This window comes from Betta splendens, chromosome 9, assembly GCF_900634795.4.
Source record: "Betta splendens chromosome 9, fBetSpl5.4, whole genome shotgun sequence".
NCBI lineage: Eukaryota > Metazoa > Chordata > Actinopteri > Anabantiformes > Osphronemidae > Betta > Betta splendens.
In genome coordinates, this window is record NC_040889.2 from 30,807,781 (window position 1) to 30,921,757 (window position 113,977).

At 45.6% G+C, this 113,977-nt stretch overlaps 4 protein-coding genes, 2 long non-coding RNA genes and 1 other non-coding gene across 16 annotated transcripts; 3 read left to right on the forward strand and 4 right to left on the reverse strand.

Annotated features, from left to right (window-relative positions):
* Positions 1-5,984: 5,984 nt before the first annotated feature.
* On the reverse strand, positions 5,985-15,114 carry pomt1 (protein-O-mannosyltransferase 1). 4 transcript variants are annotated; one of them, XM_029163143.3, is made up of 20 exons: positions 14,916-15,114; positions 13,215-13,338; positions 13,009-13,115; positions 12,878-12,928; positions 12,567-12,713; positions 12,287-12,395; positions 12,148-12,207; positions 11,970-12,063; positions 11,597-11,752; positions 11,167-11,297; positions 10,990-11,085; positions 10,827-10,919; positions 10,100-10,196; positions 9,716-9,808; positions 9,514-9,634; positions 9,223-9,320; positions 8,930-9,043; positions 8,707-8,833; positions 6,740-6,917; positions 5,985-6,325 (listed from the first exon to the last, which is right to left on the reverse strand). In XM_029163143.3, exons 1-20 carry the CDS (start codon positions 14,953-14,955, stop codon positions 6,151-6,153), a joined length of 2,211 nt encoding a protein of 736 aa, XP_029018976.1. In that variant the 5' UTR covers positions 14,956-15,114; the 3' UTR covers positions 5,985-6,150. The 4 variants fall into 4 exon arrangements, with proteins under 4 accessions (XP_029018976.1, XP_029018975.1, XP_029018977.1 ...); XM_029163142.3 differs by having other exon boundaries at positions 14,904-15,114; XM_029163144.3 differs by lacking the exon at positions 10,827-10,919 and having other exon boundaries at positions 14,904-15,114.
* LOC114862627 (uncharacterized) lies at positions 15,114-20,136 on the forward strand. Of its 2 annotated transcripts, XR_003787012.3 has the most exons (4): positions 15,114-15,245; positions 16,669-16,799; positions 16,885-17,339; positions 19,410-20,136. It is a non-coding gene; the product is annotated as an uncharacterized LOC114862627 (long non-coding RNA). The 2 variants fall into 2 exon arrangements; XR_003787011.3 differs by having other exon boundaries at positions 16,669-17,339.
* Positions 20,137-28,910: 8,774 nt separating this feature from the next.
* LOC114863315 (U2 spliceosomal RNA) lies at positions 28,911-29,100 on the forward strand. The gene has a single exon (XR_003787153.1). It is a non-coding gene; the product is annotated as a U2 spliceosomal RNA (small nuclear RNA).
* A 374-nt stretch (positions 29,101-29,474) lies between these two features.
* Positions 29,475-57,539, reverse strand: rapgef1a (Rap guanine nucleotide exchange factor (GEF) 1a). The gene is made up of 24 exons (XM_055512030.1): positions 56,782-57,539; positions 56,568-56,695; positions 55,738-55,919; positions 55,500-55,656; positions 55,076-55,299; positions 54,305-54,419; positions 54,082-54,142; positions 53,538-53,660; positions 53,318-53,465; positions 51,406-51,607; positions 50,745-50,999; positions 50,598-50,647; positions 35,199-35,283; positions 35,040-35,118; positions 34,812-34,899; positions 33,698-33,787; positions 31,916-32,104; positions 31,761-31,845; positions 31,584-31,678; positions 31,050-31,128; positions 30,830-30,931; positions 30,660-30,757; positions 30,285-30,425; positions 29,475-30,198 (listed from the first exon to the last, which is right to left on the reverse strand). The coding sequence occupies exons 1-24, from the start codon at positions 56,807-56,809 to the stop codon at positions 30,063-30,065; spliced, it is 2,940 nt and encodes a 979-aa protein (XP_055368005.1). The 5' UTR covers positions 56,810-57,539; the 3' UTR covers positions 29,475-30,062.
* Positions 57,540-57,687: 148 nt separating this feature from the next.
* LOC114862296 (dynamin-1) lies at positions 57,688-107,704 on the reverse strand. Of its 6 annotated transcripts, XM_029162460.3 has the most exons (24): positions 107,344-107,699; positions 103,197-103,270; positions 102,965-103,114; positions 102,658-102,861; positions 102,354-102,452; positions 101,201-101,361; positions 100,958-101,100; positions 100,719-100,854; positions 100,402-100,469; positions 100,179-100,317; positions 99,916-100,002; positions 99,776-99,846; positions 99,624-99,675; positions 99,503-99,514; positions 99,079-99,192; positions 98,762-98,871; positions 98,509-98,620; positions 76,196-76,207; positions 75,941-76,108; positions 75,596-75,682; positions 65,474-65,628; positions 65,227-65,397; positions 64,072-64,107; positions 57,688-58,800 (listed from the first exon to the last, which is right to left on the reverse strand). In XM_029162460.3, exons 1-23 carry the CDS (start codon positions 107,502-107,504, stop codon positions 64,086-64,088), a joined length of 2,508 nt encoding a protein of 835 aa, XP_029018293.1. In that variant the 5' UTR covers positions 107,505-107,699; the 3' UTR covers positions 57,688-58,800; positions 64,072-64,085. The 6 variants fall into 6 exon arrangements, with proteins under 6 accessions (XP_029018293.1, XP_029018291.1, XP_055367673.1 ...); XM_029162458.3 differs by lacking the exon at positions 64,072-64,107; XM_055511698.1 differs by lacking the exons at positions 64,072-64,107; positions 99,503-99,514 and having other exon boundaries at positions 107,344-107,700.
* On the reverse strand, positions 76,214-88,538 carry LOC129604592 (fibroin heavy chain-like). Its single transcript, XM_055511702.1, has 3 exons — positions 88,525-88,538; positions 88,222-88,323; positions 76,214-87,154 (listed from the first exon to the last, which is right to left on the reverse strand). The coding sequence occupies exon 3, from the start codon at positions 83,515-83,517 to the stop codon at positions 82,249-82,251; it is 1,269 nt and encodes a 422-aa protein (XP_055367677.1). The 5' UTR covers positions 83,518-87,154; positions 88,222-88,323; positions 88,525-88,538; the 3' UTR covers positions 76,214-82,248.
* LOC129604594 (uncharacterized) lies at positions 103,111-103,935 on the forward strand. The gene is made up of 3 exons (XR_008695621.1): positions 103,111-103,334; positions 103,416-103,549; positions 103,647-103,935. It is a non-coding gene; the product is annotated as an uncharacterized LOC129604594 (long non-coding RNA).
* Positions 107,705-113,977: the final 6,273 nt, after the last annotated feature.

Below are 113,977 nucleotides of genomic sequence, written 5' to 3' on the forward strand. Positions count from 1 at the left end.
TCCAAGCTCGGGTCCTCTACCAGAGGCCAGGGAGCTTGAGGGTTCTGCGCAGTATCCTTGCTGTTCCTAGGACTGCACTTTTCTGGACTGAGATTTCGGATGTTTTTCCAGGGATCTGTCGTAGCCACTCCTCCAGTTTGGGGGTCACAGCCCCTAGTGCTCCGATCACCACAGGCACCACTGTGGCCTTCACCTTCCAAGCCTTCTCCAGTTCTTCTCTGAGCCCTTGGTATTTCTCTAGTTTCTCATGTTCCTTTTTCCTGATGTTGCCATCGCTTGGTATTGCCACATCCACCACTACGGCTTTCCTCTGCTCTTTATCCACCACCACAATGTCTGGTTGGTTCGCCATTACCATTCTGTCAGTCTGGATCTGGAAGTCCCACAGGATCTTGGCTCGCTCATTCTCTACCACCTTGGGAGGTGTTTCCCACTTTGACCTTGGGGTTTCCAGTCCATACTCCGCGCAGATGTTCCTGTATACTATGCCAGCCACTTGGTTATGGCGTTCCATGTATGCTTTGCCTGCCAGCATCTTACACCCTGCAGTTATGTGCTGGACCGTCTCTGGGGCCTCTTTGCACAGTCTACACCTTGGGTCTTGTCTGGTGTGGTAGATCTGGGCCTCTATGGCTCTGGTGCTCAGGGCCCGCTCCTGTGCAGCCAGGATGAGTGCCTCTGTGCTGTCCTTCAGCCCAGCCCTTTCAAGCCATTGGTAGGATTTGTTGAGATCAGCCACTTCAGTTATGTTCCGGTGGTACATCCCGTGCAAGGGCTTGTCCTCCCATGATGGTCCCTCTTCCAGCATCTCATCCTCTGTTCTCCACTGCCTGAGACATTCACTCAGCACGTCATCTGTCGGGGCCTTATCCTTGATGTACTTATGGATCTTGGATGTTTCATCCTGGATAGTGGCTCTCACGCTCACTAGTCCTCGGCCTCCTTCCTTGCGGCTAGCGTACAGTCTCAGGGTGCTGGATTTGGGGTGGAACCCTCCATGCATGGTGAGGAGCTTTCGTGTCTTAACATCTGTGGTCTGTATCTCTTCCTTTGGCCACCTTATTATTCCTGCAGGGTATCTGATCACTGGCAGAGCGTAGCTGTTTATTGCCCGGGATTTGTTCTTGCCATTGAGCTGGCTTCTTAGGACTCGCCTTACTCGTTGGAGGTATTTGGCTGTTGCCGCATTTCTTGTTGCCTGTTCAAGGTTGCCGTTTGCCTGTGGTATTCCAAGGTACTTGTAATTGTCCTCAATGTCTGCTATTCTTCCTTCTGGGAGTGAGACCCCTTCTGTGTGGATTACCTTGCCTCTCTTTGTCACCATCCTCCCACATTTCTCGAGTCCGAATGACATCCCGATGTCCGAGCTGTAGATCCTGGTGGTGTGGATCAGCGAGTCGATGTTGCGCTCACTCTTGGCGTACAGCTTGATGTCATCCATGTAGAGGAGGTGACTTATGGTGGCCCCGTTCCGGAGTCAGTATCCATAGCCAGTCTTGCTTATTATTTGGCTGAGGGGGTTCAGACCTATGCAGAACAGCAGTGGGGACAGTGCATCTCCTTGGTATATGCCAGATTTGATGGATACTTGGGCAAGTGGCTTCCCATTGGCTTCAAGGGTGGTTCTCCACAACCTCATCGAGTTTGCAATGAAGGCCCTTAGAGTTCTGTTGATGTTGTACAGCTCCAAGCATTCAGTGATCCATGTGTGTGGCATTGAGTCATAGGCTTTCTTGTAGTCGATCCAGGCTGTGCACAGGATGGTGTGTCGCATTCTGCAGTCTTGGGCGACTGTTCTGTCTACCAGGAGTTGGTGTTTGGCTCCTCTGGTATCCTTACCAATGCCCTTCTGTGCTTCGCTCATGTATTGACTCATGTGCCCACTTATCTTAGCTGCGATGATGCCTGACATGAGCTTCCATGTTGTGGAGAGACAGGTTATTGGCCGGTAGTTGGATGGGACTGTACCCTTTGAGGGATCCTTCATTATCAGGATCGTTCGCCCTTCGGTTAGCCATTCAGGGTGAGTCCCATCCCTTAGCAGCTGGTTCATTTGTGCTGCCAGGCGCTCATGGATTGCAGTGAGCTTCTTTAGCCAGTAGGTGTGGATCATGTCAGGGCCAGGTGCTGTCCAGTTTCTCATACCTGAGACTCTTTGTTGGATGTCTGCCACTGTGATACTCACTGGATTCTGTTCAGGGAGGTTGCTGTGGTCTTCCCTCAGATCCACCAGCCACTGTGCATCACTGTTGTGTGATGCCTCCCTCTCCCATATCCCTTTCCAGTACTGTTCAGTTTCCAGCCTTGGTGGGTCTGCTCTGTTGTTATTACCCTGCCATTGAGAGTACACTTTCGCAGGTTGTGTTGCGAACAGCCGGTTTATTCGTCTGGCTTCGTTATCTCTGGTGTATCTCTTTAGGCGGCTGGCCAAGGCTTGTAGCCTTTGCTTGGCAGTTTCGAGTGCTTCAGGTATGGTCATCTGGCTGTACCTCTTAGGCATTGGTCTTTTCATTGCACCTCTCTGGGCCTCTGTCATTTGGCTCACTTCCCTCCGAGCTGCCTTGATTTTTGCCTCCAACCTTCGTTTGCATTTCCATGGTGGGTATTGTTTCTCATGGCTCCCATGGTTGCTCTTATAGCCAAGCACCTCTAGGATCACTGATGCTGAAGCGCATGCAAGTCCTGTGACTTTACCGATTGAGCTATCCAGCGAGCTATATATATATATATGTATATATATATATATATATATATATATATATACATATATATATATATATAAAAAGCATATATATAAGCATATGTGCGCCATATGCCAGAGCGAAGCAGACACCCCCCCTCCCTCTTGCTTTGAGGTATCACTTGACTCGGCGACTGGGGCCAGCAAAAAAAATAAAATTAAAAAAAAAAAAGCAGGAGGACACAGACGAAGAAGAAGAATGGAAGCAAGAAAGAATAGCAGCGTTATATTTTCAAGCCTAAAATGAAACAATGGCAACCTGTACAATGTTAAATACAGTAGCAACACCACCAATTTGTATAATATATTTATATTTACTGTTAAACTTTGTTTGTACATGTATGTATATTTGATAATGTATTAATTGTAAAAAAGTATTGGTATTGATATCGGCAATACTGGTCTAGTATTTACTTAATATCGGATCGACTCCAAAGTTTGCAGTATCGCCCACCCCTAGTAGCGGCAGCAAACCTCAGTAACTGGAAGTGACGCGACACGCTTACGGTCAGTCAGCCCGTCAAGTTTGAACCCAATATTTTGATATTCAAATATCAAAATCTTCAGCTTCTTAAGGAGACGGGTGCTATTATTATTCACATTCATATCTTTCATAGTTTTCAAGTTATTAAGCTTTTTTGAACTTTTTTCCCATTGAAATTAATGGAAACAACTTATTAAATTCTCTTCAGCTTTGTCTAATTTCAGCTTTATTTACTTCCACATACTTTAGGCTACAGACGCAATTTTAACTACAAAATAATCTTTAACTATTCAACTATTAATCTATTGTTCAGCTTTTTAAAATCTGTAATACTTTTGGTTTATAGCAGTTTAAGCAAAGGGTGGTATTTGAGGAATTTTCATCTTTTCCATTAGTGTGTATTGCGTGAGCTAGAGTGCGTGATGTCACAGCTAGAGTCTGAGAACACGTTTTTTTAAGACAAAACCTTTCTATTTAAATCATTACAACCACAATTTTTACTCTATGAACATATTATTTTCACCCGTTTGTAGTCATACTTGTCTTCTTTCTAATGATGTGTCTGTTTAAGCCCTCAGATTTATACTTAAGTCTGTAGCTGCCTCAAAGCACAGAGTGTTCCAGAATTCCTCACATAGACTCTGATGCATCTGTCTTTGAGACGTTTGGTGAGAAAAGGAGAATTCAATTCAATTTATTTATATAGCGCCAAATCACAAGGACTGGCATTTTGAAATTGTAACTGTGGCCACAATTTTTTAGTCTTCAAACATAAAACTCATACCAAACGCTCATTAAAGCCTCATAAAGTATAGTTATGTTTGTGATAGCTATTATGGTTTTGGTGTAACAAGCCTGTTTAGCAAGGGTTGATTGTAGTAATTAATCAGACACTTCCTCTGAATCCTTTCAAAATAAAAGCACCAATAAGCATTCTTCACTTTAATAGCACTATTTTTGCTCCTAAATGGGTAATTGTGACTAGTTAAGGTAAAATAAAGAGCCTACAAAAAAATCCTACATTAAAAGCCGTTCAGGAGTCGAAAAAGACTGCTCCTCTTTGGGAGCTGATCCAAAAGAGCAGTCTCTCTGAGACGAACCTCCCATCACTAATGGTTATGGTTGCTAGATCCATAGATGTAGCAGCTCTGGGCAAGGCCGTCGTCAAGGTCCCGACGCAGGAATGTTTGCATTCACTCCATGATGCCATTTTCTGTGTCCATGTCAATTGGATCCTGGCTGCAGTTCCTTTCTTCCGTTTAACTTTAGAAGTAAAATATCCTGCAATCACCCTAGGGTCGCTATTAGTAGAATATGAATTCATAGAAGTCAATATGCCACATGCAGTTTGGACCAGGATTTTTATAAATCCGACGTCAGAGACAATTTTACAATATTAGCCGCCACCCACTCTTGATCTTAGTTATCACATAGAGACACAGTGGTGTTCCAACAAAATAAATGTAAACTGCATAGCATGGAAGGACAGTCTATATAAATTATAATCTATAAAAAGCACTTTGTGCTGCTAGAAAATCCTATTATTCCTCCTTAATTGAAAAAAACAAAAACAACCCCAGGTTTCTTTTCAGCATTGTAGTCAGGCTGACTAAAAGTCATAGCTGTGTTGAGTCTATACTATCTATCTATCTATACTATCCCCTTAAATCTCAGCAGCAATGACTTTATGAACTACTTCACTAATAAAATTATTACCATTAAAGACATTCATCAACGATTTCCTCCAAATGAAAGACATCACTGTCTAGATCATTGGTTCTTAACCTTGTTGGAGGTAACCCCACCAGTTTTATGTGCACATTCACCGAACCGTTGTTTATTGAAAATAAAATTCGATTTTTTTTAATTCATGACATGAATATGTTTAACTGGTTCACAAAATGGAAATGCATTAACATCACTGCGTTCAAAGAACAAAACCAATAAAATGCACAAACTCAAAAATTACATACATAATTTTTCACAAAGACATGACTGTACGCGTCAATCAAAACTATATCAAAACATGACAAAAAACAGTTTCACAACTATCGTGTACTGGGTCTACAATGTGGTAGATCGTACAGACCCCAAAACTTTAAATACAATAATTATTGTATGTCTGGCAACACTGGTGCCAAATTCCCTGCAGGACAGATTGACCAAGCAATGTAGTGGGATCATCTACAGCCAAGGATCGCCAAGCAGGAAGTATCATAACGAATCATGAGTCGGGGCGTGTCTTGTGTCTTTGCCTATGTACCACAGGCTTTTAGGTGGCTGTGGTCAAACCTTTATTGAAAAAAACCTACTCTGGACCCTGGGGAACTAGCCAACTATAGCCAAATTTAACTATTATTTCTAAGATTCTTTAAAAAGTTGTGGCTAAACAATTATCTCACCACCTGAGTGGGAATAACCTGTACAAAGATTTTTAGTCAGGATTTAGAAAACATCATAGCACAGAAACAGCTCTGGTTAGGGTCATTAATGATCTTCTCTTAGCTTCAGACAATGGTCTAGTTTCTGTCCTTGTCCTGTTACTGTAGATCTTAGTTGTGCATTTGATATAATTGATCATAACACTCTATTAGAGATTAGAACATAGCATCAAAATTAAAGGAACAGCACTGGGATGGTTAGCCACCCTGGATGACATACTGCAACATTAGCTTCAGATTCTACAGTGAAGCAGATCAATGCAAACAAACTATTTTTGACAACTTCAGGTTACGTAATTCAATATCTCATTGCTGCATATTATCAACCAAAATCAGTTTATTTATACAGCCGATAATCGACATATCTTTACAACAGGTCATTCAAAAGACATTCAAAGTCACACTAAAAGGACAAACAGAAAATTGAGGGCACTTTACACAACCTATACCTTTGAAAGCAGAAGTCTGTTCACCTGTACCCTTTTCTAGCGTCGGCGATACAGTATGTCCCAGGTGTCTCTCCATTTTAGTACTTGCAGTTCATTGTCTGAGAGCACAGGGTTGCCATAGGTCAGGGGACAGAAGTTTCGATAGGCTAGGAAAACGGAGAACAACCCTGCAAAAATGAACATACGCAGAGCACGCTGGTGTGTCTCTCTCCTGCAAACAGAAACAAGACAAACACAAATACACATCATTAGCTTCTGAACAGCCCAGACCAGGTCCAGGTTGATGAAAATCCATTTAGTTAAACGTCTTATTGTTATAAACTGTGAATTCTTGTTAGTTTGGGTTGTTTCCTGCTGCTCTCATTGTCTGTGCTATCTTAAGCCTCCATCTTTACTGCATTTTAACATCATGTCTGCCTCCTGTCAACTGCAAACTAACCTCCACAGCTGTGCTACATGTGAGCAAAGACCGTGGAGATCAATGGCACAGACCTGACCAGTCTAATAAATTTCCTGACCTGAGTCCAGATCCTCAAACATCAGTTGTACTTTTCTGTACTTATCAAGTCAAATATTTAATAATTCAAGGCTATGTGTCCCTGAGCAGGGGAGTGTGTGTATGTACCTGAGCAGATGAGTGTGAGCATGTTCCAGCAGGGCGGGGCTCAGTAGGTAAAGGTAACAGTGAGCAGGCAGGTAATGATACAGGAAGAGAGTTTTCTCCATCAGCAGGAACGGAACAAAGTTGACTAACCAACCACCAACACATACACAGCCCAGACAGACAAACTGATGCCACACACCTGACACACACACACACACACACACACACACACACACACACACACACACACACACACACACACACACACACACACACACACACACACACACACACACACACACACACACACACACACACACACACACACGGCTATATTATATAGTGTTTGGGTGGGCCACAGCTTTAGAAACAAGTCAGAAAAGGCGATGGTTTTATTTGTTTTCATGCTTGCACATGACACCATCACATATGAATCAGGCACAAATACAGACCTATGTTTACTATGTAACTACATTTCCAGTATCAAAAGGCCTCATGTACAAAGTCAAATTAAACTTCGCAAGTAGAAAAAAAAATCCAGATGTTTTAAGCCCTACTAAGTTTGAATCTGTGCATGTTGCCTTTGTACATTCCAATCAATGTGGAATTAAGCACAGATGAATGAGTAGCAGACACCTCCCATGACACGCCTCCATATAAATATGTTAATTTATTTAAATATAGTCTGCATCTGCACAGAACAGTGAGTGTTTGTGGTCAGCTGTAAATTAATACTATGTAAAATGTATAACACTATGACTTTAGCTGACACTGCGTACAGCTCATTCTGTTAAGAACTCATCAGTCTGTCTATCCTCAGAGAGGATGGGATTGTAGCATTTAAACGTTTCTTTTCTTTCCATTCCTTCAGGTGGAGCATATCTGTAACCTTCGGATCATCTAACAGGTCTAGAGCTATAGTTTTGGGACTGGCTATAAAACGTCTCGCTGTGTCATTCTCTAAGAACGGGTGCCTCTAACAGATCCTTTATCAGATCCTCCATTAGATCCTGCAACAAATTTTCTAACAGATCCTATAGCTAGGGCTGCAACAACAAATAGACATCATCGACAATAATCAATGACAGAAATAATCCATAATGACTTTCCGTTATCGATTACTTGGGCTGCCCACTTTACAGCGGAGCATGACAGCAAATTGACGCAGCTGTTGGTGAAATGGCGAAGAAAACAGATAAGCCAGCAGCAGGAAAAAGACTATGACCTGTTTTCTTTATCTAAGTATCAAATATTAAACAAAGACAACATCCTGAAAATTTATGCAAAGCTCAGCGTGTGGCTTGTAAATATTACAGAGAGAGAGAGAGCACGTAAGAAGAAAACACAATGTAACGGAAGTAGCAGCAGTAAAAAACAATGTTTATCCATCCATGAAGACGCTTCATTAAGTGCTGCTGTGTTAAAAGTTAGTTGTTACTTAATTTGTTCCACTGCAACTTGCGAGCGTCAGCTGGCTGTGCAATCACTACATGGTAATCATCTGCATCACCATGACTCAACTCACAACCGTGCAGACACTAAATGTAAAAGCAGCAAATAATAGCAGCATCAACATATGACGGGGGTGTTTTTAGAGCCCAGGAGTCTCTGTAGTTTACATATTCCCAATTAGTTGACGAATAATCGATGAATAATCGATTATCAAAATAGTTGTTAGTTGCAGCCCTACCTATAACACACAGGTGTTAAGCTCTAGACACATGGCTGAATATGAATTGCTTATTGCTTTTCTCTGGTGTAAATAATGGTCATTTTAATATCATTACCAGTTTTCCCAGTTACACCTCTTAGTGTAGAAAAGTACTTACCCAAAACCAATGAGCTATGGTAGATCTACACAGATTTTGAGCATACATACCCCTTGTATGGGAGGCCCTTGATGCCCACAGTGAGAGGAAACACAATCACTGACAACCACTGAAGTCTATCTCTAACTATGGTAGCTGTAGAGACAACACATACTGTACCATCAGGTAGGTCTTTGAGGCCCCGCCTTCTCCTCAGCACGTAGACAGCTGCCAGCAGCTGATATGACAACAAGCACAGGTTAGCCAGGCCCCATGACACAGGGTTACCAATCAGGTGGATCTGAGCCTGAAAAAACACCCGATCATGTTTCAGAACAAGCGTGTTAATAAAGTACCACTTTTATTACATAAATATAGTCTCTGTGATTAGTCTGTGTTTTACATTGTTGTTGGGGTGGAGCCAGTATGCAATATTGGTTTCCATGGTGATCCACTCTAATGGGGCAGAGCTGTATTTGTGCTCAGTGTTTTCCTGTTTCACGGTCAGCATCTTCCACTGTCAGGGCAATAAGAAATTATCACTCTACTGCTACCACAGCAACAATGGAATCGTTTTCAAGGGGACACAGCACATATCACAACAAGCAACAAACTAAATATGAATCAGATGTTTACAGTGGCCATCTATATTCATAGTTTCTGGATGATAAAGTGACGACTGATTCACCATCATACCTGCAGCTCTAAAAACTTTGCCCAGAAGGAAATCTTTCTGTCTACATCAATTTGAGTTGGAGAATGAAGCTCGGCCTCCCGCTCCCTCTGCTGCTCACCTGTAAACATGTGAGTCACACCTGGATTGAACTGGAACAGTCAAATACTGACGGCTGTGAGTAGTCAGAGGATTTGATGGTTCATGCAGGTTTTTATTACAGACGCTCCACGTGCCCCAAATAAAAGTTAAAAAATTAAAAATCGGTGCACAGAACCACTTCATGATTTAATCATTCAGGTCAAAAGTCATACTGGTTCCGAAACGATGCTCCTCGACTGTCCATCTCAAACTGCTGCTATGAGCTTTAAATAGTTTTTCTGCCACTACCTCAAGCTGATGGAAACCCCAGTCTGGTAGAGAGGTACCACTCAACTGCACACACAGAATCACATACAAGTTAGTGTGTCCACAACATCGTCCAACACAGATCACATGGCTGCATCCTGTTGGTACCTTGAGGGCTGCTGAGGTGTTGACATGCACCAACCGCACTTCAGACAGGATCGTCTTCCACACCTCACTGTCAGATTCCCTGTTAGAAACTTCCTGAACACAAATGCATATACACCCCGTTTGTACTTGATATCAAGATGTTGACCTCATTATTATTATTAATGTATAATGTTGATTTGGATTATATTTCTGTAGCTATAAGAATACTATCCGACCCCCACCAACCATCTCTACTTAATAACTGACCTGTGTGAGCTGTAAAGACCAGACAACACAGCCTCTTAGGCCTTTAGTACCTAGAGTTCACTTATAATTAACACATTATTCTGCCTACACTGATGTATTTTCATGCCGTGCTGATTACTGACAGTGTGAACACCTCACCACTTTCCACAGATCCTGAGCCAACATAGAGACATTGAAGTCGATGTAACCGGATACTTCTTGAGCATGAGGAGTCATGGGAGCTGCCACATCATGACTGGAACACACACATCCATAAAGGTTACAGGTGCTCGCAGTGATCTATCATCATACAGGTCATGTCATCAGAACAGAAACACCACAGCATCCAGCAGGGGTCAGTTTAGGCTGGACCACTGGAAGTCCCTACTTACAGTTTCTTCAGTGAATCCTGAAAAGCTGCAGCCAGCTATCAAGCTACTCTGTGAAACCTGGCCAAGTTCAGGTTGTGGTTCAGCTGCCTCTAAGCTAAAGCTAAAATGTATTTATTTTGTTAGGGCTTAACTGTAAATGTTTTTTCTTTCCATTCCTTCAGGTAGACAATGGTAGAGCATATCTTTGACCTTCTCAGTGTCCTTTTAGGTACTGAGTGTCACGTTTAATGACTGATGGACAGCAGTCAGCTTATTGCAGACACATACACCAGCACATGTTTCAGAGAATTGTGCGTAGTCTTCAAGTTATTTGTCCATCAGCATTAGAACTGGAACAAGTGTCCAGACTGAGCACTGGTCACACAAATCATTAGGTTATTGGGATGCCTGGAAGTGACTGGAAGGCATTATTGTTAAACTGTCTATTATCTAAAACACTCAAACCTGCCAGTACCACAGGTCTATGATTAGCTTTAAATGCACACCATCTTCACCTGTTGAGTAAGCGTGAGGTCATTCCATGAACCAGCTGGATAAAATCACCATGACGGACAGGTCGAGGAGGACTGCTAACGACCAGCTGCTGTCTGAGAGGACCAGAACAGTGAGACAGGGACCACATCTCCCAGTATGCCCAGGGTCCTACAGATGACCTACTTGCTGGGATCTTTGATGATCCACCAGTTGTTAACGTCTTTAAACGGGTAACAGGTGACCTGTTGTTGATGGGAACTGCCTCGCCCATTCTCATACCTGAATGCAGGAAACATCAAGCTACATCAGTTAAGCTTTAACTAAAAGGCTTCAAAATGACTGTGTGCGAGCTCACTGCACCTGATTGGGTAATTGGCTTTGTGTGAGTGAAGCCAGCAAGGGATTGGCTGGGCGGCTGAGCTCCTCAGAGTCACCTGACTGCCGTAGGCAACGTCCAGTGGCTGACCCTGTGTGATCCTAGAGAGACCACCCTGAAGGCAGAGCCCACAAATCAAACATCAAACATTATGGCGTTGTGTTAAGGGTGAGCAGCGTGGTTCACCAAACATACACTGGACTCTGCAAAGAACATCTTTAACTACCTGAAGGACCTGGTTAGGAGAATAAGGAATGTTAGGACCCCTTTAAAACACAAAATCTCTTTGTGACTACATAATTAAGCTTCCACATGGCCACTAACTCCCTGGAACCTTCTGAAGGACCACCAGCAGCTAAATCCACATGGAGTTTCTAGGGACTTAAATGAATGCCCATATCTGTGTGTCTGTACCTGTAGACTGGCCTGGAAGGCAGAGCTCATCAGTTGGTCATGTGGTCCACTGCGGTTAAGGAGACTCAGATGAACGTAGAACCAGAACACATAGAGCAGAACAGGAACCACCACCAAACACACCACTCTACACACACAGTGCACAAACACATTCAGCTACACACACACACACACACACACACACACACACACACACACACACACACACACACACACACACACACACACACACACACACACACACACACACACACACACACACACAATTTCAGAATGTATTCAGCTACAGTGTGAGCACTGTGGTGCTTTTGAATATAAAATCATTAGTAAACTCATCAGTAATTCTTTTAACTCAGTGTGTATCAGGGCTCACATGACTGACAGATCGTTCCCCAATCAGGGTCCACATGTGCAAAGATGCCATGCCAAGCAGCAGCACGTAGGAAAACAAACCCATATACTTCACCCTGACATCAAATGCAGACACAGTTTGTATTTCAAAGGTAAACAGAGAAAATGTTGGCATTCAAGATCACAAGTCAGCATCTCACCCAACAGCTGCAGCGCAGGAGGTACCAGAGAGGAGCAGCCAACCATACTTGGACCAGGGGCTGAATAAGAATGACAGGAGAATTGGTTGGTTCAGTCAGGGACTTTTGCACTATGATATTTTTGTTAACATTTTTTTACCTGCTGGTAGAGTTGTGGAAGTGCAGGTATGAAAAAAAGGCCAACAACATGAAGAAGATGAGAACAGATTCCAGTAACATGAAACGAGACTGAACGATGAAAGAGTTATCTGGGAAATACACAACAAAGAAAAGAACACAGAACCTTGTTCAATGTAATGCTCAAGAGCCCCCCAAAATCCACACTCGCATTTTACCTCGCAAAGACTGCTGCACCTACTGCATGCAGGACTAACGGATTTTAATATTGCAGTTTCTGATTATCATGTGTCAATGCTCACCCAGCAGCAGCAGCAGTGCAGCTGACAAAGCAGACACGTGAGAAAACCTGAGCTCCAGGGTCAACAGGTAAACCAGAGGAACACAGAGAGCTCCACACAGAGCGGGCAGCAACCGTAGACTATACACACTCACACTGCTGGGATACTCTGGACAATAAAACACAAACCATCACACTAGAATCAAAGCTACTACAAATAAAATGGTTCTAACTTATTTAGGCACAGAACAACATGTTGACCAAACTGAAGATGGTTGAAAACCAGGGTACTTCCTCAAGTGGTTGGTGGTGTGACAGGAACTATGTTCATACCTGCTCCAATTCTGTTCCATGCAAAGTTCCCATCAAATCCCCCCAGGTACGCTACAACACACACATTAATTAGCTATATAAAATGACAAAAGAAACATAAAATACAGTCACAAAAACATTTTCTAACTGACCTCCAAGGGCCAAAATCATGTGACCAAGCGGAGGTCCGCTGTCGTCAACGAAAAAAACTCTCCTCATGTAGAGTGACACAAACTGGCCATAATACACCTCATCAAACCTAAATACACATACACATCAGCATTAAGCCTCCAGTGTTTGTGAAAACTATACAAATATAATGTAATTTGGTGTGAAGATCATTCATGAAGGTACTCACACCACAGCGTTGGGGTAGCTGAGGTGACCCAGTCTGGTCCAGAAGGCAAAGGCAGACACCAGTAGCAGGACCAGGTCCACCTGAGCCGTCACCAGCAGGGGAAGCTGCAGCATCACTGACGCCTCTTTAGTGTTAAATTAAATATTAATCTCATTTACAAAATATTACAAAAATGTATAAAATATTCACATTTCCAAGCAGTAGACATGTATTGAACTACGTCAGACTAGGCTACTCTGGACTTGTTTTGTTCTAGTTGTATTTGCTATTTATATAGCGCCAAAAATCAAAACTTTCATCTCAAGGCACTTTTACAAAAAACAAATAAACAGGTTAGACCTACCACGAACCATATACATATATATTATATACATATACATATATATTATACATTATACATATACATAACATAACAAAGAAGGAGGCCGAGGACTAGTGAGCGTGAGAGCCTCTATCCGGGATGAAACATCCAAGATCCATAAGTACATCAAGGATAAGGCCCCGACAGATGACGTGCTGAGTGAATGTCTCAGGCAGTGGAGAACAGAGGATGAGATGCTGGAAGAGGGACATTCATGGGGGGACAAGCCCTTACACGGGATGTACCACCGGAACATAACTGAGCTGGCTGATCTCAACAAATCCTACCAATGGCTTGAAAGGGCTGGGCTGAAGGACAGCACAGAGGCACTCATCCTGGCTGCACAGGAGCAGGCCCTGAGCACCAGAGCCATAGAGGCCCAGATCTACCACACCAGACAAGACCCAAGGTGTAGATTGTGCAAAGTGGCCCCTGAGACGGTCCAGCACATAACTGCAGGGTGTAAGATGCTGGCAGGGAAAGCATACATGGAACGCCATAACCAAGTGGCTGGCATAGTATACAGGAACATCTGCGCGGAGTATGGACTGGAAACCCCAAGGTCAAAGTGGGAAACACCTCCCAAGGTGGTAGAGAACGAGCGAGCCAAGATCCTGTGGGACTTCCAGATCCAGACTGACAGAATGGTAATGGCGAACCAACCAGACATTGTGGTGGTGGATAAAGAGCAGAGGAAAGCCGTAGTGGTGGATGTGGCAATACCAAGCGATGGCAACATCAGGAAAAAGGAACATGAGAAACTAGAGAAATACCAAGGGCTCAGAGAAGAACTGGAGAAGGCTTGGAAGGTGAAGGCCACAGTGGTGCCTGTGGTGATCGGAGCACTAGGGGCTGTGACCCCCAAACTGGAGGAGTGGCTACAACAGATCCCTGGAAAAACATCCGAAATCTCAGTCCAGAAAAGTGCAGTCCTAGGAACAGCAAGGATACTGCGCAGAACCCTCAAGCTCCCTGGCCTCTGGTAGAGGACCCGAGCTTGGAAAGTGGATGAGACCACCCGCGTGGGGTGAGAAGGGAGTTGTTGTTTTCTAATATATATTTGATGTGGAGGTTGTGGTATCCAGAATCCAGATACAGACTAATAAACTGGGAATGGCCAACCAACCCGACAAAGTAGTGGTGGACAAACAAGAACAAAAGGCTGTAGTGGTAGGTATCAATGCCAAAAAATCCCAAGCAAGAATCGACAGCGCACAAGCAAAAAAGGGCTAGTTACAAAATAAATTACACAAAATCAGTGGTTAGCATTAGCCGCTTTGTTAGCTTGGAGATAACTGTCGTACACTGATATAATAACACCAACTCACGACGAAACTCGCCTTTTGTCGATCCGTTCACTTTAAACCTGCCATTCTGCATGGGGTTTGGCAGAATTCTTAAACTATGTTGGTTGTAAAAGACACCGTTCGATATTTGCCCTGCAATCGACCAGTTAAGTCTGCTGATGGAGTAAATCCTGATCGATGCGCTCGGATTCCACAATTCAGCCTGTCACTGTAGAGTCGTGCTCACTGTTGCTAGACAATACTGATGTGTCATGCGCTTAAGATTCAGCTCTGAGAGTCGATGCTCGAAAGAGCCGGTGTTCGAGTCTAAGCATGGCATGCCCGTTTGATGACGAACCTGTGGACGTGGAGACGTTTTCCACTGTGAGAAAGTCATAAGGCCACGTATCAATGTTTTTTCATATCCGGATGATTATTTGAAGGAGCGTTATCGCTTTTCTAAAGAATCTTTAATTTATTTAACGAACCTTTTGAAACCGTTCATTTCAAATTTATAAAACCATGGGTCTGCGCTTACCACAGAAAGCATTTTTTGTTTAATTTGGACGATGCAGAGCATGTGGGAAAGGCAACGGTGTGTAGAGCCGTTCATACCGTGTGTGTGGCCCTGAAACGGTTCCTGTGCACAATTGTACAGTTCCCTGGCCACAAACCTCTGCGTGTCATTAAAGAAGATTCCACAGGATGGCAGGTTTGTCCCTTCCACGATAATCTATGACACATATTTTAATGCATACACCTCGAATTTACTGGACACACACACTCTTTCCGTATCACTTTATTACTTTCCATTTCAGTGTTTCCAAACGTGATTGAGTGCATCGATAGCACCCACATTTCTATTAAAGCTCCTTCAGTTAATGAGGGAGACTATGTTAATGTTAATATATATATATATATATATATATATATATATATATATATATATATATATATATATATATATATATTACCTATACCTCCTACCACATACCTCACATATTACCTAGTTAGTGGAAACAGTAATGAGTTTAATGGTCTTTAAACCAAAAGATTCTGAACAGGAAATAATAGTTACCTGCACATTGATACTGTGAAATGACTTCCTATTAACACAGTCTCCCTCATTGACTGATGGAGCTTTAATAGGAATGTGGGTGCCACCGATGGGCGGCACGGTGGTGCGGTGGGTCGCCTCACAGCAAGAAGGTTCTGGGTTCGATTCCCGGGGGCGGCCCTGAACACTCCACTGTGTGGAGTACCCCGAGACCCCGCATTAGGGAATAAGCGGTTCAGAAAATGGATGGATGCTATCGATGCACCCAATCACGTTTGGAAACTCTGTAATGGAAGGTAATACGGAAAGTGTGCAGTACGTCCGAGGACTTTGTGTTGTACTTTGTGTCATAGATTATCATAGAAAGAACAAACCTGCCCTGATGAAAAAATAACGAAGAGCTACGCACAGAATGCTTTCTGTGGTAAACACAGACCCATGTTTAAGTTTGAAATGAAAGGTTTCAAATGGCTTGTTAAAAACATTAATGATTCTTTAGAAAAACGATAAGGCTCCTTCAAATAATCATCCAGTTAGGAAAAAAATATTAATACGTGTCTCTGAACATAACCTGCTCTGGAGCAGAACATAACCTGCTCTGAGACTAAGTTGCTGTGGTTACATGCATACCCTGAAAGTTTTTGGAACCGAAAGCTGGGGTTAATCACTAACTTACCCTCAGACTTACCTGGGTATGTCACATTTAGTCAGTTGAAAAAGCTAACTGATACACCTTGTCATGTTGATCAGCGGTGAGAGTTGGAAAACCAGCAGGGACACCGGCCCTTGAGGACCAGGAGTACCCACCCCTGCACTAGAGAGACATGGACATAACGTGAACCTTGGCTGTGCAAAGCTAAACTACTTTCAACTTCCCACAGGTGATCCCTCGCACGCTGCCTGTAAACAAGTAAATAACAAAATCACACAGTTTTCCTTTAACATCCATATTCACTGTATCACAAGAGATTCTTCACAGACTTCACAACAACCACAGCTCATGCACGTTCAGATTCCAACATCAGTGTATATCAACGATGCAGCTAAGGGCAGCCCTCCACCCACACCCTGTAGCCGTGTTGGTCAGTGCAGCCCCACACTATCAGGTGGGTTAGACTTCTCAGTATAGCTAGAGTTGGAAGAACTGGCGTCTCCATAGACTCCTTCTTTGTCCATCACTGTTGTACTGGAAGCTGCGGCACTGCACCCTCTGTGTTGTCCTGGAAACCTCATCCGATGCCCAGCCTTTCTGCTTGAACCCAGTTGGCCCAGTTTGCTCATGGCCTTCGCACCGAACACATAATCTCTTGCTTCCAGGCCATTCGGAGATCCAACATACTTCCGCTGTGTCACCGTCTGCTTTCATTGGCCTCTACTTTCAACTTCCCACAGGTGATCCCTCGCACGCTGCCTGTAAACAGGTAAATAACAAAATCACACAGTTTTCATTTCACATCCATATTCACTGTATCACAGAGACTTCCGCTGTGTCACTGTCTGCTTTCACTGGACTAGTACTCCAGCTGTTACCTGTAAACTGATAGCTGAGGGGCAGACTGATCTACACTAGCGTAGAATAAACCACCCTACAGAGCCATGGTTAGGGTTAGACTAAATAGAACATGTAGTTTGCTTTCTGCTTCATAACATCTTTGTAGACATCAGAAAACATGACAGAACCACATGTGTAGCAGGTTAGATGACACACCCTCCTCTGATACTGATGTAACCTGTGGAAGAAGGTTGGTAGGAAAGAAATCGGTTAGGAAAGAAAATTAGTTTGAGAGGGATGTTTCCGCTGGCACAGCTTCTCCACTGCTGCTCTGCCTAGGAAGAACTATTGAAGTTGTCAAGGTTTCATGAACACATCACCAAGCTAGAAAATGAAATTAAATTGAATTGTGGACCCTCATTATACAAAAATCAACAAAAACAACGAAACATAATATATGTGTCATGGTCATTCTGTTGGGCATGTTTTAGTCAGTCAGGTCATGGGGTCATGAGCTCAGAGGTATTTATTGTGCACATGAGCTAAGAGAGAAACCTCTTGCTCCACGAAAACTATAATTTAGAGAGGCTAGCTTGTGACCTACAGTATGGGGTGCTGAATGTAAAAGGAGCTACTTTATAACTAGTTTTACATTTTACTAAATGACACAACATGTTTTCTCACATTTACTTAAATGTGCAAAAGACTAAATGTAAATGTTAAATGTAAATGTTAAATGTAAATGTTAAATGTAAATGTTAAATGTAAATGTTAAATGTAAATCCATCCATCCATCCATCCATCCATTTTCAACCGCTTATCCGGGGCCGGGTTGCGGGGGCAGCAGTCGGTCATGACCCAAAGCTCATGACCATAGGTGAGGGTAGGAACGTAGATTGACCGGTAAATTGAGAGCTTTGCCTTTTGGCTCAGCTCCCTCTTCACCACGACAGACCGATACACCGATCACATTACTGCAGCCGCCGCACCGATCTGTCTGTTAAATTACGCTCCTTCCTTCCCTCACTTGTGAACAAGACCCCAAGATACTTGGGGCAGGAACTCTCCTCTAACCTGGAGAGAGCAGTAAATGTAAATGTTAATGTTAAATGTTAAATTTAAATGTTAAATGTTAAATCTAAATGTTAAATCTAAATGATCGAACTGAATATTTAAGTAAACTCCACCCCCTATGATCCTAGATCAGTTACGCGGACTTAAACACCTCAAACGGTATAGCCCGAAACGGTATAGCCCGAAACGCATAGCTCCGCCCACATCTGACTCTGGATCGGTGGACGCAATACTCGCGAGAAGCCTGAAGTCGAAGCCATCATGGCCGCCAGCTCCAACTCCGTCCCATTAGCGGAGATTAAACGGGCTGTAACGGGAGGTGTGCGGGCTGAGGCTCCACTTCAAACTGCTGTTCTGTCGTAAACACCATTAATGGGGAGTTAAGTAGGTTTAAATAGAATATTTCTGTGGCGCCGGTGGAGAATTAGTTAGCTAACTTTACTAGCTAGCCGAAGTTACGTCCAGGCTAAAAACAAAAGTTTCCAGGTCAGATGTGAGCGGGGTTTGCGCACACTGTTTGAGCTGTTTGAGTTCGCGCCTCTGATCAGAGACAGCGCTGTTTGAGGGTAGGGGTGGAGTCTACTTGCACATTCATAAATATTCAGTCTTGCACTCGGTGATCATTTAACATTTACATTTAACATTTACATTTTGACTTTTGCACATTTAACTAAATGTAGGAAAACGTGTCATTTATTTGAATATGAGAAAACTAGTTATACAGTAGGTGCTCCTTTTACATTCGGCACCCCATAGTGACCTTGTTCTGCTAGATGAGTTAGCAGTGTCACTCAGGGCTCATCAGTGATCGGGAGTTTGATCTTCTTTGTCCTCTTCTTTCCTGCAATGGAATAACACGACATTTATTTCATTTAAATAAACTTCGCACATCTCTAAAAACTCATCCCTTTCCTGTACCTTCTAGGTCAGCTACTGGGTGACCTGGCTTCTTTGTCTTTAAAGGTTTCATTAATTCTACAGCCATCAGCCTGGCATCTGGAAGAGACTTTATTATAGTGATCTGATTAGATTCATTATCACAATATTGAGTCATCTCTTTGCCCATAATTTTTGCACAGTTTATAAATAATTGTTGCAATGCATTTTCTCGTTCTGTTTAAGGTTCCGTTTTGCAGATTTGTCCTTGTAGGTTTTTATTAAACCCTTCATCTCTGCACACTGCCTCAAATTAAATGTCCCCTTTAACGGCCAGGGCGACGTGGATTCATGTTTCTGTTTCCTCCATTTGTGTGAGCATTTCTCAATCTCCTCCTTCAACACTTTGACTGACTCATCCACTGACCTCATTGTTTAGTATGTACTTTTACTCCACAGATGACTCTATACTGTATATATGTATACTTAAAAATATCCTCACTGACATCTTGGTTTGGCCTCTGTTTTAAACAACTGGCCTAATAATCATTCCTAGTGACTGTGATGACCCACAGGAAATCATGAACATTGGTTTTGCTCACAAAAATGCAGATGCAGGTGACTCCCTAACTCCCTACGCGTAGCTGCATAAGACTAGTTTACTGTATGTTTATTAACTTTACCTAATCAACCTAAAGTCTGACAAAAAGTGAAAACTGAAAATGGAAAAATGGAAACTAGATTCCACCAGGCCAGATACATTATACCCATGCAATGTGTCAGGGAACGGCAGAGCGCGGACCCAAATGCACAGTGCTGAGACGGCAGACAGATGGTAAAGTTCAAGGGTTTTAATACAGTTCTCATAATTACAGACAGTCCTGGTCATGCACGGATAGACCTCGTGTCTATTGAGGTACAGGAAGGACAGGCGTGATCGGTTCCAGTAACAGGCAGAGTTCAGCAACAGAGACGAAGGGTTTACAGTACCGTTCAGGATCAGACGAGGAGCGGTAGTCAGGAACACGGAACTGGGTCGGCAACAGGATGAGCTGAACGAGCGAAATGCTGGAAGGTGGAGTCAAGGATTCACTAACGACGATCTGGCGGATAACTGTGTGTGTCCTGTGTCCTGTTGGCTTCATCAGGCCAGGACCTCCAGCGTGCGCTGGTGCGGTTTGCAGCTGAGTGTGAAGCGGCTGGGATGAGAATTAGTTCCTCCAAATCTGAGGCCATGGTTCTCGACCGGAAAAAGGTGGTTTGCTCTCTCCAGGTTGGAGGAGAGTTCCTGCCCCAAGTGGAGGAGTTTAAGTATCTTGGGGTCTTATTCACGAGTGAGAGAAGGAAGGAGTGTGAGTTTAACAGACGGATCAGTACGGCGGCTGCAGTAATGCGGTCGGTGGGAGAGGGAGCTGAGCCAAAAGGCAAAGCTCTCAATTTACCGGTCAATCTACGATCCTAAACTCACCTATGGTCATGAGCTTTGGGTCATGAATGAAAGGGCAAGGTCACGGATACAAGCGGCTGAAATGAGCTTCCTCCGCAGGGTGGCTGGGCGCTCCCTTAGAGATAAGGTGAGGAGCTCTGTCACCCGGGAGGAGCTCGGAGTAGAGTCGCTGCTCCTCCACATTGAGAGGAGCCAGTTGAGGATGCTCGGGCATCTGGTTCGGATGCCTCCTGGACACCTCCCTGGGGAGGTGTTCCGGGCATGTCCCACCGGTAGGAGGCCCCCGAGGAAGACCCAGGACTTGCTGGAGAGACTACGTCTCTTGGCTGGCCTGGGAACGTCTTGGGATCCCACCGGAAGAGCTGGAGGAAGTGTCCAGGGAGAAGGAAGTCTGGAACTGACTCTAGAAAAGGATGGATGGATGGACATACACAGCGGAGAGTAACAGAGCTCTCATTTCAATCACACACACAAAGCCTGGGCTTCTCTTTTTTTCTTTCTCTCTACTCAAACATATTGCAGCATAGGCACGAAGCACACTCACTACCAACTCAGCGCAGACTTTAGCTTATAAACAGCTCCAACTCACCCAGCTCACACTGAACCAGGTTCTAACTTTACACATGTACACAAATACTAAACATATAGACATAAGTCTATATGAGCTCATTTGATGACACCACATGCATTTCTATTTTTATTTATATGTTTATATATTATATTTTTATACACAGTATACGTACTATAAACACTATTGCCAACACACTTTTCATTTGCAATATAAAAGAAAGCGCCTTTACTGGTGTCTTTTCAGTCCCTTCAGGCCTCACAACTTATAAGAAAATCTACACTTGGATTGATCAGTCCCAAGCTTAATGTAGGTTTTCCCATTTCCTCATAAATAGGATAACCTGCAGTACCTAATATAAATATAAATTTTGTAAAAGGTTTAATTTGGTGAGCAAGGTCAAAACTTAGTTTCCAAAACTGGTAGCACTGAGGCCGCACAGTAAACAGACGCTGTTACTAATTCCCACTTAATTTTAGAACCACTCTAAAAAATATGATTGAATAACAATAATAAAAAAAAATTTAAAAAAAGTTCTGAACCATTGAAAATGTAAATAGAGAGTGTCCAAACCTACAAAAAGGTGATTTACATGTATTGCCAAGCTGGGTTCTTTTTCTTGGGCCTAACCTTCCAGCATCCGGTACCAACACAAACTGTTCTGTAGCTGTACTCTCGCTTATCTGTACTGCTGTTGTAAGAAGTAATTTCCCCACTGCGGGACTATTAAAGGTTTTCTTCTTCTTCTTCTTCTTCTTATTATTATTACAGTATATACATACATCCTTAAATTTATTTTAGCCGCATACAGACTTTCAATTCAATTCAATTCAATTCAATTTTATTTATATAGCGCCAAATCACAACAAAGTTATTTCAAGGCACTTTACAAAATAAGGTTTAAAACCTCACACAACTAAACCCAACAAATCCCACATACAGCAAGCATTTAATTTGACAGCAACAGTGGAGAGGAAAAACTCCCTCTCTAACGAGGAAGAAACCTCCAGCAGAACCAGACTGGATGTGGGCGGCCATCTGCCTCGACCGGTTGGGGTGAGAGGATAGAGAGATAGAAAAGCACAGCAACAGCAACAAGCAACAACAAGCAACAACAGAGCACAGGCAGGATGGTAGGACCAGGGACTGGATGCAGGCAGGATTGGTTGGATCCGCAGCTGCCCATCACAGACACCAAACTTTGAGTAAATTAAGTCCCCCAGCAGTCTATGTCTATTGCAGCTTAACTAAGAGATGGTTCCTGTGACTAACAATAATTGCCAGTGACCTGAACCATCTCTAACTATAAGCTTTATCAAAAAGGAAGGTTTTAAGCCTAATCTTAAAGGTGGAGAATTTGTCAGCTTCTCGAACCTGAAGAGGGAGCTGGTTCCAGAGGAGAGGAGCTTGGTAGCTAAAAGCTCTGCCCCCTGTTCTACATTTAAACACTCTAGGAACCACAAGTAGCCCAGCGCTCTGAGAACGAAGTGTTCTGCTGGGAGCATAAGGAACTATAAGGTCTTTAAGATAAGAAGGAGCTTTATCATTGAGTACTTTGTATGTGAGTAGGAGAATTTTAAATTCTATCCTACATTTTACAGGCAGCCAGTGCAGAGAAGCTAATGTAGGAGAAATGTGATCTCTCTTTCTAAGTCCTGTCAGAACTTTGAGCCCATACTTAAGAATCTCCAACCTGCTTCTGCCTTAAGTTAATTCTAAGTTAACTTTTAGAGGTCCATAAGCCTTGTCATTTTTTCCCAAGAATAAGATGCCACATGGCAGCAGCTGCTTAAGATCAGTCAGAAGAACAGAAAACAAAGATGATTCTTTAACGACCCATTCAACTGAGCGTCCTTCGTTCTTTTGTCACGTGACAGCCAGGCTCCTTGGGCTCTGTGGAGAGCAGCAAGGGAACTTATTGTTACTTTAAAAGTCTCTAATTGACTAATTGTTGTTCCCGATTCTTTTATACAGATCCTTACCCAGATAGCAAGGTAACATTGATTCAAGGTTTAAATTGGATCAGAATCATCATTTTGGTTGAAGTTGAAATTTCATACATAATATAGATTTAATGTTGAAAAGACACAAACTTTCAATTCAATTCAATTCAATTCAATTCAATTTCATTTATGTAGCGCCAAATCACAACAAAGTTATCCCAAGGCACTTTACAAAGTAAGGTTTAAGACCTCACACAACTAAACCCAACAAATCCCACATACAGCTAGCATTTAATTTGACAGCAACAGTGGAGAGGAAAAACTCCCTCTCTAACAAGGAAGAAACCTCCAGCAGAACCAGGTTGGATGTGGGCGGCCATCTGCCTCGACCGGTTGGGGTGAGGGGAGAGAGAGAGAAAAGCACAGCAACAACAACAAGCAACAACAAGAAACAACAGAGCACAGGCAGGATGGTTGGACCAGAGACTGGACACAGGATGGTTGGATCTGCAGCTGCCCATCACAGACATATAGCTCTGAGTCCAATGATACAGTAACTGTAGGTGAGGACAGAGTGGAGGGGGAGAAGCACAACTACTGAAGAGAAAGAGACAAGGTTAGTTAAACATGGAACAATGATGGGAGGTTATGGGATAGAAGAGATTAGGTTGAGATTATGCTGCAACAACGATTTAGGTGAACCATCTCTAACTATAAGGCTTTAAGCTTAATCTTAAAGGTGGAGAGTGTGTCAGCTTCTCGAACCTGAAGAGGGAGCTGGTTCCAGAGGAGAGGAGCTTGGTAGCTAAAAGCTCTGCCTCCCATTCTACATTTAAAGACTCTAGGAACCACAAGTAGCCCAGTGCTCTGAGAACGAAGCGTTCTGCTGGGAGCAAACTTTGAATCAATGTTGATAACAGATTGTTTTTTGAAATGGTCAACATCTAATCAATGTCCAGCGCATTTTCAACAAAGGACATTTAGTTAAAGGGACCTGTAAAAAATAGATATTGAATTAAACTATGTAAATAAACCAGATTTACCTTGTACTGTGGTACAAACAAATTTAAATTAAGGTTCTGTATATGGAGTCGAATTAGGCATTGACAGAGACAGCTAATAGGATGTCACCTACATGTACTGTAGGTACATGTAGGTGACAACTCACTGAAAGTCGGTTGCAGTTAACATGGCCTATTACAATAACAGCCACAGAATAATCTGTGGATGAAGCGCTTGGTTTACTTTACATAACCCTAACTGGTAGGTTTGATTAAAGGGCTTTATCCACAGATTACTCTGTCGCTAACCGGTGGCTAACGTCAACTGTATGTTCCATATGAAAGAGTGACTATGTTAACTGGCGACCGACTTCCGGTGAGTTGTTTTACCTGGGTGACATCCTGTTAGTTGTCCCTGTCAAAGTCTTGGTTTACGTTACCTGCTAATCTTGACTGTTATCTCTGCTAGCGTAGCACCTAGCTTACTTTCCTGCTATAGCTTTCCCCTTTTCCTCTCCCTCTTGCTCTGTTCGGTGTGTCTTATCTTTAGCTTATCCTCTGCCTCCTTTAGTGATGGTAATGGTTTGGAGGCGAGGTTGTTAGACTTAGAGTCTCGGCTTTGCACCTTAGAAAACAGGCCAGCTAGCCAGGCCCCTTTAGCCGGTGCGGAGCCCCCTAGCTCAATTGCTACCAGTCCCTCAGCAGGCCCCGGGCAGCTGGGTAATGACTGGGTTACGGCTTGTAAGAAACGTAGTTTTAGGCAGGCGCCCAATGACGCCCAGTTACGCCAATCGGAAGTCATTAGCTCAGTGTATAAATTAAGTCCCGCAGCAGTCTATGTCTATTGTGGCTTAACTTAACTTGCGTCCTAACTTAACTGTTAGGACATTTTAAGAGGCGTTACAGTAGTCCAGTTTAGAGGTAACAAATGCATGGCAAATGCATTAGTTTTTCTGTAATTTTAGTTCTGTGAAGATGAAAGTAGGCATTTCTGAAGATCTGTTTAATGTATGATGTAAAAGATCCTGAGAGATCCTGGTCAAAGATGACACCAAAACTAACAGTCGGTGTGTTCGTTTGCCAAAACAACAATGTTGTTGCCCTGCAAACGATGTGGGCTTTGTGACTAATTGGAGCACTTTTTTGGAAAAACCTGGGCTGATTCGAAGTGACGGCGTCCATCCCACGTTGGATGGAGCCTCTCTGCTCTCTAGTAACATGGCCATGTTGCTTAGTCTCCCTACACTGTGACTTAGATTGGAGCCCAGGACGCAGAGTTGCAGTATTATACGCCTCTCTGCATGTTCTCTACAGCCGTCACCTCCTCTTAGTTTCAGTTATCGCAAAGAGACTGTGTCTGCTCCCTGACCACTTAAACTATACAAGTCACAAAGTAACCAGAGGAGTGAATTTATTAAACATCAAAATGGTTCCTTTACAAAACAAAGTAACAGTAAGTTAATAAAGTGTGGTTTATTAAATATCAGATCTCTTTTATCTAAATCCTTGTTCATAAATTACTTGAAGTGAACATCACATAGATCTTTATTCTGTCTCACTGAAACAGGATGAATACGTTAGTTTAAATGAGTCGAATCCAATGAGTCACATTAACTATCATGTTCCTAGAAGTATTGGTCGAGGTCGAGGAGTAGCAGCAATTTATAACTCACATTTATTAATTACTCCTAAACCCAAACATACATGTAGTTATAACTCATTTAATGTTATATCTATATCAGAAAAAGGTGATTTTATTTTGAAAAAATTTAGTGTGTGTGGCAAATAACTAAAAAAATTCAAACAGTGTAATGAACTCATCAGTAATATGCATAGAGTTGTCACAATTCATGTTCTTAGTTACGTTTGTCTAGTCATGTCCGGTTTTATTTTGTTACCACTTCCTGTTTAGTCCACACCCAGTCTACCCAGCTTTACTTCCTGTTGTTATCATCACCTGCATCTCATCTGTAATCAGATCATTTGGTATTTGAGCTCCACCTCTAGCCATAGTTCCCTGCCAGATTGTCTACGTTGATTCCACACTAGCATTCCAGCATTCCTTGATCTCTTGCCTTGTGCTTTGTCCTCGACCCTGCTCTTGCCTAGCCTATGACCGTCCTCTACTGTAAGTCGACCTCTGCTTGTACCTTGACCACGTCTCTGCCTGCTCCTTGTCGGATCCTGATTGCTACTCCACCGTGAATGACCTCTGCTTGCCTGACCTTGCTAATACACCTTCTTATCATACTCAAGTCAACGCTGTGCATTCGGGTCCTTCCTCCACCGTCGGTTTGTGACAGAACAATCTGGCCAAACATGGACCCAGCCGGCGCCAAGTCCATCAAGAACGAGCTGCAAGCCCAGGAAGCGCGGATTCGTACTCAAGAAGAACGAATCACCACTATGCTTCAGGAACTTTCCAGATACGCAGCTCGCCAGGAAAATCTCATGACGGCGTACGGAGAACAACTGGCGGAACTTACCCAGCGAGTAAAACCAGCTCCAGCTCCGGTCGCCGCCGCAATACCCACGCCGAGCTCAGCCGCTCCACACATTCAACTCGGAGCTCCGACGTGCTTCTCCGGTGACACAGGTGATTGCAGAGCTTTCCTAACCCAATGTGAGATACAATTCGAGCTTCATGCTCTGTCTTTTCCGACGGAGCGAGCCAAGGTCGCTTTCGCCGTGTCCCACCTCTCGGGAAAAGCAGAAGTTTGTGTCACAGCGGAGTGGCAAAATAACTCAGCCTGTCTAGCCTCGTTCACAGCCTTCTCCGCCGCCCTGAAACGCATCTTCCAGGAGGTCACGCCGGGTCGAGAAGCCGCCCGGAAGCTGGTGAGTCTCCGTCAAGGGGATCGCTCTGTTTCCGCGTATGCCATCGAGTTTTGGACACTCGGCGCGGAGGCAGGTTGGGACTCCACCGCTCTGAGTGACGTATTCATCAAAGGTCTGTCCCGTCGAGTTAAAGACAGTCTAGCAGCCACCGAAACCCCAGTCGCCCTAGACGAGTTAATAGCCCTGGCCATCAAGGTGGCTCGTCGGTTATGGACTAGCATCAAGGAGCGCCGTGAGGAGGAACGCACTAACCCACCGCGACGCTCCAAGCTAATGGCGTCCTCGAGTCTATAATCACCCAGTCACCCTGAACGTACCTCGTCGCAGGTCTTCCGGCAACATGTCCCAACTCACCATGCCCACGCGGAGGGAGTCGCCGAGTCAGCCGAGTCAGCCGCGTCAGCATCAGCATCAGCATCAGCATCAGCATCAGCATCACAACCCATGGTATTGGGACGCCTACGTCTGACGAGCGTGGAGAAGGACCGCAGACGAAACTCAGGTCTGTGCTTATACTGTGGCCAACCCGGCCATATCGCCTTTTCATGCCCAGTAAAAGCCAACACTCCCCACTAGTCCAGAGGTTAGTGGTGAGCCAATCTACACTGTGCAAATCCTCCGTCAGGCCATTACCCGTAGCCACATTCTCCGTGGGGACCCAGTCTATCCAGCAGGCAGTTTTGGTGGATTCCGGTGCCGACGCTAGCCACATGGATGCTAGCCTGGCCCAGTGTCTGGGCGTGCCCACGTTTCCACTACCTACCTCATTAGAAGCCACAGCCTTAGACGGTCATAGATTATGGAAGGTCACGCACAGTACTGGTCCCATCACTATGGTTTTCCCAGATGCTCATTCAGAGCAGATCCATTTTCATGTGGTCGAGTCTTCTGCACATCCCGTGGTCCTTGGTTATACCTGGCTCAGCCGCCAGGTATAGCCGTATAACCCCAACATAAATTGGAGGACAGGAGAGGTGACGGGCTGGGGGGCTGAGTGCCACGAATCATGTTTTTCTCCAAGTCCTCAGTCGGTACCCAACCCAGCGCTAGCCATGCCAGAGGAGAAGCTCGATCTCTCATCCGTCCCGTCTTGTTATCATGACCTTGGCCAAGTTTTCAGTAAGAGGAGAGCCACTTCTCTCCCGCCGCACCGTTCGTACGACTGCTGCATCAATCTTCGCCCAGGTAAGTCAGGTTAATTATTGACTAATGCATTAATGGTTATTTGTGTATGTTCTTATTGTTAAGTATTAAATAGACAAAACAATTCATTGATAACATTTCAACCACTGCAGCATCCTCAGAACTCCATCTGAGGCTTCAATAGTCATGTGTTTGATTTTCACTGTTTATGCATTCTTAAATTTCATATTGATTTAAATTTCAGAATAAAAGTTACATGTTTATTGTGTTATGGTGTGATGCAACGTTGATCTTGATGGAAAATGGAATGGAATGGAAAAAATAGTTAAATCAAAATTTAGGATAACGCTTGAGTGTGGGGAAACCGGCAGTCAACAGTGTTAAAAGTTAAAGTGTTAAAGATTCTGTGGGTGAGAGTCCCTCAGTCCCCTCAAATTTTTTAGTATATGACAGCCAATTAAGGCTAGAACCTTAAATGCCAGCAAGGCTACATAATAATGCCGGCAAGCCACAACATAATGCAATTATACATGATTTAAAAACACAGTGCACCTGTTGCTCTGTAATATTTTATAGCAACCCACCCTCCTCTCAGCCTTAACCATTTGGCTTTGCTTCTCTGCCTTTTGGCTAAGAACAAGTGTAGTATCTGTTCTCATCAGTTTAGTATCTTGTGGGCTCAGTTGGCTTGGGAAGTGAAAGGTTCAAGCCCTGCTTCTGGCACCAGGTGTGTCCTTGGGTAAGACACTTTGCACTAGCTCCCCAAGCACAGCTCATGTGGCAGCTTGCTGCTCCCCCAAGGGAGTGGGTCAAAATGCAGAGAACAAATTTCCCCACTGTGAGACGAATAAGGGAATTTTCTTTCATTTTGCTTGTACACTGACTGCCCTGCATTCTGTGCTGCTAGCTTGGTTCAGGAGGCTCCTCTGGAGGGCTCCTCTGTTTTCTGTGTTGAAGAGAGTTTTTTCTTGAGGAACAGAACTTGTTTCGTGAGGAGGAGGTTTTGTGGGCTACACCCCTTTGTTCCTGTCAAACAATTAGGACATTGAAATGCAGCTGTTGTTAGCTTGTAGTGTCCCTCTGGTCCTCACAGCTACTCTCTGCTATCTCCTCTGGTGCAGAACACCTCCCTCCTGTTTTTCTATTATCAATAAATATGTGAAGTATATGTGGCTGCTGTATACAAGAAAAACACTTTATTTTAGACATTGAGAAATTATTATAATTATTAAATGTGAACAAAAGTATTTTCCAAGTTACACAAGCACAATCACTGTCCTCTGTCCATATTTATTTTGTTTCCACTAGAAATTTAGAAAAGTTAAGACTTACACCATAATAGTGGATCCTGTATTTACTGACGTCATGGAAAATACATTAATTATTTACTCAGTTAAAATATTTACCCAAACCACAACTTGATGAAAAAGCTGAATGGTTCAAGAAGCTAGTGAGCAGGTTAACCTAGCCAGGCTAGTCTGTGTACATGAAGAGGGGGTGGGTGAGGGTGGTCAAGGTTTTATATGTAGTAGGAAGGGTTGATAGGCTAACAACTTAAAGTTTGCGTACGTCTTTCTGTGTTACAGTACATTAACACAAAGCTAGCAGTTGTCTATCCTAGCTTTGTACCAGCTTGTGTCATGCTAGCACCAGGGGTGTGCACCTCATGCTACACTGTTACCATTGTAACATTTTTTGAGCACAGGTTAGCCTTGTATAAAACCAAGATACCCCAGTTTGTTTGTTTTTTAGTTTGAGTCTGTTATCTGTGATTGACTCGTGGGGTGTTTCGTGGGCGAAGCCTGAGCGAGAGTTCCCATAGTGCCTCCTCTGCTAGGTGGTCGCTGAAGTCATTAAAGAAAGATATGATGTCATCGTTAGGCTGCAGACAGTATGGGCTGCAAAATCAAGCATAGAACCAGGTTGTAGATCAGAAGTATTACTTCCAAGTAGCACAGTAACGGTAATACTGCTGGCAACTGACATTTGCTGGTAGCTCCTCAGAGTGTCTATTATGTTGAACTGCTGCCAGCGTTTAGAGAAGTTAACCTTTAAACCCTGTGATGTCATCAAGGTGTCAGGATTCCCTAGGTGGACAAAGGTCAAGTCCTGAAGAATCAAACCCCTGGACCAACAGACAGATCAGAAAGAAAGACAGCTAGGTATACAGGCAGACCAGTAGGCTATATTTACTGGGATGTACTGTAGAGGACATTGAACTATGGATAGGGTATATTTACTGGGATATACTGTAGAGTACATCGATCTATGGGTAGGGTATATTTACAGGAATATACTGTAGAGGACATTGACCTATGGGTAGGGTATATTTACTGGGATGCAGAGGACCTTGACCTACAGGTAGGGTATACAGGGAGGTTCCGCTTCAGCCAGAGCTGCCCTATATGCTCTGAATGATGATGAGCTATCAATCAGAGAGCCAAACTCCTCCAGAGCCTGAAACCACAAACACACAAATCAACACAAACTGAAAAAACAGTTGATGGAGAAAATCTTTTCTCCACAAACCTCTGCAGTGTTTTTTTGCCAGTCTAGGCGACGTAGGGGGGCTGAGTCCAGCGCCGACAGAATGGACAGGTACGAGTTAAAGTTGTTGAGCTTCCGCAGGTGCTGCAGGGATGCATAGACAAAAGCTTGTTACTAGCATGAACTCTGATTCAGTTTACCAACATTGGTTGAGACAGATATTTGTTATGTTATACATTGTTATCCTCTTGTGTGTGTTTACCTTCATGATTTTCAGGAACTTTAGCAGTAGTTTCTCTCTGTCCTGAGGTTTGTCCTGAAGAATGATGACTGAGCGAACCCTGAACACAGACACACTTTCATTATGTGTCTCAGTTAGTTACTGTGTTTCAGTTATAAACAAACCTCTGTTTTCTAGTTTTCTTTTCTATCTGTATGTGACTCCTGGCTCAAGTGAAGTTTCCCTCCTGACCTAGGATTGATACGTGGTCCTGGATCTGCTTCATGTCTAATCTGTGTCTGCCCTCAGTTCAACTAATTCAGAAACAAATGCCATTCCACATCAGTTACTGCTCTTGTTCTTGTTTAGTTCAAACAGAGCATGTCTAAAACTAAGGTGCATTCACACTGTTAGGTCACAGTCCTACTACAAATACTGCAAACTCCTTGACCATATGTTCTACTGTACGACACAACTGTTTAATGACTGTGTTGAGACCTGCTCACACAAAGCAAACCAAGGTAAACTAAATAGGCCTGGATGTTTGATGATAGTAAAAGAATGCAGATGCTTCACCAGAATGACACGTTGTTGAAGTGTTGAGTGAACTCTGTTAGGTTGGGACTCTTCTCCTCATTCTGCTCTTTAGACCACAGCAACACCTCTGGGAGCTAGATAGATAAGGAAGGCACAGGTTAGAGACAGGAAGGTGAGACAGGCACATGTTAGAGACAAGCAGGCGAGACAGTGCACCTCAATCTTGTAGAATAGCTCAGAGTCCAGCAGGGTCAGCTGTTCAGCTAAATCCTGACTCCTGAAGTCCAGCAGAGTTCCTGGTCTAAGTGGATAGACACAGCACAGTGAGAAGCTGACCAGTGGAGTTTTAGTTAGGTGAGGTCAGAGGTTACCTGGCTGCTACACTTCTTGCTGCAAGGGGGCGGTGCCACTGCGGGGAACCAATCAGCTGCCACTTCTGTTCTATCTTGGAAAGGATGCTGCAATGGAGAAGGTTAGCCAGCTCCAGCTCCCCACCAATTAGGAGGCCGGAGACCAGGTCCATCAGCAGCAGCAGCAAATCAGACTCCAGCTCTATCACACTGCACACACACCATGAAATGGTTAACAGTTATGTGGATAGCTAAAACAGTGACTCCTGTCTCTATGCCTTCTCCCAAACCAGGTGAAGCAGCTGGCTGCCTGGCTTGAGCTTGACTCTGCTGGAAGTTTCTTCAGTTAAAAGCAATATATTTCTCTCTACGTCTGCTTATTCCAGGGGAAGGCAATCCTTGTCCTCAAGGGCCGCTGTCCTACCTCCAACACCTCTTGACCCAGTTACTGCTGATTACCTCGATCAGGTGTGTTCAGTCAAACAGTATCTAACTGACACACTTAATGAAGGTGATCAGCAGGGAGAGTTCAAAAACTAGCAGTTATATACTCAGCTATATATGTCTTTGAAACCAAATAAAACAGATCAAGTAGTCAAAATTCAAAGTTGTTTTAAAAACATCAATTCCTGGATGTCTCAAAATTTCCTTTAACTAAATTCAAATAAAACCGAGGTTCTTATTATTCGCCCTAAAAATCACAGAGAGACACTGTTAAGTCAGATGACCTAAGTCAGACTTTGGATGACCTAACATTAGCTTTAGATTCTACTGTAAGGAACCTTGGTGTCATCTTTGACCAGGATCTCTCTTTTACATCGTACATTAAACATATCTCTAGAACCGCCTTCTTTTATCTTAGAAATATAGTTAAAATTAGAACCATCCTCTCTCAAAGTGATGCAGAGAAACTGAACCATGCATTTGTTACTTCTAGGCTGGACTACTGTAACTCCTTACTCGTGGGATGTCCTTAAAACCCTCCAGCTAATTCCAAAATGCTGCAGCCAGAGTTCTGACAGGACTTTGAAAGTGAGATCACATTTCTCCTACATTAGCTTCTCTGCCCTGGCTGCCTGTAAAATGTAGGATATAATTTAAAACTCCCCTACTCACCTACAAAGCACTTAATGATAAAGCTCCTTCTTATCTTAAAGACCTCATAGTTCCTTATGCTACCAGCAGAATGCTTCGTTCTCAGAGCATGGACAACTTGTGGTTCCTAGAGTATTTAAATGTACAACAGGAGGCAGAGCCTTTAGCTACCAAGCTCCTCTTCTGTGGAACCAGCTCCCTGTTCAGGTTCAAGAAGCTGACACACTCTCCACCTTCAAGATCAGGCTCAAAACCTTCCTTTTTGATAAAGCTTAGAGTAAGATATGGTTCAGGTAACTGGCCATGATTGTTAGTCACAGGAACCATCTCTTAGTTAAGCAATAGACATTGACTGCTGGGGAAACTTTTTATACACTGAGCTCCTCTGTTTCCTTTTAACTCCTCTATCCAATAACCTTCTATCATTGTTCCATGTTCAACAACACCAGCCGTAACCCACCCAACAGCTTTAAACTATCACTTCCTACATAATTCCAAAGGTATTCACAAAGTAAACAGATGTTACCTGTTAGATTTTTGCTTTGGTTCAACAGTCTGAATTTTTAGTGCTATACATTTTTAAATTGTTTTTATGTTTATTTGGTTAAAGAGTTTCTGAATATTTCAGATTTTTTTACTTGATTTCATTCTCGAAAAAATTACCAGCTAAAAGGTTGTGATCATCAGTAACTGTAACAATTGTCTCACCACAGCCCGTCCACCACTCTGAGCAGTAAGTGGAAAGTGTTTCTGGTAACATTTGGATCTAGAGGTTCACATTCTTCACTCAGGTGTCTGTATGTTTTGGGGGTTAGAGATCAAAAGCATACACATTTCTGGACAGAGAGTCATGCTTGCTATATTTTCTACAATAAAACAGACATGAAACATTTATGATACAGATTGTTTCTTATCTGACTGAACAACTTCATTAGCCTCCGAATTTGCATTGATATGTACAGCGCTATGGGTTTGTCATTTAATAGGAATGTCTACACATTGTTCCTGGTGCATAATTAATCTACATTTTGGTAACATAAAGTCTGTGTTTAGTTGCTGGTCCTACTGGCCTGTCTGTGTCCAGTTACTGGTCTGACCGTCCTGTCTGCGTTTAGTTACGGGTCCTACTGGCTTGTCTGCGTTTAGCTACTGGTCCTATCGACCTGTCTGCGTCTAGTTACTGGTCCTGCCGACTGTGCTTTTTGCGTCCACTTACTGGTCCGACAGTCCTGTCTGCGTCCACTTACTGGTCTGACCGTCCTGTGCGTTTCGTTACTGGTCCCACAGTCATGTCTGCGTTTAGTTACTGGGCCGAATGTCCTGTCTGTGTTCAGTTACTGGGCCGACTATCCTGTCTGCGTTTAGTTACTGGTCCTACCGGCTTGTCTGCATCTGGTTACTGGTCCGATCGACCTGTCTGCGTCCAGTAATTGGTCCGACAGCCCGGTCTGTGTTCAGTTACTGTTGTTGCTGCTTGTTGTTGTTGTTGTTCTCTCTTCTATATCTTTTAGTCCACCTGCTCAAGGCAGATTTTTGCCCACATTGAGCCTCGATCTCCTGGAGTTTTCTTCCTCCATTGTTGCTGTTAAAAGTTTAAATGAACATTCACTGATCAACTTAAAACGCTTGATTGAGTGGAATTGTAAACACACTATACAAACTGTTGCCTAATGAATTTCTAACCTGCGACACATCACTCACTCTAAAACCTTTCAGCTTTCATCTCTTGATCATATGGGACATTATTTGTGGGACTGGGGTAACCAGTTGTTTGACTGGTTCATATTGTAGCTTCTCCACAATGATACTGCTTTAAAAAGGATATCGATGCTGCAGTTTGCAGATAATTTCCTTCGGGTTGATGAAGCTTCTGTAGGTTAAGAGAAAGGCTTCACAAAACAAGACAAGACCTACACACACAAACACACAATTATTATTTATTCCAGCACAGTCTGAAGCTTAACATCCCATAAGACATGACAGACTGACTAAAGAGCAGTCATTGAAGGGTCAGGGTCACACTGAGAATGAAAATGTGATTGGGAATCACCTGTGCTACTTTTAGATTCTGCAGCATAGACCAACAGGATTTCAGCAGTAGCAGCTTTAACATCTGGACCTTCCTCATCCTGAAACATTCAGGGGTCAGAGAACAGGTTAAATCTGTCGTACTGTGGCAAAACAATGTGGCTGAAGGTCGGTGCTGTACCTCAGACTTCATAACAATTCTGCTGAGGATCTCCTGCTGGCTGGTCAGTAACACCTCCTCCTTCTCCTGCTGGAGACTCTGGGAACTGCAGTACAAGACACCATCACCACTGAGTGTGTGCGTGCGTGCGTGCGTGCGTGCGTGCGCGTGTGTGTGTGTGTGTTTGTTTCCCTGCGGTTACATTGGAGTGGGGCCCAAAATCCTTTTTTTCTACCAAAGTGGGGCTCTATGGTCACTTGTAGGGCCCTTTGGCTGGGCCCCGCAGTTTGTGAGCTGTCCCACCAGAGCTGAGAAGACACTGAACCTGATGTACGCTAATGTTAAGGATGCCTACTCTTTCACTGCCCTCCCCTCTCTGGAAAAGTCAGATCACAATTTGATCCATCTGCTGCCACAATACACACCTCAGGTTCAAAGGCTGCCACCATTAAAACTGTTAAAGGTGGACAGATGAGGACCGCGTTGCTCTGCACTGACTGGGAGGCTCTCTGTGAACCTCATGGGGAGGACATTGATGGACTGACAGACTTCGCTTGCTGTATGTGGGATTTGTTGGGTTTAGTTGTGTGAGGTTTTAAACCTTACTTTGTAAAGTGCCTTGAAATAACTTTGTTGTAATTTGGCGCTATATAAATAAAATTGAATTGAATTGAACTGCATCACAGATTATATTAATTTCTGCATGGACACCCATGTACCTGACAAAACGTTTCGCTGCTTCCCTAACAACAAACCATGGGTCCCTCGTGACATCAAAGCCACCCTGAATGAAAAGAAGAAAGCATTCAGGTCCGGGGAAAGGGAGGCAGCTTGGAGTGTCCAGAGAGCTGTCAGTCAAAATCAGGGAGGGGAAGGAGGCTTACAGGAGGAAACTGGAACACAGACTTCAGAACAACAACACCAGGGAAGTGTGGAGGGGCATGAGGACCATCACTGGCCAGTCCAGCAGCAAGGTGACTGAGGGGTCTGTGGACAGGGCCAAAAAACTTAATAACTTCTTTAACAAATTCCAGGTTGGGCCCCTTGCTGCCCACAATAGACCCCCCTTCACATCAACCACTAGGCTCATCCACCTCCACCTCACACAATCACAGCAGATCAGGTGAGAAAGAAGCTGAACAAGCTTCACCCAACAAAGGCTGCAGGACCTGATGGAATTAGCCCAAGGGTGCTAAAAGTCTGTGCTCCCCAGCTTTGTGGTGTACTCCAACACATCTTCAACCTGAGCCTGCAGCTGGAAAGAGTTCCTCTTGGGTGGAAAAAGTCATGCATTGTTCCAGTGAATAATACGCCACGTCCCAGACTCCTCAATGACTACAGGCCCGTGGCTCTGACCTCTCACATCATGAAGGCTTTTGAGAGGCTGATCCTGAACTCCCTGCGATCTCTGGTCAAACCCTCCAGTTTGCATATCAACCCCATCTAGGAGTAGATGATGCCATCATACATCTGCTCCATCGCACCTACAACCACCTGGACAAGCCTGGCGTCTCAGTAAGCATCATGTTCTTATTTCTCCAGTGCATTTAACACCATCCAGCCTGCGCTGCTGGGAGAGAAACTGAAGGACATGCAGGTAAAGCCCCCCTCTAATCTTATGGATCATGGACTACCTCACCAACCATCCCCAGTACATCTGCCTGCAGAACTGTGTGTCTGATACCATGGTCTGCAGCACAGGAGCTCCACAGGGGACATTCCTTTTTCTTTCCTCTTTCCTACCTCAGACTTCAGGTACAACTCAGAGTCCTGTTCTCCAAAACTTCTCTGATGACTCTATTGTACAGTAGGATGCATCCAGGGTCGTGATGTCACAGAGTATAGGCGAGTGGTGGACAGCTTTGTGAACATGTGGACAGAACCACCTCCAACTGAACATCAGTAAAACAAAGGTGATAGACTTTAGGAAATCTAGGAGTGCAGTCACCTCTCTCACTATTAAAAAAGAAAAGGTGGAGGTGGTGAACGAGTACAAGTACCTGGGAGTGTACTTGGGCAATAAACTGGACTGGAAAAAGAACTCCTCACCAATGTACAAGAAGGCTCAGAGCAGGATGTTCTTCCTGAGGTCAGGTCCTTTAACGTCTGCAGCACCATGCTGAGGATGTTCTATGAGTCTGTGGTGGCCAGTGTAGTGTTCTACGCTGTGGTCTTGTGGGGCAGCAGCATGAATGTAACAGACAGTAACAGTCTGGGCAAACTGATCAGGAGGGCTGGTTCTGTTCTGGGGGTGGAGCTGGACCCCCTAAGAGATTATATACCCCACTTTCGATCAACTCTGTTTTTAACAGCTCTAGGTCAAAGGTCACTTGTTCAATGATTTGGTGGCAAGAGGCGGAAGTGTGTCTCCGGTCTACTCCTCGAATCGCGACTATGACTTTCCTAGCGGGGGTGATGAGTATGTTTCTGATTTTGATCGATTAGAACAGTCTGTAAACCTCTTCATTGAAAGACTGCAAAATCCCAGCCAGAGAAATAATGAACTCCCGTCAGAGGAGGGCGCACCCGAGTGCGGAGACAATGACGATGCTATGGAAGGAGCTCCTCCGAGCAGAGACGGCAACCCGGAAGCACCCCCCGACGGACCTCCGACGCGGCGCAGAGGGGAAGCGGGGCCTCTGATGAAACCAGGATTGTAACCAAAAACAGTTTCAATAACTTGCAAATAAGACGACTGCTTAATATCGGGCAGACGGACGAGGTTGATTACGGACACTTTTACGGGACTGTTATGGGGAATGTTGCCGAGATGGTGCAGCAGGCTTTAAATCAGACTCAGCATGGCGGCGTTATCCAGCTCGAGCTCAGGGGGGACATGCTGCGATCACAAGCGGCCTCTGTTGTGTCAGTCGCGGACAGCGTGGATTTTTCCCAATTTCAGGACCTGCTGGATGGCGCTGTTCAGTCCAATATGGAAGTGTTGACTGACGGCAGCTTGGAGCTGGTGATTCAGGTGGTGCGCAACCCCCGACGGGGTGGTAAAAGGCTGTTGGCAAAGACCCTAGACTGTGAAATTGTTCACAATTTAGTTGCTTACGTCATATAGCCTCTTGTAGAACAACCAATGATCAGGTCTTGGGTGGCCTAGTGGTTTATATGCACGGCTACAAATTTTTTTTTGTCCGGGGTTCGAGTCTGAGTGGAAGCAGTTTTTTTTTTATTTTAATTATTGGAAAAAACAGCGTCTCATTATCATCATGTGATCACGAGATGACAACGTTGTATTACTTAGTGCATGGATCGCAGAGACCATGAACCGCTGGTCGCGTTATAGTATGAAGTTATGAACCTAAATAAATTATGGCAAATTATGGCAGTTTAAAACCGAAAATAAGAAGCTGAACGGTGCGCCCTCCCGCGTGCAGCGTTCGATTTGTGGCAGACAAGCTACTGTAACCCTGATTTCTTGCTGTTGGTACGGGTAATTTTCTTTACGTGGAATGCTTCTTTAATGCACCACACGGCAAGACAGTAAGGCACGTGTACACTTTTTTCTTTACGCCGCTCTTATCCAACGCGCGTCACCTTTTTCCTGTCCCCCGTCAACAAGGACAGGTAGGAACTAATGTTGATGACAAATAAAATCACAGTAGCTGAAATGTCACGTTTCCCAAACATAAAATAAAAAAATAAAAAGGAATACTAACTAAGGTTACACTACTACAATTTAAAAAAGTGAATAAGGATGATCTAGACCAGGGGTTGGCCACCGGTAACACCCACGTTTTCAATGGAAAAAACAAACACTGGGAGCCGCGGAGGGCGGCAATATTATATTATTTGAGAACATTCAACATTTGTTTTTTAATCCAAAGAAGACATAAAAGTCGGGGCTCAGAGATCTAACCGATGATAAAACATTGCCAAGGCATCGACAAGGACAGCTAACTCGCTTTTCCCTGCTTCAAACAGCTGTTTTAACTGAGAGCAACCCGTGCGGCATCACCCGTCAATCTGTAAACGTATTAATTTTTTTTATAAAAATAATGTTTGCCCTGTTCAAACCTGCATGGGGAATAAAAACGATTCTGATTCTGAAAGCGGCTGATCAGCTTTGTAGGAACACATTTCATGTGGTACAGGTGAAAGGGACACTAACAACCCAACGCGGCGAGGCTGTAGCAGGCAGAGAAACGCACATCTTTGTCCTGCGTGTTGATGCGCATTTCCCCTTCCCCCAGTGTCCCTGCTCTGGGACGTGGATGACCACGCCCACTTTCATTCACCAGACGGACATGAAAGAGGGAATAACGAAATAAACAGCTGGTTCACTTTGTAGGAACATGGCTGTAACTTTGCAATGACCTTATGTGGTACAGGTGAAAGCAGTAATAATAAAATAAACAGCTGGTTAACTTCGTAGGAACACCTTGTAGTAGGAACTGGTATATTTAGAAAACCCAGTAGTCCTAGTGTTAAGGTGTGTGAACTGGGGAGGAGACGGCAGCAGCGACTGAAGAGCGACTGCATAGAGTTGATGTCTTCCCCGCTGACAGGTGCATTCATTTGATAATGCACGACCTTGGCTGACAGTTCAGTTGAAAACCACACTGAATCTTTATTAAACCGTCCCTGAATAACATCTATGAACTGCAGTTTCTTCCTTGATTATCCATGATTATTATGAAAGAAGCGCAAATCTTCGCCAGTCCAAATTGTGCAATTAATACTGTGTTTACAATAAAGGTAATAAATAATAATAATAGTATTTTCATTTTAAAATGCACTGCATATTTTAAACGAATGTCGAAGTGCTACAAATAACTTAGATCAGAAAGCTACGATAAATACATACGTTTATTTTTGCAGAGTAAACATGTAGAACAAACTACCTGCTGCATTAATGAGTCTTAGACCTGCAGCTGATCACGCCGCCCGATGCTGCCCAGTCTCCTACGGTGCTTTGTCCCGGAGTAGTATTTCTCACCTGCTGATCGAGTGGTAGCAACACATTAGCATGTCTATGCGCCTCTACGGGGGAGGGAAGGGATGCGAAGTTTACCTTTGCGACTGTGAGCAAATATGAGACAAACAAAAGTTACAATGACACGCACAATCAAAACAAATTCTCGCTACATCTAGTGCGCCACTCCCCTGTTCCTCTCGTAGGCCGCATTTGCACATCCATACATTTGTGTATTGGTCACTCTCTGTCTGGACAAATGACTCAGAAACACGTCACGTGTTTGTGTAAGAGTTTGATGTCTCCACCAAATTATATGCAGAGGTAACGAGAGAACGACTTTTTGTGTTTTCCGTTTGTCTCTAAACAATAAAAAACATATTAACTCCAATTCTGTGTCTATTTGTAAAAAACAAATATTTTTGCCTGTTTTATTGTTTTTTAAGGCGGTGCTTTGATTAAAATCTGTTTGCCGCTCATCGAAAGAGAAACGAAAACGCCGGTGAAAGTGGCTGGATGGACGGATGGGAAATGAAAATGTTGAAACGTACACTGGTCGAATAAGTGATCTCAGCCACTCAGTTACAATGACACGCACAGTCAAAACAAGTCAAACTGCAATTCTGCAGACACAGAGTAGACGCGTAGGAACAAACATGTTGCTGTAATGCGTCGCTGTAGATCTGCTGATTTCTGGCGTCCTGTCAAGATTACGATCGACAACTGCTGTAAAACAAATTCCTATGATTATTACGGTTATTTACGTAAAATCTACGACTATTGGAAAACATTCATTAACAAGTTGTGGAAGTTTAAAACCTAAATAAGCGTCTGTAGTCGCAGATGGACTGCGCTCTACGTCTTTACTTGGCCATGCGCATTCAAATTATATTAATTAAACCGCGACGCATAACCACGGAATTATGTGAAGCCAATATGTTGTATCAGATGTTAGAGCGGTGGGTGTGTACATATTTTTAAGAGACGCCTTCTATTTAAAGACACGAAAAAGCTGAGGAGAATGAAAACAAGAACGTGTTGCTGCTGTGGCGCTGCCTGTTTTAAACCACACAGAACAATTATAACTTCGCAGTGAACAGAAAATAACTAAGCCATCAACAAGTTGTTGCCCTTCATACTCCCCACGTTTGAGATACTTAATAGTAAAAACTTAATAGTAAAATAGGTCTGGTGTAATATATGTGTGTTACAGGTAGAAATGAACAGTCGGACCTCAGTTACGCTGTAGTGCTTTGGAGGCTTCTAATCAACGCTGCGCCACCTGGTGGTTAAAACGAGACTAGCGTCCTGATTTTTTTCAGCCGGCTGCAGGATTAAAAATCTTTAGTCAGCGATGCACTCGCTGCACCGTGGCGACGCGTCGGTACTGCAGTAAAAACCCTAGTCACTTTGAACCGCTGCCACTGTATACGTCTTTTCAACCCATGTACGAGAAGTTGCGGAGGATGAATAAAGGAATACAATTTGTGGAAGGACTGCCTGATTCTTTCAACGACGAGACGCTGTTTCCGCGAGGGCAGAGTCATCATTTTGGACGTGTGATGTGTTGTTTCAAGCTCTGGAGCACCCTGAAGTGGTTAAAATCTTTACCCAATACAGACATCATCAAAACATGTCCGTCATGTTTTTAACTCAAAATGTTTTTCAAAAGGGTAAACACGGGCGAACGCTGAGTCTAAACAGCACGCACATTATTTTATTTAAAAATCCCCGCGATAAACTGCAAACGGCGACGCTGGCTCAGCAGATATTTCCGGGGCAGAAGGCGTATTTTATGGAAAGTTTTGAAGACGCCACCAGGCAGCTGCACTGGTTGACCTGACGGCCGGCTGCCCAGACGAGTTCAGGCTGAGAACGGGTGTGCTGCCCCACGAGCGCGCCTGCGTCTATCTACCCTCAAGAAAACGTCATGTCTGAGCGCATCAGGCGAAATTTACCGCTCCTGAAAGTACTGGTTTCCAGCCCCCCGAGGCAGCGCCGCGCGCTATTGGCCGCCTGCTCGCCCGATCTGGTTAAAACCATCTGCGTGCTAGCGTTTAACCTCCTCAAAGGCAACATCGCGCTGTCCAGCAATCAGTACAACAAGCTGAAGCGACAGCGACGCAGCCTCCAAATCCTGGCCGATAATTGACCACTTTAGCAAAAAAGAGAGCGCTTATTCAAAAGGTGGGTTTCTGTTTCCGCGGGATCCTCTCGCGAGAAATCCCCTGATAAAATTGTGCGGGATGCTGTGACGGGCGTTAACCCTCGTTTTCAAAAGAAGGCGGGTTACATTTTGGAAAAGATGGCAGCTTCTGGGGGTCCGGGGAGCTGGAACGACTCGGGAGAGTTTATCTTCAACGACAAGCCCGTGAAGGGATCGCACATTATGGATCTGATTAGACATTTAAGCTCCACGCACAAAGGTTCTGACAAACCGGCGGGGTGGGACTCTTTTCTGCAAACTCTGTCCAGAATAAACATACCGCTATCCAGTGTTTCTAACAAACACGCCAGGGAGCTCCTGCACGAGTATAAGCACGGGGGCGTCCCGCCCTCTAGCGTAAAGGGCGGCTCACCGCCCGACATTCCACTGGGGGGCCGACAGAAGAAAAAGAAGACGAAGACGACCCTGTTATCGCCTAAATGGCTTAATTTGTCGTAATAAAAAAAAAAAAGAAGCAACACTGTTTAAGTTTAAATAAAGGATTTTTATTGAACCGCATTTTTTCATCTCAGAGTATTATTTACTTTTATTATAGGAAAAAAGAAAAACCACATGGCAAGAGAAAAACAACTATAGACTAAGGTAATAACATTTCGAAAACATTTTTAAAGAGCAGGCCCGCATGCAGTCGGGTGAGGCCGCGCAGGATTTTACACACTTTTGGTAGGCTTTCACAAAATCAGCGACCATAGAGTCATTCTCGGACGCGTTATCCCCGTACAAACTCAATACATTTTGATAGGATAAGCCTCTGGCCCTGTGGAACAGAAAGTACGCACAGTGCTCCCCGCAGACGACAGATAACGGGTGCTGCAGCTGTCTATTGTGATAATAAACGGCTTTAGAGTCCTTCTCCAGCAATTGTAAAATAGTTTGAGGGTAGTAGGGGCAGTCCGGCGCTAGCCCGTAGCTGTCAAAGAACACGGCATCTCCGCTCTCTTCAAGAATCAGCGCGAGCCAGTGCTCTCCGGGCAGGTGCCGCGGGTGGGTGTTCACTATAATATAGGAGGGTCTCGTAAACACCTGCAGCGACAGCTCGTCAGAGGCCCACACTCCTTGGAACGCGTCGCCCAGTAGGGGCCGCATAATGTTTTCCAGTTGAACGCTGTTCATACCCTCTAATAATAATCGACTAAAACGTTCCTTTTTGAATCAATCTCGAGAATGGAATCGTAGCAGGCGTAGACCACTAGCGTAGTCGTCTGTGCTAGAGCCGTTCTAAAGCGCATCTCCAGGCGCAAGGTGCCTGTCTTGACCGGAGGCAGAGCTCCGCCCTCCTCCTCCGGGGCCACATTGAACGCGTAAAGCGTATAACCTTGCTCATAATCTCTTCTATTAAAACACAGAGGCTGGTCTTTCAGGTGCCGCCCGGTAGCGGTGATTAAGCTGTAATACTCTCTGATAGAGGAGCCGTGCTCAAAATCAGGTTGCAGCTCTTTTCCCGGAAGCTGTCTGCCGTCTCTGCATAAGGCTAAAAACTTCAGGTTGGCGTGAATAAACCTGAAAGGGTTCATAGTACTCCGCCCCGTAAAAGCCTCGTGGTTAACCAGCCATATAACCACATATTTCGGTAGAGTGCCCAGAAAAAGATTTTCCTGGGTGCATATTCTGGAATTGACCGGGATGGAGAATGTTTTAACACTGACGCACGAGAGCGGGTACAAAGCGTTGCCCTTGGTCAGTGCGGATGAGTGTCCTATGCGCACGGCGGGGGACACGGTCAATTTCTTTACAAACAGAGAGGCGCCCAGCACATGCAGCTCAAAATCGGCGTTTGCAGTGTGCATCAGGCAAAAGGCGTTGCTGGCTCTTGTGAGTTTAACTCTTAAATCGGCAGAATTTAAGAGCAGCCTCTTGCAGAAAAAGATATCCGCGTGTAGCGGGCCCAGGAGATGGAATTCGCGCGACTGATCGCTGAACCTGGCCCTCGCAACAAAGCCGCTGTTTGGCCCGTTATTCACCACGTGAGAGTCCATGGCACCTGCCGTGTCCTGATAAAACAGGCCGGCGCTGAACTTTTCAGAGATTCTGGAGAGTAATTCAGCAAAGCCTCAATCAGGGATCTGTACGCTTGACTGGGAGATCAGCCGATCCCCCAGAGTCACGTCGCATTGGCTAAATATTGTATTCAGAGGGTAGTTGATGATGCCTACATCAGCGCCCGCCGCTAAATCAGTTCCGTCCGCGTTTGTAATTTTCAGCCTTAAAAACAGCAGCGTGTCGTTCAGATCCAGGTAACGCTCCCCCTCCGCCGCTACATAAAATTCAATAGGACCGCCGTCGGTGATGGAGGAGATTGGGGAAATCTCCACATATTGTTTGTCCTCTATGCTAAGTTGTGAAAACGGACAAGAAAACAAATCCAGCTCTGACATGACGCATTCCGACGACTTCTCGTGTAACAGAGCCATGCTGATTAGAAAATATTCTCGCTCTTTACAGCAGACCTCCGCTTTTTACGACCGCCCGGGATGACTGAATTTTTATTATGAGCGGGTCTTCTTTTGGAGACTCCCGGTAGACGCTGCCCCGGGGGGCGTTTCCTGGCTCTACGGGCTAAAACCATAATACCGGAGCCCTCCTGCGGCTCTTCAGACCGGCCGCCGGTGAACCTCCTTACAGCCTTCCTCACGACGTCGGAGGCTATGTTTTTAGCGGCCGTTGCTAGATGAGGCTTGGCCACTCTAAATCCACTTTTTACCAGAGGCATTACAAAACGAAACAGTTTGGAAAACATTGAGCCTAGACCTCTACCGTACTGCGCGGGGCCTCCGGCAAAGCCTGAAAGGCCGGACCCCACCTGATCGTCATAATAGCTGACAAATCTATACGGGTCCGCGTTATAACTCCGGCGCATCATGTTTTTACTGGCCTAAAGTGCAGCGTGAGTATCGTCTTGCCGTACACAAATTTGACGGGGTTGTTTTGATCGTTTTTAATTTCCACGTAGACGTTCTCTATATGATGCTTGGACAGCGGCAAGTAGTGCGGAGGGTTGAACGTCTTTGTGATGACGTCTCCGTATTGACCCTCGACCGTCACGCAGCGCAGGAGAGGAGCGAACGAGTCACCAACCACCTGATGCCTCACTATATCCGAATAACAGTATAACGTAGGACCCGTATCCAAAAAACTCTCGATTCACCTCGTGGTCTGCCTCGGCATCGGTGGCGGGGTGCTCCGGGTTCTCTGAGGGTTCAAGCGGGGTCGTATCCATCCAGTTAAAATAGGCGCGGCCGTGAGGTATTGTCGCCCATGTATGCATGTATGACAGGTCTGTCAGAGCAACTTCCAAAACTCCTTTTAAATCTATATGCTGCGCCAGATCGGCGCGAAATACAGAGGGCGTGTTGTCCGGGAACAGCTCAACACCTGCGTTGGACGGCAGGGTGATGTAAAAACCATCCTCGTCCATATTTTATACGTTTACAATCTCCGACGCCTTTATATAACTGTTAAACTTTTCAGGCCAGTTCAACCATTTAACCAGAACGTGCTCCACCCCTCCAATTTTGCGTTTGCCCAGAATTTTCTCCACCTTGAACGCCTTGTCGCCGGACACCGTGACTTTTTGCAATTCTGCCTCGTAAAAGGATCCTTCGACGGGCTCGCCGTCGTAATCGCATAGTTTGTAGACCGGCGGTATCCTAGGAATGCATTCTGCTATCTTAAAAAGCTCGTCGGTGAACCCCTGGGTATATTTCTTGTCAAAAACGCCTCTCAGCTTCAATATGCGCACAATATCACCGACTTTAAAATTCATCTTTAAGGCCTTCTCGTGTCTCAAAGGAAAGGAGCCGTACAGATTCTGAAATACCTCTAAAGCATTTTCAGACGTCACCTGAACGGGCTTCATTTTAATACTCGAGTGATACGCGTAATTGTAGCTTTTGACAATCTGCTGCAAAACATCCACATATCTCAGGGTGTTTTTACCCGTAAAGTAGCGGTACAGTTTATATTTTAAGGTTTTATTGTAGTGCTCCACGACCGACGCTTTGACCTCGCTGGATGTGCTGAAATGCGTGATTTCATGTTTTTTCATCAGAGCCTTAAATAGCTTGTTGTAAAACTCTTTTCCCTGATCCGTCTGAACACGTTTAGGGATTCCACTCTCGGCGAGAACGGACTCAAAAGCGGTCGCCACCTCTTTTGCACCCTTATTTAAACAGGCCTAACGTACGCTTTTTTAGAAAATACGTCAATAACGGTCAGCAGAAATTTATAACCGTCGTTGTGCGACGCTAGAGCCTGCATGTCGCAGAGATCGGCTTGAAATTGGTTCAGTGGTCTGGACACAAACACCCTATTTCGGGGGAAATGGATCCTTACAGGCTTATGCAGCGTGTACGCGTCTTGTTTGGCTAAAAACTCTTTGATGCGATCCATACTAATTTTCTTGCCAGAATCCCGTTCTACGGCTCTGTGTAAAGGAGCCACACCGCCATAACTGCCCGGATGAGAAGGGTTGTAATAAATTTTCTTCATCAGGTTTTCAAGTTTAGGAGGCATCTTCTCTCCTCGCCAAAAACCTCTGCTCTGAAAAGCCAGCACGCTTTTTACGTTGTTATAAGGTTATTCGGTCGCTTCAGTAATGAGTAGTCTTTTTTACAAATTCACAAGCTTTTATTTTTTTTTTTTAAAGAGAATAAATGTTACATCGCTTATACAAAATGGATAAATGCATACAATGTGATTACAATACATGTGACTACGCAAAATGATACGGGCAATAGGTAGATGCAGTATGAATAAGTGAAATTAGAATGAGTACACACACACACACGATGAATAAATGACACTAGAAAGAATTACAGGCTATCATGACAAATGCGCCCCTCCCAGAGATCCACCGCCTCCTGCAGGTCATGTCGCTCATGTTTTGACATAGCCCGCTCCGTCAGTTCATCTTGTATATCACCCAGAACCTCCACGACATTCTCTGTATCTTTCAGGTCGTGCAGAACGGCTTCCCCGGCCTGTAGCACTCTCTCCGCCGACACACAGATGTTGTATTTCTCAAGCAGTCTACTCGCCACCGCGACGAAGCTGCTGGTCAGAACCCTCTTCTTTAGAGCTTCGTAATATCTTCCCAGAAAGTACGGGGGTACTCCAAACAGGCAAGTGTGCTGCAGCTGGCTGGGATGCGAGGTCTGGCAGCCGTTGCAGATGAACTCGTTGTAGTCGTGAACTGCGATGTACAGAACCCACGTCGCAAAGGCCTTTACAGTGTCCAGAAAGAGTCTCAGCAGAGGCCCGTCCAGATCATCCCCGCTCTCCTCCTCCGGGGCGGGATGGAGGACCTCGCACCGCACCGACGTGATCGATCCAGGGGACGCCGCTCCCACGTCCATCTCCTCCTCCTCGCTGTCATGAACGCTGCACCCGTCTGAGCCCAGTTCCATTGACGGCCGGTCGCAGCTCCACGTTGATGTGGAAGCGGTGTCACCCTCGTCATCCCTGTCGTAGCAGGCGCTATCCATCGACTGGGTCGGAGAAGGTGGAGGCATGAGTTGCAGAGAAGCCATGCTTGCCGGGTTGCTTGCTTGGTTGATTGCTTGCCGAGGACTGGAGCAGAGGGTCTCTATTTATCCCCTGAGATGAGAGGGGGAGGGGTGGGTGTGTCTAGGGGAAGAGGGCTTTTCTAACTACAATCAACTCCTTATAATCCTGGCTCATCCGAAACAACTGCGCAATCGAGACTCCCCATTCATCAAATATTTTCAGCCACTCTCTGCAGGATACATTCATAATTTGCTGGAAAACACCACACTCGGTGCTGAAGCGGGCTACGAGCAGCCGAGAGTCGGGGCCTCCGGGCGCGTGTATGCTCACTCTGTAGTACCAACGGTCGCTGACGGAGCCGCTGGTTTCCCAGACAAACTTTAGTATTTTCGGGTCGGGGTCCTCCATGTCGAACACTCCCATAGCGTCGCTCAAACTCTCCCCCTCGGTGTCCGGCACAGCTTGCATCCTCTTTTCAACGGGCTCATCTTCCTCGTCAGATTCATCCTCGTCCATTCTTTCAAAAAGCTCACTCAGGTACTCCGCTACTATGCCGCGCAAAACACTCCAGTCATTTGCAGTGACGGGCATCGTTACAGTGTCGGGGGAGAAAACATCTCCGACTTTGAGCTGGTAAAGACGCAACTCCCCCGTGGGGTAGCAAAACACATAGCCGATAGAGCCCGACGCTAGCTTAAGCTCGCCCTTGTGAGACGCGGGAAGCGCTCTCTGCACTCTGCACAACCGCAACTTTGTTTTCTTAGGAGCTCTGCGATGAAACCAATTCTCCACCGCAACCCCAACGTTCACGCTGCTGCTGATGTTGTCAGAATCCTCGGCCGCCGGAGAATCAGACATTTTTCTGTTTTTCTCCCACACACGACAGTCTCTGATCACTACAAAAAACCCCATTGCTACGTCTTTATAAAGCCGCACGCTCGAGGAGGCGGCTGATAGAGGACGTGCCACACAACAGCTGCGTTCTGATGATCACAACGCCCCTTTAACACAGTGGATTAAAGTTCGGCGGACCTTTGACTCTCGGGGTCAAAGATCAAGCGCACTCTGACACTCTGGGGTTGAAGATCAAGTGCACTCTGACCCCTGGGGTTAAAGATCAATGGTGAAAAGATCAAGTGACCTTTGACACTCAGGTTTAAAGATCAACGGTGAAAAGATCAAGTGGCCTTTGACACTCAGGGTTAAAGATCAACGGTGAAAAGATCAAGTGACCTTTGACCTAGAGCTGTCAAAAACAGAGTTGATCGAAAGTGGGGTATATAATCTCTCCCCTACATGCTGTAGCTGAGAGCAGGATGCTGGTCAAACTCCTCTCTGTCCTAGACAATACCTCCCACCCCCTACACAGTGTGTGGCTAGACAGAGGAGCACCTTCAGCCAGAGGCTGATCAGTATTAGGTGCTCCACAGAACGCCAACAGAGATCCTTCCTACCAGTGGCCACCAGCCTGTACAACTCCTCCCCAGCCTGTAAGGGTTGCTTTTCATCCATGCAATAACATAGATAAAGCCTTTCCACAAGAAAATGCACAGTGAATGCTGCCATGCTGAATGTATTCCTGGAGAATTGCTGAAAGTAGCTAAAACACTTAAGACAGCTGAAAATAGCTGAAGCATGTAAAGAACAGATGAATGTATTTAAAGAGAATGAGTTGTTTAAACAGAGCTGAATGTTTGCAGAAGAAGCTGAAGCAGTTGAATTTCAAATTGAGGAAAGTTGAAAAAGATTTGCTGAAATTAAAGAACTGCTGAAAATCAAGGAAGGGTGTAAAGGTTTGCTTCGTTGGTTGAAATATAGCCAACTGTATCAAAATAGCTAAATATTGTAAGTAAATAATTTTGATTTCAAGAGCTGAATAAGTAGCTCAACGTTTTGGAAATATTTAAAACAGCTGAAATTTGCTTCAGAACAAATGATAAAGGTTGAAGCTTTGAAGGAAATTTGTGCAGGTAATTGCTGATCAGTAAAATTGTTTCATTAACTAGTCATAATTAACTAGTCAAATGCAGAAAAGTGATATTTAGGCTAAAGAGTTAGATTGGTGCTTTTGCAAATATTCAGCACTGTTTAATCAATTCCTATTTCTCTTTAGATACATTCAACTATGCTTTACATGCTTGAGCTATTTTCATCTGTTTTAAATGTGTCAGCTACTTTCAGCAACTCTTCAGGAATATATTCAGCTTGGAAGCATTCACTGTGCATTTTCTTAGGAAATGCTTTATCTAGTTTGAAAAGTTGTGTCCATTCATTTCAATGGGAAAAAAATTTGAAAAAATCTTAATGACTTGAAAAATATGAAATATATGAATAAGAAAAGTAATAGCACACTTCTCCTTAAAAAGCTGAACATTTTGATAGTGGAATCGTTTCTGTAGCTGAAAGTGTGCAGGAGTAGGTAGATGCAGAAAAACGTACAGAAGAAAAATAATTATAAAGAATAATAATAAAGCTTATTATTATGCTTTGCAGCATTCACTGTGATAAAGATTAGAAAAATAATACAGTGAATGCTTTGCAGCATTAGTGTTGCAAGACTGTTCCAGCTCTCACACTAATAAAGATTACAACAACATGACAGTGAACAGCAATCTTGAATCTTGAAGATGTGATTTTAGGGCTGAGGTTAGAATTGCAGTTTGGCTCGGATTAGAGCAAAGGTTAGTGTGTGTGTGTGTGTGTGTGTGTGTGTGTGTGTGTGTGTGTGTGTGTGTGTGTGTGTGTGTGTGTGTGTGTTTCTCACCTTTCTCTGCTCTGGTTTGTGTTGGTCTCTTCGTGATCTTTGGATGAATCCTGAAAAAAAGAAACACTCAGATGATTGTCTTTGAATCTCTTTTATTTTAACATGTTCTATCAGACTCCTCTGAGGAGACACCACGGGTGTTTTTACCTGCTGTTTCTTCTTCAATGGCAGCAGTGGAGCAGAGGGCAGCTCAGGTGTGTTCCGGTGTGGGTGTGTGAGCTCATATGTGGTCTCTACATCTTGTGCTTTGCTGTTGTAATGAGGTCTTTGATAGAACATGGCTGTAGACGGAGCGCTGTAGGATGAGCACACCTCCAGATACTGATGGACTGGACACAAAGACAAACAGGTTTCTGACCTAGTTTCACCTCTGCACCTGCTGCAGATCCAGTCTGCTACCAGCTACACCTAAGGGTCAGTGACCACCTGCTCTGTGTTGTTTCTTTATTCTATATCATTGTTGAATGATACGTTCTATTGCCAAAGTATTTGCTTACGGGCCATGGGAAACCATTCAATGAAGCTCTATTGCACTATTCTTCAGCTAATCTGAACACATGAAGTTTGTAGGTCTGTAGCAAGTGACTCTGCAGAAAAACGGGACCTCTTCGCATCATTGACCCCGCTCTGTCAGTTTACATGGCCTACCACTTCATGGCTGAGGTGCTATCAATGTTCTTATAATACAGCTCACAGTTGACTGTGAAATATTTAGGAGCGAGGAAATTTCACGACTGGCATCCTATCACTGGAATTCACTGAGCTCCTAAAAGTGACCCATTCTTTCACAAATGTTTCTGCATGCCTAGGTGCTTGATTGTATACACCTGTGGCCACGGAAGTGACTGGAACACCTGATTCCAATTATTTGGATCGAAGAGCGAATACTTTGAACAATATAGTGTACATGACTGTTGTGGGGTTTGTGGGTCCAGAGAACTGGACCTTTAGTGTGTTCTGTGAAGAGCATGATAAGAAGGTGGATGTCCCTCAACAGAAGAAGCTGGAACCTTAAAGGAAAAAGACACCGATTTTCAAAGGAGGTGGACCAAGACGACCTCAGGTAATATTTAGCAATTAAGGGAAACTCAGATTACTCCATAATTTCTGTGCAGAGAAGTTATCATTTATTCCTCCAGTAAGATGGCTCAGCAGATTGTTTGCCGTGGGCTCAAAAACTACAACTAGTGCTTCCTGGTTTTCTCTGTACCTGCCCCAGCAATTGTTAGACTGAGAAGAGGTGGAGCTAGCCTGCTGCAGCGCAACTGCTCTGTCTGCCATTCTTTTTCCTCACATAGGCGTATAGCTCTAATATTCAATGGCCAAAGGTCCTGTTGCAGTTTATTGAAATGGCACATACAGCACAGCATATGGCTTGTATGAGCCAGAGTACAGTGCAGATGAGTTACACCACATGGAGGAATATAAGGCTGCCCGTGAGAGATGGCGTCCGGCAGAGCCAAAGGCCAGCATCCCAGATGGCTGGGTTGTCTTGGATTGCATGAAGTTGCAAATTCTACTGTGACTGTGTGTATTTGTTGTGATCAGTTTTGTGTTACATATGTTCAAAGGAGTTGAAAACTAGCTCCAGGATGCTGAGAGGAAACCAGAATAAACAGCTGGGACAGATCGGCCAAATGAGCACTGAGTAAGTAATATACTCAACCATTTATTGTTTTAAGCTTGGGCTGTAAAGTTTGAGTAAAGTTTTGGACTGTCACGAGTAGCATTAGCTAACTAATGTTAGCTTGTGTATTAGCTCTGAGTGGCTGTTAGCAACTAATTCAATATTAACTCTTAATTCTTTGGGTAATATCAGCTTCACAGCTGCTGATTCCTCTTGGCTGGAGTTGCGGATTCTACTGCTGACAGGGGAATGTGTGTGTTATTGTGTTATGGATTATTAGTTTAAGTTTAACAGCGGACAATAAAAGAGGAGGGTTTTGGCTAAATGAGGAATCTGTAGCTTTCTAACAACTGTCTGCTTTGATTCAAAATAAAAAGCTGCTGAATGACTTACAGTAGAAACAATGTCTTTATTAAAACACACACTCAAATATAACCTTTTGTTGAAAATGTAAAGCACTGTCTGAACGTTTGACTGTTAGATTTGTGTGCTTGTTTCAGCGCAGAGACATGATGCATCTGGCTCTCGGCTGTTGCAGGATGCCAGGGCAGCATCGTACTTCTCCAAACGGCGTAACTCGTCGGCGCTGTACTCTGGCTCATACAACTAACCACAAATATCAGACTGTGAAGTACTCGCTGTCTTCTACAGCGGGACTTCCGGCCGTTGAATTTTAATGCTATACGCGCATGAAAGGAAAAACAATGGCGGACAGAGCAATTGCTCTCCAGCAGGCTGGGTCAGCCCCCTTTCAGGCTGGCTCCACCCCCTCCCAGCCTGACTGTTGCTGGGGCAGGTTCAGAGGTAACTAAGATGCACTAGTTGAAGTCTGTGTGGTCGAGGCAAAAAGTCCTCTAAGATGTTTCAAAATCTTTTTGCAGAGGAATAAATGATCATTTCTCTGCATAGATAATATGGAGGAATCTGAGTGTTTTTTCATTCTTACATATTACCCAAGGTTGTTTTGGTCAGCCCCTATTGAAAATGGGGGTTGATCAAACTTGACCAAACTTATTAAATTTTTTTCTTTAAACAAGTATGTGCCACAAACAGCAGCTTGATCAGCTGATTGTTCCACTCTACTTTCACTTACTGTGTCGTTTTTTCTCTGGAAGGGGGGGGGGGGGCCTTGGTGCATGGGGCCTCACCAGGATCCATGATGTCATCACAGTGGGCGAAGCTCTCCTCCTTATGGGTGAAATCATGCTCTAAATTTGATGGAGTTTGAGAGTTGGTTGCCCCTGAGTTCAGAATCAACAGTGTCAATGAAATACACAGATGGTCAGAGACAGGTAGCTCTGCTGGTGTCTCACCTGTGGTGCTACGACATCTTTTCTCCGGAAGGGCAGGGGGAAGGAAAGACGGGGGAGGAAGAGGAGGGAGGGTCTTAGAAGAAGAGAGATCCTTATGCAGGAAGTCATAGTCCGGATCATCCTCTAGAAAAAACGAAACGTCACAGAGTCAGTTCTCAGTATCCAAGTAACCCTGGGATCACCTGATGACACTAGAACAGGCAAAACAAAGACTTGTTGGGTCGAGTTTTTCCGTCAGTGTTCCATACATGAGCTGGAGTCAGGCTAGCAAAAAGAGGCAGCAGCGAAGTGTGACTTCAAACATGTAGTGTACCTGAGATTATGGCTCATGAACTGTGACACTGCTGACAGCAGCGTTTACTGTATATTTAACCATCAGACTGACTCAACACTTCAGTTTGGCGAAAAGGCTAGAGAATGATATAAACCCCAGAAACAAATGTAGATCAAGGGTTTGTGTTTGTGTCCAGCAGGTGGCGGCAGTTCATCAGCTGCTACCAGACACACACACACCTCCTGCTGACTAAAATTCTGTGTGCGTTACCACAGTGTGTGTTGTCTGCAGAAGAAGAAAATTGCTTCAGGCACTCATCGTCCTCAGACTCCTGGAAGGCAAATAAATGTGTAGGATCATTATCTAATTCATGTTTTACTCTTCGACAGCTGTCAGTCCCACCCAGTGACCCAGAGCTATGCCACCCTGCACAGATCAGGAGTCACACTCTGGCTCTCACCGACCAGGTGAACAAACTTCCTGTTGCCTTTACCTGCTGAACATGTTGTTTAGCTTCAGGCTGGCGTCTCATTGGTGCTACTATGGCGACCCTGCAGGAAGCTGGGCCCAGTGACGACAAACGTTTTTTAGGAGGCAGAGCTGGAGGACTGAGAAACAAGCAGACACACAGCTGAAGTTGATCTGATGCCACGCTAACCACTGCACCATGGCCCGAGCTGTGTAATGTGTTATTAAAATAGAACTAACAGAAGAACTAATAATTAATTAAAACTTTCATTAAACAGGAACAAAGACCAGCTAAAACTGTCACATCTTTCTGCCTCTCTCTCTCACTTCTTCTTCTACTTCCTGCTGTCATTTTGTTGACATAGAGACAGGAAGTGTGGCTGGGGGGTTGCCTTGAGTTTTCTACTTCCTGTTTTACCCAGTGATATATTTATGCTCTGAGCTGCAGCTAACTGACGCAAACTAAAAAAAAAAAGTTGATACAAATTATTAAATATTCAGGACTAAGGTTGTTTATAAGTAATATGTTTAAATTTTATAAACACAAGTTTCTCTTTAGCAAATTATGTGACAGTCTCAGAATGGTTCAGATGTTAAACAGTTGTTTTGGTGTCTGAATTCCACTGGTTTTATGTCAAGATTCAAACTGAAAATCAGAAAGAGAGAAACTTTCAATCATGTGTCAGTCATGTTTCATTTGGTTTATGAGACAGATCATTTTGTCCTGTGTGTGTCATGTCGTCCATGTGATGATGCTTCTTTGGTTAATGTGGTTCCTACGTGTCCTTGTACCCACCTGGCAGCCTGTGGGGGGCTCACATGGACTAGAGGAATAGGAGGTTTGGGAGGGCTTACAACCATCTGCTCCTCCATTTTCTCCTGCTCCTTGTGTCCTGCAGGAGCTGTAGCAGTTGATACCCAGTCTGAAGACTCCTTGGTCGATACCTCGGTGGACTGAGAATGGACTGGGGACAGAGGAGCAGTGGCTTCGTGCCTCTCTGCAGCCAAGCGAACAAGATCCTGGTGGATGCAACAGAGTTGTGTTTCACAAGCAGAAAGTGAAAAGGACAGTTCACAACGTGAAAGACAGAAACTGGAAAAAAGGGGACAAGACATTAGTTAGACAAGCTCTGGGGAATAGGCCGACTGGACATCAGACATGAGACTTCAAGACGTCTGTCAAACCAGGACACAAAAAGCAGTTAATTGTATATCTTTACCTTGACCCCGTCCAACACAGACCTTATCACCGTGGTAACACTGGCTTTGGACTCCTTGTTGTTATGGGTAACGCCCTGCATCACCACCTGATCAGTCCAGCGAATCAACTGAGCCAGAGACTGATAGAGACGAGCAGGACAAGTAGAGATGGTCTTACTGCAAAGAGATTAGGCAGCAAAGTCAGGGGAGAGGACCTTTGGACATGTCTGGGGTTAAAGGTCAACTGGTGACACTTACCTGTGATGTTCAACCAGAGACTGGACTGCCTCCAGAACTCTACTGGATGCCCCACCCAGCAGATGCCCCACCACTGACTGATCCTGGACCAGTGTGTCCACTCCCAGTCTGTCCACCAAAGCCTTGAAGTACTGCAGGGAGTTGACGACGGCCCGCTGCCGATCAGCCAGTACACACACTGTCTGTGCACGCACGCATACACACGTACAACCACCCACCCACCCACACACACACGCACACACACACACACACACACACACGGGTGTAACCTTGGCCCTAAAACCATATCTTAACTCTCAAACTGACCTACAATGATGTTGTCACTTTAGTAGAAAAAAAATACTTTATCTGTACAAGGAACACACACACACACACACACACACACACACACACACACACACACACACACACACACACACACACACACACACACACACACACAGAGGCTCCACAGTGTAACCAGGTCCAGTTCAGGTTCTGGTTCAGACGCTCAAGTCAGAACCTTGCTCTGATGACAGTCAGAGCTGATTCTTCTTCTTCTGCAGGGATTTTCTCTTCACTGTCTCTGGTGCTGCTCAGTGGGACTGGTTGTGTTTTCTATATGGTCCGGTCACTGTCTGGGCAAATTCTGGATCAGGCCGATTGATATTTGCTGAGGATATGACTCAGTGTCTGCACCTGGACCGAATGAACGTGTTTCACCAGCAGAAGAGCAACAAACTCTCAGGAACCCAGTAAAGAGAAGCTAAGTGTCAGTTGGCGTCAGGGCAACAAGCGTCTAAGGTCAAATAGGATGGTTGCAACTGTACATGTATGTGTTCGCAGTGTACCTTGTCCTGTAGCTTTACATCAGCTGGTTCGGTTCTGTTGGACAGGCTGTGTTTGATTTGTTCAGAGCGTTTGATCCTTTGTGGGTGGAGTTTATCCTTCAGCCTCATGGTGAGAGACACAAACTGGGCTGAAGAGAGTTTATCAACATCACCATCAAAAGAAATCTTTCAACTTAAACAGAGTGGCAGGAAGTGATGTTAGCATGTTACTTACTTGTCTTACCCTCAGGCCGGGATGACATATCTGCAGCTGGACTGGCACCTATTCTTCTGCCTCTTGTCTCCGTCTGTGTAGATGTCTCTCCACCTTCTCTTTTCTTTCTTTGGCTCTTTAGGTTTCTAATTTTTCCTCTGCTTGGTGCTCGCTCTCCGTTTGTCTTCCTTCCTCTTTCTGTCTCACTTCAAATAAACTCTCTCCCCACAGTGAGGAGGAGGAAACAGGTTACAAGGCCAGTCTGTGATGCTGCAGCACCCTCTGCAGGTGGCAGCAATTGGATTCAATTTATTGATAACAAAGTGGGGAAATCAGCCTCTGCATAGGTGGGTTGCAGGCAAAGGGCTCCCACCTGGTGACCGGGACCAAATTCGTCCTTGTCTTGTTTACATGTTCACCCACTGAGCCACACACAACTCAGCTGCATCTTTCCATTCCAATACAGAACTAGTGGTTTATGGATAGGTCAGTTGTGGGGCCGGTGCCACCCCTTGGTTAATGTTAAGCTAGCTCTGTATAGTTTGTTTCTAATAAATGAACCCAATGTAGCAGACAATGAGTAGGGTTTTAGTTTTTTTTTAAATTTAGTATGTTATGTTATATGAATGATGTATTTTAATCAGAACTTGTGCCTTTTCTTTTGAAGGACACCTGACGCGACTGGAAGGAGTTGTGGTTGTGACCAGGATGTTGAGCTAATAAAATAAAGCACTATATACAGCTAAAGAATCCGGTCAAGGAAGAATTAGTACCCGGTGGAAGAGGCACAAGCTCCTGTGTTGTTTCAGTTTATTGGTTTGTTTTGTTTTGTTTGTTTTATGACAGTGATCTACAGTATCGTTTTTTTAAAGGACAGTTTTTAATTTTGTATCACAACATGGAAACTCGATAAACTTGAAACATCAGTTCGAGAGCGTACACCTTTATTTCCACTGGGGTGCTACACCCAACTCCCAACAAATTCATTCAAATACACTTTATTCAAGTGAACACGTCTCTGTTGGCCCTGATCACATGACACAAAGATACACAACGGAACACGCACAGTTTGGACCACTGCATATTTCAGTGTAAGAAGCACGCATATTACATTAATGATAATTTATCATCTTCATACATTTTGATTAAAACTACAAAGAGAACAAAGCACTGGCACAGATCGCAGAGCTACGTTCAACACGCAGCTTGAGATTCATACAACACGTGAGCGAGCATGCTGACATTAACCTGAACACTACGAGCTCAGACCTAGTCTACAGAACCACCACAACAGTATCACAGATGGATCAGCAGTTACACATAGAACCATCACATCCAGTCACACATCTGGATCAACGCTGCAGCCAAATAAAACTAAAACTAAAAGATAAAAAAAATCAGCGCTCAGTTTCCTGCTACAAACTGTATTTCATGGAAAATAGACTAATTAACTTGTTAATGGTGGTACTGGTGCCAGTGGAATAAGCAAGGTTTCAAAACAGATTACATCAAGTTAGATTGTGATAGCATCGCTGTCACTCAGCTAACAACATGTATGAAAGGAAACAGTGACCACTGATAATAGCAGGAAAAAATAGTCAATAAATAGATCAATAAATACACAGGTTCAAACAACATGTAACTTTACACTGTAAAGAAAAAGATCCATCATAAGTTCAGCTTCATAAAAAAAGTGACTCACTGACGCCACAACCGGGACCTGGGCGTGAATGTGGCCCGCGGCCCTGACACAATCGCTGCTGTGTTGACATGATGTGACAAACAGACAAGCGGCTCACCTGTCTCGCCTTCCTGACGAACACACACTGACTCAAGTACACAATGTATTGCAGGTAAATTTATACAACATGCTAATTATGACTTTTATTATTACTAGTAAGGTAAACAGTAACACAGCATCATCAGCAGAGAGCAGTAGAAGACACCTCAGTAGAGACACAAACACACACTGGGTCAGATTAACCCTCAATAGAAGACTGGGGACTCTCTCCGTGTGCAGGGCTACCTTTACTGGGACGACTGGGAAAGGACAACAAACACCAAGAAAGAACAGAGGAGGAAAACTACAATGAGTTCAGAGATCAAATGTCATATCAGTCAATAAACAAATTCAGCTCGGACCAGTGGGGGCAGATAGAAACCAGTCAGATCACAAATCAAAACCAATCTGTGACAGCCTGTGCCTGTATATGGGTTTGTGTTGGGTTTGGGTATGTTTTGTTTTGTAGGAACCAAAGGGTGGAGCTGGCATCAATACAGCACACCTGTGCAGGAGGGTGGAGCTGCATAAAAGGCCCTGCGGTCCTCCCCTTGCCTGCTGCTCATAACATGTGTCAGGTTTTCGTTCTTGGTTTTATTTTGAAAGGACTCTTCTGTTTTTGATCCCAGTTTCCGGTTTTATTTTGTAAGCACTTCCGTTTCTCATCACACCACAGCAGTTCCCGCTTCACTCCCGGTCCTCATTACACTCACCTGTTTTGTATCAGTAATCTACTCCTTGCATTTAACCACCACCTGTCACATTAGTTCTCCGCCAGATCGTTGACTCTTTGACCTCACGTTCCAGCGTTTCTCTAGCTCGGCTTATTCTGTTGTTGACTCCGTTCTGTATCTTTGACCATCGTTCTCGCCTGATCCTGACCGGTGCTGTAAGTCTTAACTCTGTTACCGAACCCTGCCTGTTTGTGGATCTGTCTAAGCCTGCCGAATCTACCCTGAGATCTGAGCCTTTTGATATTACCCTGTGTATGACCCGGACTGTTTTTGTGACTTCGATTCTGGAATAAATCCTCTTTTTTTTCATTATCCTCATCGTGTCCTGGCGCTGCGCATTTGAGTCCTCTCCCTGCCGTTCCGTGACAGAACGATCTGGCCAGACTTGGACCCAGCCAGCGCCAACCCGCACCCAGGTCTGTTACGATTTTTTTCCCGTGTTTTTCCTTTTTTCCTCTGTCCGTCGGTTCCGTGCTTAAACGTGCGCCGAGGCGATGGAGTTTGTTCCCCCGAGTTTACCGGAGGACGTTCGCGGCGATTTCCAGCGGCTAGCAAGGGAATATGCGGAAGCGCCCAGCCTCACTGCCCAGCTCCGAACAGTCAGACTAGCCGTTGAGATACTGGAGGAGGAGTACTGGTGGCGTGAGTACCCCGGAGTGCAGGCGTTTTTCGACAGACTCCGACTAATGCGGAGGGACTTGACACGCGCTCTGCGCGTATCGTCTGACCGCACCTCCGTCGCCGCTCCGGCGGTTCCTTTTCCTGTCGCCGCTCCGGCGGTTCCTGTTCCTGTCGCCGCTCCGGCGGTTCCTGTTCCTGTCGCCGCTCCGGCGGTTCCTGTTCCTGTCGCCGCTCCGGCGGTTCCTGTTCCTGTCGCCGCTCCGGCGGTTCCTGTTCCTGTCGCCTCTGCTCGCCACTCGGACCCAGCTACAGAGGCCCAGCCCCCGCCGCTCCCCGCGCCTCAGACGACGGTCAGCCGCAGGCGCCCCAGACGACGTCGGCGAGGGCACGGGTCTGAGGTTTAGGGCCCAGAGACCTCGGTCGCAGTGCCCGAGCAGCTCTCCCCTCCCGCAGGGGATCCCCTCGGCTCTCCCACTGTGTTGTGTCGATTGCAGGCATCCCCGCTAGCGTCACTCAACGTATCCACCTCCACTGTTCTCCTCCGGTTACGTTCCTCTTTGCCCACCTCCTAAACACCGCCGAGTCGGCAGCAGACCAGGGCACGAGAGAACAATTGTCCCAGCTCAGTCGAGCCCTGTCCCGGTCCCAGCTCAGTCGAGTCCTGTCCCGGTCCAGCCCAGTCACGCGCAGGTCTTGTCCCAGCCAGAGGTCACCACATGTAGAACAAGTGCTATGCACACCCGATCAGGCCCGACGTCTGCTCCGTCGAGCTCGGCAGCGGCAATTAGCCATGCCAGCTCCAGAGGAGACGCCGTTCCAGTCCCTGTCGGCCAAGTAGAGGTCGTTCCAGTCCCTGTCGGCCAAGTAGGGGTCGTTCCAGTCCCTGTCGGCCGAGTAGAGGTCGTTCCAGTCCCTGTCGGCCAAGTAGAGGTCGTTCCAGTCCCTGTCGGCCAAGTAGAGGTCGTTCCAGTCCCTGTCGGCCAAGTAGAGGTCGTTCCAGTCCCTGTCGGCCGAGTAGAGGTCGTTCCAGTCCCTGTCGGCCAAGTAGAGGTCGTTCCAGTCCCTGTCGGCCGAGTAGAGGTCGTTCCAGTCCCTGTCGGCCGAGTAGAGGTCGTTCCAGTCCCTGTCGGCCGAGTAGAGGTCGTTCCAGTCCCTGTCGGCCAAGTAGATGCCGTTCCTGTCTCTGTCGGCCAAGTAGATGCCGTTCCTGTCTCTGTCGGCCAAGTAGATGCCGTCCCTGTCTCTGTCGGCCAAGTAGATGCCGTCCCTGTCTCTGTCGGCCAAGTAGATGCCGTTCCTGTCTCTGTCGACCCCGTAGCGGTCGTCCCTGTCTCTGTCGACCCCGTAGCGGTCGTCCCTGTCTCTGTCGACCCCGTAGCGGTCGTCCCTGTCTCTGTCGGCCAAGTTGAGGCCGTTCCAGTTCCTGTCGGCCACGTTGCTGCTGTTCCTGTCAGTCTCGGGGTGGCAGTCCCGGCGGACCTCCAGGAGGAGGTCGCGCCAGCTGCAGTCCCTGCGCACCTCCAGGAGGAGGTCGCGCCGGCTGCAGTCCCTGCGCACCTCCAGGAGGAGGTCGCGCCAGCTGCAGTCTCTGCGCACCTCCAGGAGGAGGTCGCGCCAGCTGCAGTCCCTGCGCACCTCCAGGAGGGGGTCGCGCCAGCTGCAGTTCCTGCGCACCTCCAGGAGGAGGTCGCGCCAGCTGCAGTCTCTGCGCACCTCCAGGAGGAGGTCGCGCCAGCTGCAGTCCCTGCGCACCTCCAGGAGGAGGTCGCGCCAGCTGCAGTCCCTGCGCACCTCCAGGAGGGGGTCGCGCCAGCTGCAGTCCCTGCGCACCTCCAGGAGGAGGTCGCGCCAGCTGCAGTCCCTGCGCAGCTCCAGGAGGGGGTCGCGCCAGCTGCAGTCCCTGCGCACCTCCAGGAGGGGGTCGCGCCAGCTGCAGTCCCTGCGCACCTCCAGGAGGGGGTCGCGCCAGCTGCAGTCCCTGCGCACCTCCAGGAGGGGGTCGCGCCAGCTGCAGTCCCTGCGCACCTCCAGGAGGGGGTCGCGCCAGCTGCAGTCCCTGCGCACCTCCAGGAGGAGGTCGCGCCAGCTGCAGTCTCTGCGCACCTCCAGGAGGAGGTCGCGCCAGCTGCAGTCCCTGCGCACCTCCAGGAGGGGGTCGCGCCCGTCATAGTTCCTGCCGACCCCCAGGAGGGTGTCGTTCCCGTCGCAGCTCCGGCCGCTCCTGCATCTGTTCCTGGCGGCTCGGCTCCGGCCGCACCTGCATCTGTTCCTGGCGGCTCGGCTCCGGCCGCACCTGCATCTGTTCCTGGCGGCTCGGCTCCGGCCGCACCTGCATCTGTTCCTGGCGGCTCGGCTCCGGCCGCACCTGCATCGGTTCCTGGCGGCCCGGCTCCGGCAGCACCTGCATCGGTTCCTGGCGGCTCGGCTCCGGCCGCACCTGCATCGGTTCCTGGCGGCCCGGCTCCGGCCGCACCTGCATCTGTTCCTGGCGGCTCGGCTCCGGCCGCATCTGCATCTGTTTCTCGTCGCGGTGGTCCAAGGAGGACGCCGCTGGTCCCTGGTTCTCGTCGCGGTGGTCCAAGGAGGACGCCTCTGGTTCCTGCCTCGTCCTGGTCTCGGCTGCTGGACTGGTGGCCTCGCCCTCGGCGCCCCCTGCTGCCTGGATGGCGCTGCCTCCTGCGGCGCCGTCCGCCTCGACCCCTGCCACCGCCACGGCCGTTCGCCTGGGGTGAGTCCCCTCCTGCCACAACGATGGCGGAGCCTCTGCCGCCGTCGCCCACCACGATCCTGGGACTCTCCTGCTTCCACCCTCGTTAGAGACCCCTGGACTCTGTTCTCCCGGTCATGGACTTTCGGTTTCGGTTCTGTGGACTCTTGTTTTGACCCTCCTCCGGTCCTCCCTCCACCCACCCTGCTTGTCTGCCTGGAAGGGGAGGGATTCGGTCCCTCCTCCTGTGTCCACCCTCCGCCCGCCCTGGTTCGGGGGGGGGGCTTCCGTGGGCGCCGTGGAAGACGCCCTAGAGGGGGGGGTACTGTCAGGTTTTCGTTCTTGGTTTTATTTTGAAAGGACTCTTCTGTTTTTGATCCCAGTTTCCGGTTTTATTTTGTAAGCACTTCCGTTTCTCATCACACCACAGCAGTTCCCGCTTCACTCCCGGTCCTCATTACACTCACCTGTTTTGAATCAGTAATCTACTCCTTGCATTTAACCACCACCTGTCACATTAGTTCTCCGCCAGATCGTTGACTCTTTGACCTCACGTTCCAGCGTTTCTCTAGCTCGGTTTATTCTGTTGTTGACTCCGTTCTGTATCTTTGACCATCGTTCTCGCCTGATCCTGACCGGTGCTGTAAGTCTTAATTCTGTTACCGAACCCTGCCTGTTTGTGGATCTGTCTAAGCCTGCCGAATCTACCCTGAGATCTGAGCCTTTTGATATTACCCTGTGTATGACCCGGACTGTTTTTGTGACTTTGATTCTGGAATAAATCCCCTTTTTTTTCATCATCCTCATCGTGTCCTGGCGCTGTGCATTTGAGTCCTCTCCCTGCAGTTCCGTGACAACATGTGCCTTTTGCTCACTTCCAGGCACTCATTCATACCTCCCTGGCATCCAAGCACTGCATACACACTGATCTGCTAACCAACATCTCCTTGTTGCCTGATCAACTTGCATTAAATAACATATTGAAATCCTTGAACCTATGTGTGGCCTCTCTCTTCGCCGTCACATTCAGCTAAGCCGGTCTGTGACAAATCAGTAACCACCAGCCTGCTGTACCATCAATTCCAGTGGGAAACCAAGAAAATGGCTGGACAAGAACCAGCTGGTACCAGCTTGTGTAACCACATACTGTAACCTAATAATCACTAAAACATACTACAGCAATTACTAGTGGAAAACCAAACCAAAAACCAGTTGGTATCAGGTGTACAGCACAAAGTAACTCGAAAATAACCAGCAGAAACCTTCTAGAACCTGTTGGATCTGAGGACTGACTCTGGGCTCCATTTGTAAATGTGATCTGTGTGTATAAGGCTGGTCTGAGGTTGGAGATGCTGGAGCCCTCTGCGGGTCAGTAAAGGGTGGATGAGGCTGGGGAGGTAGGGGGTTCACATGGTGGGACAACAACGATGCAAACACACACAGTGACACCAGAAGCACAGCTGACGTACCATTGGTGAACTCCTCACTGGTCACTGATAGAGATTCTGAAAAATAACCATATAGGGTCAATATGAGTTGGCAGGATGGGGGCGGGGCTAACTGCTCTATACTGACAAACCTGAGAGCTTCCTGTTTATTGTACTGTTGGAACAGGATCACACAAACAGACACAGACACGCAGGAGGATCAAAGAGCTAGCTTAGCTTAACCCTGGAAACACATGGGAACTACATTTATCGATCAAATGCCATACATTATTTTATTCTGATAATTTCAGAATGCTTAACCAATGACAGTGAAACATTACACAAGGCTGATAGTTGCCCTGATTCAATTTTTTTGTGAGCTAAGCTAACCACACAGATCCTGCATGTTTCTTGGACATCAGACATGAAGGTGTGATGAGGTGGAGCAGGAGGAAAGAAAGAGCAGTCTTTCTACTTCTATAATTCTATACTTAACTTACATTATTTCTGTTTTATCTATTAGGTTTTCTGAATGATCTTTTATTTTGGAAAATTCCCAGAATCTCTGCGCTACATCTGTCTATAACTTACTCTTACTCTGTTACTTCTACTACTTGCTCTTAGACGCACGTCCAAATGCCTGCCTTGGTTAAAACCCCCTAAGCTAGCAAACAAATGTCTTTGTTTCTTCGCACAGCGTAAAAGAGCCAGTAAGGCAGAAGAAGAGCCTGCGACTACAAAAAAAAGACAACTGCATTTAACAGACAAAACCGGGAGTCCTACTTGAAACATGGGCTTAGTTGTTCCCACGCACCAAACCCGCTCTGCATAATATGCAGCGTCTGTCTCTAACGAGGCAGTGAAACCTTCTAACTGCTCCGCCAGTTGGAGACCAAGCATTCTGCATGTGACACGATGTTACAAGAATGCTACTAATAAAGCTGCATACATAGAGGATTCACGTTCATTATTAGATTTAGAAAATACCAGTTTTAATGCAGGTCGTATCATTTTAGTTCAGTTTTCTGCCACACCTTAAAGGCCGGTCCATTAAAAAAGTGAAATTAAACCAGACCCTGGTGCAAACAAAGTTGGGGACAACTGCTTTAGAGCACTCGCCTGATAGCATTACTGTCCCTGTCAAGACGTTTATATTAATGTGAGAATATTTCTATGACTGAGTGTTGGCTTGGTTACCTAGGGACTCCCGGTGGGGGCGCTCTGTTTGGCCTTGAGGGCACAGAGGGTGGGGGTCCTGGGTCAGGCGACACAGCGGGTCGACCAGGAGGGCCAGGGGCTGCTCGACCACCTGGACGAGGAGGTCCAGGAGGGGCCCGACGCTGAGGGGTTGGACTAGACATGGGAGACCTGAAGACAGAGTCTAACAGAGTCAGTATGGCTGCACATATCATGTGTGAATGAGAACAGGCCTAGTCCAGGTTACCTGCGTCCGGATGGCATTCCTGTTACTTGAAGCCAGGAGTCATCAACAGGTGGAGGCATCGCTGTAGTGACAGTAGTGGTACTGATATCTCCAATGATGGTAAGCCCTTCGCGCAGAGCATGGTACATCCTCAGCATCTCATCACGATGCTGAGCCTAGAGGACAGACACAAACACATAGGCAGACAAAAAAAAACCCCAAACATTTAATTGTTGAGTCAGGTTAATTATCCCTTTATGAGATTAGCCCTACGTTTATGCTGTGACAAGTAGCCCTTCAGGCCACTCGAGGCGCTCTTGTTTTGATTTCTCCATGTTCCTTCTTGGTCTGTTGGTTTATTGTCATCCTTGGCCAATACCTCTTCTAGCTGGGCTTCCATCCCAACTAAGATTCCCAACTCTGCAAGCTGGTTTTCCACACCCACAGACTGGGTTTGGATCTGGGCTAATAACACAGCCAACTGGACCTGCACTGCGGCGGATTGAGTCTGGATCTGGACTAACTACACAGCCAATTGGACCTGCACCATGGCGGACTGGGTTGCCTTTGGTGGTGGTCAGCCATATTTCTGTTCCTCCAAATCTGAGACCTTGGTTCTTGACCAGAAAAGGGTAGTTTTCTCTCTCCAGGTTGGAGGAGAGTTCCTGCCCCAAGTGGAGGTGTTCAAGTATCTTGGGGTCTTGTTTACGAGTAAGGAGCGTGAGATTGACAGATGGATGGATGCAGCGGCTACAGTAATGCGGTTGGTCTGTCGTACACCAACCTGCTAGAAAAACATTATTTTTCTTAATTCAGGAAAACAAAAACAGGTTTCTTTTCAGCACTGTAGCCAGGCTGACTAAGAGTCATAGCTGTGTTGAGCCTACTATCCCCTTAAATCTCAGCAGCATTAAGTTTATTACTTTGAGAGCTTTTCCCCCATAACTCATATAGAGTTAACTTCAATAATCAGAATCAAAGATGCTTTATTGCTATATCCTGTAGAGAGCACTTTACAGAATGGGGAATTTGACTTGGTGTTGGAAGGTGGTACATCTCAGCATAAAAAAGTACAGACAGTACATTCAACATGACATGATAACTTGAATAGTGCAATTACGGATAAATTAAAATAAAGTTATGAACAGACTATATACAGTGAAGTGGATGTGTAAGTGCTCTGGGATGGTGGGGGGGGGTCAACTGGTGAAAGTTGGGGCACAGTTCAATAGGCAGACTGCAGTTGGGAAGAAGCTGTTTTCATAGTTGAGGGAAGTTGAGGGAATCGGCTGGAAGTGTTCGTGTTCTAGGTGAGAGGGGTCGGCTACAATCCTGGCTGCCCGTCTCCAGGTCCTGGAGGTGTGCAGCTCCTGGAGAGATGGGAGGTGGCTGCCGATCACCTTCTCCACAGAGTGTATGACACGCTGCAGCTTGGCTTTGTCTCTGGTCGTGGCTGGAGCAAACCAGACTAATGGAGGATGTGAGAATGGATTCAATGATGGTAGTGTAGACCTTTACCAACATCTTCACAAGGAAGTGAAACTTCTTTAGCTGCTAAGCCTTCTTGGTGATGGAGCTTATGTTCTGCTCCCACTTAAGGTCCTGGCTGATGATGGTGCCCAGGAAGCGGAAGGACTCCAAAGAGGTCACTAGGGTGTTGCAGAGGATGACAGGGGGGAAAGGGGGCTGGGTCCCTCCTGAAGTCAACAGTCATCACCACTGTCTTGGCACTGCACCATGTCACCAGAATGGCTATTTCCATCCTGTAGGTTGACTCATCTCCGTCAGAGTACATACAGTCAGGACCATAAATATTTGGACAGAGACACATTTCTTCTAATTTTGTTTCTGTACATTACCACAGTGAATTTCTAATGAAACAACTCAGATGCCATTGAAGTGCAGACTTTAATTCCATGGAAGTCAATTGTCCAATTACTTACGAGCCCATGAAATGAAGGAATTGTGTTTAATAAATGCTTTAGTTTTTCACATTTTTATGCAATCTTTTTGTTCAACCCATGGAATTAAAGCTGAAAGTCTGCACTTCAATGGCATCTGAGTTGTTTCATTTAAAATTCACTGTGGTAATGTACAGAAACAAAATTTGAAAAAATGTGTCTCTCCAAATATTTATGGTCCTGACTGTAGGTCACTGGCAGTACATCCGGCTGTTCTAACAGGAAGGACAGTTCCACCCGAGCGGCCACCAAGTCCACTGTGAGGTCACAGAAGCCCTCAATGCCAAACAGCCATGAAGAGGAGCTGTAATGTCATTGGCCTGCTCTAAAAAAAGACAGTCTGATAGTATGAAGGTTGTGAACCTTTGCGGCCATGGAGAGGTGATCTCCAAACCCATGGCTCTGACAGGGTCCGTCTCTGCCTGGGTTATTCTGTCACGATCCACCACACAAGATGGCTAAACACATAATATAATCATAACAACTGGCACGGCCTGAGCAAAAACGTGGCTAAGGCACGGCCTAAGCAAAACGTGGCTAAGGCACGGCATGAGCAAAACGTGGCTAAGGCATGGCCTGAGCAAAACGTGGCAAAGGCACGGCATGAACAACAAGGCTAAGGCACGGCCTGAGCAAAACGTAGCTAAGGCATGGCATGAGCAACAAGGCTAAGGCGTGGCATGAACAACAAGAGGCTACTACAAGCATAAATCAATTAATAGGTGCCTTTGCATGTCTTACATGCCGAGCAATGCGTGACTAACCAGCAACCATACCCATTGATGGTTCATGTCCATAGTGCTGTGAATGGGTGGTGGCAATGACGACAAAAGGTCCAATGCAGTAACAGCCCTGATGTAAGCAGCATGGAGCGATGAGGTGACAATAACCCAGCACAGAGTGCTGTGCTGCAGGAGTCTTTAAAGGGAGGCAGGGCACAGGTGTGGTGAGTTGGGCTGATTGCCAGGAGTCTACTGAGGGAAAGAGAGAGAGTGGACATGGTCCAAAGTTGAGGCGTGGCATGGTGAAGAAGAATGTGTGGTCCAGGGTAAAAACAACAGGATGGCTGGCAGAGCCAGCCCAGGATCCTGACAGAAGCTAATGTAGAAGAAATGAGATGTCTCTTTTTAGGTCCTGTCAGAACTCTGGCTGCAGCATTTTGAATACGCTGTAGGCTTTTTAAGGAGCTGTTAGGACATCCTACAGTATGAGTAAGCAGTTAACGTAGTCCAGCCTAGCGGTAAGAAATGCATGAATCAGTTTCTCTGCATCGCTCTGAGAGAGGATGGTTCTGATTTTAGCTATATTTCTAAGATGAAAGTAGACATTCTACTAGGGTTCTGGAGATTTGTTTAATGTATGACGTAAAAGAGAGATCCTGGTCAAAGAGGACACCAAGGTTCCTCACAGTAGAATCTGAAGCTATTGTTACGCGATCCAGAGTGGCTATCTGACTCAATACTGTTTCCCTCTGATTTTTAGGCCCAACGATAAGAATTTCAGTTTTATCTGAATTTACTTGAAGGACGTTTTGGGACATCTAAGATTTGATGTTTTTTAAGCAACTTTAAATTTTGACTAGTTGATCTGTTTCATTTGGTTCCAAAGACATATATAGCTGAGTATCATCTGCATAAAAATGAAAATTAATAGAATGCTTCCTCATAATCTCACCTAGAGGACACATGTATAGGCTAAATTGAATTGGACCAAGCACAGAACCCTGTGGCACTCCATAGCTAATCCTTGTGCATGTGGAGAATTTCTCATTAACATGAACAAACTGGAATCTGTTCAACAAATAGGATTTAAACCATCCCAATGCTGTTCCTTTAATTCCGATTCTATGTTCTAGTCTCTGTAATAGAATGTTATGATCAATTGTATCAAATGTAGCACTAAGATCTAACAGGACAAGGACAGACACTAGACCATTGTCTGAAGCTAAGAGAAGATCATTAGTGACTCTAACCAGAGCTGTTTCTGTGCTATGATGTTTTATAAATTCAGACTGAAAACCTTCGTATAGGTTATTCCCACTCAGGTGGTACGATAATTGTTTAGCCACGATTTTTTCAAGAATCTTGGAAATAAAGGGTAAATTTGAAATGGGCCTATAGTTGGCTAGTTCTCCAGGGCTCCAGGGTTGTTTTTTTTAATAGAGGTTTGACCACAGCCACCTTAAAAGCCTGTGGTACATAGCCTAAATGTAAAGATTGGTTGATTTGATTTAATATGGACAAGCTGATTAAAAGTAGAACTTCTGAGTAATCTGGCTGGGATTTGATCTAAAAGACAAGTGGACAACTTGAAAGAGTTGACTATTGAGGTTAACTCCATATGAGTTATGGGGAAGAAGCTGTCTACAGTAGGTGTCAGAACCTCTGAGGTGACGAACCCACATGCACGGCTCAGACAGACGTAGATTGTAGTAAAAAGGGATTCATTAGACAAAGGCAGGGTCAGTTTCAGGCAAGGTCATGCACAGGTAAGCGCGGCGTCAATACACAGAGGGTCAGGCAATCTCTGGTCCAAAGACAGGCAAGGTTAGTTAACAGGTGAGCTCTGGTTGCAGTACAATACAGGACAAGGCAATCTCAGGGTCAGAAACAGGCAGGGTTGACTCGGTTGACAAGGTAGGCAAGGATCAGGCAGGCAAGGATCAGGCAGGCTTCGGTAACGGTAGTCAAAAAAAAGGTCAGGATCAAGAATCAGAACACAAACAAGAACGCTGGATAGTGGTGAGTACACGCAACAATCTGGCAGTTTGCTTAGGTGAGTACTGGTGCTTTTATACAGGTGTGTGATTACTGATAACGGGCAGGTGTGTGTAATGAGAACCGGAAGTAGCAGTAGCAAGGCTGTGATCTGACTAGAGCAGGAAGTCCTTTCAGAGTAAAACTGGAAACAAGACCAAATTATGACACTTGGTAAGACAGAGGATTTGGTAAATTTAAAGTTGATGGATCTAGACACTGCTTTTTGTCATTTGGAGGAAGTTGCTGCTGAATGTCTTCTCTGATGGTAATAATTTTATTAGTAAAGTAGCTCATAAAGTCATTGCTGCTGAGATTTAAGGGGATAGTAGGCTCAACACACCTGACTGAGTCAACACACTGACTCCTAGTCAGCCCTGGGGTTGTTTTTGTTTTCCTCAATTAAGGAGGAATAATATGTTTTTCTAGCAGCATGAAGTGCTTTCTTATATATTATTAGAGCGTCCTTCCATGCAATGCAGTTTACTGTACATTTATTTTGTTGGAACGCCACTGCCTTTCTAGTTGTTGGGTCCGATGCTTTAGGCTGCGGATCTCTGAGATATACATGGAGCTATGTTAGGGAATTTGTTAGTTCCCTTTGTAAATCTTAAATAAAGCAGACACACCAGTTAAGACTTTCTTCAGGGTTTTACTTGCAAGGAATGAGCAGTTTAAAGCAAAGGCAACTTCCTCTCACTAAAGAGAAGACAAGGATTCAGTTCATAATATGTATTGCATTCTGGGAGGTGCATAGTCACACAGTACGTGGGAAATATTTTCTGCACAAAGAAAGCATTGTGCACATCAGACAAGGATGCTACACACCAGTACAACCTATTTCTTGCAGAGCAGACGGGAGGAAACTTCAAAGCTATAGCACAGCTAACGAGGCTTCAGCAGATCAGCAAAATAAATTCCAACAATGTTCCAATGATTAAATGCAGTATTTTTCCAACACTAACCTCCTCTGATTCACTACCTTACTCTTCAGAGGTGCCACTGTGTCTAACATTTTACGTAGAGAAGCTGCAGCATCATCTACAAGACAGTAAACCTGTTCATAAAGATTAAGATGACTGTTCTCCTCTGTGTAGCTACAAGACAATGAGGTAAAAGATGAGGGAATTATCTGCTTTAATCTGGACACAGCGTTGTCAGATAAACATCTGCTATAGTAAGATTTCCATCCAGCTGCAGTAAGGTCAATTATGGTAAATACAAAAGTTAATAAGAAATGGTCAGATAACAGGGGGTTTTGGGGAAGAACTATTAAATTATCAATTTCAACCCTATATGTCAGGACAAGATCCAGGGTATGGTTAAAACTATGAGTGGGTTCATTTACCTGCTGATTAAAACCAGTAGTGTCTATTAATGAGATAAAAGCAGTGCTGAGACAGTTGCTGTCAACATCTACATGAATGTATCTGAATGAAAGTCTCCCAATACAATGACTACAATAAATCCCAACCAGATTACTTAAAGAAGTTCTACCGTTAATCAGCTCGTCCATATTAAATCAAATCAACCAATCTTTACACATAGGCTATGTACCACAGGCTTTTAAGGTGGCCAAACCTTTATTGAAAAGACCTACTCTGAACCATGGAGAACTAGCCAACTATAGACCCATTTCAAATTTACCCTTTATTTCTAAGATTCTTGAAAAAAACGTGGCTACATGAGAAAATAATAACCGGTATGAAGATTTTCAGTCAGGGTTTAGAAAACATCATCAAACAGAACAGAAGTTTGTTTCTTGTTTTATTCTAAAGGACTCTCTGTTTTCACTTAGTTGTCATGTTTTGGTTCCTGTTTTATTTTGTAGTACTTCCGGTTTCTGTTTTCATCTTGTTAGTTCCGGCTTTACGTCCTGGTCTCATTACACACACCTGTCTCGGATTAGTCATCACCCGACAGGTATTTACCTACCATTAGTCACCGCAGCCAGTTGCCAGATCGTCGAACGCAAGTCATCACTTCCCAGCAGTTTCTCAGTTCAGCTTACCTCGGTTTGATCCAGTTCCGTACTTCTGACCGCCGACTCCTGCTTCACCCTGACTGGTACTGTAGCTGTATTTAATCCTTTGCTGAACCTTGTCTGTCTCTGCACCTGACTACGCCTGCTCCTTTTGTACCTAAAACTGAGCCTTGCTGTGTATGACCTGGACTGTCTTAACAATTGCTGGATTAAATCTTGATTTTTCACCACCTACCTTGTGTTCTCACGTTGTGCATGTGGGTCCGATCTCTGCCTGGGCCTGACAAGTATAGGCCATTAAAGTTTGTGTAACTTTTAAGAGTTTGATGTCTCCACCAAATTATAAGCAAAGTCCAATCCCGTGTCTTTTTGTGGAAAAACAAATATATTTTTGTCTGGTTTATTGGTTTGCAAGGCAGTGCTTTGTTTAAAATCTGTTTGCCGCTTATAGCAAGAGAAACGAGAAAGCCGGTGAAAGTGGATGGATGGACGGATGGGAAATTAAAGTGTTGAAACTTACACGGGCCGATTAAGTGATCTCAGCCACCAAGTTACAATGACACATGCAGTCAAAACAAGTCAGACTGCAGTTCTGCAGACACAGAGTAAACGCGTACAAACAAACATGTTGCTGTAATGTGTCGCTTTAGATCTGCTGAGTTCTGGCACCCTGTCAGAGTTACGATTGACAACTGCTGTAAAACAAATTCCTATGATTATTATTGGTTATATATGTAAAATCTACGACTACTGGAAAACATTAATTAACAAGTTGTGGAAGTTTAAAACCTAAATAAGCGGCTGTAGTCGCAGGTGGACTGCGCTCTTTGTATTTACTTGGCCATGCGTATTCAAATTATATTAATTAAACCGCGACCCATAATCATGGAATTATGTGAAGCCAAAATATACATGATATATGTATCAGATGTTAGAGCGGTGGGTGTGCACATGTTCTTAAGAGACGCCTGCTATTTAAAGACACGAAAAAGCTGAGGAGAATGAAAACAAGAATGTTTTGCTGCTGTGGCGCAGGTCTGTCTTAAACTAGACAGAACGATTATAACTTTGCAGAGAACAGAAAATAACTAAGCCACCAACTATGTTGTTCAGAAGAAAAATGCATAGTATGAGCAATAACAAGGAATCAACACAGGAATTACTCTGTACTACGACTAGTCATGGATAATGTCTCAATTTGACAATATTTATTTGATAGCAAGTTTTTGCGCTTCATACTCCCCACATTTGAGCACACAACAGATACTTAATAGTAAAACAGGTTTGGTGTAGTATATGTGTGTTACAGGTAGAAATGAACAGTCGGACCTCAGTTACGCTGTAGTGCATTTGAAGCTTCTAATTGAAAGCTTCTACTGTAGCATTGAAAACGCTAGTCACTTTGAACTGCTACCACTGTACTGTATGTCTTTACAACCAAATGAAACAGATCAACTAGTCAAAATTTAAAGTAGTTTAAAAGACATGAAATCCTGGATGTCCCAAAACGCCCTTCAAGTAAATTCAGATAAAACCAAAATTCTTAAAAAATCACAGAGAGACACTATTGAGTCAGATAGCCACCCTGGATGACATAACATTAGCTTTAGGTTCTACTGTGAGCAACATTGGTATCATCTTCAACCAGAATCCCTCTTTTACATCATACATAAAACAAATCTCCAGAGCCGCCTACTTTTATCTTAGAAATATAGCTTAAATCAGAAGCACCCTCTCTCAGAGCGAACAAAGTACTTAATGATAAAGCTCCTTCTTATCTTAAAGACCTTATAGTTCCTTATGCTCCCAGCAGAACGCTTCGTTCTCAGAGCGCTGGGCTACTTGTGGTTCCTAGATGGTTCAGGTCACTGGCAGTGATTGTTAGTCACAGGAACCATCTCTTAGTTAAGCTGCAATAGACATAGACTGCTGGGGGACTTAATCTATACACTTAGTGTCAGGTTTCGGCAGATGTCGGACCCACATGCACAGTGTAGTCAAGGTTTTCGGTAAATAAACAACGTTTATCGTACAGGCGTAGTCAGGCAATCCAGGTCATACACATTGAGTCTTAAGTCTTCAGGCACAAAAGGAGCAGGCAAGATCGGGTCCAGGAAACATGCAGGGGTTCGGTACACAGGTGAGCTCGGCAGAGGTACAGACTAGGACTAGGCAAATCTCGAGGTCAGACAGTAAGAATGTTACCACAAGATCCAGGCGAAGGTACAGACGAGGAACAGGCAGGAACCGGCGGTCAGTAACGGGCGTGATCAGGAAACAAGATAGCAATACTAGGAACGCTGGAATGTGGTACTGAGACTTGACAATCTGGCAGCTAGAGAGTGTATGAGGTGGAGACTATATACTGGAGTAGATTACTGATTATGGACAGATGTGTTTAATGAGGACCGGTAATGACGGAGAAAACAGCTGAGATGAGACATGAACAGGAAGTCCTATAATTGGTCTCAGAGCTTTGTGTTTATGATGGGCAGCTGCGGATCCAACCATCCTGCCTGTATCCAGTCTCTGGTCCATCCATCTTGCCTGTGCTTTGTTGTTGCTTGTTGTTGTTTCTGTGCTTTTCTCTCTCTCTATCCACTCACCCCAACCGGTCGAGGCAGATGGCCACCAACATCCAGCCTGGTTCTGCTGGAGGTTTCTTCCTTGTAAGAAAGGGAGTTTTTCCTCTCCACTTTTGCTGGCAAATGAAAGGCTTGCTGTATGTGGGATCTGTTGGGTTTAGTTGTGTAAAGTGCCTTGGGATAACTTTGTTGTGATTTGGCGCTATATACTGTAAATAAAATTGAATTAGTAGTTGTGCTTCTCCCCCGCTCTCTTTCTCTCTCACTCCGTCCTCACCTACAGGCCTCATCGAACTCAGAGCTACTTATCTGTGATGGGCAGCTGCGGGTCCAACCATCCTGCCTGTGTCCAGTGTCTGATCCAACCATCCTGCCTGTGTCCAGTCTCTTGTCCAACCATCCTGCCTGTGCTCTATTGTTTGTTGCTCTGTTCTGCTGGAGGTTTCTTCCTCATTAGAATTGCTGCTGTCCAATTGTAATTAAAGGCTTGCTGTACTGTATGTGGGACTTGTTGGGTTTAGTCACGTAAGGTCTCAAACCTTACCTTGTAAAGTGCCTCGAGTACCTTTTTATGATTTGGTGCTATATAAATAAAATTGAATTGAATTGAAAATTGACTTTTCATCTACAGTATAAGTGCCTTTGAAATGGTTCTTCAGCAGCTTGATCAGATTCTACTGTACTTATTGGTTCCAATGACACCAAACTCAATAATCTAAATTAAATACAGCCATTTTGATTTGAGTAAACATTTTTCATTCTAGTGCACCCAAACATTGGCAGTATTATAGTATAATATGAAGTATGTTAACGAGCAACCAAAGGTCAGACTGAGGTTACATGTGTATCACCCTCACCTGTTCCTCAGACTCCTCCATCAGAGTGTTCTGGTCTCCACAAGAGTAGAGCTGGGCTAGCAGATCTGAGTGGATAAAGTCCTTGGTCTGAGCAGATAGAAGGTTGCATTAGGTGTCATCAGCATTATCACCTGCATGTTTTGGTTCTGTAGACTCATTTCTGTGTTTTATTACTGTTATTGTAAGTTACTGTAATCAACCTGCGTCCTCTCAGCCCTGGTTCTGATTGGAATCAGGCATTGGTTAGGCTCCAGACATTTGTTATAGTTAGAGCTAGCATTAGCGTGTGGTGTGTGAGAGTGGCTGTCATGTTTATTTTAAGACAGACGTGTGTGTGTTTCATACGTTGTTGACCATCAGATGCATGATGGTCTTGGGAATCAGGTCTCTGACGGTGCGATGGATGATGGCTAGGTATGAGTCCACCAGATTCCTGACGATCTCCACCTGTCGCTCCAGCTGAGGGTCCAAACTGTGGATCTGCCCATCGCCACTTGACTCCTCTGTCTCCACCTGATACAAAATGGTTGTTGGTTACCTAAACACAGTCTCCATCTGCACATGTAGAGACTCACCAACATCACACACAGTGTTTCTTACCTTTTCCTTGTCCTGCATGATCAGACAAAAAAGAAAAACACGTATGTGTTTACAAACCAATATTGCAGCAGTTAGACAATGTATTATTATAATATATGCTTTAGAAGGTGAATAGATGTAATATATAACATACAAAGTGAAACAAACTCCATTGAAAGTATCAATCTGAATAGATCAATACCCAGCAGGCACACAACAGACCTTCAATGTACAGTACAAATAGCTTGAAATAACATTTGTCGATGTGACATTGATGTAAAATGATTTAAAAAACTACCAATAAATCAACATTGACATATGGTTAAAATAATAACAGTTACAGTGGTAGCGCTTCAAAGCGACCACCTTTTTTACGCGTCGCCAGCGCGCCACGGGTGCGTCCCCGACTAAGGATTTTTAATCCTGCAGCAAGCTGAAAATATCAGGGTGCTAGTCTCGTGTTAACCACCAGGTGGCGCAAAGATGTGAGGTCCGACTGTTCATTTCTATCTGTGTCTGCACATTAAGCACAAAAAACGATGTCATGGTATTGTATCATTAAATGTAGAGTAGTTCATTTTTAAATATTATAGATTATTTTGCATCTTTGCTCGCTAGTGCGCTAGTGTTTGTTGTCAATTGCCGAAGCTGCTGATGTTTTTACAGTTTCCAGGCCAGCCGAGAGACAAAGTCCCTCCTCCAGCCAATCCAATAGAATAATATAAGTATAATAACATAAAATAGGAATCTATGTTTATTCATCAATCTGTGGTATAAATGAATTTTATATGTATATCTGTACTCGTCTTCTGATTTGTTGATCATGAGGAAAAAATACCAAACAAACTTGGTTTTCGTTTCAGCTCGTAATATTAATTAACGGAATTCAAGTGTTGTTGTTTTTTCGACACAACGCACGGAGTTGGATTTAAAGCTGATTTTTCGTTTTGAGAAAAAAAGCAGAGAACGAAAAACTAATTCTATAATGACCTATAGTTAACGTAAGAGCCCGAATGACAGATGATGTGTCCAGGTAGAGCTTAACCAGAAATGTATGCTTGTCAAATGCAGGCAACAAGAGAATCAGGGAAGTGGCGTCACCGTCTGAAGCAGACAGTGATGTGACGTTCCAACGATGGTGCTGAAGAGCCGCTTATTCATAGGCAGATCACTTGGATCAAGTTGTCAATACGCGCTAGTGTTTGTTGTCAGTTGCTGATGTCGCTGCTGTCTTTATACAGTATGTTCTCGTGTTTAAGTGTCGGGTCCGTGTACGTTTTAACGGTTTGATTTTCCCCGAATCGAATCGACTGTGGCATTGGAGCATTTTGCCAGAATGAACACTTTGTTTCTAGACCGCGACCTAAGCATCCCCTCAAACTCCACGTTTGGGGAATGATTTCTAGGTGGGGACCAGGACCGATGATTATTTTCAAGGGGATTATGGATAGACAGTTTGACGAGGAGTCCATAATCAAACGCACAGTGGGGCCATATATTAGAAAGTATATTGAAACACGACATCGGTCGCTGCAAGAGCCTGTCTGGAGGCGGAATGAATCAGCTGAGTGCGCACACCGGCAGAGTCCCCTGATCTGATCTCCTACTAATTAAACAACAACTTGCTTCTAAAACCAATGGTCTTTTTCTTATACTCCTGATATTTAAAACCTTTCACTTCACTGCTTTTAAACGCAGTTCCTATGGACGTTCACATAAAATATGTAAGAGGATTTTATTTAATATAAATAAATACATTGTATTAAATCTTTCTCTATAGCGCGTCGGAACGTCAGGACTCAGCAGATCAACAACGCATTAATGCAGCAGCTTGTTTGTTTTACATGTGCTTATTATGCACAATAAATGTTAACGTTTTTCACTGAATGAAAACAAAATAACTCCTGCTCTGCAGCATAAACCACTTTGACCACTTTTAAGGTGGTCAAGTTAAACAGTTGGAAGCTGCATTATTATACTTTACCGTAATGACATTTACCACAATAACCTCAGAAAAACAATGTTTTATTACACAGGCAACACAGTGGATTTGGAACTCGCTTCGCGCGAGTACACTGGGGAAAACGATTGAAAACGATTCTGATTCTGAAAGCAGCTGATCAACTTCGTAGGAACACTTTTTATATGGTACAGGTGAAAGTGAGCCTAACAACCCAACACAGCCGAGGTTGTAGCAGGCAGAGAAACGCAGATCTTTGTCCTGCGTGTTGATGCGTGTTTCCCCTTCCCCCAGTGTCCCTGCTCTGGGACGTGGATGGCCCCGCCCACTTTCATTCAACAGACGGACATGAAAGAGGGAATAACGAAATAAACAGCGGGTTAACTTTGTAGGAACATGGCTGTAGCTCTGCAATGGCTTTATGTGGTACAGGTGAAAGGAGTAATAACGAAATAAACGGAATATAAAACGGAAAAGCTTTCAAGCGTTTTCTGTTCATATAAAAATGTTCAGTAATTACAACTTCTGCTTCCACCGGGATTCGAACCCGGGGTAAAAAATTGACACATTAAGGCTGTCAAACAATAAACAAACCATTACACCACGGAGGCATTAATCTGGAATTATACATGGTCTTATATAACATAAGTATAGGACAGCATCATAAAGGCCAGTGTGGGGGTTGATCGCCACCTATAGGCCGAATAGATGTAACACAGCTCCAACGCGCTAAAAACCCGGTGATACCGCGCTGAAAATGCAAACAGATTGCCGTAAAGGCTGACACTTTTAAGTGCTATGACTGTATTTGTGTGGTGTTGATGAAATGTTGAAACAATGTTTAATGCTAACGGTTTTCTGTTTTCTGTCCTTTTGCTGTTGTGAGGTGCAGTTTTCCCACTGTGGAACTAATAAAGGCATTCTTATTCGTAATCTTAAAGTACTGCTAAATCAACGTTGACATGTGGTTAAAATAATGTCAATTATTTTTGTTATGTTGATGAAATGTTGAAACTATGTTAGTGCCAATGGTTGTAAAAAGGCTAAAATAACTTACTTGAAAAAAAATTGTTAACAGATTGTCTTCAACATTTATTAATAGCCAGACTTTATTGGGATGTAAATAATTATTTATATTAATATTTTGTTTATTCATATTTTTTATGAAGTTTTGGTCAGCATTCCATTTTTAGCTGTTTTATTTAGTTCTCTTTATAGATTGTATGTGGTTCTCTATGGGGTGAGATCTCTATGTTTAATCAAGAGCGTAGTTTTTCAATTCGAGAGTGCACTTTAGCGATTTAATGTTCAGATTTTGTCATGTTTGCTCTCAAAACCCTTCGCTTTAAAAATGTCTCTGTGCTCCGATAAAGTTAAACAGTTTTGCTAAACATGTTTCAACATATCAAAAATCTCAGCTTTACTGATGGTCTGATGTCTCTTTATTCCTTCATTGTGCTTAAACCCACGTAGAGCTAGATGGACAAACATATGTAGTAGGCTGAAAAAAGTGGATACACGAAGGTATATGGTATAGAAGACACCCCCATGATTTCTTTTTTTACATACGTGAATTAATGGTTGGTATGGATGCTATGCTGAGCGCTGTGTGGACAGTAGGAGGCGCTGTTGCCTGCTGTGGATTCGAGGAGGAAAAAAAGCTACGGGCCCAGCGCCAGTGCTGGTCAGTAATAAATTAGCGCTTGCTGCTTAAAGACACTCAGAGCTATCTCCTATTCTTTGATCCACAGTGTTTTCCGGCCAGTGTATAATTTGTGGCCGGTCCAGATTCCCCTAGGTCTGGTGCTAGTAACAATTGGGGGTTCGTTCAGGATACTGGCTTGTGCAACTGCCTAGAAAGGAAAGGACAGCAGAAGCTGATGTGAACCAGCGTCCGAGACGCCAGGGAAGTGTCACGTTTCCGTGTTACTTCCTGTTTTATTTTGTAATACTTCCTGTTTCTCAGTTCAGTTCCCGGTTCATTCAGCACACCTGTTAACAGTTAATTAATCAGCACCTGTGTATTTAGCCCCTACCAGTTCCCATAGTCCCTTGCCAGATTGTCGAGTTTCCTTGCCAAGGCACTCCATTCCAGCATTTCTTGTTTGACATCTCGTGTGTTGATCCTGACTGAACCCTGCTTGACCGTGAGTTTTGCCTAGCCCTTGTTTGTACCGTCACCGAGATCTCTTGTGTATCGAACCCTGCCTGGCTACTGGACCTGAGATTGCTTGCTCCCCTTCTGTGCTTCACGCCCGAGATTTTGTGTATGACCTGGACCGTCTGACTCTGCTTATAGCAATAAAGCCTGTATTCTTCCTCAACCTGCCTTTGTGCTGTGCATGTGGGTCCGACGCCTGCCCGAGCCTGACAGAACAATCTGGCCCGACTTGGACCCAGCCAGCACTCAGTCTCCGTCCAGGTCAGTGACTGTTTCTTCTTGTTTTGTTTTTTTTTGACTGTGAGTATTATTCACCCGCGGGAGAATGGAGTTTACCTGCGCCGAGCTACCCAGCGACCTACGCAATTATTTTAAAATCCTCGCGGAGGATTACCGAAGGGCACTTAACCCGGAAACCCAGCGCAGCGTTGTGGAGGTGGCGGTGTGGACCTTGGAGGACGAGGACAGCGTGCTAGAGCGCCCCAGTGTCTGTCGCCTCTACGAGCGATTGTGCGCGCGACTCAGAGAGTTAAACAGCGCGCTCCGCACCACACCAGCCCCCACGCCGTCCGCTCGGATTACGCCAGCCCCGGTCGCACCGCCGAAGGTCCCAGGTTTCGGTTTCCTCCTTCCAGCCCAGTCGGACCGTCGTGAATGCACCAGCCTGCCCAGCTCCACGTTTGCTCCGCTGGGAGGACTTCCTGCACTCATGCGGCCCCCCGTCCTCGTGCTCTGCTCCGTCTCCAGCCCAGCCGTGCTCTGTTCAGTCTCCAGTCCAGCCGTGCTCTGTTCAGTCTCCAGTCCAGCCGTGCTCTGTTCAGTCTCCAGTCCAGCCATGCTCTGTTCAGGTCTCAGCCCAGCCGCGTTCTGCTCAGGTCTCAGTCCAGCCGCGTTCTGCTCAGGTTCCAGTGCAGCCCTGTCACGCTCAGGTTCCAGTGCAGCCCTGTCACGCTCAGGTTCCAGTGCAGCCCTGTCTCGCTCAGGTTCCAGTGCAGCCCTGTCACGCTCAGGTTCCAGTGCAGCCCTGCCACGCTCAGGTTCCAGCCCCAGTCCAGTCGAGCTCCGTTCAGGCTCTAGCCCCAGTCCAGTCGAGCCCAGCCCAGGTCCCAGTCCAGTCGAGCCCAGCCCAGGTCCCAGTCCAGTCGAGTCGAGTCCAGTTTCCAGCCCAGTCGAGTCGAGTCCAGTTTCCAGCCCAGTCGAGTCTAGTCCAGGTCCCAGCCCAGTCGAGTCTAGTCCAGGTCCCAGCCCAGTCGAGTCTAGTCCAGGTCCCAGCCCAGTCGAGTCGAGACCAGGTTTCAGCCCAGTCGAGTCGAGTCCAGGTTCCAGCCCAGTCGAGTGTAGTCCAGGTTCCAGTCCAGTCGAGTCTAGTCCAGGTTCCAGAGGGGAGAGGACGCCGTCCCAGTTCCTGTCGGCCCGTTAGGGGTCGTTCCTGTTCCTGTCGGCCCGTTAGGGGTCGTTCCTGTCCTTGTCGGCTCCAGTAAGGACGCCATTCCTGTCCCTGTCGGCTCCAGTAAGGACGCCGTTCCTGTCCCTGTCGGCTCCAGTAAGGACGCCGTTCTAGTCCCTGTCGGCTCCAGTAAGGACGCCGTTCCTGTCCCTGTCGGCTCCAGTAAGGAGGCCGTTCTAGTCCCTGTCGGCTCCAGTAAGGAGGCCGTTCTAGTCCCTGTCGGCTCCAGTAAAGACGCTGTTCTAGTTTCTGTCGGCCAAGTCGAGGCCGTTCCTGTTCCTGTCGGCCATGTCGAGGCCGTTCCTGTTCCTGTCGGCCATGTTGAGGCCGTCCCAGTCTCTGTTTCTGTCGGCCATGTTGAGGCCGTCCCAGTCTCAGTTCCTGTCGGCCAAGTCGAGGCCGTTCCTGTTCCTGTCGGCCATGTCGAGGCCGTTCCTGTTCCTGTCGGCCATGTTGAGGCCGTCCCAGTCTCTGTTCCTGTCGGCCATGTTGAGGCCGTCCCAGTCTCAGTTCCTGTCGGCCATGTTGAGGCCGTTCCAGTTCCCGTTCCTGTCGGCCCGGTAGAGGTCGTTCCAGTCCCCGTTCCTGTCGGCTCCTGCGAGGATGCCGTTCGTGTCCCTGTCACCCTCGGAGGGGCAGTCTCCGCCGACCTCCACGAGGAGGCGGCGCCGGCTGCAGTTCCTGCCGCAGCTCCCGCCCACCTCCAGGAGGAGGCGGCGCCGGCTGCAGTTCCTGCCGCAGCTCCCGCCGACCTCCAGGAGGAGGTCGCGCCTGCCGCAGTTTCTGCCAACCTCCAGGAGGAGGTCGCGCCTGCAGCAGCTCCTGCCGACCTCCAGGAGGAGGTCGCGCCTGCCGCAGCTCCTGCTGACCTCCAGGAGAAGGTCGCGCCTGCCGCAGTTCCTGCTGACCAGGAGAAGGTTGTTCCTGTCGCAGCTTCCGCTGCAGTTTCCTGCTGACCTCCAGGAGGAGGTTGTTCCTGCCGCAGCTCCCGCCGTAGTTCCTGCTGACCTCCAGGAGGAGGTTGTTCCTGTCGCTGCTTCCGCCGCAGTTCCTGCTGACCTCCAGGAGGAGGTTGTTCCTGTCGCAGCTTCCGCCGCAGTTCCTGTCGACCTCCAGGAGGGGGTCGTTCCTGTCGCAGCTCCAGCTGCAGTTCCTGTCGACCTCCAGGAGGGGGTGGTTCCTGTCGCAGCCCCAGCTGCAGTTCCTGTCGACCTCCAGGAGGGGGTCGTTCCTGTCGCAGCTCCAGCTGCAATTCCTGTCGACCTCCAGGTGGGGGTCATTCCTGTCGCAGCTCCAGCTGCAGTTCCTGTCGACCTCCAGGAGGGGGTCGTTCCTGTCGCAGCTCCCGCTGCGGTCCCTGGCGGCTCGGCTCTGGCCGCACCTGCATCGGTTCCTGGCGGCTCGGCTCCGGCCGCACCTGCATCGGTTCCTGGCGGTCCGGCTCCGACCGCATCTGCATCGGTTCCTGGCGGTCCGGCGCTGACCGCATCTGCATCGGTTCCTGGTGGTCCGGCGCTGTCACGTCTCCACGTCTGTCCTATTCCTTGGTGCCGGCATCCCGCCGGCTTGGATCTCGTCTGCCTGATGGGTGGCCTCACCGTTGGCGCATCCTGTGGCGGGGTTGGCGCTGCCTCCTGCGTCGTCGGCCACCTCGACTGTCTAGTTCCGGGGGCGACTCCCTGCCCGGGGGTCGCGGTTTCCTGCGGTGGCGATGGCGTTGCCTCTGCCGTTGCCGACCGCCGCGCCTCCTTGGCCTCCTGGAGCACCGCCCGCATGGAAGGCACCGGCGCGTGCGTTGGACCACTGGAGGCGTCTTGTTTCGACGCCGCCCTCTTGGGACTCCAGCCTTGTCCGTGGAGACGGAGTGTGCCGTCTCGGCCTGGCGACTGCGCGGCCGAGACCCTTCTCACCACCTCCCCCCTTGAAGGGACAGTTTGGACCTTGTTCTTTGTGTTACAGACTCATCATGAACTCCCGGTTCCGCCCTGTCGTGGATCATTGTGGTTTTGGTTTTGACCCTCCTCCAGTCCTCCCTCCACCCACCCTGCTTGTCTGCCTTGTCGGGGAGGGATTCGGTCCCTCCTCCTGAGACCACCCTCCGCCCGCCCTGGTTTGAGGGGGGGGCTTCCGTTGGCGCCGTGGAAGGCGCCATGGGGGGGGGGGGTACTGTCACGTTTCCGTGTTACTTCCTGTTTTATTTTCTAATACTTCCTGTTTCTCAGTTCAGTTCCCGGTTCATTTAGCACACCTGTTAACAGTTAATTAATCAGCACCTGTGTATTTAGCCACCACCAGTTCCCATAGTCCCTTGCCAGATTGTCGAGTTTCCTTGCCATAGCACTCCATTCCAGCATTTCTTGTTTGACCTCTCGTGTGTTGATCCTGACTGAACCCTGCTTGACCGTGAGTTTTGCCTAGCCTTTGTTTGTACTGTCGCCGCGATCTCTTGTGTATCGAACCCTGCCTGGCTACTGGACCTGAGATTGCTTGCTCCCCTTCTGTGCTTCAAGCCCGAGATTTTGTGTATGACCTGGACCGTCTGACTCTGCTTATAGCAATAAAGCCTGTATTCTTCCTCAACCTGCCTTTGTGCTGTGCATGTGGGTCCGACGCCTGCCCGAGCCTGACAGGAAGGTTGCATATCATTGCGTCATTCAGAGAGCAAAGGACAAGTGGGTAACATCAGAATTTCTACTGTCAAGCCCCGGCGAATGCTGACCTTCAGTATCCAGAAGAGGTTGTCAAATCTCAGCAAGAGCTGCATACAATTGCAACAGCAGTGGATGATGGCAGCACGGCTAGTTTAATTGATGATTTGAGTGAACCAGAACTCTATGACTTGATTATTGACTACATTAGGAGTGAGAAACTGAGATCCCTGGAAGATGAAGTTATAGCTCAACTCCTCCGTCATGCCCTGACCACCCTAATCCAAACCCACGACCAGCAACACCAACCAAAGGTCTTCACATCATCAAGCCCCAAACAGACAGAGACACTGCAATGCCTTTACCAGCCCGTCATAGAAGCACACGTGATGAATTTTCGGGAGAAATCAGAGACATTTCCACTTGTCTGTCGCACGACGGAGGAGAGACCAGAGCTTCAGGGAGGAATTCTGCCATCCCAGGGTCATTCAAAACACACACAGCATGTACAACTGGTGCTCCGTCTGGTAGGATGAGTCCTAATTCCAATGCTTGAGAGCAGGTAATAAGGTTCAATGACGTTGCAGCTCTGCTCCCACGCAGAGAGTTCAAACTACATGGTGGACAGATTTCAGATTCTGGTGCTGATACGTCATACAATAGCCTAAGTAAACAAATAGATGAAGGTTTGCAAGAAGGTTTTACTGAGGCTGAAGTAATTCGTACAGCGCTTAAGGTAATGAAGCCTGGCACGTTTAGAGAGATGCTGATGAACGAAGATGACCTAACTGTAGAAGAGTTAAAAAGGTTTCTTCGCTCTCATATCCGAGACAAGAGCAGTACAGAGCTCTTTCAAGAGTTAAGTAGTGCTAAGCAGCATGATAAGGAGAACCCGCAACAGTTTCTGTATCGACTCATGGGGTTAAAACAGCGTATACTTTTTGAGTTACAGCCGCCTGGTGCAGATTTCAACTATGACAGGAAACTACGTTAAAAGTACAGGGTACATTTCTTCACACGTTGTATCAAGGGCTGAGTGATAGGAACAGCTACGTAAGGCATGACCTCAAATCACCTCTTACTGATCCTCAGGTTAGTGATGACTTCCTTTTAGAACAAATCACTAAATCCACTAGTGAGGAAGCAGAAAGAGTTAGACTTCTTTACACAAACAAAACTCGACCAGTGACTGTTAACGCAGCTCAACTTGACCAAGACAATGACTCAGCCAAGGAAGACAAGTTAAACCTGCAGTTAGAAGGCAATTATGCTGTTATTACTGAACTGTCTGCACAAGTGTCCTCATTAACTAACCACCTTGCACAGATGGCCTAGTATAACCAATGGGACCCGCTGTTCACTCACAAGTCAGCCTGAAATACCACTATCATAGAGACAGACAACGAGAGGCAGGTGCAGGGACTGTGTACAGCGAAATCAAGTGAGCTGCCCTCATTGCTTTGTTTGTGGTCAGGCCGGACAGGAGCTATCAGCTGTTGGCAAAGGAAGATGTCGGGAAACGGGGAGAGGTCACGGGAGACGGACAGCCAGTGACCTTCATCAACAAAGAGTCCCCCACACTGGCTGCACCCGCAAAACGATCCAATACTGGACCACCACGGAGTAAATCCATAGCATGCCTCATTGGTGAACAGTGCATGGTCTCTTGTTCTATTAATGGTGTCCCACTTACCATGCTGCTGGATTCAGGGGCCCAGGTGACCATGGTGAGAGAAAATTGGATGGAAAATACACTCCCCAATGTCCATATTCAGCCACTTGAATCCCTCTTCCTCAACCAGCCCTTACAAGTTGCGGCAGCTAATGGCACTGATGTTCCTTTTGAGGGATGGGCAGACGTTGAAATGCAAATTGGCAGTGCGACTAAGGGGCATGTCACAATACAAGTACTAGTACTTGTCAGTCAGGATGTTCTCAGCTGTAAGTAAGTAAAAGTAAGTAATGTCATAGCAGAGATTATCAGAACGAACAATGAGAACGGAAGCAAGGCTGATATCTCTGTTTTACTTAAGGAAGCCTTAAGTGTCAGTGATGATACAGTTGCGGCTGTAGTCTCGGCCCTTCAGAGCCTGACCACTGATGAAATTGCTCCTAAGTGCAAAGTGAGAACAGGCAAGAAAGGTTTAATGATATTCACAGGCCAGATCTAGAGTCAGAGCATGGCCAACAGGTAGCTCTGTGTTGTTTCAGCCAAACCCAGTGAGTAACTGACCAGATGGGCTAGAGCTGTGCCCAGAGGGTCAACCAAAATGGTCAAAATACCCATCCACAACCCCACTTAACATGATTTTTACCTAAGTAAGAGAACGGTTTTAGGCAGACTGGAGGAGGTTACTCAAATTCATCCGGTTAAACGCTTTCCAGATAGCCCCAGCCCAGTGCAACATCCATCGGTTAAACTGCCACGAACAGACTGCGATAGACCACAAGCCTGCCACAGAAAAACAAACTCAACAGAGATGGCATCCACATGTTAATTTGTCCTATCTTGAAGAAAGTGAGCAACATACAGTATAGTTCAGGAGATGTTGTATGAAGAATCAGATGTCTTTGCTCAGACAGATTCAGATGACTGCATTCCCGACTTGCAGCTAAAAATTCATTTGAAGGATGACACACCAGTCCAGGCCTCCCACAATGCAATCCCAAAACCTCTGTATAAGGAGGTCAAGGAGTATGTTCAGAACTTACTCGATCATGGATGGATCAGGAAATCAACATCTCCATATTCATCTCCAGTGGTCTGAGTCAGAGAAAAAAAGAGAAGAGCTTACGTCTGTGTGTTGATTTTAGTAGATTAAACCGCAAAACCGTACCAGACCGTCACCCTCTTCTACGCATTCAGGACTTGCTGGAGTAACCTGGGGGGCTACTTATGGTTTTCAATACTTGACCAAGGCAGTGCATATCACCAGGGCTTTGTGGCTGAGAGCTTCAGGCCCATGACTGCCTTTAGCACCCCCTGGGGCCTCTATGAGTGAAATCGTCTTCCATTTGGCCTCACTAACGCCTCTGGCACCTTTCAGAGATGCATGAAGGGAGCCCTAGAGGGTCTGAGAGATGAATGCTGTTCATACATCTCATCAGTAATTAGCCATCTAGTATTTAAGCACCACCTCTCACCATAGCACCTTGCCAGATTGTCTGCGTTCATTCATGACCAGCATTCCAGCGTTGCTGTCACTCCAGTTCCTGTGCATGACCCTTTTTGGTAAACCCGTTTTGTTTCTAGCCCAGTCTCTGATAGCCCAGCATAGTGTTTTTGACCTCCGATCGTTTTTTGACCACGTCTTTGCCTACGCCTTGCCGAATCTTTTTTTGCCAAACCTGTGTATGACCATTGCCTGCCTGACTACGTTCTTTTTAAATACTCGTTTATTCCAAGCCACGCTGTGCATTTGGGTCCTTCAACCACTGTGCCATTGTGACACTTCCAAGGCAATGCTGAAGATCTGAGACGAGTGCTACGCTGCCTCAAAGAGCATGGTATTAAGTTGCACCCCAAGAAATTGCTTTTCAAGCATCCAGTCAGATATGTGGGGCGCTTTGTGACAAAAGATGGTATCTAAATTGACCCAAACGACCTTGAGCCAGTGTTGCAATTGAAGACGAAAGAGCCAAAGAATGTAGGAGAGGTCAGAGTTTTGTTAGGCTTCTTGGGTTATTATAGGAACTTTATACAGGACTTTTCTCGAGTGGCTAGACCACTGTTTAAACTTTCAGTCAAAAAGCAAGAATGCAAACAATGGTCAGTTGCCTTGTTGGACACCCGTCCAGTGGACGACAGAACACAGTGACGTAGTGGCTCACCTTGTTGATGTGTTGCGTAGTCCACCTATCTTGGCTTATCCTGATTTTTACCTGCCATTTGTCCTTCATACAGATGCATCAAATGAAGGTTTGGGTGCAGTACTGTATAAAGAGCAAGGTAAAAAGCTTTGTGTCATTGCTTATGGCTCCAGGACACTCACACCTGCTGAGAAAAATTATCATCTCCATTCTGGTAAACTGGAGTTCCTGGCATTAAAATGGGCCATCTGTGATAAATTTAGCTATTACCTCTATTATGCACCAAACTTCACAGTATATACGGACAATAATCCACTTACTTACTTTTTCACCACAGCCAAATTGAACGCAGTGGGACACCGATGGGTAGGCAAGCTAGCCGACTTCCACTTTACCAATAAATATCGACCTGGCAAATCAAACGCTGATGCAGACACCCTCTCCCGTTATCCTGTGCAACTACCCGACTATGTCGGGGAGTATACAGAGACCATGCTGCCAGACGTCGTCTCAGCAATTTGGCAGGGAGACAAAGCAATGAAAGAGGACGATGTGCCATGGGTGGCTGTGCTGCAATCCCACCTTGCTGCGGACAACCTGCTGTCTGGAGGCACACCCATGATCACGCCTGAAAATATCCGCACTGCCCAGGCGGAAGATACCCCCATCAGCGAAGTGATAAATCTAAAAGAAAGAGGATGAACTCTGAAAGGACAAAAGACAAATGAGACGGGAGACACGTAGACCAGTGCATGAATGGTACAGACTGTTACTGGACCAAGGAATATTGTATAGACAGGTAGGACAACAAAAACAGCTAGTCCTCCCTAGTAGGTTGAGACAGCCTGCGCTGAAGCACCTGCATGATGACATGGCACACATTGGTGCAGATAAAGTTATAAATCTGGCCAAAGAAACAATTTTATTGGCCGTTCATGCAGCGTGATGTGGAGGATTATGTTATCCGTCAGTGTTCCTGTATAAAGCAAAAAACAACCAAACATCCCTGAAAGGGCACCGATGGGTTCCATCACAACCAGTGCCCTCTTTGAACTAATCTCTGTAGATTATCTCCATCTTGAACAGAGCAAGGGTGGCTATGAGTACATATTGGTTGTGATAGATCATTTTACCAGATTTGCACAAGCCTACCCAACCAAAAATAAGTCAGCAAGACTGCAGCTGAGAAGATTTTTCATGATTTCATACTACGCTTTGGGTACCCAGAAAAGTTGCATCATGACCAGGGTAGGGACTTTGAGAACAGCCTTTTGCAGAGGCTCCAACAGCTGGCTGGAATATCTAATTCTCAAACCACTTCCTACCATCCACAGGGCAATCCAGTAGAGCGCCTGAACAGGACCCTCTTGCAGATGCTTCGCACACTGCACTTCTCAAATGCAAGAGGCCTATAAAATAGCTTCCGAAAACAGCAGAAAGAGTTCAGCTAAGGGCAAGCAATATTATGACAGACATGTAAAAAGTGCCGTACTGCAGCCAGGAGACCGCGTGCTATTGAGGAACCTGTCTGAGCAGGGCACCCCAGGAAAACTCTGTGCTTACTGGGAAAAGAGTGTGCATCTTATTGTGAAAAAAGTTGGGGATGGTCCAACCATCCGCGTATCGCGTCACTTCCAGTTACTGGGATTTACGGTGTACAGCGCTACTCTCTGCTCTTTTCTAAATATTATTGTCTTATATCTGGTAGCTACTGCTAAGAGTTGCAAAACAAGCTTGTAACACTCAATCATCCTTTCTTTTCATTAAACGTTCTGCTAATCTCCACTGTTATCTACTGTTTTCTCTGCTAGTGTAGCAGCTAGCTTACATTTCTGCTATGGCTTCCCCCTTTTCCTCTCCCTCTCGCTCTGTTTGGTGCTCGGTGTGTCTTAGGTTTACTTATCCTCTGCCTCCTTTAGTGATGGAAATGGTATCTGTAATAGGTGTACGCTAGTTGCAGGTTTGGAGGCGAGGTTGTTAGACTGTCTCGGCTTCGCACCTTAGAAAACAGGCCAGCTAGCCAGGCCACTTTAGCCGGCGCGGAGCCTCCTATCTTAGCTGCTACCAGTCCCCCGGCAGGCCCCACGCAGCTGGGTAATGACTGGGTTACGGCTCATAAGAAACATACTGTAGCTTTAGTCAGGCGCCCATGGTTCACCACCAACCGTTTCATGTTTCAAACAGATTTTCGCCACTCTGCGACACACCCGCTGAGAAACCCTCTCTGATCATTGGTGACTCCATAGTCCGAAACGTGAAGTTAGAGAATCCAGTGGTCAAAGTGTTTGCCTGGGGCAAGAGTGGGCGACATTGAGTCTTATCTTAAGCTCCTGTCTAAGGATAAGCGTAAGTATGCTAAGATCGTAATACACGCAGGAGCTAATGATAATGTTGCGCCAATCGGAAGTTACTAAAACTAACATTGAGTCGGTGTGTCCGTTCGCCAAAACAATGTCGGACTCCGTAGTTTTCTCTGGACCCCTCCCCAATGTGACCAGCGATGACATGTATAGCCGGCTGTCATCGCTCCACCGCTGGTTGTCTAGGTGGTGTCCTGCAAACGATGTGGGCTTTGTGGCTAATTGGAGCACTTTTTGGGGAAAACCTGGGCTGATTAGAAGAGACGGCGTCCATCCCACGTTGGACGGAGCCTCTCTGCTCTCTAGTAACATGGCCATGATGCTTAGTCTCCCTACGCTGCGCCAACTCAGAGTGGAGCCCAGGACGCAGACTCGCAGTCTTACACGCCTCTCTGCATGTTCTCTACAGCCGCCACCCACTCCTAGTCTTAGTTATTGCATAGAGACTGTGTCTGCTCCCCGACCACCTAAACTATAAAAATCACAAACAAATCAAAGAGGAGTGACTTACCAGAATTAAATAAACATCAAAACAGTTCCTCTTACAGAACAAAGTAACAGTAAGTTAATAAAGTGTGGTTTATTAAATATCAGATCTCTTTTATCTAAATCCTTGTTTATAAATTACTTGAAATGAACATCACATAGATCTGTTCTGTCTCACTGAAACCTGGCTGCAGCAGGATGAATATGTTAGTTTTAATGAGTCGACTCCAATGAGTCACATCAACTATCATGTTCCTAGAAGTACAGGTTGAGGTGGAGAAGTAGCAGCAATTTATAGCTCAGATTTAGTAATTACTCCTAAACCTAAACATAGTTATAACTCATCTGAGAGCCTCACTCTGAGCCTTTCTCACCCAGACTCTAAAACCCAGAAGCCAGTTGTGTTTTGTATTGTTTACTGTCCTCCTGCTCCATATTTAGAGTTCTCAACTGAATTCTCTGAATTCTTATCTGACTTAGTTCTTAGCACAGAAAAAGTCATTGTAGTGAGAGACGTTAACATTCACGTACTGTAAATGTTGACAGCAACTGTCTCCTTTTTTATAACTCCTTAATAGACACTATTGGTCTTACTGAGCAGGTAAATAAACCCACTCATCGTTTTAACCATACCCTTTTTATTGAAAATAAAGGTTTGACCACAGCCACCTTATAAGCCTGTGGTACAAAGCTTATATGTAAAGATAGGTTGCTTTGATTTAATAGAGCTGATTAAAGGTAGAACTTCTTTGAGTAATCTGGTTGGGATTCATTGTAGTCATTGTATTGGAAGACTTTAACATCCATGTACATGACAGTTGACAGCAACTGTCTCAGCCCTGTTTTTAGCTCATTAATAGACACTATTGGTTTTACTCAGCAGGTAAATGAACCCACTCATCGTTTTAACCATACCCTCTTGTTCTGACATCTGGGCTTGAAAATGATCATTTACTGTAATAGTTCTTCCCCAAAACCCTTTATTATCTGATCATTTCTTAATAACTTTTGAATTTGCCATAATTGACCTTACAACAGCTGGAAAGAAATCTTACTATAGCAGATGTTTATCTGACAATGCTGTTGCCAGATTAAAGCAGATGATTCCATCATCTTTTGCCTCATTGTCTTGTAGCTACACAGAAGAGAACAGTCACCTTAATCCTTATGAACAGGTTGACTGTCTTGTAGATGATGCTGCAGCTTCTCTACGTACAACGTTAAACACAGTGGCTCCTCTGAAGAAGAAGGCAGTGAATAAGAGGAGGTTAGCGCCATATAGATCTATATATATCATATATACATATATCTCAGAGATCCGCAGCCTAAAGCATCGGACCTGACAACTAGAAAGGCAGTGGCATTCCAACAAAATAAATGTAAACTGCATTGCATGGAAGGACAGTCTAATAATATACAAAAAAGCACTTCATGCTGCTAGAAAAACATATTATTCCTTCTTAATTGAGGAAACTCCTCCCTGAACCGCCGCCTTACCGTGGTGGAGGAGTTTGTGTGCCCGAATGACCCCGGGAGCTATGTTGTCGGGGGCTAAATGCCCCTGGTAGGGTCTCCCAAGGCAAACAGGTCCTGGGCGACGGGCCAGACTAAGAGCGGTTCACAACCCCCCTATGAAAGACAAACCACCAAGGCCAGAGACGTCACCCGGTATGGCGCAGCGCCTGGTGGTTGGGCCTATTCCCACGGGGCCCGGCCGGGCACAGCCCGAAAGAGCGACGTGGGGCCGTCCTCAAGTGGACCCACCATCCGCGGGAGGAACCATAGGGGGCCGGTGCAGAGTGGATTGGGCGGCAGTCGAAGGCGGGAGCCTGGGCGCCCCAATCCCTGAATAACCAATCTGGTTATTGGGACATGGAATGTCACGTCACTGGGGGGAAAGGAGCCTGAGCTTGTGCAGGAGGTCGAGCGGTACCGGCTAGAAATAGTCGGGCTCACCTCCACACACAGCCTGGGCTCTGGAACCCAACTCCTTGAGAGGGGCTGGACCCTTGTCTACTCTGGAGTTGCCTGCGGTGAGAGGCGGCGGGCTGGTGTGGGCTTGCTCATAGCTCCCCAGCTTAGCTGCCATGTGTTGGAGTTTTCCCCGGTGGACGAGAGGGTCGCTTCCCTGCGCCTTCGGGTGGGGGATAGGTCACTCACCGTCATTTGTGCTTACGGGCCGAATGGCAGTGTGGAGTACCCGGCCTTCTTGGGGTCCCTGGAGGGAGTGTTGGAAAGCGCTCCAACTGGGGACCCCATCGTTCTTCTGGGAGATTTCAATGCCCACGTAGGTAACGACAGTGATACCTGGAGAGGCGTGATTGGGAGGAACGGCCTCCCTGATCTGAACCCGAATGGTGTTATGTTATTGAACTTGAACATAAGGGTGTCCATCGGTGCACATGGCACCAGGACACCCTAGGCCGGAGGTCGATGGTAGACTTTGTAGTTGTTTCACCTGACCTTCGGCCATATGTTTTGGACACTCGGGTGAAGAGAGGGGCTGAGCTGTCAACTGATCACCACCTGGTGGTGAGTAGAATCCGCTGGCAGAGAAGGAGGCTGGAACGACTTGGCAGGCCCAAACGTATTGTGAGGGTCTGTTGGGAACGCCTGGCTGAACCCTCTGTCAGACGGACCTTTAACTCACACCTCCGGGAGAGCTTCGACCAGATTCCGAGGGAGGTGGGAGACATAGAGTCCGAGTGGACCATGTTCTCCGTTTCCATTGTCAACGCGGCCATTCGGAGCTGTGGACGCAGGGTCTCCAGTGCCTGTCGTGGTGGTAATCCCCGAACCCGGTGGTGGACGCCAGAGGTAAGGGACGCCATCAAGCTGAAGAAGGAGTCCTACCAGGTATGGTTGACCTGTAGGACTCCTGAGGCAGCTGATGGGTACCGGCAGGCCAAGCGTGCTGCAGCCCGTGCCGTTGCGGAGGCAAAAACTCGGGCTTGGGAGAAGTTTGGGGAGGCCATGGAGGAGGACTATCGCTCGGCCTCAAAGAGATTCTGGCAAACAGTCCGGCGCCTCAGGAGGGGGAAGCAGTTCTTTACCAACTCTCTTTTCAGTGGAGGTGGGGAGCTGTTGACCTCAACTGGGGATGTTATCGGACGGTGGAAGGAGTACTTTGAGGATCTCCTCAACCCCTCCGACATGCCTTCTGCTGAGGAAGCAGAGGCAGGGGACTCAGGGAAGGACTCGCCCATCACCCAGGCTGAGGTCACTGAGGTAGTTAGTAAGCTCCTCGGTGGCAGAGCAGCGGGGGTGGATGAGATCCGTCCTGAGTACCTCAAGTCTCTGGATGTTGTGGGGCTGTCTTGGGTGACACGCCTCTGCAACATCGCGTGGAGGAGGGGGACAGTTCCTCTGGACTGGACAACCGGGGTGGTTGTCCCTCTTTACAAAAAGGGGGACAGGAGAGTGTGTTCCAACTATAGGGGGATTACACTTCTCCGCCTCCCTGGGAAAGTCTGTGCCAGGGTACTGGAGAGGAGAATTCGGCCGATAGTCGAACCTCGGATACAGGAGGAACAATGGGGTTTTCGGCCTGGTCGTGGAACGCTGGACCAGCTTTATACCCTCAGCAGGGTGCTTGAGGGTTTGTGGGAGTTTGCCCAACCAGTCTACATGTGCTTTGTGGATCTGGAGAAGGCATTCGACCGCGTCCCTCGTGACATCCTGTGGGGGTTGCTCCGGGAGTATGGAGTCCAGGGCCCTTTGCTAAGGGCTGTTCGGTCTCTGTACAACCGGAGCAGGAGCTTTGTTCGCATTGCCAGCAATAAGTCAGACCTGTTCCCGGTGCATGTTGGACTTCGGCAGGGCTGCCCTTTGTCACCGGTTCTGTTCATTATTTTTATGGACAGAATTTCTAGGTGCAGCCAGGGGCCGGAGGGGGTCTAGTTTGGGGACCACAAGATAGCATCTCTGCTTTTTGCAGATGATGTTGTCCTGTTGGCTTCATCAGGCCAGGACCTCCAGCGTGCGCTGGTGCGGTTTGCAGCTGAGTGTGAAGCGGCTGGGATGAGAATCAGTTCCTCCAAATCTGAGGCCATGGTTCTCGACCGGAAAAAGGTGGTTTGCTCTCTCCAGGTTGGAGAAGAGTTCCTGCCCCAAGTGGAGGAGTTTAAGTATCTTGGGGTCTTGTTCACGAGTGAGGGAAGGAAGGAGCGTGAGTTTGACAGACGGATCGGTGCGGCGGCTGCAGTAATCCGGTCGGTGTATCGGTCCGTCGTGGTGAAGAGGGAGCTGAGCCGAAAGGCAAAGCTCTCAATTTACAGGTCAATCTACGTTCCTACCCTCACCTATGGTCATGAGCTTTGGGTCATGACCGAAAGGGCAAGGTCACAGATACAAGCGGCTGAAATGAGCTTCCTCCGCAGGGTGGCTGGGCGCTCCCTTAGAGATAAGGTGAGGAGCTCTGTCACCCGGGAGGAGCTCGGAGTAGAGTCGCTGCTCCTCCACATCGAGAGGAGCCAGCTGAGGTGGCTCGGGCATCTAGTTCGGATGCCTCCTGGACGCCTCCCTGGGGAGGTGTTCCGGGCATGTCCCACCGGTAGGAGGCCCCGAGGAAGACCTAGGACTCGCTGGAGAGACTACGTCTCTCGGCTGGCCTGGGAACGTCTTGGGGTCCCACCGGAAGAGCTGGAGGAAGTGTCCGGGGAGAGGGAAGTCTGGAACTCTCTGCTTAGACTGCTGCCCCCACGACCCGGCCCCGGATAAGCGGATGAAAATGGATGGATGGATGGATGGATGGAATTGAGGAAAACAAAAACAACCCCAGGTTTCTTTTCAGCACTGTAGCCAGGCTGACTAAGAGTCACAGCTTGGTTGAGTCTACTATACCCTTAAATCTCAGCAGCAATGACTTTATGAACTACTTTACTAATAAAAGTATCACCATAATAGAAGACATTCAGGAGCGACTTCTTCCAAATGACAGAAAGCACTGTCTAGGTCCATGAACTTTAAATTTACCAAATACTCTGTATTACCTAGACAGCTTCTTCCCCATAAATCATATGGAGTTAACCTCAATAATCAGCTCTACTCAACGAAGTTCTACCTTTAATCAGCTCGTCTATATTAAATAAAATCAACCAATCTTTACATTTAGGCTATAAGGTGGCTGTGGTCAAAACTTTATTGAAAAAATACTATCCCTACCTAACCTACCCCTGGAGAACTAGCCAACTCTAGGCCCATTTCAAATTTACCCTTTAAGATTCTTGAAAAAATTGTGGCTAAACATCTATCTTACCACCTGAGTTGGAATAACCTGCACGAAGATTTTTAGTCAGGATTTAGAAAACATCATAGCACAGAGACAGTTCTGGTTAGAGTCAATAATGATCTTCTCTTAGCTTCAGACAATGGTCTAGTTTCTGTACTTGTCTTGTTAGATCTTAGTGCTGCATTTGATACAATTGATCATAACATTCTATTGCAGAGACTAGAACATAGAATCAGAATTACAGGAACAGCACTGAGATGGTTTAAATCCCATTTCTTGAACAGATTCTAGTTTTTTCAAGTTAATGAGAAATTCTCCACATGCACAAGGATTAGCTATGGAATACCACAGGGTTCTGTGCTTGGTCCAACTTTGTTCAGCCTATACATGTCTCCTCTAGGTGAGATTATGAGGAAGCATTGTATTAATTTTCATTTTTATGCAGATGATACTCAGCTATATATGTCTTTGGAACCAAATGAAACAGATCAACTAGTCAAAATTCAAAGTTGTTTAAAAGACATCAAATCCTCGATGTCCCAAAACTTCCTTCAACTAAATTTCGATAAAACTGAAATTCTTATCGTTGGGCCTAAAAATCAGAGGGAAACAGTATTGAGTCAGATAGACACCCTGGATGGCATAACAATAGCTTCAGATACTACTGTGAGGAACCTTGAAGTCATCTTTGACCAGGATCTCTCTTTTACGTCATACATTAAACAAATCTCCAGAAACGCCTATTTTCATCTTAGAAATTTAGCTAAAATCAGAAGCATCCTCTCTCAGAGCGATGCAGAGAAAATGATGAGCTTTTTGCTACCAAGCCCCTCTTCTGTGGAACCAGCTCCCTCTTCAGGTTTGAGAAGCTGACACACTCTCTATTAAGATCAGGCTTAAAACCTTCCTTTTTGATAAAGCTTATAGTTAGAGATGGTTCAGGTCACTGACAATGATTGTTAGTCACAACAACCATCTCTTAGTTAAGCTGCAATAGATACATACTGCTGGGGACTTAACTTAATTTATACACTGAGCTCCTCTGTTTCCTTCTACCTCTTCTGTCCAATAACCTCCCATGTTCTGTGTTCAACTAACCCTGTCTCTTTATCTCTAGTAGTTGTGCTTCTCTCCCGCTCTCTGTCTCTCCTCCATTCTGTCCTCACCTACAGGTATCATCGAACTCAGAGTTTTGTGTCTGTGATGGGCAGCTGTGGATCCAAGCATCCTGCCTGTGTCCAGTCCCTGGTCCAACCATCCTGCCTGTGTCCAGTCCCTGGTCCAACCATCCTGCCTGTGTCCAGTCTCTGGTCCAACCATCCTGCCTGTGCTCTGTTGTTGCTTGTTTGTTGTTGCTGTGCTTTTCTCTCTTTTTATCCCCTCACCCCAACCGGTCGAGGCAGATGGCCACCCACATCCAGCCTGGTTCTGCTGGAGGTTTCTTCCTTGTTAGAGAGGTAGTTTTTCCTCTCCACTGTTGCTTTCAAATTAAATGCTTGCTGTATGTGGGATTTGTTTGGTTTAGTTGTGTGAGGTCTTAAACCTTACTTTGTAAAGTGCCTTGAGATAACTTTGTTGTGATTTGGAGCTATATAAATAAAATTGAATTGGATTGAATTGAATTGAATTGAATAGTTATTTTATGTATGTACTCCAGAAATTTCTTTGTTTCTAATCTAGCTCCCCTCCTGTGCATTATTATTATAGCAAAATCATAATGGTTATCACAAAAATGTTATGTATCACAAAAAAAAACTTCACTTTATGAATCCCAAGGCTTCAATGAGCACCTAGTGTGTATTTTATGTTTGAGAAGTAAAAATGGTGGCCACACTTGGGACTTAAAAATGTTAGACCTTCTGCGCTCCTCAAAAGTCTCATAGATAAATGCATTGTAGTCTACGGGAGAAATTCTGGAACTCTCTGCACTTTGAGGCAGCTACAGATTAAAGTATAGGTCTGAATACTTAGCCAGACACATTATTAGAAAGAAGACAAGTATGACTACGAACAAGTCAAAAAACGTGTTTATAGAGTGAAAACTGTGGATGTAGTGATGCGTTAAAGAGAAAGATTCTGTCTTAAAAAACATGCCTTCACACTCTAGCTGTGACTCTAGCTCACGCAATACATATTAATGGAAAAGCTGAGAATTTCTTAAAAACTACCCTATACTTAAACTGCTGGGTACTGATGTATTAATGTGGGAATAAATCATAGGAAAGGTTGTACCACGCTGCGTTCAGGGTACACTCCAGCCCGTAGGAAAGAAGCCTTCCAACTGTCCACCTCTTCCTGAGACTCACTGGCCAACTCTAGCTGACGGTAGTCCTTGTAGACATTCCTACAAGCCACAAAGAGTTTTAGCTTTAGACTGATGAAGCATCATTATTTCATACACAGCACAAATATGAACACATCAGCATCATTTGAATAAAACCTTTTAATACTGAACATGCCACTATATGATAGTATGATAACTGACCTGTGCTCAGTGTTGAACAGGGCAAAGATGTGTTTGCTGGACATGAAGCTTTTTTCAATGTCTTTGAGTTTCAGGTTGTCCACCGGCAGCATGTACTTCTTCTCTTTCTCCTGTGAGGTGGGACACAGGTTGAACTGTGCGGACTCGTGCTTACATATGAATATAAGTTTGAATGTCTGACACAGAGCTTTGGTTCTGTGGAACATGTGAACCCATTAACTATGTTTAATGGACTCCTGGCAGTCAGGTTTGATGACAGAGATGTAAACTTCAAGAGATCCAGTGAGTGAGCAGGACTGTCACTTCTAATCTATTACCTCATCATCTTTGTACCAGGACAAGGTCTCAGCTGTCAGAACGAACCAGTACTCCTTAGCTCCTCCTTTCATGATGCCAATGTTGTTTATCGTTAGCCAACCTTTACGGATCACCTGCACACACATGATATTATCCCATTATCAAAACAAATCAGTATTTACCACTGATCAGTTGGTGAGTGGATGGTAATGTAGCTGTGGGTCAGAGAGCAGGTGTAAATAGATCCTACAAGCACACAAAGACAAGACATCATAGAGCTGCGTTCATCACCTCTATCAGCATTATAAGCCCCGCCCACCCCCACTCTGAGGAAGTGGTGAAGTCAATGTTCCGTCAAACCAATGACCTCAGTCAGTTTTCATCATGTCAATGTCCAGCTGCACTTTACAGCACACACACAAACACACACTGTGGACCACTCACCATGATCTCGTCCTGATTGCCATCACAACAGAGGCAGAGGAGAGGATGGAGACACAGGGTGAGAACAAGAGAAACACGAAGGAGGAGACGTTATGGCCCAGTTCTACCTGCACCAACTTACTTGGTTTCCTGCTGCTTTCTTCTTATTCATCTGGCTGCTCTTCTGCTGAGCACTGACACACAGAGGACAGGCTAATTACAGGTGTGTCTAATGGAATTACTGGGCACATTGATATACAATGGAATGAATATCAGAGGTGGAGGATTTCTTACTTTGCAAAGCCAATGAAGTCCTCATGATTTGTGTTCACGTAGGCCAACTCAATGTCAATGAGCAGCATCACCTGAAAAAATAGAGACGTTTACATCCTGACCTGACCCTTGGCCTGAATTTAGGAGGCGGATGCTCACACCTGATCTTTGCTGCGGCTCTCACGGTCTCTGATGTGCTGAGTGACGATTCTCTCCATCTCCTCTCTGAGCATCGGGTACTGAGCCAACTGTAAACAGTAATCCTTGTTAGGTCAGTACTGTCAAAGCCATTAGGAAGCAGAAGAAGTAGTAGTAGTAGTAGTGGCAGTAGCAGTAGTACTAGTAGTAGCTGTAGTACTAGTAGCAGCAGTACTAGTAGTAGCAGTTGTAGTAGTAACAGTAGTAGTAACTGCAGTACTAGTACCTTCTGTGTACATTGTCTGACGGTGTTGACAAGCTCACTAATCACCATGTCGACACATTTCTGACACGGCTCCTTGATCTGAGCGATCTGACGCTTGACAATGGTCTCAAAGGCCATGTCTGGCGTGAACAGCCCGGTCCTGTGGAGGGGGGTGGGTGGGGAGAGGAACGTGAGTCGGGTTCAGACGCCATCACACACTCAGCAGACAGCAGCGTGTACCCACCTGACACCGTGGATGTTCTTGATGGCATAGCTGATCTCTTTACGTAGAGTTTTCTCATCACTTTCCAACTGTGCGCACGGACACACACACACACACACACACACACACACACACACACACACACACACACACACACACACACACACACACACGGTATGACAGTTTGCCTAACATCAAACACTAAATAGACACGTACAGTCCGTTTCACGTTCCTGAATGGACAACAACTGGATGGTGTCCATTCAGAACATTACTGTGACCTGTAGACATGTAGAAACCCCCCACAACCAACACACACACACTTTGCTGTCTGTTACCTTGACCAGTTCAAAGGGGAAGCGCTCGTGGAAGATGCGGTTGATCTTGGCTCCTCCTGACAGCTCATAGGTGTCCACCTGGTCTCCAGATCCTTCGATTCGCTTCTCAAAGTCCACAGCGAACTGCTGCACCATCCTGACATACACAGTATACACCATACACCAGTGTTGAGTCATTACTGTGACATATCAGATGTGTCGTTGTTACTGTGTATTCCAGTGTAATGGTGTGTACTGACTGCAGAAGAGCCTTGGTTTTGCGACTTGGGTCATCCGGTCTGAAGTTCTTGTACTCCTGTACCTCCTTTTCAATGGACAACAGCTGGCTCTGCAATTTGCTGCGTAACCCTGGCAACGTGTCCCGGATGTGGTTGGTCAGTTGCTATGGGAGCAAATGCTCTGTTACTATGGCTACAAAGCAACAAGAGACATGAGACAGATCCTCATTTTTCCATCATAAAAGCATTTGTGTGTGGAGGCACCTGGTTAAGGGCTTTCTGCAGGTAGGCCGTGCCCATGCGGTCAGCCAGGTGTCTGTAGGCCGAATGAGACAAGAAGAACTTCCTCTCAGCCTGCAGTGCAGCAGTGATGTCTTTCTTTCCATCAATGTCCTTCTGACTGCGATTCACCACCCCGATGTACCCTGAAACAGAACAGCCTGTTAGTGTCAACTGTGACCAGGACTGACAGGTGGATGTGAACCATCCTCCACCACCTTCCACTCACTGATTTATCAAACTAACATCCGGTAACGTCTGACCCAGTCTGACTCTGCTCTTCTGGATTCCGGTGACAGATTCTGTCCCTGTGCACCCGCTTCGGTTGTTATCAGCCATAATGAATGGGCTGATCAGAACCTATCAGCGCATTCGAATGGGCCAGTAGGTGCCTGCTCTGCCTCCTTGCGAACAGCTAACAGCTAGCTAAGTTGCTATGTTAAGCAGCTTTAGAGGTTATTGTGGTTAGGGTTAGGGCTGGATAACGGGTGGGGGGTTCAGGTTACAGTTAGCTAACACAATACCGCTAGCTACTTGCTAAGTTATGCTCGCTAATAAATCAAAATCAAAAACTTCGATCCTCCCGTCAGGACAACAACCGCTCAACAGCGCCCCTACTGACTCTGCTGGTTAAATCATCCGAGCCGTGATCAACCTTACGGATCATTGACAACGATCTACCGCACCTATTCACCGCTGCCAGCAGGTAGATGGGCACCTACCGGCTCATACGTATGGGCTGATAACCACTGATAATGACCATTGAATGGCGTGATAACGTCAGAAGCCGCTCCCCTGTGACTATTTTAGTCTAATTTAAATAGCCTGGTTCTGTTACTGACCTGGGTCTGTGAGCCTATGGTTTTAACTCCCATCTCTGCCTGTGCTCTGCCTGTTCACAGTGTTGACTCCGGTGGAAGTATGCATGTATGTGGTGCTGGGCCTTTGTTCTATGTTGAGAAGACCCAGGAGAGGAATCAAGGGGCTCCTGTGTTTTGTGCAGCAAGTAAAAGTAACAGTTTTACTTACATAATACACTGATCCTTTTTCTGTGTTCTGTCTGCAGACGACCCAAATCTTTAATAACAAACACTGGGAATGGATCATATGAACCCAAACCTGTTGTGACATTCTGTACCTCTGCGGAGAGGCAGCAGTTTGTTCTCTAGGATGTCTCTGGCGTCGGTTCCCTCGTCCATCAGATCCAGTTTGGTGATCACACCAATCGTTCTTAGACCTGAAACCAACACGTTTATTACACTACTTTACAAAGACAAATCCTGAGACAACAACACCTCAAACTCAGTTGGGGCACTACAGGAAAAGACATCCTTCCCACATGATATAATACCTGGCATCAACTGACTTCATCACCTTCATAAGTGTGAAAGTGGCTCAAGTGTAAAGTGTGGCTGACGTAGGTGGATGTCTATGACTCTGACCTTGTGGGTCAACCTCCTTGGCAATCTTCAGCGCATCAGAGTTAGCAAGGTCCGAGTTTGCAGGAGAAACAGCCAACAAAAGGCAATTTTCCTTGGTAACAAACTGCATGAGCATCTCCCTAATCTGGTGTTCGATGTCAGGGGGTTGGTCTCCCACCGGGACCTTGGTCATCCCAGGAAGATCCACCAGAGTCAGGTTCAGCACTGATGAGAAAAACACATGTATTAGTCAGTTTATTTATGGGCTCTGATAAGTTTCATTTCCTGTGCGTTAGTGCGTTAGTGCGTTAGTGCGTAAGTGCGTTACCATTAGGTGAATAGACTCTAAGATTGATGGGGACTGGACTGATCCCCTTGTTGTGTCCAGTCACTCGATCAGTTTCTGCTTCAATCTCCTGCCGAACTTCATCAAAGTCAGTGAACTTCTTTCCTTTACAGTGCAAGAACTCAGCAAATTCTGCAGAGATCAGTAACATCAGACGAGCATTGTCAGACTAGGACATCACAGTAAACAAAGTCATAGTAAATGTGAGCTGCACCTGTTGAACAGTTGATGAGCTGCAGCACCAGAGGACGCCGAGTCACGATACCTGAACCACGAGGAAGGAAGTCTCTGAGACACGAGGAGGAAAAAGAGGGAGGGAGAATTAGTCGCTTAAGTCAAACTTAAGTTCTCAGTGAGTTGCAAGTGCTGGCAGCCATTTTGTAGTTTGCCCCACTCCACCATTGTCTCATTGTTTCTCTCCATTTGAACTCAGTTTCCGTTGAAGGAGTTTTCGCCCTAGTTCCCAGATTACTGGAGGAGAAGGCATAATTCTTTGAAGGACTAGCTCAAGGAAGAGACTCAGACTTCCCATCTGCTCCTCTGCCATTTCCTGATTCTGTTGACCAGGTAAAGCGACAGCAGCTGCCTCCTATCTTCCATCATTGAAATTAGAAATCGCTGATCTGAATCTGTTACTTAGGTCTTGTCTTATTTTCTCCTATAGGTGGCAGCAGTTTGGAGTTCTCACCCAGGCTTAACCTTTTTGAATGAGTCCACAAACCAAGTCAGCCATCTTGTAGTGAATCTCTGCTGGGGAACCTTGTTCAACTTCCTCAGTTGGCACAGACTGTAGCACGCTACCACCACTGTTCCCGCACCTCGGTCTCCATCTGCTCAATGTTAGCAGCTGATGGTAGACTTGAATGAACAGGTTAAGACGCCATTGCAACCGGACACACCTGGAAGTGTCTGGAACGCTCCATCATTAAGTGCCATTCTTTGTGTTACGAAGAAATGCTATTTTCTCTGAAATGAGGGTTTCACTTTACTTGTTTTTTTTTAACAGGAACTAAGTATAGCAATCCCACATCTCCCCGTTTCCCACATCTGCCCATTTACTGAGGAAGTTCATTCTTCCAAACCTGGTCAGGGGCAGCTACGTTGGCTATAGAGCCTGAACTGACCTGAGCATTGTCTGTTTGTCCCGCTGAGTCTGAAAACCAAAAGCTTAATTTTCTTGTACACTGAAAATAGGAAGCCATGCATCTGTAAGATTTAAATGGACATCTTGTGTGAATTTTAATCAAATGTTTTGTGTTTTAAAGAAAAAACGTATAAACAAATAGTATTGTGTAGACTCTAAGCCATGTGCAGAGAAAGTACATAAACGCATTTGGTTCATCTTGGCTCAACACAAGTCTCTGAATTTCGAGTTAAGTGAATCAATCAAGTTCATATATCGTCACAAATTTTCTCGCGATATGTAGCGAATTTCGCGCCATTAATTGAAGAAGAAACGGATTTGCCTCCGCTCGTCAGTTTACTCCGGTCAGCTCCATTTAATTCGGTAAGTATTCATGCCTAAAATAATTCGTATATTGATTAATTCATAAGTATATGCTTTATATTGTCATTGGATTATTCAGCATATGTTCATCAACTGACATGTAACTATTTGCTCTCGTGCTGCGTCAACCTCAGCTACACTAATGAAAAAAGTCCAAGCAGGGGCCATTACTGTTACCACGCAGCTAAGTTATTTTGAATTATTTGTAGTAGAAAGCAGACACTAATAGAGAAGGAATACACTGTAGGTTCGGTTTGTGCTCAAATGTTTTGTAAACGTCCCAGAATTGAACTTATTAGACGGTACAATTGTATCTATTGAAAAAAGTGGGTGCAGGTGCGCATGCTAGCAAGACTAGCAAGGTTTTCTGCTTTTTTTTAAAAATCAAGGAGCGGTACCAGTACGTAGCTGCGGTCAGTTTCAGACAGGGGTTTACTCTATCAAGGAGAGGTACCAGTACGGAACTAGTTTCAGACAGGGGTTTACTTTCTCAAGGAGCGGTACCAGTACGGAGCTACAGTAGTTTCAGACAGGGTTTTACTTTATCAAGGAGCAGTACCAGTACGGAGCTAGTTTCAGACAGGGATTTACTTTATCAAGGAGCAGTACCAGTACGGAGCTAGTTTCAGACAGGGGTTTACTTTCTCAAGGAGCGGTACCAGTACGGAGCTAGTTTCAGACAGGGTTTTACTTTATCAAGGAGCAGTACCAGTACGGAGCTAGTTTCAGACAGGGCTTTACTTTATCAAGGAGCAGTACCAGTACGGAGCTAGTTTCAGACAGGGGTTTACTTTCTCAAGGAGCGGTACCATTACGGAGCTAATTTCAGACAGGGGTTTACTTTATCAGGGGGGGGGGACCAGTACGTAGCTGCGGTCAGTTTCAGAAAGGGGTTTACTTTCTCAAGGAGCAGTACAAGTACGGAGCTAGTTTCAGACAGGGTTTTACTTTATCAAGGAGCTGTACCAGTACGAAGCTAGTTTCAGACAGGGCTTTACTTTATCAAGGAGCAGTACCAGTACGGAGCTAGTTTCAGACAGGGTTTTACTTTATCAAGGAGCGGTACCAGTACGGAGCTAGTTTCAGACAGGGGTTTACTTTATCAAGGGGGGGGACCAGTACGTAGCTAGTTTCAGACAGGGGTTTACTTTATCAGGGGGGGGGACCAGTACGTAGCTGCGGTCAGTTTCAGACAGGGGTTTACTTTCTCAAGGAGCGGTACCAGTACGGAGCTAGTTTCAGACAGGGGTTTACTTTATCGGTTTGGGCTTTAGTTGGTCAGTCACCACTGGTGAGGACGTGTTCTTTGAGCGAGCGCGTGACAAGCCCGCTAAAAGGGCTCTGGCCATTTTTCTGTGAAAACTAAGCCGTAATGTCTGTGTGCCACTCAAACATCTCTACTGCTTCTGCAGCAGAACCGCGTTTGACGCCATATTGCCTCAGCAAAGACTTGTTCTGTGGTAAGAAACTTCATGTACCTTTTTCTAAGTACTCTTATTCTTTGAATGCTTATGTATATTTCTATTGTAATTCCCCATCAGACTCATTCGTTTTTGTTCGTTCGTTCGTCGTATAATGTTTGTATGAATGTTGATAGTTCCATCTGCATTTTGCTTAGCTAAAATAATATTCTGGCTTTTATGGTAATAATAATTGTTTTCCATGTGTGTATAAAAGCTGCTTATACACTTTTAGAACATAAAATGCGCACAAGGGTTTTGTATATTTAGTGAACATAGTCCTGGAACTGCATAAAGTCTTAATGCATTTTATGTGATATATAGAGAGAGATTAGATTGAGACATCACAACCTCACAACTGTTTTCATCCTTGCTACTGACAATATAACTAAAATGCTATATATTTATTTGTTTTTAATCTTGGAGAATGACATCAATGCCAGAAAGTGTGTCATGAAAGGACTCTGCATATACCTTAACGAGGATCCTAATGGTCTACCACAGGAGTACATGGTGAGTCTAAACAATAGCATTTTTAATTATAATATACAAACCTTCATGGTAGAAAGTAATTTGTAATGTAACCTGATCTTCATCTAACTACAGTAGGACATGACTGAGAGAGACTCCTACCAGTGACTGTTCGGATATTGGAGTAATCCTTGAGGGTGCACACAAATCACTGATGTGATGGAACACAAACAGTTGATGTTAATTTAACTCAATTCAGACATTTTCTGTCAAAACAAAAATTGTATGTGCATCTACACTGAAAAAAATCTGTTGGATTAACTTAATTCAATAATGGACATTGGTTGCATACACAGTAACTAGTAGGATTGGCCTGCAAGCAGAAATCAGTGTTGGTTGACCAAGAGCCTGCTGCTGCCTCAGAGGTAACCAGTCACAACTGGTAGTTGTTTGTGGCCCCACAGACCGGTGAAACTAAAAGCTGTACACATCAGTAGTAGCAGGTACATTAGTGGATCTTTAAGGAGCTAATGCTACCACTGTGTTGATCGTCCATTGTTTGGAATCGGTGCATGGTTTGCAGACTCTGGTCTCTGGCTGCGGGATCATCATCTCCTCAGATCCAGTTACCTTCATCACTAACAATAACTGTGTCACTGATTCATAGCAGAACCTGACCGTCAGGAAGATCCCAGTTTGATGTCTGACACAAACAGTTCAGTTCTGATGCCATCACAATTGGTCAGAGTTTGGACCAAACTGATGAGTATGTGGCGGTATCTGTATAAGTGCAACCGAGATCTGCGTTCAGAACTACTACTATCATGGCTCGAGACAAATTCAGCGGCCTCCCCTGACAGCGGGAATCCGCTCCGGTTTGGTTCGGCTCAGACACAGACAGACAGTCAGACAGACAGACTCACTTGCCCACGAAGTTCTCCAACACCGAGCTCTTGCCGGCACTCTGTCCGCCCACCACCGCGATCTGAGGCAGGTCGAGGTTCGAGTTCTGGCCAATGGCAGAAAAGGCGTCCTGGAGCCGGTTTACCAGCGGGATGAGGTCCTCCATCCCCTGGTTACCCATGATGAACGCAAATAGAGGTTGGTGATGGAGACACAGGCAGACGGGCGACGTGGCGTGAGGTCTGCAGCCCGTGCTCCTTCCGATCGATTATCAGCTGACGGTGTCGACGCTGAGGGTTTTCCTCCTCCCGTGACCTTCAGCTCCGCTCTCCTCCTCCTCCTCCTCCTCCTCGCCGCTGCTGCTACGGAGACGTACGGGTCTACAGCCCAACGCAAGTCACTACAACATACGTGCATCCGGTACAGAGTTTCAAAATAAAAAGCACTATCAGTCGGCACGTTAACGTTAACCAGATTAAACACAGGGATCCATTGCGTGGATGAAATATGTCTGTCCGTCATCACGTCCGTGTGAACCCAAAGACGTCATGTTTGACTGTAACAGGGTCTAAATAAAGGCTTGTTTCTTATCCTACATGGAAACGTACATGCTTTCGTTGTGAAGTCGAGTCGTGAGTTCCGCTAAATTGCTGAGGAAAGCGACGCAGAGCTGCAGTGATGACACCGGCAACCGGTGGAGGGGAGCAAAGACTCGCGCAGCTTATTTAGTGGCGCTGCATAAACAACAACTGGAAAGGTAATAGAAGCATGTTTGTACAGATCAATAACACTTCTGTTTTCAAAGTTTTGTTCTTGTAATCAACATCAATTTACTTTAGTAAACATAAAAATTGTTTCAATTCACCTATAATCACAAACATTATGAAATTACATTATGACATTATTGATATTGGTAGTGATAAGTTTCAGTAATACTTACAGTTGGGTTTGGAAAGCCTGTTTATCAGCTCAGGTGTTGAGTGTCCCACTACAAGGTTAGTAAAGCTGTAGCTTAACATTGTTCACCCAAAGGGTGAGGCAGACATTGGTGTATGAACAATGCCACTTGTGGAAGCCAGGGTGATGTAAGGAGCTCGGCCACTACGCCCATCCAACAAGCAGAGGAAAGAATCCTAGCAGCCAGGGAGCCCACACACCTTCAGTTCCAGGAGGGCAGGTGTTGCGACCCAAGCCGCTCACACAGAGCCCCCCTGGCAGAGCTGCAGCAGCCACAGAGGCAGCACCCGAGGTCAGAGTCGGCCACCGTGGGTCAACGCTGTCCGCGGGGGGTCGGCCCTGAAAGAGTGGAGCCCGAGGACACACGGTCCGTAGGGAGCCCGCTAGGAGATGCCCCCGCGCCCAGAGTGGGCCCCCCTCAGTCCACCACCCCTACACCAGCGGAGCGGGGCCTACCCCATCGGCCTGACCACATGTCCTGGCACCACACCGGGCCCGCAGCACGGTAGGCTGTAGGTTCCTTAGGTAGGCAGGCACCCCCAACCACCAGTCACCCCCCCACCACTGTGCCAGACATGACGCAGCACCCGAGCTCCACGCATCCTTACCTGGAGATGGAATCAATCAGAGTATAGTTTTGGTCATTGATTTGACGAAGCAGACAATGTGTCTAAGGTGGTGTAATCTAACAAGCTGTTCAGGTACTGAGTAATGCTTAATTTTTTTAGTTTTCCAGTTCACAAGGATGATTTTCTTTGCGACACAGAGGGCAGAAAGAAGTATGTGTGATGAGTTTGTCTCTAGATCAAGCCCACTTAGATCTCCTAGAAGACAAAGTGCAGAACCGCTGGGATTGAACAGCTTAACTGGATTGACAGGTGTTCACATACTCTTTGCCAAAATTGCTGCACAGGTAAACAGAATGCATGTAGGAATCTATCTGCTGGGTTAGCTGTACAGTGAGGGCAAATATTTGAGTTTGTGAGACCCATTTGGAACATCCTTTGTCCTGTATAGTGAGTTCTATGAAGAATTTTATATTGTATTAGTTGTAAATTTGTATTTTTTGTCATTCTGAATAAATTAGAACATATATTACTCCAGAACGTGTAATTAGTGGTGATGTTGAGATCAGCTTCCCATTTAGAGATCGGAAGGCTCACTGTCTGATCTACATTGGAAATTAAGATATAGATTTTGGATACTGTCCTCTTCACTGATATATCAATAAATCACTCTATTACTGGTGGCGGTTGCATGTGGATGTATCACGATTTATGTCAGTTCCTGTTTTATGTTGAAAGGACTTCCTGTTTAACCTCAGCTGTTTTCTGTCATCCCGGTTCACCATGCACACCTGTCAATAATCAGTAATCACACCCAGTATTTAAGCACCACCTCAGCCAACAGTCAGACGCCAGATTGTTGAATCCTTGCACCACTATCCAGCGTTCTAGTATTGTATCTCGTGTTGTTGATCTTGCCTGTTCTTGCCCGCTGATTCCTGCCTGACCCTCCTCCGTACCTTCGTCTGGATTGTGGCGTTTGTCTGACCGTCTGACCAGTGAGTTTGCCTAGCCCTTACCTGTACCGTCGCCGAGTCTATCCGTGTACCGAACCACTGCCTGTCTCCTGGATCCGATCTCGCCTGTTCCTCATTGTACCTCATGCTGAGACATCCTGTGTATGACCCGGACTGCTTGACGACGCTGTACAATAAAACCCTGCTTAATTCACCAAGCCCGAGAGTGTGCTGTGCATTTGGGTCCTCAGCCGTGTGTTTGTGACAGGATGGGAGTATTCTTACTTTTTGCATTAAGTATTGACTTTAGTTAGTAAGAAATTGGCACTAGGGATTTCATAGTGGGACACTAATTTTTCAAAAGAGGTCTCTTGTGAAAACATGTTTCAGATGTGTTATCCCTGTGATATGCCAAGTTGGAAAGTGTATTGCCTTTTTGTGTTGTAGGATGTCTGGATTGTTCCAGAGAGATGTGTTTTGGCAAAGGGTAAGCGAAGAATTTTTTATTATAATAATTAATAATTTATAATTTATATTTATTTTATACATTTAATTTAATTTATTTTTTAATTTTAAGAAAATTCCACCAGGCTGTCAGAGATTCTTTTATGCTAATGCTCTATGATGTTTGATTTTGGTGCAGATAAAGGGCAGATCGGCAACTTTAATATTTTCACAAAATATTTGTTGAATGTCTATCCAGGAGGAGTCTGCTGGCATGGGTTTTATCCATTTCTGGACATGGTTCAGTCTATTGGCAGGAAAATAGTGGTGGAAGTTAGGTAGTTCTAGGATGCCGCAGCGTCTGGATTTTTGAAGAGTTTTTAAACTAATTCGTGGTGGCTTGGTTTTCCACAAAAACTGAGATGTATGAGTCTAATGTCTTAAACCACACAATGGCTGGTTGAGTTGGAATCATTGAGAATATGTAATTAATTTTTGGCAGGATCATCATTTTTATGGTGGCAATTCTTCCCATAAGTGAAATGGGTAAGGACTGCCATCTTTTGAGGTTGAATTCTATTTGTTTTGATAATGGATTGTAGTTTAGATCAATAAGCTCTTATAGCCTAGACGGCAATTCAATGCCCAAGTATTTAATGTTCCCTGAATGGAGTGTGGTGGAAGAGATGTTAGTCACCTTAAGGTTAAGTAGTAGCACTATAGCTTTGGTCCAGTTAATAGAGTATTCTGAAAGTCCTGAGAATTCATCTATGAGGCTGATAGTTGCAGGAAGAGACGTCTGTGGCTCCAGGAGAAACAGTAACTAATCGTCAGCATATAAACTTATTTTATGATTTACTCAATTGGTTGATATTCCAGTAATTCTTTCATTCTGTCTTATTGCTAGAGGTTCAATAAATATTGCAAATAGTGATGGAGAATGTGTGCAGCCCTGTCTTGCTCTGTTGTACCTTGGTGAGATCTGGTTGTTTGTTCTGACTGCGGCGTTTGCTGAGCTGTATAATATTTGGATCTATAAATGATTTCCCAAAGCCGAATTTGTGCAGAGTGGCTAAAAGAATAAGAATAAGAATAAGAATAAGAATAAGAAAAACTTCCAGATAAGAAAAACTTCCAGTTTACTCTATCGAAAGCTTTTTCTGCATCTAAGGAGACGATGGCTGACTCTAGTTTATGGGTGGTGACATAATCAATTAAGTTGATTAATCTGTTCATATTGTTTGTTGACTGTCTACATTTAATCTAATCTTCTAGCCACTGCTTTACAAACTATTTTTTGTATAAATTTGTAACCAGAGTGAGCAGACAGTGATGTGAAGAAGCTGTGAAAGAAAGAGGGGTGATCAACATTAGGACCATACACATTAGCTATGCAATATTCAATGTTTCCTATCAAGATATTAATGATTATATATCTCCCTTCTGGATTTGTACAATGGTATCGTTATGAGTAAAGATTCCACGTACATTCCAAGTGACAATCTTCAGTGGTGTCATAACTTACCTGACTGCTGTGGATCACTAGTTTTGTGTAAAGAACAGGATCTTTGATTGTACACTTGGGTCCAGATTGAATAGGAGAATCGGCGATTAACTAGAATGATGATGCATATTCCTGCTTGTGTTGTCTTATAACTTCTATCATCTGTACAGATGGAATGGTTCGTTTTCGCTGATTTCAGTCGACTGTCTGTGCCCTTTCCGGCGCTGATCACACACTCATCACACCCTCATGAGCCGATCTCCTCCTTGGTCTGTCTGGGGAAGGTGTTAAAAATGTTACTTTTAGGACCAAAGATGCAATTCCAGGGTAAAACCAAAAGGTGGAGCTTTATTATCTGACCTGTATAGTTAGAGTCAAATATCAAGTATAGCCACAGTTCTAAGAACAGGACATAGATCTAACAATGTCAGTTCTACACTGTTTGCTAGGGCAGACAGACAAACAGACAGACAATGGTCTGTCTAAACAGTCAACTAAATAGTTGAGAAAACTTGAAAAGGTGACTTCATGTCCGAGTTTGTTCTGACTGCGGCGTTTGCTGAGCTGTATAATATTTGGATCTATAAATGATTTCCCAAAGCCGAATTTGTGCAGAGTGGCTAAAAGAATAAGAATAAGAATAAGAATAAGAATAAGAAAAACTTCCAGATAAGAAAAACTTCCAGTTTACTCTATCGAAAGCTTTTTCTGCATCTAAGGAGACGATGGCTGACTCTAGTTTATGGGTGGTGACATAATCAATTAAGTTGATTAATCTGTTCATATTGTTTGTTGACTGTCTACATTTAATCTAATCTTCTAGCCACTGCTTTACAAACTATTTTTTGTATAAATTTGTAACCAGAGTGAGCAGACAGTGATGTGAAGAAGCTGTGAAAGAAAGAGGGGTGATCAACATTAGGACCATACACATTAGCTATGCAATATTCAATGTTTCCTATCAAGATATTAATGATTATATATCTCCCTTCTGGATTTGTACAATGGTATCGTTATGAGTAAAGATTCCACGTACATTCCAAGTGACAATCTTCAGTGGTGTCATAACTTACCTGACTGCTGTGGATCACTAGTTTTGTGTAAAGAACAGGATCTTTGATTGTACACTTGGGTCCAGATTGAATAGGAGAATCGGCGATTAACTAGAATGATGATGCATATTCCTGCTTGTGTTGTCTTATAACTTCTATCATCTGTACAGATGGAATGGTTCGTTTTCGCTGATTTCAGTCGACTGTCTGTGCCCTTTCCGGCGCTGATCACACACTCATCACACCCTCATGAGCCGATCTCCTCCTTGGTCTGTCTGGGGAAGGTGTTAAAAATGTTACTTTTAGGACCAAAGATGCAATTCCAGGGTAAAACCAAAAGGTGGAGCTTTATTATCTGACCTGTATAGTTAGAGTCAAATATCAAGTATAGCCACAGTTCTAAGAACAGGACATAGATCTAACAATGTCAGTTCTACACTGTTTGCTAGGGCAGACAGACAAACAGACAGACAATGGTCTGTCTAAACAGTCAACTAAATAGTTGAGAAAACTTGAAAAGGTGACTTCATGTCCGAGTTGAATGTTGAACTTAATTTTTTTAATCATAGATAAGCATCGGCAGCTCACGCTGCCACAGCTGCCAAACTACCTTCTGGAGGTTTATCAGTTACTGGCTGTATTAGGTTGAATTGTACTTTACTAATGTACCTAATGAAATTCTTAAATTCTCATTCTATATATTCGGCCATTCACTTGGATGTAGAGTGTGTCAGTCTGCCTGCTTCAGGAGCTGTTTTAAATTAAAAAAGAGCATTTGAATCTTCTAATCAAGCTTAGATGAACATAACAATAGAGATGAGATGAGAGACAATGAATATGCAATTGCAGGTCATTTCTTAAAAAAGGTTTAGGGGGCGTTAACAAGGCAGCTCCGCATTAAGTACATCAGAGTGGGGGGTCATGACTGGTGTAGGGGGCTTGGTGGAATAGTACTTAAGTCATGCTAATGTCATGACGAGATCAGACCCTTTCTGGCGCTGATCACACACTTATCACACCCTCATGAGCTGACTGTCAGCAGCCCTCTTCCTTGGTCTGTCTGGTGAAGGTGTTAAAAATGTTAATTAGGCCACCCTCATTTTTAGCATCAAAGAAGCAATTCCAGGGTAAATCCAAAAATCCAAAAGGTGGAGCTTTAGTATCTGACCTGTAGA

Excerpts from the sequence above, each read along its gene's own strand:
- LOC129604592 (XM_055511702.1), bottom strand. The coding sequence starts at position 83,517 with ATGCGGGCGGTGCTCCAGGAGGCCAAGGAGGCGCGGCGGTCGGCAACG.
- LOC114862296 (XM_029162458.3), bottom strand. The coding sequence starts at position 107,504 with ATGGGTAACCAGGGGATGGAGGACCTCATCCCGCTGGTAAACCGGCTC. Across the intron at positions 98,872-99,078 it reads CCTGGTACAAAGATGATGAG|GAGAAAGAGAAGAAGTACAT; the intron begins GTAATAGATTAG and ends CCCACCTCACAG. Across the intron at positions 75,683-75,940 it reads TGCATCTGATGGTCAACAAC|ACCAAGGACTTTATCCACTC; the intron begins GTATGAAACACA and ends CTATCTGCTCAG.
- pomt1 (XM_029163142.3), bottom strand. The coding sequence starts at position 14,955 with ATGCAGAATGGCAGGTTTAAAGTGAACGGATCGACAAAAGGCGAGTTT. Across the intron at positions 12,064-12,147 it reads TCCTGCGCTGCAGCTGTTGG|GGTGAAGTATATGGGTTTGT; the intron begins GTGAGATGCTGA and ends ATTTGATGTCAG. Across the intron at positions 10,197-10,826 it reads ACCTCACGCTTACTCAACAG|TCATGATGTGGCAGCTCCCA; the intron begins GTGAAGATGGTG and ends TGTGTGTTCCAG.
- rapgef1a (XM_055512030.1), bottom strand. The coding sequence starts at position 56,809 with ATGTCATCCCGGCCTGAGGGTAAGACAA. Across the intron at positions 55,300-55,499 it reads CTGTGTTGGACGGGGTCAAG|GATCTTGTTCGCTTGGCTGC; the intron begins GTAAAGATATAC and ends TGCATCCACCAG. Across the intron at positions 53,466-53,537 it reads AAGATGTCGTAGCACCACAG|GGGCAACCAACTCTCAAACT; the intron begins GTGAGACACCAG and ends TTCTGAACTCAG.